We start from the raw sequence: 121,896 nt of genomic DNA, 5'->3' as shown, positions 1-121,896 counted from the left end.
TCTCTCACAAAACATTTCTACAAGAGAGAGACAAGATTCCTCTTATTCAGCAGGCAGTCATCAGAGAACTCACCTACAAAGTTTAAAACTGCCTCCTCTGCATAACTTTTGAACCTGCATTTCCCATGTCTCAATCACTACTCTTACTACCTGGCTATACAGCATATAATGCTTTAAAGCAGCTTCTTTTCAACTTTGGGTGGTAAGGCAGATGGCGAAGGAAAGGGAAAGTAGTATTTTGAGAAAAGGGGACATAATTAAAGTTAATTTGCAAAAGCTATCAGATTCTAAACAAATAATACACATAGAAAAGCATGATACAGTTTAGGAAACAGTATTTAAGTTAAAAAAAAAAACAAAAACACCACAAATGCCTCTGGAAGTGAACATCAATTTGATAACATTGTTTATGCTACACAATTTAAAGAGATTTAAGTCTTGTTTTGCAAGCACCCTATAGTCATTTACCATTCTGTCTTCCTCTGATCTTAAAAAGACTGCCACAAGCTGAAACATCAAGTGTTTTACAATTTTGCAAAAACCTTCTCCACAAAATTCAGAGTCAAGAGATACAAATTTACTATTTTTTAACATATTTTAGCTAAAGTCTTGTAATTAACTCAAATTGATATTAGAGTTAAGAAGTGAAATTTCTCCAGTATCACAAATCCAGATTTCCACACAGGTTAAATGTGGTACACACATAGCACAAAGCGAACCCACTCTTATTTACGGCCAGAAAGAGGAAAGCAGACTATTCAGAACGTAGACTTCCCTTTGCACTGAGTCTTATAGCCCAAAATATGCGCCAACAGATCCCCCCTTAGGGAGCTGCAGAAAAAGTTTTGGAAGACTGGTCCCTTAGTCACTCAGCTTCAAGGTCAGAATACAAAATTTATTTTGAAACAGCTACTGTGTTGATATAATTGCTTTACCTAATATTGCATACAAAAAGTTATAAAATCATCAGGAAAAAATTGACTGTATTCTAAATATGGTTCCTAATTGTATGTAAAAAAATGAATTGGCTGTCTTCCACAGTTTATGCCCTAAGTTATAAAAACAGTTTAGGTTAGTTTATAACCTAAACTTTAAGAACTTGAGTTAAGAAGAAACGTATGACAACACTACTATCATATTACCATCATTAGTAAACATATCACATTCTGAATCTTCTTTCTATTGGCAAAGAAATGAAACCAAATTATTTATAAGAACTGCTTCGTTTCTCTGCCCCTTCAGCAAAGTGAAATGTAGCACCAAATAGATCTGGTAAGTGATCTGAGATTTCTTCAGTCTCCTCTTCCCAATTTTTCTGAGATACTCAGAGCACTACTTTCAAAGTTGCCTATGCTTCAGCTACTCAAGTCTGCATTTCTAACATAGCCATACTATGTTTTACTCCTAATAATGGACATATCTAACTTTGAGACAGTTCATTATGCCATACACAACAGTGAACTGTAGTTCAGATTTAGAAGTGGTATTCCATACTAACATTGCATATAAATTACAGATAAAAACATGAACTGAAAAATTACAAGGTGAAATTCTTTTAGCAAGGGAAGTAAAATTCTTTGGTGAGCATAGAGACAATGCACGGAATCTGTTTCTTTGCATTAAAATCTTGCCGTGTTGAGCAGGACTCGTACTCTGCCACTCTGCGATTTACACGAGTTAAAATCTGCATGAGTTCAAGTTTCCTTGCATGTTCCTTCAGCATTTTACACAGTGACTGAATAAACCAGGAGCCTTCAGCTGAATTCCTCCAGGAGTAATAGCCTGGGGAAAAGAGAGATGTCAAATTGATCAGATATAGCAGCCTCTGATACAGGACAGGATAGTAATTAGGGGAACAATACATTGTTTTCAATAGCAATCAACATTTTAAAACAAAAACTCAAAACCACTAACCACCAAAATTTAGATTTTATAATCTCCCCAAATTCCAGCTCAAAAAATTTTTCTAATCCTCTCATGTTTTCTAATCTAAGAATACTTTAAGTAGGTAGAAAATCAAAAGGCAGGAAAACTATCTTCTGCTGCAACAGTCTTACCCTTAATCACTTACCACTTCTTTATACAGTATACATGTACATAGGAGACGTGACTACAGATAGAGCCAAGATGCAAAATGGATGTCAGTGTCACTATCTTCAGGACTACGTGCATGAATTAAAGACTGGAACCTGCTGATAACTGATAACGTAAAGGGCATACTAAGGGCTCTGCCACTACTGATTTTGCTTAAGGATGCAATGAAAACAGAATCGATAGGCAAATAATATGCTGGTGTTTATCACCGACTTCTGCATATGTATCTACAGATATCTGATTGTTTTGTTCTCTCAGAACTAACAATACCTTTTACTTCCTGCTGTAACTTATTTGCACAACTCAGATTAACTGAATTTATAGCAAATGAACATTTGAGGGTTTGCTAGTGAGAAAGATGTACATTCAGGGTTTGGATTTTGCGGTTTTTTGTAGGAACTGAGAATAGCAACTACCTCAAAAAGAAATCCAATCAGGGGAGAAAAAACAATTGAGGGAAGAAAGTTCATATTTCCATGAAAGAGAACAAATGAAATAGTCACCCACTGACTGGATACAGTATCAATACAAGCTGATATATAGATACAATTTCAGGAACAAAAATTTCTTTGCAAGTCTCTTACCTGGAGCTGTAGAATATGCATACAGGAAGTCTGCTTCTACAGGTATTTTTTGACACATTGTTTCTTCTGATCCACTGTCTGCCTCAATACCAGAATCTAATTCTGTCCCTCTACAAGCCTATTTGGTGGAGAGAAGAATGGAAGATGAAATAAAAAAAAACAACAAAATAAAGGCAGCAATCATGATCAAAATACTGATTTTTTTTTTTCTGGTTTAAACACAGTAGTATCCTTATTAAAAAAACAACAAGAATTTCTATGTCACATTTCCATTAGACAGATTCAGAAGAAAAGTAACTAGCATTTATTTAAATCAACTACACAGTTTGGTTAAGATAGAGATTCATTCAAAAGCGCGTTCAGAAACTCACTAAAATATTGGCTAGTGTTCAGAAAGTTTTTACTTAATCCATAGAATTAAGGTAACGCAATCTGAGTTATTACAAATACTGCCTACCTAATAAGGCAGATTGTGCCACTTTTTGACCGGAAGAGAGTCTCATTCTAAAGCAATTCCATTTAAATCAATTTTAGAAATAATTAACTTTTTTACACTAGTAATTAATTGGGAAACAATTTTCTTTTAAGTATGCAGCTGATTTGATGATCATTGTCCAGCTGTACATCACCTGAATGAAAAAGAGCTTGGGTTTTCCTGCTAAACTTCTGCACCTGTCACCTCTGAAAAGGCTTGTTAGTACTTTCAGTTCAAGAGGGCCATCTGTACCATAGATGAATCCTTCATCACCATGGCTTAGCAACACGCAAACAAAACTGCTTCGCTTGCTGTGATCTTCTTCAGAAACTTGAAAGAAAAAAAGAGAATTATCGTAACTTCTTGCACTCCCTAAAAGCTTTGAACTTTTGATGCTTCCTATGTGACAGCAGTCTTTAAAAACCAACTCCTGTGTTTAGAAACCTCCAGCCAGTTTTCACTTCTGAACAAAAGGAGCCAGCCTACTCCACTTCAGGAAGTTGGACACAGAAAACCCCAAATTAAAGGGCAACCCTACCCATTCTAAGACATGGCCACAGAACTAGGCCAGGAACACTGTGAGGAGACAAGGAAGGTGTTCCCACAGTGTCTCAAAGTCTGAATGCAGTAATGGTCAACAGTCTCGTGATCTGGGATTGGACTGATGGGAAGTTCTGAGTTTTGGGAAAGGATGGGGAAATCTTACCTCTCTTTCCAATCAGAGATGCTTCAACTACTTGGATTACATGGGAACTGAATGTAGCATGAAAGTTGTTGCTGCTGCAGGGACCTAGGTACTCACATTACCCCTCTCTCTCTCCCTCTTGCCCTGTAGCAAGGTCTAGAAAGATTTTTTCAAGCCTCTGAATTTTGTACTTAAAGACTTTTAAGCTTGATATAAAGTGTTTGTAGATATTTTTTTTTTCCATCTTGTGGTATGCAAAGAGCATAGAACAGATATTCTCTGATGTCTTTTGTTGCCTGACATTGTGGGGATTGTACTTGAGGACCAAGATGATTCTTTTAAATATATGAAAAGGTACAAACATGGTTTAAAAGAAAGGCTCCAAAAGGAATTCTGACTGGGAAACTCAAGAAGATGCAAGAGTTTGTAGATTAAAAGCGTAACAGTCCCAAAAGCTGAAGCTTTCTGTTTAGAGCTTGCCAAAACACTGAATTTCTATTCTGGAAAAACTGAACTATTTAGATTTTTCTCAAGCAATGCACACTCAGGCATTTCTACAATCCATGGACAAGCACTACACCTAGAAGAGTCAGGAAAGGCTGTTTTTTGGGAATCTCTAGTTAGGCTGCAGTCTGTAGTTTACACTTTCTATTTGGAGGCCTTATAACATAGGTAAGACAGAGGCCTTTCCACTCTCAGCTACTATCAACAGACAGGCTGTAACTATACTAATAAATTAACCATGCCTAGGAGCATTCTCTGGCATAAACATTAACTGGCACTAAAGTACCTACATCTATGTTAGCAAACACATTTATAAAAAAAAAACCCAAACCAAAACAAAAAACCAAACAGGATTGCTGCAGGCTAACTGGCTGTTGGGAATAATCCCTGGAACACTTTAACTGTTGAACTGTGACCTGCAACAGCCTGGGAGAGCGCTAGCAGGTATAAGCCACAGTCATGCCAGAGAACCTGCCAACAGTGAACTACAATAGTCTGTGTGCCAGGGCTACAGATACCTCCAGGCACCATTTAATTTACTGGTCTAGATGTAGTCAAGTCCAAACAAAGCAGGACTAACACAGACAGTACTATAAAGTTGTCACTTGACAGAAGGGTGTTTTGTTTCACAAGTCAAACAAAATATGAGTTGTTTCTCTAAAAGAGTAATTCAGTCCACACACTTGCAGTTCTGGTCCCTCAGTCAGAGGCCCCCCTGGATCAGAACACCTCTAGGGCCACACCACTAAGGATATAGCACAGGACCACTCTACCCAATTAAGCAGGTTTCTTTCCAACTCAGAGAGCTTCAGCAATCCCAGAGTCCGAACATAAATCAGTTTGCATTTAAGTTTCAGCCTTTTTTCCAGCCTTCTTAGAAGATGAGAAAGGATATGGAGACAACAGTCATGGCACAAAAGATAGAGAGACAGCAAAGATGAATAAACATAGAAACTACGATGTACACGTCATCCTTAGCAAAAAAACACTGGTAGGTGTGAAATATCTTCTAAAAGAATCATGGAAGAAGAGATGTGAGGGATAGAGATGTATTTGGAAACAGTGGTTGATTTAATACACACACTGAAGATATTGTCACTTACCATTTTTCAAGAGTTCAAGAATGTCCCTGCATGAAAGATCATTGTTGATCTTTATTTTATATCCCAACTTCATAAAAACTTCTCTGACACTTGCAGCATCCGCATCTGTACCCGAACGGGGTAACATCCCTATACGTAAGACAAATGTATTATTTTTTATATGATAAAGATGGCATGGTCTGATTGAGCCAAGTTCTTTCCTCACTTATACCTGTACCAGTCTAGAATATTATTCTATTATTCCAGACCCATTCTAACAGAAAAAACATTGCACTGTTATACATGCACATGACCTCTCTCTGTATCTATATTGTAGATTTAGCTAGTCCTTATTTTTATATCTACCTATCTATATAAAGACATAAAAAAGGATTTCATTTGCAAAACAGAAATCATGACTAAAGGTAAGATGGACTTGTACTGCCTATCAATTTTTCTCCACATTACTGCTGTAACCTCATGTGTTCCCTCTATGCATATTTGGAACAATGCACTGAAATGAATCATACCCATTCAAACCACTTAATTTTAGATTGCAAAATTGGTCTGCATATTTAATTTTGAAGAATAATACATGCCACTAATTTATCTAAATTAAGGAAAAAATTTAAAAATTTGAAAGTGGTACCGGTCTGTCTGTGGAAGTTCTTATTGTTTATTATTACACATTCCCCCATCTCTGGATAATCCATTCTGTAACTGTAGTCTGGCAGAATTCCAGAGTCCATAGACTTGCTAGCAGGTAGGTTCTTTCTGTATAGAAATCAGACAAACTTTAGGTGTTAATTTCTGATCTCTCTTCTCTAGTTTCAAAATAATAATAAAATAAGGTTATTTTAGCAAAACCAATGAAGCTGGTAAGGTTTGCTACTTGTTCCCTAAAGGTTCCCTCAGCAAGTTTGCTGATGACATCAAGCTGAGTGGTGTGGTTGATACTCTAGAGAGGGAAGGGATGCCATCCGGAGGGACCTTGACAGGCTTGAGAGGTGGGCCTGTGCAAACCTCATGAAGTTCAACAAGGCCAAGTGCAAGGTCCTGCACATGGGTCAGGGCAATCCCAAACATGGATACAGGCTGGGCGATGAGTGTATTGAGAGCAGCCCTGAGGAGAAGGACTTGGAGATATTGGTGGATGAAAAACTGAATATGAGCTGGCAATGTACACTAGCAGCCCGAAAAACCAACTGTATCCTGGGCTGCATCAAAAGAAGCATGGCCAGCAGGTCAAGGGGGGTGATTCTGCTCCTCTGCTCCACTCTCATGAGACCCCACCGGGAGTACTGCATTCAGCTTGAGCAGGTCCAGAGGAGGGCCATGAAAATGATCAGGGGGCTGGACCACCTCCCCTATGAGGACAGGCTGAGAAAGTTGCAGTTGTTTTGCCTAAAGAAGAGAAGGCGCCGGGGAGACCTTATAGCAGCCTTCCAGTACTTAAAGGGGGCCTACAGGAAAGATAGGGAGGGACTCTATATGAGGGAGTGTAGTGATAGGACAAGAGGTAACAGTTTTAAACTGAAAGAGGGTAGATTTACGTTAGATGTGAGGAAGAAGTTCTTTACTGTGAGGGTGGTGAGGCACTGGAACAGGTTGCCCAGAGATGTTGTAGATGCCCCATCCCTGGAAGTGCTCAAGGCCAGGTTGGATGGGGCTCTGAGCAACCTGGTCTAGTGGAAGGTGTCCCTGCCCATGGCAGAGGGGGTGGAACTAGATGAACTTTCCATCCAACAATTCTATGATCCTTCCAACCCAAACGATTCTATGATGCTAAGTTATGTCTGTGAAATCAGTTGGTAGATCTGATTCAAAACTAGCGAAGACTGTAACTGCCTAGAGGTTAAAATAAGTAAAACTGCTTTGTATAGTTATGCTCCCAAATAAAACTTTTGTTTCAAGTTTGGTAAAATGTGCACATACACAAATAATTAAAAAAAAAAAAAAAGTGAAGAGTCATTTGTATTTGTAGTAACCTTCTGTGCAACTTGTAAAAAGCTTAAATTTTAAAGACTCAGGGAAGAACTGCATCTAAAATGATAATGCCTCTGCGCAGGAGAACATGAAAAATTAGTTTAAGGAAACCAATTATTGTATCAACATGAAATCAGTTGGGTTTTTTTACTATCATCTTTTGAAAGCTATGTACCTGGAGGCAAGATCAGCTCTGAAATTGTAAATCTATTCTGAATTCTAACCAAAAGTCATATTACCATTGAATTTTCACAAGTAAACATTCAAAACCTAGAAAGACCAAGACTCTGTATGCACCTGTTAAGTCTGCCTTAATGAGCACACCAAGTACACCACCACTCATGACTCTGCAACAGCTGTCAATTTTACTCAGTCCATATATGCTGAAGTCGGTATGGATTTTCTCATTTAAGCACATGGGTAAGTGATTACAAGATTGGGGCCCGCTGTCATATTGTATTCTACAAATAAAAAGTCTGTAATGCTCTTAAATCTAATTTTCATTGAAATACTAAAAAGAATAACTTCAGAAACAAATTAGGTTGCCAGAGAGAGCGTAATCTGATGATAGTGCTACGCCAGCGTAACAACTAGCTGTCACCAGGAACAACAGGCGTACGTTTCCTCCCTTCCACCCCTCTAAGTTCCCCCTTGCAGTTGTGCTTCCGCACATATAACCCTACAGCAGGTAAGCTCAAGCAGCTGAACTGTATGCCACAGCTTCAGGTGAGCTCTAGAAGCAGTTCAAGGAAAGGAGTAAACATTTAGCCCAGGGTGAGACAGAGAAGTCTCTTTTCAAGAACAGCTAACCACTTGACAATTCTGTTAAGTCAAGTCTAACTGCACCTCAAGTGTTTTGCTTTTTAGTTCCTTGTACATACACGTGGCCTGTTCCGTCAGACTGTATATTTTCAGTCAGTACAACAACACTAATAGTTTTTTATGATTATTATAATTTACCATAATTTAAACTTTTCCTTTTAGCATTATTTCTTCTGTGGCTCTCACCTTCTGTTACAGCACAAGATTCCTCAAGACTTGAAGACTTAAATCAAAAGTACCTCACTTACCCTTTGGAACCAGGAATAGATTTTGCATCTGTCAGATCTTCCCCCGAATGTGGTCCATCTCCTATGTCTGCCATTATGGCTCTCAATTATCAGCTTGAAAACATAAGAAAATAGAAACATATGACAGCTAATTTTCATATGAAATAATACCTTGAAATTGCTTAAGTTTTGCTAGGTTTCCTTAAAGCCTTACACAATCAGAGTGCAATTTTTTTAGAATTATAGAGAAAACAGGAATGTTAAAAGGGGATAGTCAAACAGAATAACTTTAGCCTAGGAGTATTAGTATTGGTAGGCAACAAATAGCATTTCCGAGTAATCCCTACATATCTTACATTTGAAAGAAGAACATTAAATATTTTTCTAAATTATTGTATTCTAAAACAACTCTGGGAAAAACAGTCTGCAGATCCCTGTGACCAAATCATTGAAAATACCTACAAAAAGCAGGATAAGAGACAAACAAATTTAAAACAATCTTTATAATATTGTAATGTCCCTACATGCATTAGTAGCATTTTAGTATTATGAATATTGTGTCATATATGGATCCTTCCATCTCAGTAAGACAGAAATTGAGATCTAAAACCAAGCAACACAGGTTATCGGATGTGTGCAAAGACTAACATGGAAGATTAGATGTTGGGTCATAGTATTTTGAGAAATAAATAATTTCTCTGCATTCAGTTTCAAATGAAACATCACCCAATCCTAACTGGTGTATGTGAAGGCAACTGCAATATAAATAACATAAAACCAAAATGTTACAACTTTAAATAGTTGATGAAATGGACTTTGTGCTGTGGGCTGCTATTTACTTTTGATCAGAACACAGGACAAGAAATGATGATTGATACCAAGCCAGAAATCAATTTAAAAGCAAGAACCCTCCCTCCCAACTACTCTGTGTGTACTCATGGAACACATTACCACAGGTTAGCTTTAACTCAGGATTCAGAAAAGGATTAAGCATCATAAAGTTAAATTGCCAGATAGGACAAAGTAATAAATGCTTAGAAGTGAATTAAGTGCTTAGACCTCAAGAAGCAAACCAGCCACTATGAGGCAAGAATTTTAAAGAAACTTAGCAGATATATTTACGGTAAATAGGGATGTATAAATAACCAGACCAAGTAATAAGCTTTGCCGGTCAGATATGATGAAGATTCTTATTTAAGGCTTAGGTTCTGTGGTGGCAAACTATATTTGTCATCTTACACCGTCATATTATTATTATATTAAGTCTCTTAACTTTATATCTATAGTCCAGCTAGTACACCATGAACATGCATTTTCTGTGGCAACAATTACTGATGCATCAGAAGCACTAATCTGGGGTATGTATAACCCTCTTTCTTTCCTTGTTTCTTAAAAGACATTTACTTACATTTTTAGTGACTTCAAAAGATCTTCAAGGTTACTCTGAAAACTATTTCTTTGTATCTTGGAGCACTGATGTAATTAAGAAATCTTGCTCACAAAATTATTCCAGACTTGAGAACTGTATCATGTAAGCTAGCAGCGCACAGGAAATCTCCTGAAAACCAAATTACAGAAGTATCAAATAAGCTTGATATTTTAGAAATAAAGTTTTTTAAATACATTATTGCTTTATATTTTAGAAAATCACTTTAAAGACAGTATCACGGGGCAGGAACTACATCTACGATGCTGAACCTGCCTGCCTAGCACCATGATCTGGATTCATTCATGCTAATTTCAAAGTCTAATTCCTTAAGAGTTCCCTATGTGAAAAAAGACATGCACTTCCAAAGGGTAATTCAAGTACCTAAGACCTGTGGCATGACAGTGATCCAACCCTATGCCTTATCATTGGGCAGGGAGCATTAGCACTGACAACCAAGTCTCATCTAGAGTGACAATTGGTGTGTCCACTCAGCTGTAACTGAAAAGCAGAGCTTCTGATCCCTGGGAAGCAGAAAGAATGGCTTTCATTGACAAGAACACTAGAAGTTCCCCTGATCCAGCAGAGCCGCTTCCACAACTTTCTACGCGTCTTTCAACCCCGTCCTTACCACAATCATCCTTGGCTTTGGTTCCCAGCTTTCCTGAGCTCGCACCCTGACACTTTTGAACAAAACTTTATTTTGCAGGAAAACTTCCAACCAGACAGGCCCACAATTCTGATGCAACTTATGCTGTTCCTTCTTCAGGAGAAGCACTATGTGCAGAAGCACAACCCAAACCCTTCACTGTGGCTGGGATTAATAGGAGAGGCAGCAACAAGGTTAACTTTCTTCCTTGTTTGTTCTTTGTCTGCCAACAGTAATGAAGAACCACACCATATAAAAAAAGCACATTATCACATACCAACTCCATTATCAATACTAGCCAGCAGATGAACTGAGAGCAGTGTAGCCATGTCAGCATGGAATTCAACTTCTGCTAAAAGCCCATGTGGTTATGCCAGCTGTCTGGCACTGCGAAGATCTGCAGTGCCAGTGCTGCAAGTACATGAACCAGCTAGCGTAAACTAGTAAGTATGTGCTTACAGGAGCTGTGGTCACCTCCTGTCTACCATATGAGCCAGCCTGGCCTACCAATAACTACTTAAAGACTCAGCTAAAGTATAGGGAAAGCTAACAACTCTCTGGCCAACAGATGAGACCTTGGAATCACTAGGGAGGGTAAGTGGATCATCAGGCTGCCTTGGGTTCACATCAGGTGTGCTTCAACCAAGTAGCTGCATCCCATTAGGGACTGGTTTTAGTAAGCAGGTGGGAATAACACTGGTGAACAGCAGCAGACTTAAGTAGGCAAATTGGAGACCTAACAGACTGGGTCCACTGAATGCTTCTGTAACACAAATGTCAAAGCATGCTGCAAGCAATAAGAAAGATCTTCAACATTTAAGTAACCTTAAATTAAGACTTATCTCCTCGACCCTTTCACAGCCTTAAATCTCTAAAACTGATGTCCTTGATCCAATGCCAAAGAAACAATGAAATTTGAAGAAGTAGCTAGAAAAACCTACAGTTACAATGAAGTGCAGTACTTTGCTTCTGAACAATGTAAAACACATTTTGTAGTAACATAGCATAAAAATATTTCTTACTAAAGCCTTTGCAAGCCTCGCTCACAGCCTACAGTTTCAATTGTTTAATGAAGTGTTAGAGCTTACTGCATTTTTCTGCATCACAACTGGATCTTGTCTAAGAGTCTTCACAGAAGCTAGAGAGATATTGAGGAAAAACTGGGTATCATACGTGAGGTATTTAAAATATGCATGTGTATTAGGTTTGTGTGGTAGGGGTTTGGTAGTGGGGGAAGGGCTGCAGTGGTGGCTCCTGTGAGTAGGCACTAGAAGCTTCCCTGGCTCCATGTCAGATCTGCCTCTGGCCAAGACTGAGCCCATCAGCGACAGCGGTAGCGCCTCTGGGAGAACAGATTTAAGAATGGGGGGAAAAAAAAAAAAACTTCAGCTGGAGAGAGGACTGAGAATATATGAGAGAAACAACTCTGCAGACACCAAGGTCAGTGAAGAAGGAGGGAGAGGAGGTGTGCCAGAGGAGGTGATTCCCCTGCAGCCTGTGGAGGTAAGGAGTGGAGCAGATGCCCACCTGCAGCCCATGGAGGAGCCGACACTGGAGCAGATGGCTGCGCCCAAAGATGGCTGTGACTCCGTGGGAAAGCCTGTGCTGGAGCAGTCTGTGCCTGAAGGACTGCACCCCATGGAAGGGACCCATGCTGGAGTAGTTCATGAAGAACTGCAGCCTGTGGGGAGGACTCGCGTTGGAGAAGTTTGTGGAGAACTGTCTCCCATGAGAGGGACCCCTTGCTGGAGCAGGGGAAGAGCATGAGTAGCCCTCCCCCTGCAGAGGAAGGAGCGGCAGAGACAACATGGGATGAACTGACCATAACTCCCATTCCCCATCCCTCTGTGCCACTGGAGGGGAGGAGGTAAAGAAAACCAGGAGTGAAGTTGAGCCTGGGAAGGAGGGAGGGGTGGGGGGAAGGTGTGTTAAGATTTGGGTTTACTTCTCATTACCCTACTCTGGTTTGATTGGCAACAAATTAAATTGAATTTGTTTTTTTCCCCCCAAGTCGAGCCTCTTTGGCCTGTGACCATAACTGGTGTGTGATCCTTCCCTGTCCTTGTCTTGACCCATGAGCCTTTCATTACATTTTCTCCTCCCCATCCCACTGGCAAGGAGTAAGTGAGCAGCCGCGTGGTGCTTTGTTGCTGCCTGGGCCTAAACCACAACAGCATGCATTATCTTCAGAATAGAATCTGTAACTCACCTTTAACATCCATCAATTTCTGAGCACCTTAACGCACCAAGTCATCTGCACTTCTTTAGAGAACGAAATACATCCACAAAGAGAGATCTGTTTTGTTGCTAGGCACTCAAATGCACATTTTAATCAGCAGTATGTTTTCTGCTCTAAAGCACTAGTCAGGGTAACAGCAACACTGTCTGGAGGACAGTGCTGATTCTAACAGACTACTAAGAATTGCATCATCTTTGTTTAAGTAATGCAATGATGCCATGTTCTGTCAAGCAGAACACACATTTCCCTGTAGAGGATGATCTCGTGCTGTTAGGTATAGGGGGAAAAAAAAATCAGGACAATGCATTAGGAATTTAATTAAAAATTGTTTTTCTGCTCCTTGATATTCTTTTCACTGAAAGCTTAGGTAAGACAAGCTTTCAACTGTAAGGAACCTTAAAAAACAAATAGCAGAGATGAACAGCAACATTTTTCTAATCTAGCAGAATATGTTCTGCAGGTTTTAGGCAGCTTATTTTACAAACTTTTATTTGAAAAAAATATAGAGTTTTTAAAAAAACCCTATGAGACAGAGATAGCAGATAGCCATAAGAATAATCAAGTTTCTTTTTAAAGCAATATTTACGTGAATTGTGAACCACACAAGACAAATTAATGATATAGTGATAAAAATAACACCAAAGCTTCTCAGACAGGGAAGAAAGTAAATAACTGAATTGTCTCTAGTTACCTACTGTATCATGAAATATGCAAACCACAGAAGACAAGACAACACATGTTCAGTATATGTCAGCTGCTACAAAGCAATGATTGTAGCAGTATTAAAACACATGTCCAAAACAGGAACCAGTATCATAAAACATGTCCTTAAAGATTAGAAAAGGGCAGTTTTCCACCTCACATGACTGCAAGAGAAAATGCCAAGCATGCAAAGAAGGTATTTTATGTACATAAAGATATACATGGCACATTGTGATACTAAGGCAGACATGCAAATTAAGAATTTTCCATTCTACAATGTATAATGATAACTTATAATTATCTAATTAATAACAGAAGGAAAATAAAGAAGCTGGCTATATGAAAAAACTAAAAACATTTGAAATACACCATTACGTTTTCTATGTGGCATTATCGCACTATTAAATACTGCTACCACTGAAGGAAGCGTGCCAATACTGTTACATCCCTTCACATTACTTCTGGTCTGGATGCAGTTGTTGGAAAGCACTGACACTGACTGGGCCAGCACTCTGATCTTCCAAAAGCAAACAGACTTTTAGTTAGCCTGCACTAATCTGCAAAATCAGCAAGACTTGAATTTATTCTGAGAGTAGATGGGACCCTTCCTTACTCCTTCACCTACACCTATTAACCACATCACCATTGCAATAAATATTAAGGAGCCTGACGAGGTTATTAAGGGCAAGGTGTGTTACTTTCAAACGTACCAACTGACGAGAAGCAGATAATTAAAGAAGAGAATTACCAGTTGGAGGGTAAAAGACTAGATTACTAGCACTATCCTTCAACCTAGCAGGGAACAGACTGACAACACCTTGGACAGGGCCTCCTACACGCTATAAAAAGTTAGCCGCGGTGTCTGCGAAGGCCTCACGCGTGCTTTCCCAGCGCTGGCAGGATCAGAACAATAGAGGCAAGCCTCCGTACCATCGCCCCTGTGACCCTCATCTCGGGATGATGCCCCTCGGCTACCGCACACCCACTCTTTGTTAGCAACCGGGTCGCTGCAGAGCCCTTTTCTAGACGAGGATTAACCCGCTGTCTCCCAAGCTTTATTTTGGTAGATCCAAATGCAGATTTTGAGCCTGTGTTTCCAGTTAGTTAACAGTCTATCGGAGGGACACCAGAAAGCAGTCCAAAATTAAAGTTTTGGGGTTCCCCCCCCTTTTTTTTTGTTTAGGCAGCTTCTCCACAAAAACAGTCTTAAATGAGCAAATTGTCTGCCTTAAGCGTCTGGAAAACTAATAACTGAGCCCCCCGCGCTCTCCCTCCGGGGAGGTGGAAGCGGCGAGCGCTGGGACGGCACCGCGGCCGGCCGCGCCCGGGAGGCAAGGCGCTGCGGCGGGCGGGCGGGGGGACATCCGCCCCTGACAACCGACCGCCTCGCCGGACCCGCTGTGGCAGGAGCCCGGCGGGCAGCCGGGGGAGCGAGAAGGCGGCACTCTGCGCCGGGGCCGCCCCGGGCGAACCGCGGCTCCCCTCCCGGCCCAGGTGTGGGGAGGCTCCCGCTCCCCTCAGCCGGCTCCCTGCGGAAGAGGCCCCGCCGAGCCGGAGAGCCACAGCCTGGCGCCAGCCCGCCCTACCCCACCCCCCTCCGCTTTGTTCGGCCCAGCCGCCGAGCCCGCAGCCCCGCCGCCGCCGCCGCCACTCACCGGCTCTGCCGTCTGCCCGCCCCACCGGCGCTGCGCTCCGACCAGCCTTCCCCAGGGCTGGGCTGGGCTGGGCTGGGCTAGGCTCGGAGGGAGCACCGCCGCTGTACGCCACCGCCCCGCGGCCCCGCTGGCTCCTCCCCGCGCGGAGCGGCGGTGCCCGCCCCAACGGCACATAGTCCAGGCGGCACGTAGTTCAAACGCCAACGGCGGCAGCGCGCGGGCCGTGGCGGTGAGTCGGTGTCGGCGGGGTCTGCCTTCTTCCCCGTAGCCCCCCCGAGGCCGTTCCCCGCCGTGCTGCAGGCGGCTCCCGCCCCTGAGGGGAGGGAGGCGGCGTGAGGCCGAGCCGAGCGCCACGGCCGAGGAGGCACACGGGGTGGACGCCCTTGCCTTGCCCTCCTCTCCCCGCGGCCTTCCGGGCGCCGCGGTGCCGTTACGCCCGCCGGTCCCCGTCTTCCTAGCGCGGGGCTTGCCGCAGCGGGCCGGGCCCCTCGGGCGTGCTCTGTCACGCGGGGGAGACATAAGCCACCGCGCCCTTCGGCTGCCGTTAGGGCCCGGTTACCGCCGCGCGAGCCTTACGGGGTTTGAATGCTGTGGACGGTTAACGGCTGCCCGAGAGCGGCGCGTTACGTTGCCCTTAATGCCGTTACGTTTGGCTTCGTGTAGCCCAAACCCTGTTGGTTTTTGTCTTCTCTTTTAGTTCCTCTGCGCGCTGAAAAAGCTTACCTTTCTGTCAGAGCGGTGGGGTGTAAAGATAGTCGCCATCTTAAGTAATTTGCGGGGATGATTACCAAATGAGAGGCGATCTTTCAGATTTCAGCGAGCTAGGTAAGCGCGGGTGCACTGGACTGTATCAGAGCAGGACCTTCCTCTTAAGGCCGGGTTTATCTCCCACCGCTGCCTGATGAAAGCTCGGAAGCCGTGCAGACGAGCGACGAATGTAGTCCGAATATACCTGCCTACTAGCGTCCCGCTGCCCTGCCGCTCAGCCTTACACAGCAGCTCTCTGGAGCCAAGGGCTGGTTTCAGCTTCGTCGTCAACTTTCAGGTCAGGTAGTCTCATATTTCTACACTGACCTTCGGTAGCAGGAGTCAGAGTAAGTTTAACATTAGAAACTAAGTTTTCCAGCTTCTCACAACAGGCACTAGCCTACTTTTCGAAGTCTAATAGCCTGCATTTTGCACAAAATTCCTCACATCTCCTATTAGCAGCGCAAGATGAAAGTTTCATGCTCCTTGTTATTGTTGAGGGAAGATGAGTAGTGTTTGTCAGTATGCCACAGTTCAGCTCAACACAAGGATGACTAAGCTAATTTTCACTAACGTTAAGAAATTTAGCACTAGGGAGAAAGTTATTGAATATGTTCTTCCAAGGCTGAATCAGTAGCTGGGAGAAAATCTCATGCATTTATTAGTGATGAGGAGCGTGAATTCTGCCATAGAGCTATGTTGCATGATACACGCTGACCAGGAAGCCAATGTAATCACGTTATTTTGCGTAGCAGTTGATTTGCATGTCTAAGCTTCATTTCTCAGCAGGTGTGGGTAGTGTGTTTTCTCATAATTGTTACAGATTTTTGAGCATGGGGGGTTTTTTGTTTTTACTAAAATGTAAGGACATACATGATAAAATCAGGCCTTTGTGTTTGTCTTTCCCCTGTAGCATGAGGGAGAAAACTGCCATTTCGGAAATGACGAGTCCATTTCTTCTAAAAAAAAAAAAAAAAAAAAAAACAACAACCAACCCCCAGAACTCCCCAGCCATCTAAGGTATAAATATACAAGATGTCCACTACCCTTATCACTGAAAAAAGTAGTCTTCCATCAAAAGGGGAAAATGAAATAGAAGTTCTTTAAGCCATCTCTTGGGAGATACATATTCCCAGGGTCTTCATGGTATCATCCTGCTGAGTCAAAAACACTGAAGTCCAAACGTGTTGGTGACAAAATTTCTTTCTGGCAAGTAAAATAAAAATAAGTACTCCCCTTACTTCTGGTGGGACAGAAGAGAGGAGGATGAAGTGGGAATTTCCCAGTAAACTCAGAAGGCTAGTCTGTAGTTACACCTAGTCTATAAGTGTAAATTGTATGTGCTCTAAATAGATGTGTTGTATTAGGTATAGTTGATACAGGAACTGAAGTAACCTTGAAAAGACCTGACATGTTGGACTGCTGAGAATCCAAGTGTTTGGATGGCAAGAGCAGTGATAGATCTCAGTTTCAAGTAAGGCTCATCAACCTTCTCCCAGGTTCAGATATCCTCCTAACTGTGTTTCTGCAAAAATCTAACTAAGAAGTTTAAAATGAGTAGAGAATTATGGCAATTCTCCTTTGCTTCCCTTCTTTTAAATGGTCACCTTGTGGGAAAGTGCTGATGTAGGGAATGTCTTTTGCACCCAATTAATTTACAGCAGAGCCAACAGCATCAAAATGAAACTGAGGGTTCTGCTAACACTTCTGAGAAATGCCGATTGCTGTCTATAATTTCACTTTTCAATCCCAAGGAATAAACTACTTGCATGAAAAGGAAGGCAGTGGAGGAAATTCACAGCTCAGGAGACTGACAAGGTCTATAAAGATAATACGTTTGACCCTGTCCTGGTTTCGGCTGGGATAGAGTTAATTTTCTTTCTCATAGCTGGTATAGTGTTATGTCTTGGATTCAGTATGAGAAGAATGTTGATAACACACTGATGTTTTCAGGTTTTGCTAAGTAGTGTTTAGACTAAGTCAAGGATTTTTCAGCTTCTCATGCCCAGCCAGCAGGAAGGCTGGAGGGGCACAAGAAGTTGGGAGGGGACACAGCCAGGACAGCTGACCCAAACTGGCCAAAGGGATATTCCATACCATCTGACATCATGCCCAGTATGTAAACTGGGGGCAGTGGGGGTGGGGGGATCGCTGCTCGGGAACTAACTGGGCATCAGTCGGCAAGTGGTGAGCAATTGCACTGTGCATCACTTGTTTTGTATATTCCAATCCTTGTATTGGTATTGTCATTTTAATATTGTTATTATTATCATTATTAGTTTCTTCCTTTCTGTTCTATTAAACCGTTCTTATCTCAACCCACAAGTTTTACCTTTTTCCTTCTGGTTCTCTCCCCCATCCCACTGGGTGGGGGGGAAGTGAATGGGCAGCTGTGTGGTGCTTAGTTACTGGCTGGGGTTAAACCATGACAGACCCCTGTAAGAGGAAAAAACATTCTGTTATGAGGCTTGTCATAGGCACTAAACTATCAAAACACAGGCAGGCCGAGGTGTACCATGGGCAGAAATGTAGGTGTCCAGGAACCTTTACTGTGGAAAACTTGAGAGGAGGATTCAGAGAATCTAAAATTTGGGCTTTGGGGCCCACAGGAATTTTTAAATGCTTAAAGTCACCTTGTGGATCCAGCTCGTTAAAGGTTTGAATACTTTTAAGTATAGTCAGTTTAATTTTTGTCTTTTATTGCAATTGGGAGGTTGTTACAAGAACCAAATGGTTATGCCAGGCAGAACAAAAAGGTGCACCTTCATCTTTGTTACTTATTGACCCCCTTCCTCTGTTTCACAGTTTCTTAGCAATGCTCTTTACCAATTCACAGGTGTTCAGAGGGGCAATGAATTTTCCCAGAAAAAAGTTGATTAAACTTACAAATAATTATGTTAATGTGTGTTTATGCTTTACTACATTACTTTGTAGCATTTGGATTACTTTATGTAACTAGAAGTTTAAAGGTTGCAAGATAGCAAGCATTACTGCATCATGTGCTATTTCTCGAAAAGAGATAAGATTGCTATCTTTGTTTGCAAGAAAGTACGTGAGATTTTAAAGCAGGTGAAATTATTACTGATCAATACCAAAGGTTGGCAGTAGACAATGGAGCCCTCATTTTGGATTTCAATTCTTTGAGATATAGAGCTCAGAGCTAGAGTCACTGAAATCTTAATTTTTCTCAGGAACTCAAGTGCAGTACCACCCATACAAATTGATGATCTCATTTGTCTCTCCAGCCATAAAGCAGAAATAATAGTATTTTTTCACTCCTTACTAATGTTGTGTGGCTAGTTACAACAGTTTGAGGAGGAATGTAATACCATTCTGTAAACAAAAGTGAAACTTCCTAGGCCTTCCCTTATTGTGTCTATTCTGTTGTGTTTATCTTTGATAGTATTAATAGGAAGATCTTGTTAAAATGAGTATCATAGTAAGGTTAGGTGTTGATTTGGAATATTGGGTACTCTCAGTTAATAAATAAAGTACGCTCAACAAAACTGGAATCAAAAGGAGTGATGAGTACAGCGTATATTAAAATTGAGTCACAAACAGAAATTGATACTGATTTGACTACTTGTAATTGCTTTAGGACAAATGAAGAGAAAATGGGAAGAAAGACTGAAGAAAGTGGAAGAACTAGCGTCTCGCTATGAAAGAAACCCTCTTCCTCCAGTTTATAGACCAAAACTGTCCAAACCCTTTCTGCCATCCTCTGTTTGGAAAATATTTTGTCGGCAGGCTGAAGCTTTTGATTATGTAAAAACCTGCAAAGAGGTAAATTATTTGTTAGGTGAATGTCTCTACTCTTTAGGTACTTTCAAGGTTGAACTTCACGTAAAAGCTTGGTTGACAGTAAAATCTTTATCAGATTGCAAGATCTTTTTTTTTCTTTCTTTTTTTTTTCCCTTCTTCCCAATCCTGAAACAGCAAGTGTTTTTTATTTTTTTTTGTCTTTGTAGGAGATCATGCTACACTGGAGGTAGGTCTAAGAAGTACTAGTTCTAACATAGGAATTGATATGTGATGTTAACCTCTAACAGTAAAAGTGCTTTTTGGTAACATTGTAGTGATAGATTTGTTCCTTCTGAAGATGAGCAAGCTGTCAGAGTTGGCAGGAGAATGGGAAGGTAGTGAGAGTTGAGTAGGAAGAGAGAGGAGGAAAAAAACTGAGGAAGAAAAAGAGAGAAACAGGAGACAGAGACAAAATAAAAACAATACAACTCTCCAATGGCATCAGAGTAACAAGTTCTGATGATAAGAAGTGATGAGCCAAATAAATGTTATGCAAAATGTATCCTCTGTTTTCAGTTTAATAGTCTTCAAATCGATTGCTGCTTTTGAAGAAAGTACCGGCTTCTTCTCCGTGCCATTTTAAGTGTTTAAGTAATCCTGACAATCTGTTTTCCAAAATTCACTCTCACTGGCTTGGCAGTAGGGGTTTTTGTGTTTTCTCTTCAGATTTCCGTTTTTTGATTTAAATAGCGTAGAGTCTAAAGAGTATTTGCTGTAAAGCCATATGCTGCTATCATGTCCATGAGGCTTTTCCTTTCAGGATATTGTTCCTCCTCCTGTTAGATGGACTTGCCACTGATCAGAAAAGAGAAGACTTTACAGAGAGAACAGTTTACATTAATGCACAGCAAAGAAAAAAGCTTCAAATTTTTATTCATGTAACTGAAATCAGAATGATGTTCTTAATTAAAAACAGATGCTACTTAGCTTGAAAAAGGATAAGTGATCTACTTACAGTTTTCTAGTATTTACTAACCTTTGACCAAAGAAACTGATGTCAAATAGGAACTTCTGAAGACTTTAACTGGTTCTTTGAATAAAAAAACTTAAATGTTTTTATTTAAAAAGGATGTTCATGTATTTGCCTTGGAAAAGAACACACAAAGTGGACAAAGGTTTTACCTTGTGACAACATATAAAGAGCTTTGGTTTTATTACACGTGAGTATTTGAAAAGGTACCCTATATGTTACCATAAGATTGTAGTATACTGGATATACTATTATCTAGTAATCACTGTTACTGGATAGCTATCCCCAGTAGCTATCTGTTGCTCTGACTAGCACAGAGCTGTAATGGGTTGCCTGATGTTTGATCTTGGCTGTGGGGATAATCTTCATAAGAACAAACCAATCTATTCTATAGCACGTTTCAACTTTCTTCTGAGTTGCGGACTGCCATTATTTCCTGTGAATTAAGGACCCTGTTTACTGAACTTAAATCTAATAGCAGTAGATTTGCTTTTTGCTGTCGGCTTTCCTCAGGGGATCATACCAACATGTGACACAAACATATTTCTATGAGTCGTCATACATCAGTTTAAATAGGCATTAGTATAAATGTCCGGTTACCAATTTATGGTTTTGTATTTGCGTGATGTAGTTTCAAGTATTGACAATTTGATTATGCACTGAACTTTTTTCCCAATTTTTTGTTTTACAATAAAACATTTGGTTATGAAGTGAAGGAGGTCTAAGAGTCAATTTTTATATGAAAAGTAAGCTTGATTTTTTTTCTCAATTTGAAAATGAGATCAATTTTTAATTTAGTTGGAAAAAAGTCTGTAATCTCATTTTTAGTGCTTAAGACATATGACTGGTAACTTATTAATTTTTTTACAGTAGTTTCCATCATTCCTTAAATTCTCAACAGCATTTCTGTTGACAGTATGTACTGTAAGACTTGGGCAAGGGGAGGAGAATACTTTACAAACTTAAATTTGAGGCCAGACAAATATCTTTGTTGATATTTGATGCTAAAGTTAGTTACAAATTTTTCAAAGCATTATAGGGTTGCTACTTTTTTTAATACAGGTGGTTGATTGAAAAATAAAAGAATATTTAGGACTTACGGGATTCTTGTTTGCAACTGATAAGTATGTATAATGTTTATCATGAGAGGTTGTGATTTGTTTTTGTTTTTCCTTAGTAAAGGTTATAAAACAAGTCTTATGCATTGCTATGAAGTAATTCCTGAAAAAGATGCTTGCAAACTTTATTTTGATTTGGAGTTCTACAAACCAGCAAATCCTGGTGCAGATGGCAAGAGTATGGTTGCAAAGTTAATTGAGGTAAACTGGAGCAAAGTCATGTTGTAGATTAATACAAATTTGTTGTTTTAATATGAAACCAAAGTATTTACTACTTTTTCTTGATTATTCTGTAGTAAAATGAAAAAGAATTGTAGACCTAGTGGTTATTTTTAATGGAGTAAAAAGTACTGTTTTAATTAAAGCAAAGGTTCTCTCCTTTAAATGAAAGGAAAAAATAGAGAACGATGGTTGTTGGAATGCTTGTATTCACTGTAGGTTTACTGATATGGTAAGTTTGGTTTTGCAGATTGTTTTATGTGCTCTGCCACTTCAAAGCTGTAAAACTGAAGAAATGTTTAGGTATTCTTCAGAGTAGCATCAATAAAAGTTGCATTCAGATATTCCTCAGTTCATTTCCTTTGCTAGCTGGTGCAGTCATGTATCAAGGCTTAGATAAATCCCTCCTGATTTTAGGTGTCTTCAGATGGCAGTTCAGTATAGTTGAGTTAACTGATGATGTAGAGAACATCAGGTGACTGCCCTTACCAATTTGGTACCTAAAGTCAAATATCTTTGCTAATGATCAATTTTATTAAATAGTGCAAATTTCCATTTTATTGCAAATTTGGTTGTGAAATGAGCTCCACTGCAAATCCAATATGACAGAGGTGGAAAATAAAGCAGGTTTTTAGAAGAGTATCTTCTGTTCCAATAAAACCTCTCTGTGAGTGGCTATTTATTTGTGAGACTTCTGATGCTTATGTGTCCCAAGCAAGAAAGGAAAGAAAGAAAAAGATGATTGAGGTAATTCCTTCGTAAAGAACCCTTAATTGGTACAGAATCCAGGCGGGTTTACTCCATTGTGGGTCAATTCTGAAATCTAGAGATTCCTCAGGTTAAGAAGAGAACTTTGGATTTGCTTGGGGGGGGATCTGAGATGCTTAAACCCTAAGCTTCCAGACCCTTAGGTTCTGAGTCCCAGTCCTAAACATGAGTAATCACAAGCTTAACTTATAGAAGGTTTTTAGAGCTATTTTAGAGCCAGACATCTTATGTTTTCTGCTTAGTTGGTGTTTATTGGGTCACACCAATGAATTACCTAAATCACAGCAGTCAATTAGCGTACCAACCCTTTGCATCATGATAGCTTCTATCTTCCATTCTAGGTAAGCCTCCATTACAAACATTGTTGCTGTGGGTGTGAACTGCTTTGTGGTGGAAAAAAAACAGAGTATAAACCCACTAAATTAGACTTTGACATGAAAAACTGAAAATCTGCTCAGGTTATCACTGTTAGTATATTCAGTGACTTGCTTATTTCAGGAAATACAGTCTATGTCAAATTTGGTTACAATTTGCTATGTTATGAGTCAGTTTGAATTAAATTAATTGTATGCTCAAAATAAGGAAAAAAACTTGAAAAAAAGATGTAGAATCTGCATTTGTGTTAGGTTTTATAGATAACACTATTTAAAATGCTAAAGGAAATAGCCTAATTAATGTAATGTTTATAATTTCAGCTTGTCAGCCAAAAATTAAAAGAACTTTATGATGTAAATTGTTCAGCCAAAGATGTCTTGAATTTAGATTCCAGTACTGATGAAAAATTTAGTCGACACTTAATATTTCTACCCCAGAAGACTGTATTTAAGGATAATATTCATGTTGGTAAGTGTGTTCTTTTCTCTTACACCTAGAGATAAAAGGTGAGGTTTTGAGTTTGTACAGTGCCATCTCACATTTGAATATTTATTTTAATGGAATTATATGTGGAAACAAATATGTATTCCCAGCAGAAATGACTACCTATTTATGTTTCATTAAGCCTCATTATTTCTCAGCTCATCTTCTACTTCCTTTTTCTATAATTAGCATTTGTGTGTGCAAAAATGTAACTTTTTTTGTGCCTTTATGTCTTATTTTTGAAACTACTGGCAAGCCTGGCTTTTGGCTTGAAAATTGTTTTGTAGTATGACTATGACTCCCTAATTTTCAGGTTAATGTCAGTCTTAACAATAAAAGCTACAATTATTGGCTCTAAATACAGTTGATTTGTGCTCAGCATAGGGTCAGAAAGGCAGGACAAAGATGGTTTCAAGCAACCTGTGCATAAACATAATTAAGAGGAAGCTGAAATTTTAGTTGTTGATGTAAGTTGGGATTTCATGGGTTATGGCAACTCCAACACAAAGAATTGCCAGTTCAGGCTTGTCTTGACTCCATTTTTAAAATAAGTATAATAATACCTCCTCACTTCACAGAAGTATTTTGAACGTACTTTTAAAATACTGTTTGTGAAGCACTGAGGTGCTAGCAGTGAGCATTAAGAAAAGTTAATGTTGAAAATCATAATTTCTTCTTCTTGTATATATATTCTGTATGGTGTGCAGTAAAGCAGGCTTATAGACATACATTGAACAATGAGGGCACAATAGAGTATCAGCTGAGTTTTGTCTGACTGAAGCAGGAACTGATGGAAAACAGCTTGTCCAGTGGTGGAATTAAAATCTGTATCAACCTACAAATGCAGAACTTTGGGTTATTTAACATTGTACCTGCAGCCTTGGTTTTGTTATTTCTTAATAATTGAGTGTTTGATTTTGTAACCTTTGTTCCTTATTGTGTTTGTTTCAAACAAACAAATAGGGTGAGAAAGAGGAAGCAGAAATGCCATTATATAGTACCATAGTAATAATCTCATGGGCTACTAGAAGGCATGAAATTTAGATTTGTGACATTTAGCTCTGCTGTTTCTGTTCAGGAGGAACTGTGACTACAGCAGCAGGATTGCAAGAAAATATGTGTTTTGTTACTGTGTTTCCACTGGCAGTAGAATAGGAAGAATTGAGGCTTTTGCGTTCATGATTTTGGTCCTACTCAAGTCCCGCTTTTATTCTGCTGTCTGCTTGGTCACAGTCTGTCTTCATGCCCAGTCTTTGTTTTCCTTTCTCACCCTTACCTCTTTTACTGGCTCTGCACATTCCCTCATTCCAGTCTTGAGTAAAGCTTATACTGTATTTCTTCTTTTTTTATACCTCCTGTGCTTTTTAAGCAGCTTCTTACTGTGCACTCTGTATGTCCTAGCAGGGGATTGTAGAGAACACAGGAAAGATGGGCTCTTTGCTTTTAGTACTTAATGACAGCACAGTGATGCTATCATTAATGACACAGTGCTGGGCTTCTTTCTAGCCCAGTACAGCATTAGAAAAAATCTTGTTTTCCCTTTGAATTGTCTACTTATTTCATGGGGAGAGCACATGTGCTGTTGGATCAAAGTTGTGTAGGGTTGACACGTGTTTTGTGTTGCTTTGAGGAATCATCTATGAACGGTCTTGTCAGCATGAACAGCTGGAGTAGAGAAACTGTAAGGAGAGGCTGGATCTTGTAGGTGTGCATGCATGTACAAATTTTTTTTCCCAAAATATTTTTAATATACGCACGTGGTCCATGGCCGAAGCATCACTTCAAGCCAAAATTCAGATCCATACTCCAACACAAAGGCCATGGGATTTCTCAGAACCAATTTTTTTCCAGCTTTTTTTAACACAAAAAACCTATTTATCATTCTTAGGAGCAGTGGAATCTGTGTCCCTAAAACTTTTGAGGAGTAGCTCACATGGCAAGCTAAGCAGATTGTCAAAGTTATAAGCAAATGCTTATAATACTGGCTGCCAGCCCCAAGCGTGACGTAGCCAGTTATTTCTTATGTGACACTGGTAACAACTACAAACCCCAAAGACTTAAATGGGATTACTGCAATTTTTAGTTCAAAAGTATGCTCCTCTGCCACTATAAAACTCTTTAAGTAATATGGATGGTAAATAATTTGCTATGACAGCAATTTTAGCCTGTGATCTTGGTAACTAAATTACATTAGTCAGTTCTTTCAGTAGAAGCTTGAACTGTTTATTCTAGCCTATTAGTTAAGTGTTCTGTGTCTCCACTGTGATGTGAATTTGACATGTTTACTGTCAGACTTAAAATATATTTAGAGGTTGTGTATTCATGTTCTGCCTTTGCCTTTTCAACAAGATGTTGAAGTCACGGTAAAAATAGATTTGTTTTTTTTAATTGAGATATGTAAATGTCAGTGTTAAATTCATGCATGTTACCAATAATATTACGCTCTAGACTTTTCATTAATGCATTTTAGTAACCTGCGTGACAAACCTGGTTTAAAGTGTATTAGCTTTGTACTTTCTGCAAAATACTCTGCTGTAGTAAATAACTAAAAATGCAGATAACTTCATAAAGTAATTTCACATAATCTATATGAAAATACTTATATTCGTTGAGATGACGGAAAGATTTTGTCCAATATTAAACTTAAAAGGGTTAATATATTTTTCTGACACCTTCAAGTGTTGTCTTTTTTTTTAATTCATCATTGTGGTGTTCTGTCTAATAAAAAATACCTTAATATGAGTTAGTAGTATTTATCTCAGATAAACTAGGATATGAACTCTCACATCTTGGATGATATTGTTTCATAAGCATTTTATGTCAGGGAGTCATGCACAAAGTGCATGGACTTAAAATTAAGTATGATTAAAAACATTTAGTGTATAATATTTGGAATTAGTTACTATTTAGAATTAAAATACAGGGTCTGAGTTCATAGCTCATGTAAGAAAGCACAGGATATCGTGTAGGTCCACAGGGAAGCTGTGAACATCGATGAATTTACATTGATCTACACAGCTGACAAATCCCAAATATAAAAATACAAAATACAGTCAAGGATCAAAAGTGTGAAATGCAGGGTTTGGTTCCCACATCTGACCAGTTAGAAGAAATGGGAAGAGAGAAAACAAAGGTGTGCGTGAATGATAAAGAACTAACTCCCCAAATAATCTTTTCACTGACAGAACCCTTGCTATTCTGACACCAGAGTGCTTGTAACTTAATTACACACACAAAAAAGGAAGTGGTCAAGCAGGACTTTTAAAGATACTTTAACTTTTATGGTAGTTGAAATGTACCTGTTTCAGAACTGAAGTTTATTTTCTGCCTGAACTGAAGACCTGAGTAAATATTGTTATAAACCCAAGAAATTCTGTATGCATATTTGAACACGCAGGGTTGAAACGCTGTCTATGACTATGAATCATTTGTGTGCCTCTGTAGTCCTGTAATGAATTATGAGGATGGTGATACTGGTGCTTGATACACTGGGTCATTCTGCTGATATGTAGCATAGGAGGACCGTATTTCATACTCTTTCAGGTTCCCCACTGAAGCTTCATCCAACAACTTCAGAATCCCCCTTGCCAGTATTCCTTCCACTTCATATTTTTTCTTCCACATCTGTATTTATTCTCTTCTCTTCTTTCTCCCTGCAAGTAATTTGGTTTTTATTTGTCTGTCTTTGGTTACCATCTAGCATAGCGTGGAGGTACAATGGGAGTTGAATTAGAATACTGGGAGTTTGAAAAGTCATTACAAAATACTTTTGTAAAAGTAATTTGTTGTTTGAGTAAGCCCTGGTCAAACTCTTACACACTGTGAAGCTGTAAGTAAACCTTTTTAATCATTCTGAAAGTGAAATTAGGGAAAGCAATAGAGAGGGACAATCACAAGCTCTTCAGAATCCTAAATCTGAGCTTGTTTATTGCTGTCATTAACTACTGCAAAAATATTCAGCTATACGATTAAAAACTACCTGTGACTGGATAAAAAAATAAGTTGTGTAATAGCAAAGCTATAGGAATGCTTTATTCAGGTATTGAAGAGCGTTTCACTAAATGGTACTTGAAATATTAAATCAAACTACATTTTATAAAGGACCTTGACTACTTATTTTTTGATATCACTGTCATTAACAAAGTGGTCCTACATTAAGCATTTGAATAGATGTTACTATTAACAGCCTAGTTCATATGCAGAAATGTTCCTGCTAAGCTAGCATGAAGGCCCAAACTGAACTTGTTCAGTAAGTTTCTGATATTCTAGTGGAAAATTCAGCTTCACAGAAATTTCCAAGCAAAAGCCTTCCTCATGTTAATTATTAAGTTAAGATCATTTGTGCTCCAAGCATGGGAGCAGCTTGAGATCTTGTCTGTCAGAGGCTTGAGTAACTGCAATGGTACAGGTGTTGTGATGGGTAGGAGAAATTCTTTTGAAAGATACCAAAGACATTTATTTCAATTTTGCACTTTTATCTGGGACTTTGAGTTTAGTTTGGCAAATTGTAGTGACAGCCTATGCGTTTTGGTTTTGTTATGTTGTCTTTATTTCTAATGAGATGACTGCCAAGCCATCTCACTTGTCAGTTCTCTGTTCTCAATAGTAAAATTGCAAAGGGGAAATTGTGGCTGTATGATACAATTAATATAGGCACAACTGTTTATTTTCTGGTATTTAAACCATTTTGTACACTGGGCTGGTGTATTGGCTTTGTGTGGCAAGGTTTTGGTAGCGGGGGGGCGGTTACAGGGGTGGCTTCTGTGAGAAGCTGCTGGAAGCTTTCCCTGTTTCCGAGAGAGAGCCAATGCCAGCCGGCTCTAAGACGGACCCACCACCAGCCAAGGTCAAGCCAATCAGTGATAGTGGTAACGCCTCTGTGATAACATTTTTAAGAAGGAAAAAAAGTTGCCGGACAGACAGAAACGGCAGCTGGAGGAGTGAGAACGTGTAAGAGAAACAGCCCTGCAGACACGGAGGTCAGTGAAGAAGGAGGGGGACGAGATGCTCTAGGTGCTGGAGCAGAGATTCCCCTGCAGCCTGTGGTGAAAACCACGGTGAGGCAGGCTGTCCCCCTGCAGCCCATGGAAGTCCACGGTGGAGCAGATATCCACCTGCAGCCCATGGAGGACCCCACGCCGGAGCAGGTGGATGCCCGAAGGAGGCTGTGACCCCGTGGGAAGCCCGCGCTGGAGCAGGCTCCTGGCAGGACCTGCGGATCTGTGGAGAGAGGAGCCCATGGAGCAGGTTTTCTGGCAGGACTTGTGACCCCATGGGGGACCCACGCTGGAGCAGTCTGTGCCTGAAGGACTGCACCCCGTGGAAGAGACCCACACTGGAGCGGTTCGTGAAGAACTGCAGCCTGTGGGAAGGACCCAGATTGGAGAAGATCGTGGAGGACTGTCTCCCATGGGTGGGACCCCACGCTGGAGCAGGGGAAGAGTGTGATGAGTCCTCCCCCTGAGGAGGATGAAGCGGCAGAAATAACGTGTGATGAACTGACCGTAAACCCCATTCCCCGTCCCCCTGCGCTACTGGGGGGGAGTAGGCAGAGAATCCAGGAGTGAAGTTGTGCCCGGGAAGAAAGGAGGGGTGGAGGGAAGGTGTTCTGAGATCTGGTTTTATTTCTCATTACCCTATTCTGGTTGATTGGTAATAAATTGAGTTGATTTTCCCCAATTTGAGTCTGTTTTGGCCGTGATGGTAATTGGTGAGTGATCTCTCCTGTCCTTATCTTGACCCACAAGCCCTTTGTTATATTTTCTCTCCCCTGTCCAGCTGAGGAGGGGGAGTGATAGAATGGCTTTGGTGGGCACCTGGCATTCAGCCAGGGTCAACCTGCCACAGCTGGTCAAAAGATAAAGATTTTTTTTTTTAAAGTGCAGAAGGGAATTAAAACCCCCCCCAAACTCCAACCACTTCCGTCTTGGCTGTTTTGAAAAATGTTTGCACAGGAACTGGTAAGTTCTTCCTTGACTCATAAATGACATTATCTGCTTTTGGGTTTTTTTGGTTTGCTTGTTTTTAAGGTAACTTTGTGAGAACCATTTTGCAGCCTGCCATAAGGTTAGTGGAGAGTAAAGCTGCTGCTGTGATTCCAGAAGGAGTAGGACATGTTTTCCAGTGTTCTGCAGAAGGAGTTGGATTAGGTGGTTCTCTTACAAACCTCACAGCTGTCGAACATGCTTCCAAAGGCTGGCCAGCCATTGCTTGCAAAACAAAGGATATGGAAACATCACACCAGGAAGAAAATTCAGAATTTTCCTTTCTGATAGTCAATGATAAAGAAGGCAACAAGCAACTTTTTGTGGATCTAGGTAAATATAAGTAGTGCTTTTAAACCTCTTTAGGATGCAACAAAGGTTAAGAAATGAGATGTTCCTTAATCTTTGATTACAGACAATAAGAACAGCAGTGTTGTTCTTGTCCCCGCAGTCAGAATTCAAGCCAAATACAGTATGTGCTGAAACTGATCATAAATGCTGTACTTCAGGTAGCCTTAGATTCCTGGTCTATGGAACTTCTTGTATTACTACATTTAATTATTCTGTTCTGAAGTTTGAAGAAACTCTTGCCACACAAGACTCTCTAATTAATTTTGTTCCTAAGGACTTAGTGCTCCTATTTGGATTAAAAGAGGATAGCATATATTGCATTTTTGTCATTTCAGTGGAATCGGAAGCTGTTTAATTATGGAACAAGTCTTACAGGCATGGCCTTCTGTATTGTTCTACATGTATGAACTGAGCCTTCTTTCTGTTTGGAATGGCGGTTGTTAGGTTTTAATGACAGAATAATAGAAATTTGGGGTTGGGCACTTCACGGCCCAGCTGGGCTTAGCCTATTCATGGTATTAAAATGTTAAAAATCTCCAGGAGCACAACACCCATAGTCAAACTAAAGTTTGAAAGTTCCACCCTTCTCCATCCCCATATCTGGTTTCTCTGCTTTTTGCCCTGTCTCAGTGAAATGAAAATAGCTTAGCATGCTTTTGTACAGCAGTGTGTTATGTACTTGAGGAGTTTATCTTGTTTTTTTCTCGGACTTCTCTGAAGAATCCCCATTGCTTCAAATTCTTCTCATGGAATTCAGGATCACTTTTATTGCTGGCCTCTTCAGTATGTCTGATTTGTTGAAATGTAATCCCAAATTTGGCCCTATAGTAGGCTTCTCCGTTACTGATTCAGAAGGATTACTTTGCGCCTACTGTTCAAAATTCCTTCAAGCATATTCATGAACAGAAATTAAAACAAAACAAATTGTTTACTGCATCACCTTTTAAGAATTTGATGTTAGTCCCCCAAAATTAACCATCTTCAATATTTATGTTACACACTTTACCTCAAAACTGGAAAGCTAAAATCAAAATAGCTGGAATACTGCACTACATGACAAGGCTGCAGTGATAGAAAGCTATGTGACATTCTTGTATGAATTCTTTAAGTTCTTTTATCTTCATGAAAATTAAATGCAACCCACAAATAAAGCACCCACCTCCTCGATAAATTCTTACGACAGATTAGGCAATGTTTAAGATACCTGTTCATTTTTTTGTTGTTTGTTTTTGAGATTAGAAATAAATTTTCCTGACACATGCTTCAGACAAGTGGTATCTGGACCACAGAAAACAAAGTTTGATGAAGTCCTTTCTGGTTAAAATAATTGTGCAGCTTTTTATGCTCAGTTGTATTTCACAAAGTCAATGTGAAAGCACCAATTCCTTATACTGAAAGGATTAAAATGCCTATGTAGAGGTGTTGAGTGTTTGTCTTAATTCTTCTATAACATAAAAATGTACATGTGTGCATGATCTTGCTTTGTTGCATATCTTCTATGGGATGTGAGCCAAAGTCAGTAATAGTTTTTGTCCATTCCTTAGATCCTTAGCTGGGTCTAAGGAAAATTGTTTACTTTACAAGTACTAAGTATCTTAAATCCTAGCCAGCATTGTTATGTTAAGAAATACTTATTTTCCTGTAGGAGTTTATACAAAGAATAGAAATTTCCGGATGTATAAATCATCAAAAGCAGGAAAAAATGTGATTCTGAAGATAGCAGAGGATAATAAGTTTGTCCCTAACTGTGAAGAGAACATTTCCTTGGAAGAAGCATATTTTCTTTCCTCTTTGATCTGCAACATTAGGTAATTGTTTCATTCTGGTGAAATTTAAAATGTTTAAATACGTATTTTAGTGATTTGTCTCCTGAAGCAGTTACAAATCACTACTATCAACAGGCAGTTATTCCATGAACACTGTTACAGTGTAATTTAGGAGTTTCCAGTAGAATTCCTTGTTTTTGAAGAAAAATTTCTTGGGACTTTTTTTTTTTTTTTTTTTTTTTAAACTACCTTCAAATGTTTAAAGAACACAGAAGATGTGGTATGGCTTCTGAGTTGTGCCTCATTTCTCTATACACAGTCAAAATGCTGAAATGTAACCGTTATTAAGTTTGGTCGGATTCTGTATAGTTCTGAAAGGAAAAACTACAGATTTCCAGTCAATTAAATATGAAGAGTCTAAATATTATTTTCCAAAGTATGATAAAAAAATAAAAATGATTTTTGTACATGTTTATTTGCATACCAGATTCCATTTGGTACAGATACCTCCTTAGGCTGGATACTGGTACATAAAATAATCAAGTTTTCTGTATCTAGTCTAAACCTCTGATATATCTTACCCTGCACTGACTGTATCTTAAGATGATCCTAATCATTACTGCAGCAGAAAGAAGGTTAAAGTGGTACATCCATCTGTATGATACTATGTATAATATTTTTATTAAAAACTTGTATTTGTTGTGACTTAAATTTTTATATCCTGAAATGTTCATTATCCTGAACTGATGCCAGTGGCCCTGTAGCATAAATCGTGTAGTGTATTCAGATCACAGGTATCAGGCTGAGTCTGTCATAAATATGGATGAGAAATTCTGCTGTGTTGAATTTAGTCTTCTGTGATCATCTGGCTTCCAGCTAGTAATACGGCAAGGAAAAGTAGCTCATTATAGAGAGGAGAAAAAAAAAATTTGAAACCTTTCAAAGGGTATATATGCATAAATATACATCTAGAGCAAATACTGCTGTAAGAGTGTGGACCAGCAGTCTTTAAATGGCTGGGTCCTGGGATTTTTGCCAGGAACTAAATTTTGCTACTTCTGGAGGAGGAAACCCTGCCCTCTGCTGGTGCAAGGCAGAGGAAGCTGTCAAAATGAAAAGTGCTGCAGGGGTAGCGAAAGGTAGCATACAGAATCACAGACTGGTTGAGGCCAGCAGGGACCTCTGGAGGTCTTCTGGTCCAACCTCCTTGCTCCAGCAGGGCTGCCTAGAGCTGGTGGCCCAGGACTATGTTATGCTATGCCATACTATGAAATGTTACACCATACTATGTTATGCAGTAGGAATCACATGTTTTCCTTTGTATTGTCTCTTTTCTTCAGAGCGGGTCACGACACAAAAGTTCTGTCATCTGGCTTTTCAGAGGAGGAGAGAAAAATGTCTGGTTTTTTAAACCGTATAACTACCAGAAGCAGCAGAGGTACCTCAAGCCTCTTCTATAGAGGAAAAAATAAAAAAAAAGTACTCAGATTAGATGTACTGTGACTTACACACCTGATAACCTCTAGGAGGGCTTTTCTTCAGTGAGTTTTCTGCAGGAGGCAGAGTACAGCTGTGCTGAAGGATGCTGTGTGGCACTTGAATGCCATTTATCCTCCCCTCCTGATCCCACAGCTGTCATGCTTTGTCCAAGTTCCCTTAGTACCTTGGGGGGTGGGGGTAGCACTTTAAACATCTACAGGAAATTAACAGTGGATTTATCCCTGGTTTTATTTAAGGATTTGGTGTGATTCATGTACATTTTTCTGTCTATGGTCTATATAGTGTTACAATTACATATTACAATGGCAAAACCAGTAACAGGATGTATATGTGGCCTTTGTTTTAACAGAATCCATTGAAGGTTATCAGGATTCACCATATCCAGAAATAGATTATTTTGTTCGTTCTTTGGTTAATAAAGATGGGGTCCAAGGAGGTAAAGACAACTTTACTTTTTACAGATGAGTCTTCTGCAGCAGTAGTTTTAAAGAATTAATTAATTTCCCCCCCCCCAGGGATACGGCGATGGAATTATTTCTCTCTCGAAGAAATACTTGTATATGATATTTCTGGTTACCGCTGGTGTGAAAATATTGGAAGAGCTCACAAAAGTAACAACATAATGTATGCTCTTTAACTATTCACTATTCACTTTAAAACAGCTTGCTTTATTTTCCTGCTCAACTGTTATTCTATAAAAATGCTGAAAAATTTATGGATAGAATCAGCACCTGTTACAATTTCTGCTCTCTTGCTCTGTGGGGATACACTTTTAAAAAAAAAAACAAACAAACAAACTCCCCCCCCCCCCCCCCCCCAAATTTACTTTCTGATAACTGAAATTATATTTCTAGTATTTCTATGAAGTAATCTTCAAGCTATTCAAAATATGTGCCTAAAGATGCTAACATACAAGTCAGAGTATGTTAAAGCTATTAAGTAGTACTGTGCTTTGATGCTTCTTAGCTAGGAAGCTGAACAATCAGAAATAAGATAAAGAAAACAGACCACTTTTAAATTCATTCGCAGTGCATTCTTAAATTACATTCTTATGTTATTAAAATGACAAAGGTAACTCCTGCCACCACTTCAGTCAAGGTGAGCTTTGCTAGTGACTCTACAAGGACTTGGAATTCTTATAGTTTTAGCAAAGTAAGTATTGAAAAGTCAGGTTTTTCAGATTACATTAGCATTGCAGTATATTATTAGTAGAAATATTTCAACTTAAAAGTAATTCTATATAACATTTAAAATAAATGAAAGATAAGGAATGTGTTTGTTTTTGAGAAACAAGGGTATAAAAAAAAAAAAAGCCCCACAGCCACTATGCTGGATGAACTTGGTGTTTCTCAAGCAAGTTGCTTGAAGCTTGGTGTTTCTAAAGCACAGCTGAAAGAGCTGGGCTATCTCATCACTTGACAGGAAATAGTGATTTCATCTGGCTTTTATAATGAAATTATCTGTAACGGTGGCAGCAACAAAATCTTACCTTACAGTTAGGCCCCATGTACTAATCTTACTTTAATGACTTTTTTTTCCAAGCTTAATGTAATGAAGTTGACTAAATTTCACTTTTGAATGTTAGTCTTAGAAGAAATATATTTTTAACTTAAGCAGCCTGAAGTTTACTGAAAAAAATAACAGACTGTACAAAACAAGCATGAAATAAGTATGTCAGAGTATGAAAGCAATATCCATAGATGGAGACAAACAAAACCTGTTCATTTAGTCTCAGAGTTTCCTACTCTATGCATTCACTTCATTTATGTACTGTTATTAAAAACTAGATTATTTTGTTCTTAGGATTCTGGTAGATCTAAAGAAGGAAGTCTGGTATCAGAAGTGTCATGATCCAGTCTGCAGAGAAGAAAACTTCAAATCACAAAGTATGTATTCTGTGATTTCAAAGTAATGATACTTAATACTTTTTGGAATGTCAACTTTAATTAATGCCATATATTTGATTTAGGTTTTCCATTACCACCTAGGATACGTCTCTCGTTTCTTTTCAAAGAGGTATGGTTTTGTCCTATCGATATGCTGAAGTTCCTGTGAGTAAAGCTGTCTCTCGAAGTCATTGAAAACCCCCACTAACACAGTCTGTTGAGCTCTATAGAGTAGCTACACTGGTATAGAATAGCTCCACAGAGCAGCTGTGCTGGTGCCATAGCTCCATATATTCATTTTTAAGTTCTCCAGCAGCAGATCTAGCACAAAAAGTGTCAGCACAAATAAAGCTAAGTTACTGGAATAGCATAACTTCACCTGGGACTAAGGACTTTCTTCTATCTTGGTCTGAACAGCAGTTCCCAATGCATAAACCACAAGACCAAAAATCTGCCCAAGTAAAGCTCTGCTGTGCATGTTTGACTTCATGCTGAGCCAGGTAAAACAGAAGTGCTCTTGGAACACCTGAGTCAGAGTCAAATTTAAGTCAGTGACTCTCAAATTTGAAGTTCACTTAACTCCATTTTAGCATATTAAAGCAGTTATGTTTACCCACATGGGTAGAATATTTAAATTGACCTGATACTGCACCTAGATCCTGAGCCCTGAACGTAAGTTTTTCCACCAAGAAGGCAAAAAGAGTTGGCATCTTTGCAACTTCTAAATTTCACTTTACACTTTTAAATTTCATACTGCAGAATGGCACATTAGGCTCTACTTAAGCAGATCATCAATAGCTATTAGTGTTGTTTCATAGGAAGTGTAATTTAAGTGTGTTTTCAGATCCTGACTATCTTTAAACAGACACTGAAATTAGTTTTAACCTTGTATTATTTTAAGAAGCTGTATACAACAGACTAGTTGTAGTTTGCTAGAAAACCAGCAAATTTCTATTCCTATTCAAATAGGTTCCACAGGTTAATGTGGCTATAAGTTAACGTGCTAGAAAATCTGTCTTGTTGGCCAGCTTTCTGTAGTATCCATTTTATGTTACTGTACGAGTTTCAAACTTTCAGATCAGAACAGTTAAAGGTATGAAGACCATTTTCATATGGAATAAGTAGTATTCTTGTTTCTAAAAGGAAGAAGAGTATACACTAATGCATGAAAAGGGGAACACAGAAGAAAAAGTAAAACCACCTTCTAGTACATTAGGCTTGTCAAAAAGCTCAATATCTCTAGAAAAAAGCTTGTCTCAAGACTTCCTGTTGTCAGACAATGAGTGGAGCAATGCAAGCGATGATGCCTGTTTCCTAGAAGCTACCGAAGATGTGGAACTAGCTGAAGCTGCAAATGATAGTCTGAATTATGCCATGGAAGAAATTCCTGATGAAGTTCTTTCAGAAGCTTTAAGGAAACAGGACACTTGCAATAAAGGCGGCAGCTAACCACAGCCTTGGCTAGCAAACAGAGTGCTAGCACTGAAGCTTGCATCTCACGTGCCTTCTGTGAAAGATACTACAATGTAGTTCAAAAGCACTCTTCCAGAGCTGTAAGACAAAGAACTGAGTAATGGCTAACAAACAGGTATTCTCACAACTGGCTGATCTTCAACAAGCATGAGGAGATCATGGCAGATTACACAAGGGCTGAAGAGTGCTGGACTGAAAACTCATCATGAATGCTGCTTCAAGTTTAGTGCTTTTAACGCCCTCTGCTGTGTGGTTTCTATTTTGTTAGTTGTGCGTCCAAGTTTTACCGATAAGCCAAGTAAAATAGATGACTTCCAGCAATGGGAGGAAATTATTTATTTCAAATACAAATGTAATAAAAAGATTTGTCTATCAATAGTTCAACCAAAGTCTATGTATTCTCTTTTAAAAGTATATATTGCTTATTGCTTATTACTTTAACAGCCTAAGATTAAAACCCAACACCGTTAACAAGAGCACAGAAGTTTTACTACTTTAACTGGAATTGCTATTTCATTAATTTCACTGACATTCTGAATAAGTTCTCACACAGACTATTTGACAATAGAAAGATACAATCTCTGATTAAGTCACTGACAACTTTTAAACATTGAAGCAAAATAGAGCAACAATGATAAAACAAGCTTTAAGCACTGACCATTCTAATAATTGTTCCTAACAAATGTCAAAAAGTCTGTTAAAAACACTTAATGTTTCTCTGATAACTTCCCTCTTTGTACAGCCAGAGCCTCTTCCAGTTTCTTATTAATATTCTGGAAGTGTCTTTCTGCTCCTAGAATTCTCCGTGACTCCACCAGAAGAGCAGGGAGGCTAGAAGTTCCATACTGTTGTAAAAGAAATAAAATTACAAGGCAACATTTTTAACTCTTGGAAAAATCACTTACTTACTTACTTACATATCTGTATTTATTTTTGCTCTATCTGAAATGGTGCAACGTGATTTTTAAAAGCGAAGAACAGCCAACATTAGAGAGTCTTCTGAAATGGTAGGATTTCCCTTACACATGGCAGGCATGGAGCATTGTCAACAGAAAATACCACACCAGGTCATGACCCGTGGTGAAAGGAGAAGGAGTTCTACGACTACATGAGAAGTTACTGTGGTCATGAAATACAAGCACTGTTCTTAGCATTAAATACCTTAAAGAACAGACATGTAAGTACCAGAGCTTCCCCTACCTTTGAACAATAACAACAAAAGAAATTGATTACTTGTTTCTCACTGTTAAACTTTCTTCAATTTCTATAAAAAATGTTAGACCTGAGGACAACTGTTAGGCTTCTATGTCATTTGAATTCCTGGACATAGACAGCAAGGTAGCAGAATCCTCTCTGAAATACTTTATTTTCTAGCATGAAACCAAAAAAATGAGTGAGATACTACAGTACAGTTACAGCAATGATTCTCAAGTTGCTCCCACAAAGACAATTAACAAAATACTGCTATTTAATATAAGTTAAACATTAACAGAAATGCCCATCAGTTCAGGAAAGAAAGAAGGGCAAGGGGGCTGATCCAGAACAGTTCAGAAACACATGCAAAATATATACTTACTACCAATGTTTCTTTGGGGTTTTCTTCTCTATAATCCAAACAGTCTTGCTGTAGCTGCTTTAAATCAGTAAGTAATTCAGTTGCTTGCCTCAAGGAAGATTTCCTTTCCTGTATTGCAGCATATTCTTTTTGTAGTTGTATCAGTTGTGGTTCAGCTCTGAAAAAGATCAAGGCTTTGATGACTATAGCTGCATATTTATTTCATAAGTAACTATGAACATATTTCCTCTGAAGAAGACTTAAGGGAAAGGTTGGTCAGAAATACAAAACATAGATTAGTATAACATACTGTTTAATTAGAACAACTAGCTTATTATTTAAACAGGAGCATGGGTCCAAATCCACAAAAAAAACCCCAAACTTTTTTCCACATCTCTCTTTTGAGTCTGACAATATGGCCACTCTCTCTTAAGTACCTAAGTTTTTCAAGGGAAGTTTAAGTACTTGGCATTCTGCTTCTGCACACACCTGCTTGCAGGGTGAGGTGTTCCGTGCTTATGCTGAGCATACTCAGGATCTACAACGCTTCTGCCTAAGTAAACTGGAGGGCTCAATCCATTAAAATAGCACTCCAGAAACTGAACACCAACAGCCATTTTCATTTAACAGTGTTGCAGCAAAAAAGCTTTCTTAAGATGATCAAAGGACTAAAACACAACAAATAAAAAATGTGAAGACAGCTTTCAATCTGTGAGGGGGTTCAAACCCGTATTGAGGGATGCCTTTGATTAGTTCTTTGAGTGAAGTTCGTCCGTAGTACTGCAAAGAAAACAAGACTCATGGCCACAGAGAAAGGGCTTCTAATCTGCCTTTGTGGATCCAAGCCCATGGTTCCCTACAGTGTTAACTTACAGCGTGTATGTTATATGCAGCTTCAGTATAAAGCCTGTCACTAGTAACCAACTGGATTTGGGGAAGTTTAATGGTTCTTCCAAAGAACATAATTTCTGTGTTGTGTAGCTAAATGATACTTAAGATTAATGCCAAGTTAGGGAAGGGGAACTGTGGCCACATGAGATGGAAGCAAACCATGTATTCAGAGGCATCCCTGCCAAATTGCAGAGGTAAAATACATTCTCCCACCTCAAAACCAAAAAAGGCCTCTTTATTACCTCTGTAAATTTACGATTCATTGCCTTTGCAATTCCAATTGTAACATTAGTGTTTTTCTTATGAACATATGGTCTGAAATACCACCCCAGTAACTAGTTAGCTAAGAGAACTTGCAAGAATGTCTACATAGGCAACTGAAACATGGAAAGGAAAGGTTATCCTGAGCTTTTGTAAAAACAGAAAGCAATACAGAACAGAAGTAGAGTTTCATCAAAATAAAATGAAAGAACAAAAAAAGTTATTTTCACTTCTGAGTTACAAAATACCAGACTCCTTACATTCTTCAGGCTATTATTGTGCATCATTAGAAACATACCCAGTTAGCTCTTCTCTGAGTTGCAACAGTTGCTGCCTTTTCTTTTTGATGTCTGTTATTACCTGAAACAAATAGTGAGGAAAGTCTTTGAAATGGTTGCTGTAACTTCAAAGGCAAACAACTCAAATTTCATTGGCTTTTTTAGTTTGAGGTTTTATGCTTCTGATTCTGGGTGTGGAAGATTCCAAGGCACCAGACCTTTATAAACTGCCATATTTTAAATTTGTATTTTGAACACTTTAAAGCTCTTTAAAATGTCAAACTCTCATCTCCATCCAAAATTTCTCTTAAGGAACACTGGATTTACAAGCATACAAAAGGAGTTTATGACATTCTGAACTCAAACATGACCAACTCTAGCAGGTTTTTGTTTGTTTTAAAAATGCAGACTAATATGAACGTATGTTCAGTATGGTTGCCATAACTAAGGAACTAAGCATAATTAAGCTTTCTTTAATACAACATCCAATTAAAAAAATACCAAACTCATAATAAATTTAAATTTAGCAACTACAAATCTGATTTTAAACAAATGTGTAAGAGGCAAAATAAGGATAACTCTGGGTGGCTGTGAATGCTAGATGTGTATTAAAATTTTCATTTTACATGCAGAGTAACTTACCATATCACCTCAAATTAACAAGACTTTAGCACATTAATTGCTACCTCCCAGAATAAGCTTTCTGTTGACTTTACTTGTTAAAAGCTATTTTGTCATCAAAAAAAGTTTGCGGAAGATGTTAATCTGGGCAGAAAGCCTCTGGCAGACAGTGCCTAACCTGCTCTTAAATATCTGTACTGCAGGGCATTCACCTCTCTCCTGATGAAACCACTGCAGTGTTTTTCTGCTCTTACACTAGTTCCTCCTCCTGTCGATATTCCCCTGTTGCATTTTCAGTCAATTACTACTCACTCTGAATGAACAGAGGAACTGCCTTCCTCTGAACAAAAGTTTTGCATATAGTTAGGGAATGCAGCTCCCTCAGACTTGTCCTTTAAACTAAGCAATGCAATTCTATCCTCACAGGTCACCATCTTTGCTGCTCTCCTAGATTCTATGTCATCTATGCTTCTTGAAGGTTAGCTCTCAATACTTAATTGGCTCTCCAGAGGCTTCACCAGTGCTCATTTAAAAAAAAAAAAAAAAAAGAAAAGGAGTAATTCACATGCATAGATACCTACACATCCTAATGTGCATTCCTTTTTTTTTTATACCAGTTTAGCAATATACGTATGGAGTTTGCGATCCATCATATTTACTCAGATGTTTTCCAGAAAACCTCTGGTAGTTCCCTACCCTCTATTTGTGCAGTTGATTCTGTAACACAGTACACTTTTTTGTGAATTATTTTATTTCTTCTAGTCAACTTCTTGAAATTTCAATGCCCACCTCTGTATGCTGTACAATCTAGTGATATATATGTATTTACCTTAGCATTTTTTTTCTTCATATTCTTTAATTCCTGGACTTCCACTATCTACAGAGGAAAAGAAGAATTACAGATTGACTATGGATCTTGATTTCATCTCTATCCTCCTAAAAACGTGGTTGCAAGAATTACTTTGGAATAAGATAAAAAGCTATTTAAAAAAACCCAAACAACACTGGTTCAAAGGAAGATTACAAGTGTATCAGTTGCATATCAATTCTTTCCTCATACCAGAGGAAGACTGTTGCACAAAATTAGTCATCTTGCACCAGTTAGGGCAAGTAATACTCCTTGTACCAATTAGGGTAATACTACCTAGCTTAATTTTTCTGTAACTTTATATAAAATGTATAGATCTAGTCATTTTAAAACTTGCTCATTCTAATGAATCAATTAGAACTATAGTTTTAGTACTTATCCATTGTACTTATCACAACTCCTACAAAGTTCTGAGTTTATTTCACTCATTGTAATTAGTGAGAAGAAATCTTAGTCTTCCAAGCTAATAAGCTTTTTACAGTTAGGTTCAAACTGTTAATTAAAAAAGGATGATTTTCCCTGAACTATGTTAGAGGCCTTAGTCAAGCCTCTACACAAGAGTCACTGAGACACAGTACAAAGATTAAACCATCCACCTTTTAAAACTCTAGTCCATGAGCTTTTAAAACAGTTTGACATAACTGTTTGCTCATTCAAATTATGCAGCTCTCCAGTTTTACCACATAATGCTTTAGATATGACAAACACTTCAGGATTATTAGATGCTTCCCTATTCTCAAGAGCTGACAATTTTGCAACGTACTTGTATGACAGCAGTGTTATGTCTAAAGGCAATTCCCATGAAAGCCACCACAGAGGCAGCTTTTATCCTGACAAGATATTTTTATCCTGACAAGAGATTAGAAAATTTGAAGTATCATAAAATAAATGTGTAAAGGACAATATAAAACCATAGGCATTTTGACTGCAATGTAATATGCAGCTCTATAATCACTACCACAAAATTGATTTTATTTATGGTGTACTTACAAGATCGGTGATTTGGTCCTTGAAAGCAGAACAGAAGCCATTGATAGCTTTTCTGCAAATGTTCGATTCTATGCTTTGCCTGAAGATGTCAGAGGGACAAAACACAACTCATTTGGTTTAGTGTCGTGGCTTAACCCCAGCCAGCAACTAAGCACCACACAGCCGCTCACTCACTCCCCCCCACCAAGTGGGATGGGGGAGAAAATCAGGAAAAGAAGTAAAACTTGTGGGTTGAGAGAAGAACGGTTTAATAGAACAGAAAAGAAGAAACTAATAATGATAATGATAACACTAATAAAATGACAACAGCAATAATAAAAGGATTGGAATGTACAAATGATGCGCAGTGCAATCGCTCACCACCCGCCGACTGACACCCAGCTAGTCCCTGAGCGGCGATTCCCCGCCTCCACTTCCCAGTTCCTATACTAGATGGGACGTCCCATGGTATGGAATACCCCGTTGGCCAGTTTGGGTGAGGTGCCCTGGCTGTGTCCCCTCCCAACTTCTTGTGCCCCTCCAGCTTTCTCGCTGGCTGGGCATGAGAAGCTGAAAAATCCTTGACTTTAGTCTAAACACTACTTAGCAACAACTGAAAACATCAGTGTGTTATCAACATTCTTCGCACACTGAACTCAAAACATAGCACCGTACCAGCTACTAGGAAGACAGTTAACTCTATCCCAGCTGAAACCAGGTCATTTAGTAAAGGAGAAATCTCATCCAAAAACATTCCTTTCAGTAATGAATAAACCCCAATGTTAAGCAGCTAGTAGCACAGACAACTGCAGATCTTTCACATACTAGTAATAGCTTAATTGCTACGTTGAAAAACGTCAGCTGAGATGTGTTGTTCTTATGTTTGGAAAAATACCAAATCCCTGGAGACCACCTCAAGATCACATATGAAAGAAATATTTGTATCACAGAAACCTAATAATCATTAAAATAACATCAGAATGTAACCATGCAATACTGCATTCCCTAAAGGGCAGCCCATTAGCAAAAACACAGGTAATTTGTTTTTAAAACTTCTATTATTCGGCCATAGGAAAGCAGAATATTTACCTGTAATTTGCTGCTATCTTCTCAAATTCAGCCAGAACAACATCCAGTTCTGTAATATCTCTAGGAGATCTCTTCAGCTCTTTGGGACACCAAACCTGTACAGAACATGGGCTATCCACTGAAACACCAGAATAAAGATAAACATTGCAGAATTCAGGTAAAAGTTCTAAAATAATAGAGAAGTTATTGTGCCCACCGTTAAAATAACCATCTAAAAGTTATGAACACTTTAATATGAAACTTGAAAAGAGGGATATATGAATTCTTTTATCTGTCTTTGGCTGAGCAACTATGATACATTTATCTGGGAACACTTTAGAATTTGGATGATCAATCATATACAACTTCTTATTCTTCATCATTTCAAGCAAGTCCAGGAGCACGTTAGTGCACTAACTGATAAACTACACAGTCTACTGTAGATGTAGCTGTTTGTGCTGTAAAAACTATTAGCCTGAGTTTGGGCAACCTGCATTACTCAAAAGAATCATGAGTTGTTATATTTGTATACATTTTGTATTAATACCATATATGCTTCAAAAGAAAACTATATACAAATACGTTTCTTTAAACTTCGTAACAGTATTATTAACTAATTCCACAAAAAGTTAACCCATGTTTCTTCACACGCTCCCAAATGTAAATCTAGTACTTGAATGTGACGGGGTACCGTTCAAAGGAAGCAAGATGACACCCAAGAAACAGTTTCTCTCTACCAAAAAACGCTACTGTCTTGAAGCTCCCTATCTCAAAGGTCTTTATACTAACAGCTGTGCCTATGCCATAAGTCAGGGGCACTCCAAGTTTGGCCCCACAGCTGATGCTCCAGGCTTCCAGACCAAGGGCTGTACTGAAGTGTCTCACAGCTCCGTACCCATGGATCCAGGCTTCCCTCCAAAGGGAACCAGGCTGCGTGCAAGGGATAATGCACACTTATGCTTTACCCCTCCAGGGGAGTAATAGGCAAGTCCAGGGATGGAAACCACGGGGATCAGAGCTCTGTGGCACACCAGCCCCTCAATTTAACCATTGCTAACAAGCGTCTATACCAAAACTGAAACGAAAACCTTCCATTTCTAGAAGCGGTATGTTGCTACATACCAGAAACGAAAACCACCGAGTTATGGAAAAGCACTCATCTTGAATGAGGAAAAGCTATATGGGAATTTTGAGAAGTCTACTTTACCAGAAGGATCTGATGCGTTCTCCTCTGAAGGCCGCTTATTTTTCACCTGGAATCGAGCAGTATTCAGAGCCTTCTGTGATATAAAAAGCAGATTAACTTCCAAAAAAATCCCTAGGTTTACTCATTTAAAATTCTGAGAGGTGGCAATTAGACAGAATGCAGGAAAGCATTTCCTGACTGAAATGTCAGTATCATTTACTTAGGCCTACTTCACCAGAATCACAGCACAGCGATCACGCTGCTGAGGGACAGCAGCTGCCTGACAGCACTGACCAACAGACATGTCAGCCACTGGCCATGCAGCAGGAGTAGAACTATTTTAAGGGGCATACAGACCCTCAGTTCAGCATAGTCATTGCCCAGTATTAACACTTCTCTGATCAGCAGCACCCGCTCACCTTCCTTTTCACCCACGTTCTGTCCCAATTCTTTCTCTACTTTGACTAGTTTGTGACACCAACAGCACTTTTACAAGACTGCTGCATACATGCAGTTTACTGATGAAAGACGTAACACTCTGTACTGAATTTTACACCATTTTCAACAATTCCAATAAATTTCAATACGTAAAAAACTTTTATGCAAACTACTGCATAGCTTCTTTTATCATAGGCCTGCTTTCTCAAGTCTGCAGATAGTTAACTTCCTCTGTATGCCTGGAAGCTACGTGGGCCAAAAGCATTTTACACTAATTGTGGTCTCAGTGTGGAAAAACACTCATTCAAAACCAAGTGGTTTTTGTTCAATTCTAATATATATTCAAAATTAACTTCAGCAATAAAAACTCAATTCTCTCATATGTTTCACTTCAGTACTGAACAAGTACAAAGGATTTATATTCCATTTAGTGTGCCGCTCTTTAAGAACATATATTCCAAAGATATGAGGAAGATAACTGAAAAAAGAAAAGAACATATTCCCAAATGAGCAAGAGAATGGGCCATAGGATCCAGGAACACCTGGCTGTTGTATTCCCCGTTGACATGATGACTACAGCTTTAACCATTTCACTTGGCCATCTCACAGGAATACTCTAAGGATTAATTACCCCGGATACAATTAAGTACTAAGGCCATACTCAAAAACAAATGAAAGGTCTTCCTCTCCCTCTCCTCTAATGCAGACATGGCATGAAGTAAGTTAAAATTAAATTGACTGATAATACTCATGCAACTTTTTCTGTACCACATTTTCCTTAAGGGGTTCATCTTCAGGATCAGCTGTGTTGGATTTCTGAACATCACCATCAAACATTTTTGAGCGACGTGGTTTTTTACTAGGAAAAGAAAAAATATCCACACGTAAACCCACTACACACTGAGAAAGAATGATCTTCAACCATATACAAAACAAAATCTTGTGTTTTGGGGAACATTTTGTACTGCTATGTCATTTAGTTTTTGTTTCCTAAATAGACTACATAAAAAGTTGCAAATGGTATATAAAGGGAACAGAACCTTTATCCCTCAACAGCAAGCCTCACGACAGTTTAGAAATCTATTACTAACTGACCACCGGGATAGCCATGCTGTATTGAGCAGAAACTTCGAAACAGAGACAAAATTATTATTGAGGATATTTTAGCAGGAATGGAGAAGGCTTTCTTGGTGGGGGGCAGGGTTGGAAATAAAAAAAACAAAAAAAATACATACTCTCATACAAGCCCTATTATTGTCTTACTATTTTATTCAACTAAGAACTATTTCAGATTTAAACCAAATTTAACAAATGAGAAGCATACTAAAATTTGCATTAAAAGATTTAAAAAATAATTTTCTTTGTTACATATAATCTAACTGGCTTCTACCTATTTTTCAATTTTTCCACCTTTTAACTTTAGACACCAGCATTTAGAGAACTAATTAAAACCTCACAGAGGTATTTTAAAATCCTTTAATATAAAAAAAATACAGTAAGTACTTAAATCCACGTACTGCTTACAGAAGGCAGACTCTATTTATTCTCCCATTTCTTTTCTACATTCCTCAACCTTACTCTTTTGGTTTCTCATCTAGGAAATTTTAAGTTAAAGTATCTGTTTAATAAGCGACTAGGGAAACCTGACAAACAGAACATTTTTCCCATTTAATCTAAAAATCTAAAGATTAAATTAAATGCTGGCAATTACTTTTTTCCAGACCTTCCTTCTGTATTTTTCCGTTGCAGTGCTGAAACATGACGAAGTGACTCGTCTTGTGAACGTTCCTCTCCATAAGCATCCACAGCAGTACTGTGCAAAGGGTGATCTAAAAAGAACAGAAAATAAGATGTATGAAAATTGTTCCCATCTGTTCAGGCAAAGAGCATGGACATGCTAGCAGTGCCTGCCATTAAACATTTAGTTAGAGCATTTGTGGTTTGCTCATTAATACAAAGAAAGTCTTGTTAAAAGTATTATTTGAGGATTAGGAAAAATATATATGTAGTGAAAAGCTTCATAGTTTCTATGCTCATCCACCTGCTATTTCTTTACAAACCAAAACCAAAGGTGCAGGAAAGCTCAGCATGTACGTATGGCATATAGCAAGCAAAACATTTTGTACAGTTTACGTAAAGTCTGTCTTTGCTATGGCATACATCAATCTTCTATACATTTAACAACTACTTTCTAAATTTTATCTTTTTTTTTTTTTTTAATACGGATTTTTAGCTGCTTTATTGGATGCTATAAGAAGGCAGTTACAACTGCTACAGAATGTTTGTAAATGTAGAATTCTTTAAGGTAGCTACCAAACTAAATAGAACTCTGAGAACTTTACAGTTTTAGTATGCCTTCCATAGTATAGATTTCTTTTTTCAAGCACACTGCCAGAAAAATTTAGTGTTAGCTTACATTAGTGTTAGTGGGCGTCCTTTTTACAGTTTTAATACATACCACAGAGCTGAGGAAAAGAAGAGCTTTTAATTTGCCAGCCTTTCCCGTATGACAACCCCTTTGTTATATTGTTCTTTATAGCTCATTTTCAATGCTTTTTCTAGTAGTTACATGTATATTTCCATAATTTTCTTAGATTAGTAACTATTATAGGTGAGAAACAGCCCTTAGCATTTTCTCTACAACTTCTAATTACACAGTTTTTCAAATATTTTTCTTACTAGCATTGACATATAAGAGCTACATATATTTAATAACAGAGGACTTCACACAGGGGCACCTATTCAGTCTAAATTGATTCTCTTCCAGTATACTGAGAGACCTCATTACACAAGTCCCATACGGAGCATGAAAGTGGCTTTAATGCCTCACCAAAAATAGTATGTTTTTGTGATGGTACTTTTTTAAAGTAACATTTGAAATTGGCAGAACAACATCCCTGTGAATGTCTAAGTTTGCTGCCATGAATACTCTTACAATAGCAAAAATTTCACTTTATAATTTGTGACTTAATAGAGAATAACTTATGATATTGAACTTCCATTTTAAAATGTAAATTCTTACACAACTGCAATGTTATATTGTGTGAAATTCTACCATTCAGACTATAAAAGTTGAATAGCCAGTATTTTTCCATTAACTTCTACTTGCACATATTACAACATTATTCTCGTTACTTCCTAAATGACAGAAAATAACACCGCTCTCAAAAAAACCTGTCTCTCCTGCTCCTAACTTTCTCTGGCAAAGAAACAATACCTTTTCCTAGGTAAGCATTGGACTATTTTGCCCATATGATTGGTTCATGAAAATCATACATTAAATGACATTCCAGTTAATACTAACCAAATGAATCGTCAAGCTCCTCAAGTTGACTTGCTTCCGATACCTTCAATATCCTTGAGACATCTGGTTCCTCAAGTGGAAGTAATTTGCCATGAGAATGGGACTTGGCTGTGTGTTCCTGGATGGGTATGAAATTGATAGCTAGTTCATCCAGCTCTTTGAGTGTAAAACAGATCAAATATGGCAATGACTTTCAAGAACGTTTGACCAGAAATACATTTAACCAGGATCATATTGACTACTGAGCTATGATACAAAGTATTTGAAGCATGTGTTTTTTCTTTATGCTATGGGTATTTTCTCCTAAGAGAAGTGATAGCATAAACCTGATATATTCTGCTATTTGATACTGTACTGTAGTGTGAGCTTTGTCTTATTTCATAAAGTTAAGTGTATAAGCTTAGAAATCTTACAACAGTCTAATATCTGGTTTCTACGATCTGTGGCCTTTTTCTTTTCAGGCATTAAAATATTTCTTCTTTCATCTCTATATTACATATATTTCCATCCTTGTCCAATGTAATTATTTTCATTTTAAAAAACTGAAAAGCTGTAGTGTAACTTCTTATAAAAAGAGGAATTTATAAATCAAATATTACACAAATACTTCTGTAAAGCAGAAGGATAGAGGAGAATGGCACTAGTTTGTGAAATATCTGTAAATGTGTCATTCACACCATAAGTGTGGGAGTGAATTTCCTCACTAATTTGTGTGCGTGCATGGAGAGGGAATTATAACGAGAAGACACCGACTTCCTGAGCTTTTAATTTTACCAGCACTTAGCAGTGCCTCAAGTTTTGTTATGGTACCAAATATAGACACATCAACTATTTCCCCTTCAAGCTATTCTCTTTAATTTTACAAAACTATTTTCAAACTTTTGCCTGTTTGAAAGTCAATAGCCCATCTTGCCTGATGATGTAGTTACTCATTGTCCTGGTTTCAGCTGGGATAGTTAATTGTCGTCCTAGTAGCTGGTATAGTGCTATGTTTTTGAGTTAGGTATGAGAAGAATGTTGATAACACTGATGTTTTCAGTTGTTGCTAAGTAGTGTTTAGACTAAAGTCAAGGATATTTCAGCTTCTCATGCCCAGCCAGCGAGAAAGCTGGAGGGGCACAAGAAGTTGGGAGGGGACACAGCCAGGGCAGCTGACCCAAACTGGCCAACAGGGTATTCCATACCACGGGACGTCACATCTGGTATATAAACTGGGGGGAGTGGGGGCGGAGGGATCACCGCTCAGGGACTAACTGGGTGTTGGTCAGCGAGTGGTGAGCAATTGCTTTGTGCATCACTTGTATATTCCAATCCTTTTATTACTACTATTATCGTTTTATTAGTATTATCATTATTAGTTTCTTCTTTTCTGTTCTATTAAACTGTTCTTCTCTCAACCCGCAAGTTTTACTTCTTTTCCCAATTTTCTCCCCCATCCCACTGGCTAGGGGGGAAGCGAGTGAGCAGCTGCGTGGTGGTTAGTTGCTGGCTGGGGTTAAACCACGACACTTGTAAAAAAAAGAAAGAAAAAAAGAAAAAAAAAAAAAAAGAAAAACTTGCACACCCCAAACCTGCACCAGCAGGGACTGCACAGCACAGTTCCCAGCAAAGCCCCCCCATTAACACCTGCGCATCCACCTCCAGAGCTAATACCACAAAAGCACCGTCAAGCAACAAAACGTTATAATTCTGTAACTCACCTTTAATTTATTTCCGGAATGGTTTCTCTTCATTTTCTTCTTTGAGGACATTCCACTGTTCAGTACGTGCTGCTAAACACACAACTGAGGATTAAGTTACTGACAAACCGTCCCCGACGCAAATCTACTCTCTCTGTGTCAACACCCGGGAGCGAGCAGGAAATCTCCGTTAGTTCGGTGTGTGACGCGTTAACTCACGGTAGAAGCAGTAAAACTCACTGCATGACACCAGCCCAACGCCTGGCGCAGCACGCGGAAATTAGCGACACGACACACGTATTAAAAAGATAAAGCTAGGCCGAGCACGACGCCATTTACACCGTTTCTTTTGCTTCGTTGCCGCCGTTTCTCCCCTGCAGGAGGCCCCAGGAGCCCAAGGGCGGCCCGGCGGGGCCCGCCGCCTCCGGGAGGAGAGAAGGCGGCCGGCGGCCCCCGCCGCTCTCGCTGCCCTGCCCCGGCCCGGCGCCGGGTCCCGGCGGACACCGGCTCTCCTCGGCCCGAGCCCCTGAGGGGACCCACCCGGCCGGCAGCCGCACCGCCTTCCCGCCGCGATTCAAACCGGCCGCCCGGCGGGCGGGAAGGGGAGGCGCGACGAGCCGGCGCAGCGCCGGAAGGGGAACCGGCAGGGCGGCCGAGGCCCCGCGCCCGCCGCCACAGGCCCGCGCCGACCCCGAGCGCAGGCGCCCGCCCGCCCCCCAGGCGAGGGGCCGAGCTGCGGCCTGGGCGGGAAAGCGGGAGCGAAGAGCGGCGGGGCGCGGGAGCCACCCCAAAACCCAAACCAACAACCGGCCGTGGTTTCTGCTGTACACCCCCCCCCCCCCCCCACACACACACCCCCGATGCCACGAACTGATGCTGCACGTGGGTGGCACTGCATGAACAGGCCAAGATAGTGACAAAAAAAAAGTAGGATGCAGATGGAAAACTTGTAATTCTGTTATCTCTGGCATGTAGTGACTTAGCAATTAAATTGCTAAAAGGAGGTTTAGCGATTTGTCGAGTCTTACTAGGCTGTTCTTCCGAAGATCACCAGCTGCCCCCCTTTGTCCAACCAAATAAGTTAAAACAGAGTGAAACACCACTTCAGGATTAACAAGTGGCGACTTCTCTTCATGCTTCTAACGTAGCACCCAGCCCCGCTGAGCAGTCCATGAGCCCAAGGTTACAGGCAGTAGTACAGACGGTGTACAGCACAGCTTTGTTTCTGTAGTGATAAACGGCTCTTCCAGACAGCTTTCGCTGGTAGGTTGTGCTAAGACCATAAACCTTAGACCCAGCTCTCGCCCATCTCCATTAGGAGAGGTGTGGTGACACTTGGCCTTTCCAAGCAGCATACGCACGTATTTGAATGTGGTACTGGATAAGTGACAAAAATTTGGATTTCCGTCAGTAGGGAAGATGTATACAAGTGAACATAGAAATTACTCAAAGGAGAAAGCCTACCATGGCTACGGACAGAAGTGTGCTTATTGTTTCACAGTAACATCTGTGTTAACATTGAGCTCTAAACATTGTCTTGGTGGTGATGCTTCAGCTACCCTGGTCTGATAAATCTCCCTGTGATTAAAGCGAGATGCATAGTGTAAGGGGGAAGGGGAGGAATGGTGACAGAGCAGAGGAGGGACAACCACTACCACCCAAAAGCAGCATAAGAGTTTAAGAAAAATCCAGATTTCACTCAGAAGTTGTTCATGATAATGAACACTACCTAACTGTCAGAAACCATACTGAAGACAAAAATAAAGATTGTGGTGGTGGTGTTGAAGAATACTGATGGAGCAAGTTCCATGCAACAGCATCCCTTTCTTACAGATATTGGCCAAAAAAAAACTTACACACAAACTTACCTTCCAAAAGTCAAATGTCAACAACCAGCATTTATCCTTTAGTATGTTTATAGCAGTGGACTTTCACAGCTTGTCAGAGTTATCAAATTACACCTGGGCTTGTTAGTCAGCAGCACCTTTCCTTGATAAACAAACACTTCACTGAGTTGAAATGCAGAAATATTTATTTTGGTTTCCTTCATTGGTTTTGAAAATTGTTTTGGTTTTATAAAACATAGAAATAGCCAACACTAAGCAAACATTTGAATTCCAATGTAACAAACTACTGCTCTAACAGCTGACTTGGATTTGTGTACCTTAATTGCACACATGTATGAAATTATGCTACAGGGTAGTGCATTACAATCACACACAAATCTTAGTGCAAACCTTGTTGTGCTTGTATTTTACATATATCCATGTTTTCAAAAAACAGCAATGAATGCTAATGCAAAACCAACTCTGTTAAGGATAGCAAAAGACTTATGCTGTAATAAGGCTTATTTCTGCTGATTTCTCAAACAAAAGGTAACTAGTTATTTTGTAATTTATCTGGGAATTAGGTTTTTATCCCTGAACAAATACCTATCCTGTGCCAACACACAGTTCTGTTGGCATATATAAATACTTCCAATTGCTGCAAAGCATCAGGCAAAAAACATTCTACCTGACCTATTTTGCTATTTAGTGAAGAATACTCAGTGGCTCATACATAAAGCACAGAAAACTGAGAGGTTATGTCAGAAGCTCTTCTGCTTATAGAGGACCTGGCACATTTAAAAAAAAAAAAAAAAATGTATTTTAAATACATGTTCATTACAGGGAAACAAGTGGCTAGTATAGGTGCAATTACCTGACTGTTAGCATAGCCCAGCCTCCTGAATGGTTTTGCTTTTCGGTCTCTAGTGTTCTCGCCAGAGTTAGGATCTGTTCATTTACAGGGCTGGCATTACTCTGGATTTGTGTTAATGTAGCAAAGGCTACGCTTGCTGAATTACCTGCATCCACACTTCTAGTGCAGAACCACCAAATGCAGACTTACTCTGAGGAACTCCTATTCATCAGTCTCCTTCGTGGAGAGTTCTGACTTCTACCTTATAAAAGTACATCTCAGAAATGGCTGCAGATATATAGAAGGGAGGAGGGGGGGGGGGGGGGGGGGAACAAAAACAACAACCAACCAAAAAACACCCACTCAGGTGCCTTGCCCCAGTTAATATTAGGACTAATGCAAGATGTGATACCAGCTATTCAACTGTAAGGGTATTTTTTTTTTCTGGTGGTTTGTTTTGGTTTTTTTTTGAACAGATTAAGTAATCTTTCTGAGGATGCAAGATACTTAGAGGCATTTTCAAACCTGCCAAATCCTTTGTGGAATTGACAACTGCAAAATACACTGCAGACAGCAAACATGCTGGCAATAAGAAAACCTTAGCTCCTTGGTGAAGGAGAGTCCCATTTTTGGCCAAGGAAGTCTTAAATAACTTACATATAGTTACCATTTATAGTTAAGGCTCTTTTTGGAAATTGTAGGTCACCATAAAAACAGTATGCAACACAACTTGACAGTAAGGCAGTGTTCCATTTCTTCAATGTTCCTATGGCAAGTACCCATTTTTGTACAAGTTAATGATTGCACAGTTTCCTTCCCTATGTTTGCTGTAGTCAAATTACAGATATGAAGGCCAACAGTAGACATCAGACATGTGCCACTTTCCTCATTCCATTCTCAGTTACATTTTGGCATTAGCATAGAGTTCATCTATCTGTGACTGGAAATATTTTCGCAGTTCTGGTCTCTTCGCCTTCAGTGTTGGTGTCAGCAGGCCATTTTCAATAGAAAACATTTCAGTGTGCATGACAATGTCTTTGACCTGGAAAGTAAAGTTACTAGTCAAACTGCATTCCTTGAAATAGACAAGGATATTAAAAAAATTGCCCAGACATCATAAAAGCCCATCACTTTAAAAAAATTTCCAGATACAAATTAAAAGCAGTTTCTGGAGAGTCAGATTATATTGGTGTTGAGAAGTTTAAAGAACTAGGTGTTTGGTTCTCACAAGCATCTTACCTGTTCAAATGACTTCAAACCAGATTCTTTCCCAATCCTCACCATGTCTTCCAGAATGTGTTTTTTGAGGTCCTGTGGATACAGAAATGCATTGTATAGCTTGAAAAAGTTGATGCAGAAGAGCTAACTGTTCAGTTAGATATGACTCACCTTGTTTTTGCATAGCTCTTCATATGAGCCTTCAAATCCCTTTTTCTTGGCCCAGCTGCGCAAAGTCTCAGGATCAGGTACCACAATAGCTACTAAGAAGGCCTAAAAAGGAATTTTTGTCAAGCTTTTTTTTTTTTTTCTTTTAAAGTCAACACTTGAGTTACTACACATTTCTTACTAGTCAGTGTTAGGTTTTGGACAGCATTTTTGATCCTGCTGTAAAGTCAGGAGCTTTCTGCTACCTGAACACAGGAGTGCAGTTCAGAAGCTTGCACTTAAAGAGAATTACTCTTATTAAGACCCACATTTCAATTTACACCTGCAAAAACCTGGACCTCTTGGGTTTTGGGGTTTGGGTGTTTGTTTGTTTTCCCCCTGCACACTGGTAGCAATTGGTATACAGTCATTAATACTTAAGTTAATCCAGCTCCACTACCTGGTCTGAAACTAAATCCAGAAACATGCTATGTAACTGCTGGAGTCAAAAGTACATTCAGAACCAAAATGTGTAATGTTAAAAATTTTTTTAAGATTTCAGTCCCAAAGTTTGGGGTAGGGAAGAAAGGAAGACTCTTCTGCAGTCTCCTCTTGCATTAATTTTTAAAGTTACCTGCAGAATGCTTACCTGCAAGCTCTCTCCATGGACAAACACCTGAGCAAGCGCTTCACATCTCAGATACACATTTTCTATTTTCTCTGGTGCAATGTACTCTCCCTGGGCTAGTTTAAAGATGTGTTTTTTCCGGTCAATGATCTTCAATGTACCATTCTGTTGACAGAAATAACTTCCACTCAGAAGAGGCACTTAAAGTGAAAAACCAATCTGTACAGCTTAAGCATGCCACATGAGTACAGTAAAATAGTGCTAGAGCCAGAGTACTGTCAAACTAATGTTAGAAGAAAACAGGCTCTGCACCCATCTAACCTAAACAAGGGAAACCCTCAGGATTGGCACTTAATACTTTTTTAGCCCCAGGCACACAGGTTTATCTACAACAGTAATTACCTTCCTCCTAAAATTACTTCTCTTTCTTCTAATTAATTGTGTTCAATACCAAATATTTTCTATTTTATTTGTTAAATTAGTGCTAATTACTACAGAAGTACATTTCTATAAGTTAACTTACTGGTAGCCATTTCCCAATATCTCCTGTATGAAGCCAGCCATCTTTGTCCAGAGCTTCTGCTGTTTTTTCTGGATCTTTCAAATAGCCACAAAATACATTTGGCCCTTTTACACACACCTGAAAACAGCCATTTGTTAATGTATGCTACTACAAAGGGAAGTTAACAAATACTATTTGCAATGAATGCTTTCTCCAATGGTTCTCAATAACCCTCACTAAAAAGACAACATTAAGTTTATGCATCAGTACAGAAATCTCTACTCATAGTTTTTGGAGACCTAACATTTTCCATTGGTATGAAGTATAATAAGAAGCAACTGGAAGCATCTGTTCTCTCCCAGTCTAGCAGCAGTGTTCCTACCTGCTATTTAAATAATCTGAATTTAGAGGAAATTTATCTGAAGAAATTCTGCCGGATCCAGAAATATTTCCCCTCAGCCTGGCAACATGTTCATTTCAGCTTTGGTAAGCAGCAGGGGCATTGTGCTAAAACTAGCAATGAAAAAGCTGTACATCAAGTAAATTACATGTTTGTTGTCCAAAAGTAAACCAGTTAATACCTTAGGGCTTAGAGCACTCAAACTTCTCTATAAAGGAAACCTGTAATTTCTTTAAATTGAAGGTTGTCTGGATTTGTGTACCAAGTAGAAAACCAAGAACAACTTCTCTGGATATAACTGGATGTATGGACATTATTAGGATCAAAAAATGTGCTTACAAGGTAGGAGAAAAGGGCCAATAAGATTAAAGGTTTATAGGTGAAGAGGTTGCCAGAGAATCTGGTCAGACCTTACAAGCTAAATTAAAATAATTAGTAGGGCATCTGTCAGAGACCATAAAAGTAAAGCAACTAGTCAGGAACATGGAGTAGAGCCTAAAGTATCCAGATATGATCCCAGATTTAAGTATTTTCTTCTCAATATAACACCCAAGGTTGCGGAAGTTTTCTTTGGTGGGGAGAAGGGGGACACAGAATAGGGCTCATGTTATTTAAGGATCAGCAGGACAATAAAATACCTCCTTAGATATTGAGGACAGAGAGAGGGGCAAGATAAACAAGATGGAAGCAAAACTTAAAAGATGCCTACTGCACACAACTGTTGGGCAATCACAACTCCAAAAACCCTGAAAGCTCTACACAAGACTCCTCAGAAGCAACAAAGGATTTGAACTATCACACCAGCTTGGGAGTGGCTTGGCATGTGTGGATGACGAGACAATAAGAAGGGTCTGGTCTGAGCAGTAGTATCAGGACTCTAGAACAAATCTAGAAGAATGGGATAGAAAATCCAGTTTTAAGTTAAGGCCAAACAGATAATAAATGTCAATAGGCACTGATAAAATACTAGGCCAACTATTAGTCTAGGGGATTAGCACAATTATAAAACGGGCAAGGAACTGGCTAAAGAATCTTCAGGCACTAATATCAATTCTCAGACTAGAAGAAATTACTAGTGCAGTTCAGAGACCAATTCTTGAAAAACTCATCCCAAGTATTTTCAGTGCTTAGGTCAGCATAAAATATAGGCATGGTGGTGAACTACAATACAATGAACAGGAGATGTTGTCAACAGGAGGGAGATCAGAGTATTAGTGAGGGTTCTGATGACCTTGTAGAGACAGTACCAGACTCATGACCAAACCAAGGTCATGTTTTAAGATCTAAGTCATTTCTGCTATAAAACAGAGGTTGTCTGGAAGGATATCAGTAGAGGAGAACTCTGTATATCCCAGTCAAAGGCTGACTGATCAAACGTTTCATTTTTCATGGCTCCTTACAATCACAGGATGGCAGTAGGTGACAGCTTCTCCCAGTAGAGACAGCAAACCATTTATCTGTATCCTGCTAACTGGCACTAAGACCTCATCTGCATATGAGCATATATAATTCTATTCACAAATCTATCCTTCCTGAACATGGATAACTGGCAAAAGCGAAAAGCAAGGCTGACAGAACAGAAAGCTTACTTTCAGAAAGGAGAACTAGAAGTGTTTAATCCAGCTGAAGAGCAGACAGACAATGAGGAGGAAGATCTATTTTAGGCAAAGGATAATGACAGCAAATTCTATAGCTATGGGCTTCAGGTCTGTGAAACATGTTACAACACTTATTTGTTAAATTCAGAATAGTTCACACTGAGGAAGTTAGGACTGAAAGACTAAGATGGCACCTGATATATTAAGGGGCTCCCATATTTATTCAAGTCCAAAGTAACTCCTAACACAGCAAGCTTTCACAGTAAGTGCAAGCAAAACATGTTTAGAAGGTTTTTTAAAAAACTACTTAACTGTTTGTTATGATGAGAATTTATACTCAGTTCCTCTAGCAGACCAAGATTTAAGAGCATACTTAAAGTGAAGCAAAAATTGCTGATGAAAATTAAACATGGGGTCATATGCAAAACAGGAAAGAATCTTGACATTGCCCTCCACTTGCAATTTCCCACCACCAAGTCCAACTAAATCCTCAAGTATTTCTGGGAATTAAAGCCCAATAATTTGTCTCTGGTCTCATACAAATTACAACCAAAACAAATAAAGATTATATATTGTTTGCAGTCACAAATTAGTTACTTGCTTAAACTACTTATTTATCCATTTCTCACCCCCCAACTGCCCCCAAGGCCTCTCAAAAGCATATGAAAGACACCACAGTTAATTTGCTTTCAGGGCTTGGGGAAAATAAATTACTACATGGACATCTGTTCAAAGTATATACACAAAGTTCAAGCTGTATATATTTTACTTAGAAAAAAAAACATTGAAAAAGACAGCATATAGCATTACATACAAAGCTGAGTCCTCAAAGTGCAATTTGTAAGACATACATGTTCAAGTCGTGCAGGCTGCAGAAAAAGGTTCAGAAGAACATGCAGGCAGTTGTCACAAATCATTAGCAGCCTTTATGGCATTTTTATCTCCTTTCTCTTAACAGTGTTCCAGCCACTTTAAATTACCTCATCTCACACACTACAAGCTGGGTAACAAGCTACATGCATCAGCTGTTCTCCAGCACTTGGCAGAGGGGGGTGGAAGCCTTCTCCTAGCATTTTACTGAAGGATAAATGCAATATGAGATAGCTTGCTTGTCAGCTATCCCACAGCTGGAAGATGGCATGTTGTCATACAACCACAAATACATAGTAATCTGTTACCCCACAGCAAGCTGCTTTTTCTCCCATCCTGTTTTGCTTTTGTGAATCGCTAGCTGACATTGCATGCAGGCAAGGCAGGCATATTTGATTGTAGGTAGCAGGCCATGGTTAGCACTTTTACTAAACTCAGACAGTTAGTTGTTATTTCAGGAACAAAAAACATTTTCCAAAATTTCATAAGAAGCTCATATTGACCTTTTGAATTACTTACCTCACCCTCTCCTTTGGCAGCCAAGTAATTCATTTCTTGTACATCAACAAGCTTGATGATACTGCATGGCATGGGTGCTCCAACATGACCTATTAAATAGAGTAACACTTCAACAGCCTGAACTGCTTTTTAGTCAGGTTCTTAAAACAACAAGCTGGTTACATGCTAAAGTAAAAAAAAGGTGGAAAACTGATTTCTGGTCATGTACTACACCAATACCAGTACAGTAATAGCTTAAATATGCGGGGACTTAAACGTTAAATTTTCAGATATCCCTAGAATGTTACAAGCTGAACCATGCACTTAGGCTTGCTTTTTCTTATAACCAGGATCCTCACTGTATGGACATATTTAAGTAGCAGAAGTCCACTCTAGTTTCAATTATCAGTATTATTTCAGTTAGGGAGTTAGCGATGTAACAGCTGACAGACACACAGACTGTTCCAACACCAAAAAATGCCATTTAAATTTCCAGCACTGTGTTTATATACAGCAGATTCCTATTCTGTAAAAATTACAAGGGTTGATACAATGACCTCCCCTCTCCTAAACCCACTTCAACTTACAAGGACCAAGCCTCTTAAAAGTTTGGATTCCTGAATGTTCTATTAGCTATTTAGGGATAGAAACTTCAAGGGATCCCTTCAAAACTTTTTTACTTGAAGAAAAACAGGATCTTATGCTTCGTGATAGGTGTACTGAAGACTAAATAATGTGATCAGGGACCTCTATAGCATCCTGAAATTTAACAGACAGGCCGACCGTTAAACCCCGTACCTGCTGTCCAGTCACCAGGCAGTGACAGTGAGCATCCAGCTGTGCACTCAGTCTGTCCATAACCTTCATAGAACTAGGAAGTGAAAGCAAAAGATTATTTAAGATTCTCTCTTTTCAACATACAGTTACTTCATTAAAATGAAATTAATGTTTTGCTTCTTTTTCTAGTTGTTTAAGTTTGAGTTTAGCAAAATCCCCGGCATCTTTTAAAAAGAATATCACTACTATATTAGAGTTTTATCACAATACACAATTTTAAGTGCTAATATTCCACAGTTCCAATTCAGTTTCACTCAATTTCACATGCTATGTGACACCTGTACAAATCAAAACAGAAAGCAACAGAGGGAGCAAGAGGAAGAAACTAAGAACAGTGGCACTAGCAATGACTTCATTCACATCATTTAAGGACAGGTTTGTCCAAGACAGCCAGGAACAGAAGCCCTATACCCCATCACTGCTCTGATTATTATATATGAGACAGGCTTCCCTTTTCTGTGCAGAATGCGTTGCTACACCAGCACATTACTGAAGAACTTCAAGAAGTCACAGAAGCATCACATTTTAGAATGTTTGTTTTCTATCCTTGAAATTTATTTCAACACATTTGTTCCATCCTGTGCCATTGTTACTCAAATTTTACCTTAGAAAGCATATACTTTGAAGAGGCTCTGAAGATAAATGCAATGTGTGCAATCTGATTCTCCCCAGTCTCATCTTCAAAGCAACAACACTACAATATCATCACATTGATTAGACTCTCTACAGTAGTTACGAATACTTCCGTAAGCAAGGCAAACCCCAGAAACTTAATCCAAGAACATTAATGATTGCTTACAGCAGCTCCCCCCCCCCCCCCCCCAAAATCTTTCCCTTAAGACAGTTCAGCTGGTTACTTCAGTTCTAATAAAGACTCTCAGGGGACTGAAAGATAAACTCTGGAAAGGAGTACACCCTTCTGTTGTCTCCAAGAAGAATGCCAGAAAGAGTTACCCATATAGTGAGACTACTAGAAATGCTCTAGCATCAAAGCTGGAACCGGGTATTAAAATCTTCGTTTTAGTATTAAGGCCAGAAAACTCACCTGACAGCCAAGAGCTGTTCTCAAGAAGGTCAGTACACTTGCAGATACAGGTGCTGCTCCTGTAACCATCAACCTCACTTTTCCTCCCAAACTTGCCTACAACAGACACAAGATACTGTGGACACCAAAAGCATTTTAGAGAGATTTCCAGAGTCTTTTTCCATCCCACCCTCAGCCACTATTCACCTACAGTGCCACCCACAAATGTTAGAGATTAAAGTTTAGTCTCCTATTGCAAGCTGTCTGTCTTGCAGTGTTTTTAATCTCATTAATGACTGGAAGAAACAGTATCTCAAACATACAGTATCTGCAAAGACTACGCTGTAGTGTCTCTGCAATGCAGACTCTGCCGAAAGTTTGAAGAGCTTAAGTCATGGCCTTACAGCAATGGCTTTATTTTTAACTGCCTTGTATCAGCTTCTCACACATCCTGAATGCTATTAAAAGCACCCACAGGGGCATGATGTACAACCAAGGTAAAGGCCATAGCAAATGAGTGCCAGATATAATAGCAGGCATAACTTACTAGTGACTAACAGTGAGGAGACAGTAGGTGCTACAGGTGGCACTGTGTCACATTTAGCATATCTCCTTCAGAAGGACAGTGTTTGCTTTAAAAGCAGTAAGAGAGAGAAGCACCAGACTGTTTTAGAGTAGCTTCCCTAATACAGTTAGCTGATACTATTAGAACAAAGGGAACTGAAAAAATGAAGTTGGAAATAAAAAGACAGCTTTGATTTTTATTCTGAGTAGCCAGATAGTCTTTAATCAGTGACGAAAGCCATACCAGATTATAGCCATTCATATGAAATACAGCAATTGCAAACTTAAGACTCGGAGGCTTTCAAGCATACCTGTATTTTGCGGAAGATGACTTTATCCCAGAAACTGTTATTTCTAACTATACCACTTCTGAGTTCTGCTTCTTTCCTCTTGGAAGCAAAATCCAGCATCCACCTCTTTAATGAAGTATCTGCCTGTCCAAAAATCTATTAAGAAAGATGATCTGTAGTTAGAAGCCTCACAGACTACCATTTCCTTTTTCTTACAGAAGCATGCATAGAGACTCTTAACAGTTAAAACCAAGTAAACTAAACAACCTTTATTGGTAGGCATCTTAAATCTAGTAAGAAATACTTGTGGATTTTGATTTTGGCCTCTACCTCAGTTCAAGAGATGTCCACCAAAACTAGCACTTAATTCTTCCTTCCCAAACTGTGTGATGCTGTTTCAATGTATAGTTTCTTCATTAAAATGAATGAATGAAAATGGATGTAAAATGGGTGTTTTACTTTTCTATTCCAGTATAATCATCAAAATTCAAATTGAGTATAACCCTCAGCATATTCTGAAAAGCACACCATCATAATATGTAAAGTTACACAGGGTTTTCTGAGGAGATGCAGGTCCCCTCAGAAATACCAAATGGAGATCTGTCTTGCATATATAAGCTTGCTTTTTAGATCACTTTTCAAAGGCTTCTTCTAGTTGTTCTCAGGAAGCCACAGAGCCAACCACAGATTAGTATATTCATTTGGAAAGAGAAAGACCCAGCAGCTCTTCAGCATTATGGCCACCCCCCCACCACCCCAATTTCCCACTTAACTTCACATGCTACATTACTGCAAGGCTGGGTGAGGTTGAAACAGTGCCATAGAAGTGTGAAAGCCTCAGGGCACCACAGTTAACAAGCAAGAGGACATCATGAAAGTGTAAGAGTCCCAAGCTTTGGCTCTGCTTATCAAATTCCAGTACAGAATGCGTGAGCAGAACGAGAAGCTACATTTTAAGCACTACAGGCTGGTCTCAGGATTTCCTCCCCTCCAAATGGATCAGAGTTGCACTATTTCTATATAGTTCTATAGTTCCTGGAGCCAAACACAACCTTGTATTACTTCCTCTGGTCTCATGATTAGAGTACTGTCCTGGCTAACACAGCGTAGACAGCTCTGCCATTTCTTTAGCAGTCACAGGACTTACTATATCCTTCAACTCCTCTGGCTGTATCCTAAGAAGAGAGTCAGTCATCCATATGCAAAAGGATGACTTAAAATCTGAAGTCCCAGAAAAAGAATCTACTTCTGAATTCCCACCTCGATGACCCTGAGCAGGCAAGCAGGAAGCACAGGAGAGACTGGGGCTGCTGACACACCCTCTCCCCAGCACTCCTGACTGGCTGGTTTATAGTTCTCCCTGCTAGAACACGCTGTCTGCTGTGTAGGAAACTTGTATGCATCCATGCAAACATAGGCAAACACCTGACCTTGGTTTGCAAATTCCACTCCATGAGTCAGATGCTAAAAGTGTAGCATGCAGATGCTAAGCCTCATGTTCATATTGTAGACTGGCCTTAAATAACTTGCTCAGAGCAAAACAGTAAGTCATTAATCAAGCTAGAGAGAACCAAGTCCCCTAGTCAGACTTTTCAACACTAGTATTTGCTGCCTGAAAGTGTTTTAATACAACCAGTCCTAATCCCTGCACTTTCAACTCACTTTTAGAAAGAGATACACAAATTTGTTAGCATGTCAATTTAACATCCCAGAGCACAACAGTTACTCCTACCCTGGCAGCACAAATTTCATGAAGTTTCTTAAAAGCCTGCACAGGTCTAGACTCATGCCTGTAGACTTACCTTGTCAAACATTCTGTTCAACAGTCTTGGTACTACAGGAAAAACAGTTGGCTGCAGTGTTTTTAGGTCATCCATAAGTAGTCTGATATCCCCTTGAAAGAATCCTATCCGAGCTCCATGGCACAGAACCACACACTGTCAGAAAAAAGTAAACACTGAAAATACAGGATGTATAATGTGTTCTAGCTGTGTATGTACGACAATCCTATGCAGAGTAGATTGAGCAGGATCCACCTTAAATCCTCTCAGCTTCTAGACTAGTTCTGCAGCCTTCTCAGACTATAGGATGGGACTAGAAAGACCAAGTAGCAAGACATGCCTGGTGTACACAGGCCAAGGACTTTGATAGAGTAAGGTATAGCACAAAAGCCCCTACCCAAAAAGGGCAGTTGGCCAAATAAGGCAGTGCCAGTGACTCAGAGGTAGCAAAAGATTGAAAAGGAGAACTTCACTATTTTAAATATTTAACAAGGTTATTTAAAAGTACTAGACCTTTGTTCCCTACTGTATACTAAGAAATTTTGCATTTAAAGTCAGCACATGCTATTTACTGGTCCAGCGGGGATTTCAGCCTTACACTACTTGATTTCTGTTCTCTTGCACTCTGGTTTTCCTTCCTGTTTCACAGGACTGATGTGAGCAGAGGATTTGTTGTTAGGTGATCAAGATACTCTTTAGAAGATTCTAGCAGAGCCACTGCTTATTTCTGCATCACTTCAGACCTACACCAAGGAAGGCAGACTTAATCCTGTTGTGTTCTATATTCTTTGTTAAGAGCCTAGAAGCTCCAGCCACCACACCTATACACCCCCTTTTTCTCCTATTTTGTTTGGGTTTCATCTATTCTTTTTAACAACATCTCTACTCTTCTTGTGTTTATCTACACCTACTTGTTTTTATTTCTTCTTCCATAACACCTCTTCCTTCATTCCCTGCCATCTATTCTTACCTGTTCTCCACAAGACTTGCTAAAGCATCACTTTTGCCCTTCACCTGTGCTTTGTCACCACCTGCTAAAAAGCAGCCAATGCATCAGTCCAGATAGACTGAGCAGCAACTACCTTTGCTAGGTAGAAACTCATTTGTCCTGTCAAGTTCACTGACCCTCTAACTTCCTTAGGAAGCCAAAAATCAGCAAACATCAACCTTACAACAGGGGTAGGACTCTAAAGATTGCTTCTCAAAGACCCTGTGTTCATACCTACCCCAAACAGTGACAAATCTTTTCTCCCTTCTACCAGGTGTTCTTGCTTTATCTCCTTATGTAAATATACAAGTAATCACCTACTTTGTAAAGGCCTCAAACAGCAGAGGAATACTGAGATCCAAACACTTCTCATTTTATCCTTTAGAAGACAAGTTCCCATCCTGTTTCTACAGCATGACGAAGAAGAGAGCTGTCACCTACAGAGCTTGTACCTTCTGGTGCAAGACAGGCATCAGTAAAACAGACACTGAAGTATAACTGGTATCCAGGTTACCACAGGAAAAATAGTGCTGAAAGCCTAAGGGCACCTGTACACCTCAGTTACGCTCTATTCCCAATCTTCATAACATACATATATACACACACACATATGCATATTTACATTTTTATATGTGTGTGTATATATAAACACTTTTGGTAGAAAGCTCAGGATTCCTGACTGAAATCACCAGACCATTTCTGGTTCCATGTGCCTTTTCACACTTGCACAGCGGCTTTTTCTTTCCCTACATAAATTGGGACATGACTACCTTCAACATCCATATTTGCAATCTCACCCAAGGGAGAGGTGTTAATTCAATTTCAATAAGCTTAGTAATTAAATGCCCATGTCTCTACTGTATACAAGAAGTTTGAGGAAATTGCATCCTTTCAATAATGGATACCACCTAACTATGGGCTCAGAGGTCCTTAAGACTGTTAGTATTAAGACAATCTGAGCCTCCTCATACTCAAAAATGAAGCCCCAGGTTTTGCTATATGGTAAAACAAGCTATCCAAGAGAACTTCAAAGTTTGTCATTAAATGGCATTAAAAGCCTTTTTCATTTCCTGGAAGAGAACTCCACTGAAACAAAATCCCTTCCTTTTTACTGAAGCTTCTTGGAAGCAATGGTAAGTTTAACCAACTTAAGATTAGTTTGTGTAAGCAAGCAGGATGCCACGTTATAAAACACATTTTTAAAGTTTGCAGACTAAATGGCATGAATTTTAATAGTGCACTGATTATATTAGAGGGAATTTCTAGGCAGTGTACATGTGCTAAGGGATTGTCTCATGTTCTAGTAAACCAGTTTCTTATTAACCCTAGCTCTAAGGTTAATGTTTATATTTTGGCCTGAAAACCAATTGTTTAGTACTCACTGGATATTGTTTATGGGATACTGTTTTCCTGAACCTTACCTCAAGCTTTTGTACACATGTGCAAGAGTCAGAAAGGAATAGTGTGTATCACTGGGATTCAAGAGACATGCATTCTGTAAGAAAAGCAAGCTTCTCAATAGTTCAGTACAACAAACAGATGCTTACCTCAACGATTCTCTCAAACATATGAGCCAAGGGCAGGAATGATATCAGAACATCATCAGAGGAAGGCATAAATGTTTTCTGAAAGTGTTAGTAAAATTAAATTTAATTCTCACTGATTCTCTATTTTGCCTAAATTAAACACAGCAATGAAATCTAGCATCTAAACTCTAAAGCATGGCCCTCACTTCAGTTTTGTTTGTAATGAAGCTGCATTGTCTGTCTCTCATTAAAAAATTACAGCAATGACTTCTAGCATGAGTAAACACACATTGCAGAAATGGTAATCTTTTAGAGTTGAGTACAGTAACCAGATTATTAAAACTCATCATTCATATGATTACAAATAGAAACAAATTCTAACAGAAGCCACAGAAAGTTCCATTATATACATTGGGAGGAGGGGGAACAAAAATGTTAAAGTAGTATGTCTTAGGGGTTTAAAAAAATACACACTTTCATCTTGGATCAGAAAGTTTGCTTATCCAATTTACCATAAGGTTGATATCAACAGTACCTTACATGATCTAATTGTGAGACCAGCTGCCTAATTTGAAAACAATTCTATATGCAGAGTACTTGGCAAAATAAGTACAGTTGTATTCTTAAGTACATCTGTATGTGTTAGAACTTAGAACAGCCTTCTTAGCTAGCCTGCAGATGAACTTTACCAACAATCTACTGTAAACTAAAAGTTCACACTGTATCAAGTAAAGATACAGAATCATGCTGCTTGCTCATTTATGCAAGGGCTTTAAGTATTTTGGGGGGTTAAAATATATTATAGCTTCTCCCATCCTTAGTGAAAAAGGTTAGCCTCCACACAAACCCTCTGATACAGAGCTTGTACTAATGACAAACACTATAAGCCCGTGGCAGAATGTAATGTAGATCCACATCAAGACCTTTATAACATTTTGCTTGGATCAGACCAAGTTGTAAATCTGTCAAGGTTCTTGACCCTGACAGAGGCAGGCTGTAGGTGGGAGCCTGCACATCTGCAGTCACTCTGGCATAGCTCAGTTAAGCTGCAGGTCATGCCTTAGGGGTTCCCACTGGCAGGGCAACCTTTTGCAGGACCCACTTTGGAGCCCTCTGTCCCGTAGCGCATCCCTGGGGAGGGCTAAGAAACCAGTAGACATTGACTTCTGACCTAGCATGGGCAGAGTGCTGTCAAGTTACATTTTCACTTGGATCTTGCTAAAAGTTAAGCCTAAAGTTAATGAGATTTCAATGTTGGTTTTACTCCTCTTCCCTTCATGCAAATCCACAACGTTAACCTTTTCAGTTTACCTCTGTAGTTTTCACAAAAGCTGAAGCATTGCTGACTATGTTTTGATGAGTGATCATAGCTCCTTTGGGATTTCCTAAGGAAGAAGCACATCAGGATGCAACAGTGAAATTTTTAAATCCTTTAAGTTACCAAGCAGGGGTAAGACTAATCTAATAGCATTTCAATCAATCAGTCCCTTTGATATTAATACCCTTCTGTGTATATTGATTAAACAAAGGCAGAGAACTTGCTAACACACTTTCAAAAACAGCTGGTAACAGTTAAGTAGTAAGTTTGTGCTTAAGTCCTCAAATTTCATAAGGAGAGCAAATCTTTAAGAAATTGTCGTGTTTCTTGGATAAACTTCTCATTCAAAATTCCACACTTCTATGAAGATGCAGCTATCAAACCCAGACTAATTTCTGTTCTCACATCTGCTTTTAAAAATGTAGCTTGTTGTTGTACTCTTCCTTTTTGCTCCCTGCCAGTGCTGGCTACTAACTCACAAATGTCAAGTGTGTGACATCTAGACAGTCCTGTTTTGGTCTTACAGCAGGTTTGCTTAGAGCTAAGGAATAAATTTTGCTAATACAGTACAAAAAAAGACTATGGAAGAATTGAAAGTCTCAAGTCTGATGCAGAGCCCTTATTATAATGGAAATACCAGTTCAGTACTTATTTCCAGGCCCAAAAGTGTTAACACCTCCATCCCCCAACACTGCAACTTTGTATTGATCAATGGGAAAAATCAAAGGGAGCCTTACCATAAAACTTCCCCAGCTACTACTTGCCAAAAAGATGCAGCAGCAGGGGAGAGTCTTGAAAAAAAACAGTAGGAAGGCTTCTGAATTAATTTTGCACATACAGGATAATAAATTCTGCATAAGGTAATGAGGTGTACCTGTCGTTCCACTGGTGAAACAGATGACTGCTAGATCTTCTGGCTTTGGAGGCTATGAGAGTTAAGAAAGTATTAGTATGGTTAAGATAGCAAGGAAAAATATTTTCCTGGAAAAAACACTGAAATACTAGTGTTATTTTTGAGCTATGGGAGATAGGGAGATTTGCTAGTTTGATCTACAGAATGCTACCCAGCTTCAGATTGTCACTTGAACTAATTTCATACTTACCATCGGTTTTTGCCTGTGTGCTCGTCCCAGCTCCTACAGAAAGGAGAGAAAAGAGACAGTTTAGACATGTGCATGTAACTTTTTTTGCTTTAAATTTACCAAACGTTACCAAACACCATAATATTCCATTATTTACACTGCCTGTTAAGGCATTTTAACTTATAAAGGGTAACAAAGGCTTTAAAGGATGTATTGAAGATATATAGTATATATACCATGTTCCACAAATACAAAAGTGATAACTGATCTAAAACTCAGGGGTTTTTTCCAGCTAGTAAACCAGAAGTCACTCACTAGAGAAGCTCAAGGTTAAGCGGTGTTATGACAAGCCACAGTAGGCAATCAGTCCTATACCTCACGCAGAAGACATGTGCCACTGACAGCCATTGAACAGATGAGGCAAGATTCATCTCAGTAAGCACCTCACACCAACATCTCTGCTTGTGAGAAGGAAGACTGAGTTTCCCCATGAAGGGTCATTGGTGGTTTGTACTGCTTTTATACTGCAGAGTCAAGAGCACAAGATTCTCTCCTCCAGAACCTCTTCTTCCCTCTCCCTCCTTAGGATTATTCAGGCCTGAGCATTAATGATGTCATAGTTCTTTAGGCAGAAGGAAATGGATCCCAAGAACATCCTTTTATCAGGGATGTAAGGATTAAGAGGAAAGATTTGAAAGCTGATATTCAGTATCTACAAGCGTTACAGTTTCAAATCAAGACTTATTACTGTCATGCCTATTTAAGAGTAAAAACAATACTCACTTAAGGACTTATGCAAATTAAAATGGACCTTTTGTTAAGTATAGCTTTGGAAGCACCCTTTGAGGGCAGACACATCAACTGCACCATTGGCTTTACATTCCAAATACACAATAGCACTATGCATTCCTTTACTAGCCCTAGACTTCCTTCAGTATGATGTACCCCTTAGATTACCCAAAGAGGTTTAAGAAAAAAAGGAATGTCTGGAAACAGTTAACATTCCCATACCTGTCAGCTTGCCCTTTTGAAACAGTGCCATTATGCAAAAATTTGCCACTATGACAATGCAACTGCGCTCAAAACAGCATCTGCACTTCAAATACCACCGGAAACTCAATACTTCCCTACAGTCTACTTTGAGTACGATCTAGTATTTACCGAATATACAGCTAAGATCTCCACACACTTTTGATCTCCTAGAACAGAACTCCAACATCTCTTCCTATTGAAGGGCCATTTATTCACAGCTGCTCAGCTCTAAGTAACCACAGCATACATACAGATATTAGGCATCAGAAACCAAGCTTATGGCATCTGGGAGATACGCAGAGGAACTGGTTACATAACCTATAAAGCATAGCTGAGCAATAAACTCAAGCCAGAAATCCAGAAAACAAGCACTTAAAGCTAGAAATAGTCATTCTATTCTAATCTAAGCTCCTAAACAGTTCATAGTTGCCTTTTGGGAGACACTAAAAGCCTCTACCCCTTAAAAAAAAAAAAAAAAAAAAAGTGACAAAACTAATAGTGTTTCAGTGAGCAGGAATAAGAAATATTTAAGTTTTCCTAACTTCTGAGATTTAGACAAGAGGCTCTTGGAGCACCTATTACTGCATTAATGCAAACATCAAGTGTTATTTTTACCTAAGAGCTACGAAGTACTACTGGAAGTCACTACTTAAGCATCTAAACTTCTAACATAAAGATAACATTCACCCCCTGGTTTTGTTTTTCTGTAGCTAGAAGATCCAGTGGAAAGCATCTTCCTCTGCCAAAAGCTGGAATTCAACTCAGGGAAAGATGTTGATTTTTGTGTACCAACTTGCAGTTGGGCCAATCTTTTTCCAAGTTTAACCCAACCCTTTTGCCAGTAAGCTATATAAGTCACTTACTCTGCATAACGTTTTTAGCCCCATTTCAACCTCACAGTCTTGCTGAGGCTAGTTAGCTATGATACAGTTAATCATCTTTTAAAAGACATGCTGGCATTTTTGTATCTTTACCAGAAGGTGGCCCTGTTAACAAGAGTTAAGGCTGCTGTGAAAATAAGTTCAGTGAAATGAAGTATTACACACCAGTTACTGACACCTGCACAAGACAAGCACACTTATCTGGAGATACTCATGTCCTAGTGAGCCAAGCTTTCACCAGAACTCCAGCTGGAACCAGGCTAAACCCGGTTTCATAAGCACAACCAAGACTTGACAACATTAGGTGGCTAAGCAAAATGGCTTCTACTTCCAAAATTTGGAAGTCTCATTCCCCTACATTACCATAAGGTTACCCTGGAACAGTTTACTGCCGTTTTCCCCCTCCCCCAGAAAACATTTTGTAGATCTAGTGTACAGGGGAAGATGCCGTTATTCACAAGATCAAAGCCTACACAGGCTCTTTTTGAAATAAGTACTTCTGAAGTATTAGTCACAGAACATAATTACCATGTTACTGCTTCACATGGGCAAGCCTTAACACTCAGATGTGATGTTCAGTCTGGACTCTGTTAACAAGCTTTTGTTCTGTCATCTTGGCAACTTTTACATTTTGAGCATTGTGAAATAGTATTAGCAAGTTGTTTTCCTTTTTTTTTTTTTTTTTATATTTTTTTTTGTGTAAACTTCAATCCAAGAGATAGTTAACTATTTCAAAACTAATCCACCACTTTTTGTTCACAGTCCTAAAATCTGTTCAACAGACACTGTCTTCTTCCTCCACAAGTAAATGGGATGAAAGTAGTAAAGTAGATTAAGCATGCTTACCTCTATTTCTCTCATGCTGAAGACTTCCACTCCACACTTTTTGCCACGTTCCACAAGATCCACGCCAAAAGACTCCATGATAACAATGGTGTTGAGTATTGGAGTTTCCCCCTTTTCCACACTGGTTAGCAGAAGTTTGGCCTTGTCAGGTTTGTCACAGAAAACCAATGACAAGTCAGCTGATCAAAGAGAACGACATTAATCAGTATGACAAGTTGAGTTTAGACTAGATCCATACATACTTCAGAATGTGGTAATGCAAGACTCCTCTGAAGGCAGCTACAGTTCTGCCCTCAGTCAGCTCTGCCATCATACAATCAGTTCCTTAACTACTGAAAGTGGCCTACCTTTGTTCACAATGTACGTAATTGCTTCAGTTCCCAGTGTATCATAGAGTGGCACCACCACCATGGAGAATGCATAGCATCCCTGTTCAATGATAACCCACTGCACAAAAAGAAGAGATGCAAGTCACTATGTGTTTGCTTATCATAACAGACCTCCAAGAATGACTCATATTTGGATTCTAACAAGGAAGCTAATAGGAGAGAGGTCACTTGCACAAGTCTTTCTAAAAAAATAAGTGGCAGTTTGTATCATTTGTTTACTTTGAAGACCTACTAAATTTTTATCTGTGGAAGGAGGAAAGAAAAAACAAACAATAAGGAGCTATGGGAAAGAATCCAATCCAATAAAATTCAACTCTGCCCCCAGGAGTGATTAAGTACTTTTGAAAAACAGTTAACATTAACCATCTCCTTAGTTTACCTATTAACAGAAAGAGACTTTCAGTAAGAGTACAATTTTTTTTCTTGTTTTTAGGTTATTGAGGTAGCCAAAGCTTTCAATATTCTGTACTACCACAGCACATGAATCAGTGAAGGGCTTGCTCATGTCTTAACATACATTAGATTTATATACGCACAGTACTCTTACCTCTACATTATCTGCATCTCATTTGATAGCCAGACATGCAACACATGCAGTTAAACTAGAAGTCCTTTGGAAAGCCAGCCCCAGAAAGTTTCTCAGCATTTCTCAAAACTAACCATTCTTCTTTAAAGGAATCTAATCTGAAGACTTCTATTAAAAAAAATGCAATTACATCCCTGCAAGCTGCAATAAGAATTTGCCTGCTAACAAGTGCAGTACTCAAACATAATGGATATTGCAGCCTTCTTGTGTGATGCAAGCTGACAATGCTTTACAGCAAGCCTGATTTTATCTAAAGTACCATCAAGGCAAGACAGTCATGCAAGTGTTTTTCTGGATAGTAGCTATTGGGTACAGTTTGTAAACAACTAGCTGCACCAAAATACAGGGTAGCATGCGACTCCTGAAATGGGAGCCTCCAGACACATGAAGAGGCCAGTAGAACTGGAATATTTCAGTTTTTCCCATCAAAGAGTGACAAAAATTCTCAGGTACAGTACCTTTAGTCAGTTGCAGTTACAGGAACAAAACAACATGCATCTTTAAAAGTGATCAGAACTTACAATTCAACAAGATTGCATTAACAGGGGTGCTTGTTTCCCTTCCCCACCCCCAAACTCTGTCACACTTCCCAGTGTTTTTGCAGGACACTAGCCAGTTACCTCACCCCCATACGATGGCAAGTTTAATCATCATTCAGCTGGTGATTCCATATAATATCTAATATAGAGGCTATGTTAACAAAGTTGCTAAATCTCAGTTTTATGAACTGTTTATTAGGGGCAAGTTTCCTAAAGTTCTCTCCTGATTGAGACAGCCCTAAACACAGGGAATTTTTCTGAAAGCATTTAAGCAATAGGTAAGTTGTACACCTCTTAGTCCAAAAAGACTTCTTATAAAACTAGTACAAGGCCAGCTAACAGCTAGCTAGACTTTCATGCAGACATTAGACATACTGGTAAGTCTAAGCAGGCACACCTATACCAGCCATGAAACGGTCCACTGAATAATTCTTCCTAGATAGCATCCACCTGTACATGTAAAAGGGGGCAGCTGTATTGCTGTCAGCAGCCTGAAGTTTAGTAGTTATTTTAATAGGGTGGGGGTCTACTACAGTAGTCTTCAGAAGCTGCATATAGTGATAAAAGCTTCCTGTTGCAGCCTCCAACAACTCTTGCACACCATCATTCTCAATACAACAACCAGCATCTGTATTTTCTGGACTACCAAGCCATTTTAGCTTCTAAAGTTAAGAGTATTTAAATACAAATATCAAAACTCGATACAGTCTACAAGTTTCAATTTGTTTTCTGACATGGCTCTGAACTTCTTATAAGGGACACTGTATTTCACAATCCAAAACACAACTTCCTTGCTTGCAGAAGAGATCATCTGTTTTCCAGTTACTCAAAGAGAAAGTAATATTTTTATTCATAAATCCAAGTTTGTTTTCTTAGTGAATATTCAAGCATATAACATGCTAGGATTTTCCCCATTAGGGGATTTCCCCAGCAGTTGTTCCCTGAACCGAGAAATGTGAATCATTTCACACAAAAAAATTCACATAGTCTCCTGTCTGGATTAGTGATTATGTTGGGGATGTCACAACACCCCTCCAGTAGTTTTCAGCAGGGAAAATCCCAGATTTAAAATTGCTGGTTTAAACAAGACTTGACAGCTCATTCCTGACCCAACTCAAAGCCTACTGGAGCAATGCACTCAAGCACATTTTGTCTCTGTGATCCAAGAGTAGACCACACCACTGTGCTCTCCTTCAGAAAACCCACTGACCCAGCAGTCAAAGACTTTGCACCCAAAGGTCTATAGAGAAACAACTGGCACAACACTAACATCTGGCTCCCTTTTCTACTTCCAGTTCACAGTGTTACAAGCACAGGAGACTGAACTGAGGAGTCTGTAATACCATGTCATTTAACAGCTTCCTAGTTGGTGACATCCCAGCCTTTTTTAATATAGAAATAAAACTGTAGCTGTTAGAACCGGAATTCCAGCAGGAAAATCCAAGCAGCAAACTACTCCAGATTTAAGAGTCTGGAAAAAAAATGTTTTTCTTCATCTGTACACGGCTAGAGTTAGGGTTTTTTTGTGGTGTAGGTTGGGAGAGGAGGAAGGGGGTGAAGGTCATTTATCACGCAGCTTGCATTTTAATGACAGCAGGGAAGGCTCAGTGACAAACTGAAATCAGAAGAGATCCAACAGCAAGCTGTTTTCCAGCACAACTGAGGCACTGATACAGCTTCTAACCCTGTCAACACTGTAAATGGCTCTAGATAATGGCATCCAGCTGGGAGTGTTTAATCAAGATGGACAGCATATTTTTGACAAAACTCAAGAACCAGCCTCCTGTCTTAATACAGATTTGGATTAAACTAGCTTAATGCAGCAAGTACCAGCTCAAGCTACTAAGCACAAACATAGGTTAGGAAAGTTCAGTCCTATTAAATAGATTTAATAAACGAGTCTAGAGAATAAATGTTTACTGAATATTCATAATATCTTTAGAAACAGCAATCTAGAACCATTTCTGGGTTAAAATGAATAGACACTAGCTGATCAATCTATATATCCCCATAGTTGTCTCAGGTTCATAACATCACTTTGCTTTGTCAGGTGATCTTTAATTATGTTGCTTTCTTTAGTCTTTCTGCCCCTTTATTGAACTGCAATTAATTTTCAATTTTTCCCTTCATCAGTAGTTCTCCCTCCCAGAATCTTTGTGCCCAAGACCTCTGGCAGTGATAGAACTATCACCTTTAGCCATATTCTATTTGTCCAGATATTTAATCACTAAGTGTTTCTTTGTGTTTTGAGGAAGCCACCTCCTTGTGGCTTCCAACCACTTTCAATTACCTTATACTCCAGTGTCACTTTTCAAGAGAAAGTGAATGTAATCACCATTTGCTAAGTACCACATTAGCTTCCCATTAAACAGGCCTCCTCTATAAACTGGAAAGAGGAGAAGAGAATGAGTTAAGTTCTTGATTCCCTGATTCTCTTCCTGCTCTCCAGCCTTCTACATTGAGCTCTGGGAGCAAAAAACACAACATAAGACATTAACAATTGTGTCAGTTATCAATTTTTGTTCTTAAAGATGCCATGTCTATGGCCTGTCAGCCTTTAGCCTTGTCCCAACACCAAATGGACTCTTAGTAGGGAAGCTCAGTACGCTGCCAAAAAACAACAGATATAAGAGCATGCCACTTCAGTAACAGCTAGACCACCAATACACACACTGTCAATTAAACTACCTCAGGTCTGTTTTGTGAAAAGATTCCTATATACTGAACGTGAGATGGTTTGAAGCCTCGGTGGAGTAACGCAGAGCCCACACACTCAGCTCTATCTGAAACCTGGAGGGGCAAAAAAGAGACAGAAGACAAAAAAAAATTGAGAGCAAGCTCATCAAGGTAAAACAGCGTTGAGGGGTGTATATTAAGTCTTACAAAAAGAAGGCCAATAACTGGTATGAGATAGACAGAAGTTTTCTAGGCTATTTTGGATGTCCTCTGTGACTTTGATAACCTAAACATTGCAGTGCCATTACACTGCACTGACTGTAGATTAACTACGCTTGCACTCAATATGCAGCAGAAGAGACAATACAGTTGGACTTGAAAGTGTTAAGTGTAAGTTTAAATGTTAAGCTCTCATACATACACACAAAAGGCTGTTTTGTTGTATCTGTATTAAACCCCAGAAGTGACCCTGGAATGATTCAGCATTATATTTCTGCTCAGTCAAAAGCACTACATACACCATCCCTCTGCTTCATTCAGTGCCTATGGGAATTGCATCTCTCCCTTCAAAAAGGGGGAGAATAAGGAGGCAAAACCCAGCTAGTTCTATAAATAAAGTTTGGAAAGGCAATTTTCTAAATTCTTTCCATATAGCATATGACCTGAATCCATGTTAGTCACATGACTCAAACAGCAAAGCTTTATTAAAGAGAGGTTACACTTAACAAGCACCCAGCAAAATCACCTTGGAAAAAGCAAGGTCTGCTCCATACAAAAGGTGTTTAGTGACCTTAACAGTATGCAATAGGCAAGGTTTATGCAAATTTGAAGACAATAACTGATTAAATCAGGAATGACCTAAAAGTGCACAGCTGTTAAAGATTTGCATAAAGACATTTTTGGTGATCATGAAGGAACATGCTACTAGTTAGAAGCATACCTGTTAACACCCTATACAACTATCATTCAGCACTATGGAGACAAGTTGTCAAGAAGCACAAGTAACATCTGTAGATAGGACTTTTCCTAGTGTAAAATGAGCCTCTCGGAAGCAATCACCTAAAGTTGTAGCAGTCTGAGTCCCTGAATACTACTTCAAAGCTGCAGTTCTTCTGAGGCAGTGTCTAAGTTCTAAACAATTCAGCAATAAGATGCTAAAAGCTGCCAAGATAACCCCCCAAAAATCTGAAGTAAAACTGTTAATAAACCAAGCAAGTGCAGAAGATATTCTCCCCCTTGCACATATTTGAGGCTGTTCCTTTAAGATACTCTAACAGGTACTAGAACCTTTCTGCAATATTCTGCTACTACTTAAAACATCTATAAATAATTAAGATTTGTTATATCACATTACTGGATGTTGTATCAATGGTCTCAGCAAGCAAAAGCAGGTCTAGCACTAAGTTAGAGAGAATACTTACCTCTTTATAGGAGATCCACTCATACGGCTGGTTTGGTTTTCTAACACCTAGACATGGACCATTATCTAAAAAAAGATAAAAGTTACTCAAAATCTAACCCCCGACTCCTCTGTCCTGACATCACACTAACTACACTCTTGGTGTTGAGCCTCTAGATTCTTTGCGGACACCTTCAGAAGGCAACCTTTTTTTTTTTTTTTTTTCCCTATAGGGGAGGCAGGGAGGGAAGCTGAGGAAGGACAGAGAGGCAAAGCTGGTTTAGGCTAAGGAACACAGCACTGACTTTATTCACACAACTCTACTTCACAAGAGGTCACAGTTAAATTTGCCCTCAAGAAAGCTCATATCCAATACACTTACATTGCGAGGCAGACATCCCCTAGCCCAAACTGCATTGCAAAAGAGCCTGGACCTTTAGTTCTTGACATTGTACAAAAAATTATCTTTAATTTTAGACTTACTTGATACTTGTACACCCCTTTGGAAGATATCATAAACTGTTCTCACATCATCATAGTAGTAAATCAACGGTTCATCACTGTTAAGAAGAGACGACCTTCGAGCATGCTCACCACCCTAAGAAAACCAATTAGAAGGGTTAGACACACTTGTTGGTTATAAATGAACAGGAGTTTCCTGGAAGAATCAAAACACCTCGTCCATTAAGTTTTGTTACAAGCCTTGGCAAATTCTGCTTGAGAACTTCAGTTCTTTTCACTACCAGGTGAGAGATCTGCAAGGTTTCCCAGGACATTGTTTAAAGAGTCAGACTGCTCCCTGCATTACTAAAAACCTGTCAGGCACAATCTTACTCTCAGCTACCTACAATAGCACAGAACAAATGAGAATGACAAAACACCCTTTGACACTCCTTACTTGACACAGGGTTCTTCTAAGAAATGTTTCACTCTATTATTGCAGTGTACAGTGTACAGTATAATTAATTCCTTCAAGCTTTCTAAAAATCACTCCAGCCTCAGAGCTCTCTACTTACAATATTAATGCTGAGATCCTAATCTACTTTTCTAATGAAGATTACAAAACACAATCACACTTCAAATTGCGGTTTCAAAACCGAAATGATTTTAAGGGTAGTCAACAACACCTTAAACAACTGTTCTCATAAGTAAAATACCCTGTACCAGATAAAAATTGAGTCCTTTAATCCAATTTAAAGTTCCATCTTACAAAAAAGGTTTCCTCCAGATCTAGTTAGAGGCAGTCAAGACAATACTACCTTGAGGATTAAAATCATTGTTTTTCAGCTGGTGAGCATTTACATAGGCTACAACTGGAAGTCAATAAAAGAATTTAATAGTTCATAGTTTTAACATAGCCTTTTTTAGAGTGACTGATTAAATAATCTCATTTTATATCAATCAAGTTTCACAATTTACAGTTATCCAAGTACTATTGGGCCACATTTATTAGTCCTGCTATGATGACAGACACCTACAAGCAACTTCTTAGCAGGAAAAGCCTAGCTGGTTAAACAGAGGGTCTTGGGTAAACATTGCATAAGGTTCTCTATTAGTGGTTGTAGTCAACTCCTGGCTCTTTCACAAAGTCAAATCCTGGACTAACTAAATCTGTGCCTGAATTGTGCCATCATCCACAACATCAAAAACCTATTCATATGCAATCATAGGCTCTTCCCAGCCATTGTTTTATTTTTCTGTTTCCAAAGTACCCTGGAAGACCAGAGAGCATCTGTTCATGTATAAGCTAGACAAACACAGGTTTATCTGCAGAAGATGTCATATTGCCCATGTCCACAGAAAGCAGCTAGCACGTTAAAGGCACATCAGAGAGGAAAAAAAAATTTTAACACTAAAACAAGTCTAACTTGTTTTAGCAAAACGCTATGCGTAATGCAGTTCTTGCCACTCCTTTGACAGTAAGCAGAAACATACACTGTGAACATGACCCAGAACAAGTTAATGACGGCCTTACCTCTAAAAATTTGTAACATTAGAAATTCAAGAGCATACTTGCACTCCAACCAACATCTACTCTATAGAAAATAAACAGATCACTAGGACATGTTTCTGCCTGGAAAGAAAAGCAAGACTGCTTGCTTTATTGCACTGGTTTCACAGATCTACGATAACCAAGGTCAGCTTCTAGATTTTCCCAGTTTTACCATCTCTGGAGCTAACCTGAGGAAGATCACACAGTGTACGTAGTTTGTAACCACAGTCATAGGTAATGTCAACAAGTGCAATGTATCAGTACTGTGTTTGATGTGCTACAATTCCTGTGTCAGGTGAAATATAATATCCTAAGCTGTCCTTCGGCAACAGTCAAGAAATATTTGTTTTCTCCTCATCTGAGCTACTACTGTCTTATTTACACACCCTATTACTCAGCACCACAAAAGCAGTTTTTACAGGGCCTGAGGCACTAAACAAATTTGAGGATGAGACTCGGACAGAGAGCACATTGCTCAGATACAAGACTGACTGCACTGTCCTTCTGAAAAAACAGAAACTGTATTACGGACTACTATTAAAAAGACCCCATCAGTTCTCATGAGTTTTCAGTAAAAGATAACATAACCAACTTATGGTTCTGCTTACTTTATTCTTCTTCCCAAAATAAAGTGACATTAACTGAATTTTCAACAGCCCTAGAGTAAGAGTTTTGCTGAAAAACACCCAGCTCCTTGTGTGAAGACCATCAGGAGTTCAATGTTATTCTTCAGAAATGCAGTGAAATACACCTGGATATGCTGAAGATCATTTAGACCTTACCTATGCTCCCAGTTTTGAACTCATCTACTAGGCAGTATTATGGTATTGGTCTACATTTTGCTTGAGAGTAGCAAGAACTACTATTTTAACAGCCTGTCCAAAGGGTTCTTATCCAGAATATTTGTGCAATATCAGGGAAAGTTCTGTTCGCAGCATATTTTTCTAAAAATTACAGGTCATTACAACCACCAAACACCTGAATCTCAGGACTGCAATGTTTGGCTGATTTCACACAAGTTATTTGAATGGGATCTAACAGATCTGTCCAGTACAAAGGTAAGCACTCAAAAGGGTTGTCAGTGTTACCAAAGTGTTCTTAAGGACCCAGACAATAAAATCTTATTAATGTGAGAACAGCCTCTGGTTACTCATGTAAGGCAGCCCTTGCAGCAGCTCGGGCAGTTACAGGAAACTGACCCATTACACAGCCAAGTGCTGGACATTAAGTAAAACCTTGGCATTGGTTCAGAATAGCAGCAGCTGAAAGAAACAGATTTAGTCTACAACAGAGGCGTATATTACTCTATCAATGCCTATTTGGGTCACATAAAATAGCTGCTTTTGTTCAAGCCATGGGTTTGCTTCTTGTTGACACAGGCTGCTTAGGATTAGCTGTAATGTCAAAACACACTGTTGTCTCCACCATGCCTTAGAGGCAAGAGGCCCAACTTCCATTTTCCTGAGAGGGAAAGTATACTAGCAAGTGGTGCTTAGGTCACCAACATGGATATTCTGAGCAGCAGGAAGTATAAACTAGAGTTTTCAAACCAGCCATGTAGTTTTAAGCATGCTAATCCCTAGGTAAGCACACAACAGCTAAAATTGATTGTTTAATAGGGACACGAGCATATGTCTTTCAAGAATCACTTGATTAGACAAGGCAAGCTAAAGTTCTGGTAATGTATCAGGAGAATATAAGTAGGTTTAAAAGTTTTCATGAGTTGAATACCTCTCTCCATATTTGAATGTCTTTTCTTAAGGGAAAAAAAAAAGCCAGAGTCACAAATCCAAACTCTTATTACTAGAAAATACTGACATCCCAGTGTTTGTTTATATCCTATCCTTCTACATGCTTTAGTAGAACTTGAGCCAAATAGAAATATTTGGGTTTTTAAAGCAAGACTTAATATATTTGACAGCCATACACCTGCACTCAAATCAATAGTCAGAGTTGTTCAGCTACCAGTCACCAATGGAAACAGCAATCTACAAGCAGACAGATTCACATGTGCCTACAACTACAGACCTTAAGAGTGCACAAGCTTTGCAAAGCACAGGACTAATGCCCTATTTCTACCATTACTATAGCACTGAAATTCTTAGTGTAGTGCATGACCGAGTATAGCATGAGTCTCAGCAAGGCAGTCTCACACTAGTCAGACTTTATTTAGAATTATTCATTAATCTTGTCTCCCTTCCTACAGACAAGGGATTCAAGTGGATTCTGAAAGATTGTCACCTATACCTCTGAGAAGTTCCCCTGAAGAGAGATCAGGTTGGGAGCTTTGAAGACAAGAAGGTTTCTTTCAGTGAAATGTAACTGTAGTATGCATACTTTAAAGATCGTACTCCACATCTTTTAATTGTGGCATCTACTCTAGAAGAGCTGATACTTTCAGTAACTCTTTGCACTGATATTCAACTAAGCATGCAATCTTTATGCTCACTCAGTGATGGTGAAAATGGGTCACTGGGTGCTGGCCTACCAAATCAAGGCTTTCCAGAGATGGGAAGTGACCTGAACAGCAGTAAATAGGATCTTTTTCCTCCCATATAAAGTTATGAAGATTTATCATCAGAACATGTAGAAACCCTACTCTAGTCAGTGACTTCATGTAACTTTGTTAGAGGCCAAGGAAATAAGTCACAACTAAGAATTAAGCAGCTTATTTATAGTTCAAAATTGTTATCATTAATGAACAGGTAGATTAGATATTAAAACAGTAGAGAAAAGGAATTGCCTTCTGCTATGTGTTTTTTGGAACACAGTGCTTATTCCTTTTAATATTGTATTGTTTAGCCAGAAAAAAATATGTTAAGACATAATTTCAGAGCAGTATTTGACATTTTTCTTCTGTGAAAGTGACAATCCATCTTAACACATGTATAAGAGAATGGAGTAAGTGAAGTGAAATTCTAAGCAAAATGTAGTGAGAAACTGAATCCCAAGCACTCTATTATACTCTTGATACTGTTATAAAAGTACCAGTTCTAACAGACACTTGAAACTTGCTTCAAAACATACAGCTCTTAATGTAATGTTGTAAACTGTATCAAACTGTAATCAAATGAGAATGTATCTGAACTGTCAATAAACAAAACTGGACAGATCTTGCTTATTTCAACATGTTCTCAAAGTTTGAGCTCTTATCACCAAGACATGCTAACACACTCAGCTGTTTTTCATTTAAGTTTTACTACTGTTCAGTCTTCCTATTAAAATTTATTTCCTGAAGAGGCCATGAAAAATAATGCTGTTATGCCTATCTTGCCCTGATCAGAGAGCTGATGTTAATTAGTACAATAGGGATGAATGATGCATTAAGTAGTTTAGTGGAGTCTCATACTACCAAAGAATGATTTCAATCACAGAATCCAGCAGTGACAAGCAATTTAGCTTGAAGAAGTAAAGGCAGGGAACTGAGACCGCTGTCAAGAGTCTCAAGCAAATAAGCATTTGTCACTGGTTTTATGGCCAGCTAAGAGCCACTGTTTTACCATCTTCCAATGCAAAGTCCCCAGATCTGCTGAAGTCTGTACTGACTAGCGAGGCCCTCCACAGCTGGAAAGCTTTCACTGTTAGTTTATTCCAGCCACCAAAATGTGCTGCTCTACAAGACAACTCCACCCACTGTCTAAGTGGCTGCTGTCAGGATTGGAAAAGCTCACCAAGAGAAGATCTAACCTCTGGATCCTTACTCTACACATGTTCCTTGAAAAGAGGTATTTTTGGCAATTATCACATTGCCAGGGCATATTTTTGTTTCCTCTTTGTGTACTTCTAATAGCAGACCATTACTTGCTATAGTAACATGATGTGTCAGTAAGCTTACTGTATACCATACTGGGAAGAAGATTAGGAAATAAACGGTACCAGCTAAACTTCTGAATGGAAGGTTCAACTAACACTTCATTCCTCAATATCAGGAAACATTGCAAAGAAAGTGCCTGATTTGAGGCTATGACAGGAGTTTGTTTTGCTAAAGTTCATGAAAGCTTACCTACTATAAATTTCAAACTGCCCTGCTACATTTGCTTACATCAGTTTGTAGTCACATTTACTCCTAAGCACAAGAAGTCATGTTAATTGTATTTGATACAGGACAACTAGATGCAGTCTATCCACACAGAACAATGTGCTGTAAAGGGAGACTTCAGTTGCAAGTATATATATAAAAAAAAAAAAAAAAAATCTATAGTGGTAGTTTCTGACTATCAAGACTAATGCAAGAAACTATCAAGACTAATGCAAGAAACTATCAAGACTAATGCAAGAAACTATCAAGACTAATGCAAGAAACTATCAAGACTAATGCAAGAAACTATCAAGACTAATGCAAGAAACTATCAAGACTAATGCAAGAAACTATCAGCTTTACAATCCTATGTTTTTCAAGTATCTCCCTTGAAGATCACAACCTTTCAAAGCTCTCTCCTTCCTTCAAAAGGAAGAAACACCTTGTCTACCCTGAAGAAATACAGAGGCACTCTTGAAAGAATGAAATAAGTGGTAAAATCTTGACTCTGTAGTGAACAGGGGAATTGATAACTGCTGTTCAGGAAAGCCCAGCCATGTAATCAGTTGTCTATATTTGCTTCTAAGCAACAGCTCCTCCCAGTCAGACTGTTTCTGTATTTGACTTCACTATTAAAAAGCACCACCTAACAGCAACTCTGTCTGCCTCTCAAAAGCATAAGACAAAAGCTAAGCTAGTATATCCAGAGTATAGCAGGTGGTTGCTTTAATTTCAACTTACTCTATGGCTGGGGTCTCTTGGCAGGACTAATATATCTTTCCACAGATCATTTGAGGACAATTAGTACCCTCTTCATGCTTGTAACCCAATATAAAGTCTCATCTGTCAGCTATTATAAACTAAACATTACAACAGAAAAGTATTAGCCTCATCAGTATACATCAGCGTACATACTCTGACCCCAAGACCTAATTTAACAGGTCACCACCTAAACATGTGGTCAGGAATTGAAAACTACACTGTGCCAATTCTAACATGCACAAGTTTCCTGCCATCAGTCAGATCACAAGCTCAGTTTTCTCAGCACAAAGTCTTTTTCTCCCATGCTAGTTACTAGCACTATGACCTCAACCCTCAAACGAGTTTTCAAATTCAGAAAGCCAAAAAACTGAATTCAAGCCATGTTTCAGAGAAAAAAAAACCCCAAACCATGCCCTGAAATGTATTCCCCACACACTTCAAGTTTAGAAACACTCTTGTGTAAATCACTGTTTGGTCTCTTTCAATGCCACCTTTAGGCTTCAAAATTCAGCGAGCAACAGCATCCATAGAGTGCCACTTACCTCTACTTCCACAGACTGCATTGCTAAATCACATGGTGGTTTTAGTGCTTTTGGTCTTGTTGCATACCAGTAGGTTGTGAGAGCTGCGAAAGCACCAAAGCCCATCAGCGTGTTTGTCGGAAGGGTGCGCACATACTGTCTGACATCCCCAAGTTCTGGCATTCGTAGGTGTCTAAACAACTCATGTGCTTGCATTGCAGTTCAATGCGGTTGTCCTGATGCAGGAATCTGTTGATATGAAAAAAAAAAAAAAAAAAAAAAAAAATCACACACAAAGTTTTGAAATCCCCTTTTGATTCACTGTTGTTGTGGGAGAGTGATGTATGCTTTGTCCTACTGGCTTACCACTATCAAAATAATTTGATCTGCAACTAGGCAAGGCAATACCTTTAGACTTCTGTGCTGCAATTAAGTAAGCAACCAATTACTGGTTCACACTCTAGACAGACAGGTGAGGCTGACAAGAGGCAATTTCTTCAGGGTTTTAATATTGCTTTTAACAGACACTGCATTTTAACAAAACTTTTGCCTTTTTTTTTTTTTTGAAGGACAGCATTTCACAAATGCAAAATAGTTATTTGTAGAGTAGCTGTCCTGTAAGACTGTTTAAACAGTAAGCATCAAACAGGAAAGAGGGAGGGCGGGGCTATGTTAACTTGCCTGCATTAACGTAACAGAGAGCATCCTAATCCTACAGTAGCATAGCAAAAGCAGGATTTTTCATCTCAAATTCAGTAAAATAAACCCTTTCTCTTTTCTACTCTCCCTTCAGTCATGCACAGAAAGCTCACTACAGCACGCTGCCTTCAAAGCCAATATCCTCCCATAGCTCCTCTACGCTAGCAAGCTTCCTATTTCTCCCAGCAGCACGCCAGCAATTTATCTCTGGCCACGAGGCAGACTAAAGCAGCATCTAAGGAGGCCCAAGGCAGCAGCACACAGCAATATAATCAAGCACAGGAAGCACATTTGATTTGTCACGTTCACACAGAAGGAAGAGCTGAAAGAGGCTGCTCCCCGCCAGTGCTCCCTGACATGGATATTCCACAGCAAGAACTAGCCGCAGGGCGGCGGGGGGGGGAAGCATTGCAGTCAGCTCAGCTGGTGCTCTCCTCCACAGCCAAGGTCTCCCGGGACATTTGTCACATGCCAAACCCACCAGCTCCTGCCCACTAGGTGAGAGGTAAGCAGCAGGCAGCCGGCCTGCCCAGGGCCAATGGCAACTCGCACCCAGTCACCCCACCGCCCGCTGAAGGGTGCCTGCCTGCCCTGCCTGCCCTGCCTGCCGGCTGGCAGCAGTGCTCACAGGCGCCTGTCACCAGCTCAGCCTCCTGCCGCCCCGGGACGGCTGACAATGGCCCCTGTCAGGGTGGGGTGGGGTGGGGGGGGATCGACACTTCCCTGCTTGCTTGAAGAGCTGAGATGCATTTACTCAGGTAATTTAGGTCCAGCCGCCTCCTACGGACAATAAAACCAAACAAAGGACCTAAAGAATGTCAAAATAGGCGTTTAAATAGCTAGAACACACTGTGTAACAATACACCGCTGCAGGATGGCAGCGTAGGAGACCCTGAAATCCAAACAGGCAGAATTATATGCTTATTAGTTTTAAAACCAACCATACCAGGCTAAGATTTCATATTTCTACAGGAAAATCTCTAGTTTACAGTCTGCCCTTGAAATCTTTACTGCTGCAATCGGTTATTCAGCCAGGCAGCCCAAGAGTTGTCTAGTTCACAAAAAGTCTAACCAGTATTTGGACAAGGATTTGCTAGAGAGAGCAAAAAAAGCCATGAAGTTAGTTCAAAGGGCCCATGGTTTCACAATATTAGCAGAAGGACAGGCTGAAGTAAGGTCACGGATGGGAGCAGTGTCAGGATGGAATCAAGTTCCATCTCTGGAAGGGTCCGGGACCCATGGAGCACTCCCAGCCTGCAGGCACTGCCCTCTCCCTCGGCCCCCGCCCTTTTCTTTTATGGCATAGCCTCGGGGTGCAGGGCTACATCACCTAGATATACAGTGCATAATACAGAAATGCCTTTTGGTTATTTGCATTGTGATACACAGCAGACTATACTCAAAATCCAGAACACATCAGGCTATAATGGAAGGTAGAGAAGAACTGAATATATTAACAAGGAACTTCTTCATCTTCCATTAGCATAAAAAGATTAAAAAAATTAATTACTGACTTAATAGTTAGTATTACCATGCTGTTGCTTTTTATGCATCAAATCATGCTCATTAGCATTGCAGGCATGAAAGCTACCTCTTAAGTTTTAATATACACACAGATGAACAGTAAGAATAAAAACTCATTCCAACAAGGAAGCCTTGGCTTACTAGTTAATTTTGTGTATATCATAGACACCAAATTATGAAACTAGAAAAAGGGGGCTATAATGTACATAAGGGCTAAGAGCAAGCTTAGCTCTCTCCTCCTCAAGCCCCACAAGAAGCACCTTTGACCTCTCTGCATTAGTCATGATGTGTCCTGCACACACACTATATGATTTAGGAATGCAATGTAATTAGAGAGGTACTCTTTCAAAAGGCTGTGGTGCCATTACAGCTAACAAGAACTGAAGTAAACATGATAATTTCATTCACATGAGTCCCCATTGTAGTCAAGGAGCTGCTATGATTTGAGCCTAGGTGAAGAGAAGAGATACACACCACTACTTTTCATTTCTTTGAACAGTTGTTTGTAGAACAGCCTGTAACATAAAACCTTTCTTGAGCAGTTATACTGCAAGTTATCAGTTATAATGAAACATTTTACTGCTTAGGTTTATATTGAGGGATGACATTTTTTATTACACCTTCTGCCTCATCAGCACAAAAAGCAAGGTTAGGACAGAGTTTTCTGCAAGACTAAGTAATTCCTAGCTTTAACACTACCTGCTAAATCATATCAACTCTTGTTTTCTGTATTTAAGACAAAGCCAGATGCAAGAAAGAGAATAAATTCATGTTCTTAACATATGCATCCAAATATGCCCCATCAAGAAAGGAGGCTTCAATGCCTCCCAGCCTTCTTCGATCCATCTCAGTATTTACTTGGCTTATGCTCCATTCACATCAGACATCCAGGGTCTTTACCATGACCAAGGAGAGCGGTTTAGAGCCTTTAGATTGAGGTACAAAGATCTTCCCAGTGGAGCTAGGATCTGTCTTTCACTCCTCTTCCTCAAGGAAGGACCCAGCTACGTCTGCTCACTCAAGACAAGCAAAAAAGCCAAACTCGGGCCCTGCAGTTGTTTCTCATCCAGACAGGATCTGGATCACAAGGAACAGACTCAGAAACTCAGCCCCTGTGCAAGACAGGACATAGCAAATGATTGGAAGTCACAGCTGGAGACCCAAAGGAAGAAGATCCCGGGATGAGGTAAGTACCAGTCTGTGATACTCAGGTTGCTACATGTAGCAAAAAACTTGGAGCAGCATGGGCAACGTTTGAGGTCAAAAGCACTTTTTCCTCAATACAACCAGTAGACCTTTGTTTGCTTTTAAGTTTAGAAACAATACCAGATACAGGAAAGTGGCTTTTAATAACAGGGCAAAACTGCTTCAGAGATAACTACCTGTCCTGGCCACCTCCACAGGAACAGCAGTTCCCAAAATCTAGCCCATGAAAGCATCCCTCCGAACTCGTATCAATTCGGTTAAGGAGTTCTGGACAGCTCAGACAAAGCCAGCTCTCTCTGCTCACACATGCACGCCGCAGCACCCAAGACTCATTCTTTACAGCAGAGCCAGTATCTCAAGGCAACGACCCAAGTTGGCAGGACTCTGCCGTTCTTTGCTGCTCCTACTCTCGGCGTACAATGGGCTATTTACAGCGGGCAGCAGCCTGCCTATTGTCTATCCATAGCCAGACATCGTTTGAGTGCAATGGAAGAGAACACGAGAGCAGCCGTCAGCTTCTGTATTGCAAAGAAAACAACCCCAAGTAGCAATGGCCTCTCTTCCTCTCTATCCTCATATTTAGATAATGGCACACTAGCACTGCAGTGGCCTGCCTTAAAGGCAGGCCCACCACATTGTGTAAAAGAAGTAGCTGTGTTATTTCTACAGACCCTTGCAAGCAGGAGAAAGCTACAAGACAAGTTGCCTATCTCTTATGAGCAATATGACACTAAGATGTTTTCACTATGATACGCTGGAACAGGGGATCAGCCACCCATATACCTTTGAGTTATCCTGATAGCTACTTGCCATTGCAGTTTGTTGTTTTCTTACTATTACAGGTTAAACTGCACAGCTCCCACGAATCTCTTGTTTTAGTTAAGCCTTTCTCCACTCATCCTTTGAAAAAGCAAGTGCAGAATCATGTTATAGTTCCTTTATTGAGTATAAAAGAGGGTGCAACAAATAGCTTTGGCTATTAACAAGAGAAATCCTTTTGTCCGAATAAAATACATAATCCTAATCTCAGAGTGCATTTACAATCAGCTTAAATTTGAGTCAGTCCAACCTGTCCCAGATACATGCTCCCACAACCCTCTCTGTGCTGGCCAGGCACTCATTTGTTGTGCAGTCACACTAGGGAGGTGAGCTGGCAAACACCATTTTCCTGGGTTAGTTCTGATGCTAGTTCTCAGCTAGATCAACTCTTGTCTGGATGAACAGATTGGCTCCCAGAAGGAAACAAGACAGCACAGCTGGGGAAAGGGATGGACTGTTGTAATACTACACCTTAAGCATGCATCTCCAAACACTGCATGCAAGTCATCCCAGGATTTCCTCCCCCTGCCCTGCAGTCACAGCAGTAACTGGACAGAGGTCTTGCAACCACCTGTGACAGAGCCAAACTGTAATCAGCAAGGAAACCACAACCACCCTCAAGATACAGCACAGGAACATAGGTAATTGAGACCTGAAGGAGAATCCTCAGTTTAAGCTTTGCATAACACGAGTACGACAGCAAGATGTCTCCTGCAGTGCAGCCTGTCATGTCACGCATGACGTGACAGTCTCTCCTTAGCCACAAAGGACTTTCCTGAACAAACCAAGTACTGTTGAATTGTCTAATCCACTACTCTGCCCTCCTCTACCTCCACCTACACCCCCCAACCCCCTACTAAAAAACTTAATATCTCATCTTACCCAGAATCACCTGGGTCACCCAGCCAGGCTTCAGAGCTATGAACCCTCCTTTTAAAGCAGGAACTGACAGACTGACTTTCCTGCAAAAGTAAAGAGGGAAGAAGTAAAAAGCTGTTAGTGAGGAACCCATCCCATGCACAGAGAGGAACTAGCGGGTCTGGTCCTTAATATTCACCTCTAACCCCCCTTCAGCCCCCCAGTCTGGCTCTGAACAACCACAGGGCATCATGCAGTGGGTTCACGTTGCCTCTGCTGGTTCAGTTTCTATTCCTGCATTTGGGACAAGGCAAGACCAGAGGGAAGCAGCCTACAAGCTGGATTCAGCCCCACTGGTTGGGCCATCGTGAGTTACTTCATAAACTGCAACTGAAGTTAAGACTCTGGCTGCAACCTTTAAGGAGCAATACATCTGATACTGATGTGTCAAGGCTCTGTCCTCATCTACAAGGAAAGTCACAGCCCTGTCCTCAGCCGTTTGGCTGCAGTCCTCTTGCAATCAAATGGAACAAAACCTGGATTCTTGCCTCTTAATGATGTCCAACAAGTAATCTGAGTGCACACCAATGAGGTCACTGGAGTTTATTCAAGTTCAGGAGCTGAGCCACATGACAAGAACCTGCTCAATGCCTTTTGTGCAATTACAGTCCTCCAGGAGCACTTGGTAACCCTGTATACAAAGGAAAACCAATACTTCCCACTAAAACCTTCGAGAGTGATCGATTTAAATTTCCTTTGATCCGTGCCTATACACATGCAATGTGTTACTAAACAGTCTTACCAGTTTCTCATCTTCAAAGACCACAGAAGACGCTTACAAATATCTATTTTGCAGCCTAAATTACTATCCATTAGAATTGCATCCCTACAACTCTGATTTGCAAGTACATCATGGCACTACTCTGTTAATTTAAACTCAATCCAAATACAATTCAGAAGAAAATCACCCTACAGAAGCAAATTGCTACAAACCAGCAGCTTTCTTGTGGCATTAACAGCTTGAGTAGGTCATACCAACTTATTCATTCTACTCCTCACAGGAAAAGGCTACTATTCAGAAACCCCAGTATGCAACATCAAGTTAACACATGCTTCAAGTGCTCACCTGAGACTCTGCAAGAATGAGTTTCTTACTCATACTTCAGTCACCTGAAGTATAGCAGAAGGCAACCTGGGTCTGGCACACTAAGCCACATCGCATCACACTAGTTAGCGTTTACGTTCAGAGGGATGTTTTAAAAAAACATAACCCTTAACACTATGAGACTGTAGGTACTTACAAGAAGCAACTGGTTCACTGAGTGTCCTCCCAACACCAGCTTCACAAGAAAGTATGATGAGTCAAGCAAACTCTTGACCTCAGGTATTAAGGCATCCATGTATCTCCTCTGAGTCAGTGATAGTAAACATCTTCTAGCTTTCCTAGGAAACTAATCCATCCTCACCAGGCTATTAATGCAGCCCAACTGCAGAGACCAAGTTTTCAAAACAAGGCACATACAGTATGAAACTAAAAAGCTTAAGAGTTCTGGGCTTAAGAACAATAATTCATACAAAAAGCCAGAAGTCCTCTTCTGCAAACAGGACATCACGCACTTCTGCTATAAGCCTTAAACAGTCCAACTACAAAAAACAAAACAAACATTTTCCCTCTATATCTCTATAAAACCATGCAAGCTGTTTTCAGTCAGTTTTGGACAAACTACCAGCATTACTAAGATTCAAATCCTAACCAAAAAGAATATTTTACTATCATATTTTACTCTCTGTACATGAGTAACTCCCAACATGAAAGGCAGCAAGAGAGAGCAGAAGCTTTGTGTTACCAAGTGTCCTTGTTTCAGGAGTCAGGCAGGATCTGCAGAAATGCAAGCCCCCCATCTGCAGCCAGGGTTCAGCCTACCGCCTGTAAAGGTCAATGCTGTACGGCAGTGCTACCTTGAGCCACATGGCATTGTAAACTCCCACGCAAAGCCATTTACCAATGAACAAACCATCTTCCCTCTTATTTGTGAGGATTTCTGGGGAGTTACCACTGGTTATATTTAACATATTAAAATATTTAATATATCTGAACTTGTAATTTATCACAGCAGGGAAGTAGGATATGGCAGGCAGTCTATTCACAAGACTACCAGAAGCCCAATTTACCAAGCAATGTATACCCTTGGGCCAGAATCTCTCTCCCCCTCTCTGCTGCACATTTGAAAAATTTTGTGCCATTAGCCTTTTTGAGTCTACCCATTTCAATCAACTGTATTACCAAGATTTAGAAAAACAAAACTCAAAAACCTACTTCTACCTTCTATTGCTCACATTAGTCAAAGTGTTGTCTTCTTGGAAGGGAAAGAGAGAGAAGAAATGGTTTACTCTTCCCCACTGGAGAACACCACACCCAGGACAGGGAAGGTGTAACCCACCTCTAACTCCTCAAAAAAATCCCATGCACCATTCATTTCTAGCAGAGCAATGAGGTGGGAGAAGCAGCTACAGAGTCTTTACTCAAGAAACAGGAGAGTCACTTACCCAGATAACTATTTCAAAGTTGTCTTTCCTTCCATTTTGAATTACTGGTTTTGTTTTTCCACCGATACCAACCTTGTACTGGCCCTTGAAGCAAAAGGCTACTTGTGGGTTTGCTTTTCAAGAACTGAAGACTTACTTTCAGCCTCATGTTGGCTGATTTGTAGTTGTAAACCAGCATCTACCAAATTTAGAAGCCACCTTTTAAACTCATTACAATCATGCAGTCCTCAGAATAGGCTAAGGCCGTTTGCTGAAGACCTTGAATTGAGTACACTACGCACAACAGCTACTTGTAATTACAAGCTTTAGATGCCCCCCATCAGCCATCCTCATATTCCGATACAAGCAAGCTAGATATCCTTGGTCTTTAAAGAATCAGGCAGTAACAGTATGGTTCCACTAGGAACTTTGTATTTTGGTTTTTGCATTACTAACACTGCTATTGTTGCAAGAGGAAAAGAAAGGTATTTTTCAGTAAACTCAATGCCTTCTTACACTCAGAATTTCTTGATCCAAGAAATCTGATCCAAATCTCTTGAGCTGAGAGATCTCAGCTTGTAAGTTTGAGAGCACATTCCAAAGCAGAGGCGAATACAAACACTCCTGAGCAGACTCAGGAGACCGCATGGATCCCTGTAAAGCAACGTGGATGAAACAAATCTGTTAACACCACATGAAGGTCTGTGGTCCAGGCACAGATATAGAACCATGGGATTTCAATAGCAGTTTCTTTAGATGTCACTCTTTCCTATCACAGGACCTGACCATCATATCTTGGACTCTAACCCAAGCCAGGTATATGTTTAGATGGATTACTAGGTCCAAGAGGGTGTCTATAATACCCCAGACAGCTCACAGACATGCCCTTTGGAAACTCGGAAGGCTTCAAGTGTTGCAATTCCTGTTCAACAGGAACGAGAAGTGTATGCATCCTAGAACAAAAGCATCGCGTAACCAGGCTAAATCCCTGCACTGTAGCACTGCAAGTCCTACCTAACAGCAGAGGGGAGGCCTGCAAAGTCAAAGTCACTCAACCTTCCATTTTAGGCCAGTTTGCCTCACACTACATTTCCATACGCGCTCTCAACCGCTTTAAAAAAAAAAAAAAAAAAAAGCTGCTTCAACTACACGCTGCATTCAAAAAGCTGCTTCAAGTACACGCTGCATTGATGCCCGCAAGTACAACCTACTTGAAGACAAGGTCCAGCGACCGAACGTGAAACCCCTCAGGTTAACACGCAGCACTGCGCTCCCCAGCCTGCTGCTACCTGCTGCTCGGCCGAGCGGCCGGCCGGCGCAGCGGGCTGCTTCGCCGGCAGCGGGGGCCGGCCGGGGCGACCACCCTGCGGCCCCAGTTGTTTACCCCGGGCCGGGCCGGGCCGAGCCGTGCCGTGCCGGGGGAGAGGGCAGCGCTGGAGCCGGAACAATGCCCTGCCAGCCGGGGCTGCCGCAGCGCCGGGGGGAGGCCGGAGACGGCCGGCTGCTACGCTTTCCCGAGGGCTTTTGTGCCGAGGGGAAGCCGAGCCGGCTCCAGGGCACGCTGATCCCACCGCGGGGCGGAAGGGAAAACGCCGCAGCCCCAGAGAGGCAGCCCGAGGGGAGCGGCGGCGGCGGGACCGCCCCCGCCGGCACCCGCCGCCCCTCGGCGCCAACCGCCCGGCCCCGCAGGTGACAGCGGCCGCGCAGGCCGCCCCAGCCCCGCGGCGAAGGGCCCAGCGGCGGCGGCGGCTCCGGCAGGCCCCGGCAGAACCAGACCGCCTCAGCGGCGGCCGGGCAGGTTGCGGCCGGCGCGTCCCTGACAGCCCCCCGGCCCTGCGGCGGCGGCCGCGCCGCCCGCCCCTCAGCGCGGCCGGGCCGGGCCCCGCGGCCTCGCCCCTCGCCCCCGGGCGGCAGCGGCACCCCCCCGAACCCCGCTCACCTCCCGGCGGCGGCGGCAACGAGCACGGCTGTGCGCGGCTCCCCCAGCGCCGCCCTATTTAAGCCCAGCACGGCGGGAGCGGCGTGTGCGTGTGCCGAGCCCGCCTCCTCCTCCTCCTCCTCCTCCGCCCCCGCCCGCCCGCCGCGCGCCCCGGCGCGGCCCCGGGCCCGCCGCCCGCCGCCGCGCCTCCCTCCCCGCCCCTGCCCGCGGCCCGGCCCCGCCGGTCTCCGGGGGGGGGCTCCCGCGGCCGCTGCCCGGCCGCCCGGGCATCGCTCGGGTGTCTCGGGCTGCCGGTCGGCGGGTGCCACAGGAATTCGTACAACCCACACCCCCCCCGCCCCGGTGGGAGCGGTGGGAACACCGTGCGTGCGGGCACAAATTGCGGGGAAAGGACAGTGGGGCGAGATGAGCGCCGGCGGGGCAGCGCGCAGCGCTCTACACCTGACAGGTCCGAGGTGCCAGCCTGCAAGGGACGTTCCTCTGGCGGCTTTGCAACAGGCCTCTGCATCCGGAATAAACAGGCTAAAAGGACGCAGGCTTCGGCACGACAGCGTTGGCAGCGGCCGATGACCTTGTTGCAATCTGTTCACCGCCGCTAAACTTTGGGGGGGGGGGGGGGCTGCGGGTTTGAGGTGCATCCCGGTAAAGCGGAGGCAGCTGGGGCCCTGTCAGCGACCTCTGGCAGGTCTCTTAACTGCTTTGGGTTTGGCCGTGTGCTTCATCAGCCCGTTCGACCTGTAAATCATCAACCTACATCTCAAAGTCCCACTGTCTTGCACGCTCTGCACTGCCATAGTTTTCCTGTGTTTCGTGGGTATTATTTAGGTTATTTTAAGGGGGGAGGGTTTAAGGCTATGCACACTCATGTATATATATATATATATAAAATATTTTGTAAGTTATTGGAGGTACTTTCATTTTACATAAAGGCAACCACTGTTTTCTGATGCTTCAGTTTATACTGGAGTACACCACGCATAAGACTTCCTGCAAAACGGAGTTTTTAACAAAGGAACGAGCCTATATTCACTTCTTGACAGAAAAGAGGAGGGCACTTGTGAAGCTGCTGATAGTCCCCACTTAACTGCACTTGGGTTCACACCATGAGGGGCTCAGAAATGCAAAATAAATTCCTTTCTCAAGAAAGGAAGCGGAAGCACATAATCCAGGAGTGCATCTGACTGACTGCAGCTGCCTAATGGGCATGGAGTCCATAGCACCACTAAAGCTAGTTCCGAGTAAAGCCCCAGAGCACAGGCAGCATGGACATCAGCTGCTCTGCCACGGTTGGGCTCTGCTGGTTTGTTCCTATTGCACCACACTTCATGCTCATGTAGGCACAGCCAGACTCTGCCAAGTGATTTTTGCATTACAGCCAGGGTGTTGGATGAAGGAATCAAGTGGTGTAGAAATACACCGTCTCCAGCACTGGTGACTTCATCTTTTGTCCTGAATGCATCTAGGTTCCATTTGCCAACCACCAAAACTCATTATGATTTTATCTGCTGTGCTAATTAATCCTTCATTATCACATCTTTCTCCACATCTGGGTTTCTAAAGGCCAGAAACCACATGTTTTAGCCCTCTCAGAGAAACTTCAGTGAACTGATTTTCTCTTGTGTATCACTGGAAAGAGGGTTTCTAAAAAGTCTTTCTCTCTCTCTCATACAGACCTTTTCATGAATCCTGTCAACGTGAAATTGCAGAAGTCCCAGCTATGCAATATTTAAATAGGCATGCCAGGTATCACCTCTCTACTCCTACTTGACACTCACCAGACTATGCATCCAGGGACAACATGAAATGAAATTGGCTTTTTTCCAGCTGATCAGAAAAGAGAGGCACCCAGTCTCAACCAAACTATGTAGGAAAACATACATAGACAGCAGGGAAGTAGGAGCTGTACATAAACAAAATCTACAAGGACAATATTGGACTGTCATACACAGGGGAGCTAAGGAACCTGGGGCTCCCGTGGATCAGCGGGGGCTAGGACCCTTTAGCAACTACAGACACATTTTTAATTATATTTGAGATGCCACCAACTCTTTTTATCTGTGTAGAGGGCATACAGGCTCTAAACCCATTTCACTAGGGAAATCTGCTCTCCTTAAGTGCATCAGATAAACCAAATAAGTGAATAAAGAGATCCAAAAGGAGATTCTGGCTTTCTAGTTTAAAGGCAATTCCCTGTATTCCAGTCTGTGCCCATTACCTCATGTCCTTTCACTGGGCATCGTTGAGAAGGGTCTGCCTCCATCTTCATTCCCCCCCAAAATAGGTATTTGTACATACCAACAGGATCCCCCCTGCCCCCAAGCTTTCCCTTCTTGAGGCTGAACAATCCCAGCTTGTTCAGCCTCGCCTCAAGTGACAAAAGCTCCAGTCCCTTTACCGTATCCATGGCCCTTCACCAGACTCCCTCCAGTATATCCATGTCTCTTTTGTACTGGGGAGCCCAGACTGGACACAGCTCTCCAGGTGTGGCCTCACCAGTGCTTAAGTAGAGGGGAAGGATCTCTGCTCGACTTCCTGCACATGGGGATGGACCACTGTTGATCTTGGAGAAGGTGATCCTTGAAAAATCAACCAGTTCTCTTGGACCTCTCTTCTCTCCAGGACCATTACGCTAACAGGGCAATTATCCTGTAAATAGATTACCCAAAACAGAGGATTTCCGCTTCAGCAACGTATGCATATTATAGAATTTTCAGCACCAGCATTTGCTTTTCCCAGTAATACTGATATCGAAGTGCTGTTCTTATATTCATGCATTGGCTCTCGCTGACAATGTAAATTAAGCATCTGCCAGAAAAAAAATACTTAGCTGTGTTCTTTTCATTTTGATTTACAGGGCATGCACATCACTCTACTGAATCGGGTTATCCCAAGTGTACCATTTGAGAGCCATCCTAAGTGTACCATTTTTATACAAAACAGACTGCCTAGCCTTCTACTGTACTGTATCTGCATCTGCTAACACTTGTGTGGAATCTCAAGAGAAGAAAAACACAGAAATGTTATGTAAATAAGCACTTCAAAATGTCTAGCATATATTGCAATTAAAAAACATGAGCTACCAGGTCCATGGAGCAGGCAATAGTTACTTACGTCTTGTCAACCCTCCTCCTAGTGGGAAACGGAATAATTTTTGTTTTGCATTCGTCACCGTTTTATACACTTGAGAAAGGGAATATAAGGCCAGATAGGAAATGCCAGGGAGCAGGAGCGGGCAGTGGGGTCACTCCATAGCAGGGAGCGAGCAAGGAGCCGAGGGTGACTCCGGCAGAGGCAATGCTCTCCCCCGAGGAGCAGTCCCAGGGCATCCGCGTAGGTGACACCGATCGGTTCTGCCAACAGCCCTCGGCAAATTGAGATAACGAGTCAGGGCTGGGGTCCACACAGAGACCCAGTGGGGAGCGGCAGGAGCCAGCACCAGGGCTGAAGACAAGGCTGGGACACATGTCTAGGGCTCATCCAGGAGACAGGGCTGGAGACAAGCTACCTGCAATGTCCCTCCAGGCTCCATCCAGGAAAAACAAGTCAGAAAGCTGGGAAAACAAGGGACAAGGCTGGGAATGGCATAGCCCAGGCCTGAGCTTAAGTGGAACCACTGGGCAGGGGTGTGGGTGGGGGTCCCAGGCGAGGCTGCTCAGGGCCATTAAGGTCTACAGGTGGCCCCAGGGCCCTGGCAGCGACACCAGTGCTCCCCACTCTCACAGAAATACATGGCATGTGTCCGGTTGCATGTCACCTGGGGTATTCCTGCCACACATTGAAAGACAGTGGCGACATGGGGACCTAAGTTTCTTTGAGGTTATATGACAGGCAGAGCTGGCACAAAAAGGTACTGTGTGAAGAAGAGACTAGTATAAGATAATGTAGGCTTGCAACAGATGAACTGGTTTATTGAGGACAGCTGAATCTGGTTATTTCTATGCCATTTTTTTTCTAGGTCTATGTCATACAGGTGCATTTTCAGCTAAGAAACAACACATCATATTGGGCACAACAGCAAATATCCCAAAGGTAAGAGCCTCCCAGAAGAAATTCTGCCCTAGGTCAGAGAGAAAAATCTATTTAGGGGGATTCCTGAAGACCACAGTCATCTGTCTTCCTTACACACAAAGGAACACAAACTGAAACATACTGATGTCACAAATCAGTTGCGCTGGCAGGGCTCTGGATAAAGGTCTGCGCAGAGCCAGCCTAAACTATGCTTCGGTCACACTCATCATGTCACCTTAAATAGTTCTTCAGCTTAGAAAGATAGAAGGAAGTCATTAATATATTGGGTTCCATAAAATACAGGTCTTCTGAACATTGAGATACCTAACCAGGTAAATAAAAGGTTTACTAAATCCTCTGTATAAAAGCATAGAAAAAAACCCCCACATTTGCAAAACTTCTATTGCATACCAGAAAAGAGACATGATTATATATACATACACGAATATATATAGAGAGATTTTTTGAAAAAAAAAAATAGAAACAAAACTAGAAAGCCAACTTAAATAGGAACTACATTTTTTTAAACATGTAATGACTTTGTTGGGTTTTGAGGATTTTGTGGGTTTTTTTAAATACAGGAAGGATTTTTTTAGTTATGCCTACTATTCCTTCCACTTTCTGTTACTGTCTCTATTTATCAAATATTTCTCCTGCTCCCTACCCTCTTGAAGATAAATATGTAGCTTATAGTTTGGGATCTTCTGATGACCAGCAGCTGTATGAACTGACAAAGTGCCCATTTACTTCACACTCAGCCCATAGAACTGCCCTTTCCACAGCACTGGGGTGTCAGTTTGAATACCAGAAGATACGAAGGAGATAGAGGAGTCCTATGGAAATAAGTATTCTGTCCAGTAAAAAGAAGACAACCTGGCCATAACTGATTCAGCTTGCTTATGTCAGGCTAATTAAAACGTTATTTCCTCAAATGACAAGGTACCTATGTAATTACCCGGGACTGGAAAAACCAGCATAAAGCAACAGTGGATTAAATTGTGGTGAAGCCAGTTCATCTGCCACCAGTCCCTTTTCTTTCTCTGAACTTTTGTTCACAGGCTGCATTTACCTCCCTTCTTCCTCCAAGCTGTACGTGTGTGCAAGTTTACTAGCAAGTTTACTACTTGCTTCATCCAAACGATCAACATAAAACTTCTCAGATTTGAGAGTTATTTAAGTAAGTAAAACCACAAACATAAGAAGGATGTTCTGCTGGTTATTTTCTGCCAGCACAATATGAACAAGCCAACTTGTTCACTTTTCCTCTTGGAAAATATTTTCCCCAATCACCGTTCCTCTGTATATCTGTCTTTTTGAGGGTCAAAGGCATCACACAAAAAAAGATAAAGTTTACATGCTTTACTTCTAAAATCTACTTGAGAACAGATGCTGCAATGTAAAAAGCTATAATACAGAAATATGTAAACTGACAATAGTGTTCCATCTGCTTAACTGAATATTAAGTAAAATATTACACAGAGATAATCAGAGCAAGAAATCTCAGAAGTTAAATATTTATTATGTTTTAACTCCAACTAAGAAACAAAGTGTCTTTGTCAAAAAATAAAATACCATCTCTGCTGCTGGAACATATCCCGAGCACAATATTTTCTGGCTGGCAGAAAACAGCAAGTTGTTTTATTTGGTAGAGTTTATAGTTCACCAGCACACATTTAACAAAACCAAACAGCAGAGCCCCAAGTAGTGCCAGACTAGGGCATATTGAACATCCCTTGCCAGCAATGACCTCCAAATGCACAGCATGTTTTCACATTCTTCACATACCCACACCTCCTTGCAATCATTTCTAACGAGTATTGGCGCACAAGCACAAGTTCAGCCCCAGGAGCAGGCCTGATGTTGTGACAAGGAACACCTGCTTTTAAAGGATATCTCAAGTTGAGCATGCTCACCTTCCCAAACCTGCCAGCTAAAAAGCATACTGCACCACTGCAAGAATTTATTTGGGCTCCTCCAACTAAACGTTAGTGCCTACGGGGGTCAGAAAGGGAACACGGAAAGAATTAATGAGGACCAAGCCTTTTCCAAACGCCAAAGAGCTTGTACATAGTGATTTTGATGCTCTGATTTTAAATTAGCGTCTAGTATTCAAAAAAGCCTCAGTGAACCTTATTTCTTACAAAACACATCTGCATACTGGAACATGTACATCAATTCTGTCATTTGCATTTTCATATAACACCTATGTCGCAACGCTCAAACCACGTGTGTAAACAGAGCTCTGCTTTTGAAAGGACGGCCCCACACTTTATCTGCCTGAACCCATCAAGTGCCAGACAAGGCGAGCCTGCAGATGCCAGTCCAGGACGATGGGCGAGCAGGCCTTGGAGGTTATCAGCTGCCTAGCCTCAACAGAGGGAGAAGATCCACAGGAGCCACTCATGTAAGCCACCGAGCACAAAAAGATGCTGAAGCACAGCACTCCAGTGCCCTGCTCCCGTGCTTGGCTCCTGTGGGAAAGGGGGACTAGTGCGGGGAGCTCAGGTTGGCAGCTGGAGTAGCTCAGGCTTTAGTTAATGCTCCTTCTTGGCTGCAAAACTGAGGTTGCACACTCCTTCACGCTTCGGTGCAAGGCTGTGTTTAGACAGGGCGAGAGCTAAAGCCAACACGCAGGTTAACGCTGTAGGGGAAGATGAGCCCTGGGAATATTTTTTATAAAAGGCTTGTAGGACGTGGATAAGATCAGCATGGCCAACGTACACCCCATTAAAGTATTCCACAACAAGATACGTCAGTAAACGACATCTTCATTTGGGAGAAAAGCCAGTCCAGGGATTAAAAGAACAACCCATCGTGTCATGGCCCTTCATCATAAATCACCTGTATTGTCTCTGGAAATGGGTGGAAACAATTCCACCCTCCGCACTGCACTGCGATGGGGTGATTCACAGAGTTGTTGCTGCACAGGAAAACAAATAGGTCTGGCGTGTGAATAACAAACCTTCCTATGCTAACTTGCATTCATAGGAAATAGATGTGAAAAACAGGCTAAATGTGCCTCTCCTTAGTAAAATGGTGTTAATAAGTGGAAAATGAGCATTGTTTGGCCATGTCTATGTTATCAGGAATCACCATTAATGAAATTACATGTTGAGCATATATCCAGCTGTCTACACAAAATAGCTACGAGGTATTAGCACCGTTTCCCTGCCGGTGAGCACTGGCTGGCATGCGCTCTGCCATCGTGCATGGACCCAAGCAAGCTTTAGAGTTGGGAGACGGAGTAGTTCTTGGAAATGAAGTTTCCCTATTCCACTCCTGAACAGCACGAGCTGGTCAAGCCATCACTTCTGACCTGGTGCTTCCCCAGCCCATCCCACTGCCATGCTTCATGAACAAGTCTAGGGATATTTTAATGGTCTAAGTTCATTCTTTGTTTTGTTTTCTTATATTTTAAGATGCAAATCTCTTCGAGTCAGCTACATCCAACACTGTTTAAAGTGACGGGTAGGCATTTATCTTTGGAAAGATATCTTTTACTATGCATCCTGGTAATGAAATTCCTATTTCTTATATAGAGATGGGCCTGAAGGAATATTTCAGTACCACTTCATGTAACAAACCGCTTAATGATATCAAACATTATTATTTGAAGTGCTTAGCTTTATTTTTATGTAACATTCATGGACACCTACATATTGCTACTTCAGAAAACTGATTTTCCAAAATCTCTCTCTGGAAATATCTAGCAGCAACAAACTTTTAGTAGACACAAAACCCCCTGATTTTCTCTATCCCCAAAATAACTACATTAAGTTCCTTCCTTATATTTTCTGCTATGAAACAGTAGCAGATCCTAGTGCAAGGTTGTATAACCTGTGTATGATAATACAAGCTTTACATGACTACATCTCTTATTTATTTCTGAGGCTTTAACCACTACCACATTAAGAGATGACTCAGATTAAGAGATCTGAGTCTCTTAATCACTACCATAAATTTGGAATCTATAAAGTGCATGGAGACCCTAAAATGAAGTATGATGGCACTTACAGGATGTTACAGAACACACAGACGGGTTTCTGCTGGCTGCAAGTGCCATGCAGTCTGCCCGCAGCCCAACGCTGGCCAGCCTCTGCCTGGAGCAACGTTCGAGCACCTCAAAATCCTAACCAGGCTCTCGCCATACTATTTTTTTCATCGCCATTATGATACCTGAGTCTTTTTGTTGTAAGCATCAATAAGGATGATGGTCCTTGCCTCTAACAAACTTCAAGATATCAATTAAGGAAACGGAACTGGAGCCTCTAGAATGGGCTAGTGAGTCCCGGATGCCACCAAACAACCCGGTACAATCACTGCTTCTCAGTGGCTAGGACCTGTGCTCAACAAAACCATATAGCACCTTTTAAAACAAGTGACCAGCCTGAATTTTGATATATAGGCAAAAAACCCCAGCGGTTGGGTCACTATATAGATAATGCCTTTTTTTTTCCCACAAGGCAAAGACAGCATGGCAGCGGATATATATTCTCCTTAGCTGTAGAGAGAAACAGAGTTAGGAGCTAAGAAATTAATAGATCAATATGACGCGTGAAAAGAGCAACGATTTTAAGTTCAGACTTAAAGTTTAATGTTAAATAAAAATTAAGTTGATTAAGCCAAACTTAAGTTTAGATCAGCTAAACTAAAAGCAATTCTCTTACTTCTAGATATATAAACAGCTTAGAGTTTCTTTTCCTATTTGATCCCCCATTCATTATTTGTATTTTGAAGGTAATTAATATTACAAAGGCATTTAAAGAGAAGTCATACAACCCATCAATTTGAAAGAGCAAGTTTAATCCATGCTCCCTGCAATAGCAGCCAGCGCTGCCTGGAGTATCCGTCCGTGGTAACAGCAGTGCTGGCCGCAGACACTTGCGAGGCCGCCAGGCAGGGGCTCTTAGCAGCGGTGACAGCGCCTGAAGCCCAGGGTTCTCCTGCCAGGCGCAAGCGTGTTGCGTACTCTAAGCCCGACTGCTCTGCCAGGGGGCTTCACTGCCCTCCTGGGCTCTGTTCGCTTCTCCCCGCAGAGGTCAGCGCTCGCTCTTGCTGGCTGGCACAGGCTGCTTTTGTGTAAAAAGGGCAACAGGTGGCAATGCCCGCCCCAAGGTCATGGAGGAGTCCATCCGTGCCTCCCCGCCGCTGGCACGGCGCTGGCCGGGGAACGAGAACTGCCCTCGCGCTCCCACCCCACCTGCGTGGCAGCAAGTACCGCTGTAGTTACGCATGCGGTTTCCGTTATACGAGGATTTGCTGACAGAACGTCACAAAACCACACACTTAGGGCAAAATTTTTTTTTTAACTTTTTTTGTCTGAAGTGAGCGTGGAGATTGAGGACCCAGGGGTGTTAGTGTGGAGTGCTGAGTATATTTAAAAAAAATAAAAAGCAAGATTAAAATAGGCTTCCAGCTGAAATTACTAGGGGTTGAAACATATGATTTGGCAGAAATCATGGAGGAATGCAACACATGTCAGTTTGGCTTGACTGAGTTACTGATGGGCTGAAAATTACCTAATAAGCCCAGACAAGGAAGTTTTTGCTTACTTGTATTTATGCTTAAGTTATTAACTGCACACCTACAAGGTTAAATACAGGTGCTGCTCTTTCCACTAAAACCACGGTGTCTTAGAGTGAAAACACGAACTTCACAACTGCTTAGCAAATCTCAAATATGGTAAAAAAAGTTCAGCATCCTATACTTCCCCTTCAGGTTTTGACATTAAAAAAAGAATTGCAAATGTGCAGCTTGAGTAGGCTCTTTCACACTGCAAGAGTGCAAATGCAAACTTCCGTCTGCTCTCTTTGACTAACGCACCTTAACAGGCAATATAAAGCAGAGGTAACCTTTAGATAGCAATTTAGAGATTAGCTGGTAACAAATTAGAAAATTTAGAAAATTTAAAGTTAGCTGTTAACAAAAAATAAAGGAAAAAAAAATCCAAGGCCTAGTAACCTTTCCAGAAAGTGGGATAATATTTTTCCCCTCATGGTAACTGCTTTATCCTCTGTAATGGCACAGCTCCGCTCTGCCTTCAGCTGGCCTATGGCCTCCTTGCCCGGGGCTGCAGGGCACCCTGCAGGTGAGCACGCATGATCCCCATGTTCTGTACCCCATTTGGAAAGAAAGCAACGTTACACCTGGTGCATCCTGTAGCAAGTCCCTCTTACTAAGCACAGGCTCATCTTGAACCGTCGGTGGTAAGTGCTGAAGCTGAAAGGTATCTTTCAGCTTTGTAAAAATATGAGTTCATTCGTTTTCCTTCAGTACACTCAATATTCTGTTTTTGCCTTCAAAGGCTTGTCGAATGCAACTTCCTCTCAATTGTTATCTACCCCACTAAGCACAGAAAAAAAACCCTTTCAAAGCGCAGGCTATAAACCCTGGAGCAGCCACAGTCACAAACTATGCTGAGTTATCAGAGATCTTGCTTTCACAGGGATGAAAGGACCTTTATCACGTTCCCAGAAAGCAGTGGAGGGCATGGCTTTACCCCTCACAGAAGGAGTTTTGCCTCCCATGAGAAGGCGGTCTGAGCTCGCCTAGGATGCCACAAAAATGTGTCACCATCCAGCAGCATCGTGCAATCATTCAAAACACAAAGTAAAAGCTACATCATCCTAAACTTCAGGAAAATCTACCCAACTAAAGTATGGCAATGGATGTTTCCTGAAATTTGTTATCGCCTACTGTAGCATAGGGTGGCAAACCACGACGACATTTCTGACAGGTTAATTTGATAAGAATTGTGAAATGGAAATAAAAAGAGCCAGGGGGGAATTCAGAGACCATTTTCAACATTTTTCAACCAGTCCAAACAGGCAATATACAGTAATGGTCTCCTCCTTATCACTATAGTAACGAATAAGCCAGCACTCAATTTTTAGCAGTCCTTTAGCATGATTACATATGCACACGAATACTGGGGCCAGATAATAGCCTCATTCAACTTCTTCTGGAGTTGATGAAAATCTGTCCCCTAGCTTCAACAGACTAGATTAGGATATTAATAATTCACAGCAGGTGCTGTGTACTGCCTAGAAGATCTATTGCTGTTTAGTGAGTTTTTAGCTAGAGTAAGATGGCACTGGTTTCCCACACTCGTATCTACCGTTGGTACAGTCAGATTTTAAATGCGCATATAACTTAAGAATGTGTATGTCTTAAAATGCAAGTTCTCCAGCAAGTAAAAAACTCCCTTCAGCACCCATAAAGGATTCCCACAGAGTTTTACAGTCCTGAAGCAGAGGAGTTTGACCAAAGTGTCTCTGACAATTTAAAAACTTCAAGTATCCAAACTCTTCATGGTATTAAAAAAATTTCTCACGAAAGATCCATTACATAGTTTTTCCACTGATAGAGCGTGTGGCACGTTGGCAGAGCAGCAGCGCTGTCCCACCGAGCAGAGACTTCTCTGCAGGACATGCAAATATGAAGGGGCCTCCTCACCAAACTGCAATTGCATAGCACCTCTGGTTAAAAAAAAGAGCAGCCTAAATCTTGGGTAGCAGAACTCTAGATATGTTTTTTTGGAGGGACGGTCTTATTTTTTACTCATTTGAGACCACAACTGTAAAAGTAATTAGTTAATTATCTTCAAGAAATAAAAACATGAAACAAATTCAAAGTGAAAGGTCAAAAATACTGTTTCAAATTTATAGGAAGGTAATTGTATCTTTCAGATAACACTCCAATTTTGAGATGTATGTAATTATTTTTGTGCATCAAAATTCTTTGTAAACTACTCCCAGTCCAACAGAAACAAGTTAACTTTTGGTGCTGAGGGACTCAGATTAGTTTGACTCTCAGCCCTACTTCCACTGAAATACAGGACAAGATTCCCCTGGCTTTCCACGTGGTAAGGTCTGGTAAAAAGAAGGCCGTCTCCAATTTGCTTAATGTTTCCTCTTTGAATAGCAACTCCAAATCCAGACCTAAATCCTTAAAAAAAAAAAAAAAAAAAAAAAAAAAAAAAGAGTTCATTCTTCTTCCTCAGACACCCTTGCTCAGCTCAATGTACCCTTGCTCCTTCTTTCAGTAGCTTTCTGGCACAAAAGTGTTCCAGCTTCTCGGTTAGGGAAAGTGTCGGGGTTTTTTACAAACCCTTGTATTAGTATCCTTTTTTTTTCTTGCAAAGTGGGAAGAGGGCCAAAAGTGAGAAGATGTGGTCAGTGGGGAGAACCAGGGGAGATTTGCAGCCCTATTAAATTCCCCTTTCTTCCCCATGAGCCACATTTCTGTCCTGCTTCCTTCCACGCAGAAAAACTGATTCTTTTCCAAAGCAAGCAAACAAATGGATTTTATTTCAGTCCTTCAGGTCATAGAAAAGCACTTGCTTGGGATAAATTAGTCAGGATTAGTAATTCTCTTTCCTGTTGGCAAGTATTAGAAATAAGTCTAGAACTCATATGCTGTGTTTCAGGATGATTACGAAATACTCATTTTCAACATGATGCTATCTTGTAGACTTTCGTTTTCCTTTATCTGTTTTATTCATACACAGTTTGCATGCATACATTTGAAGTAGACCTATTCAGAAAACTACATGTGTTTAATAATATTAGACTTGCTACAAATCTCACAAGCAACAAGAATACTTCGGTTTAGTGGAAAGAAAAAAAAATGTTCAACCAATATCCAGGTTTGTCAAGGGACCGACAAAGTGGGGAATAGTCTTGTTTATATGTACAGCACCTGAAAGTACATAGTGCGAATGAAATTCAGACAGATTATGGAGAAATGTTGAATCAAAAGATCTCTGCACAACTGAGAAGCATCCAATTAGTATCTTATCCTGATTGAACGGGCTTGCAAATAAATACAGGACATAATGACTACACACCTGTCACGAATGAGTGGTTTGGGTAGCCTAAAGAATCACCGTCAAGGGTATTAGCAAAAGTGATTTAATAGGAGTTTATAAAAGCACAAATGCACAAAGGTCGATGGCAAGGTTTGCTCTATTACCTATGAAGCGTACAAAGGAAAATCAAGTTAGAAACAAACTAGAATGACTTATACAGAGACCAAAGACACAAAAGGATAAAGGAGAAACTTATAAAGGAAAATTGAGCTAGACTTGATTTTTCATGATTTGCACAGAGATCAGAGATGCAAAAAGGTAGGGGAGACCCTCCTGTTGAGTCACGAGATTCAGAGAAGACCCCCTTGCTTTCTAAACACCTGGTGGAGCTTAGGTGCGGCTGGATCCCCTCCGAGTCCCAGACTTGGTCAACAGTTTATGTCTAAAGGGATTATATGTGTGTAGCAGCAGTCTAAGGTTCATTCATAGTTTAAGGTGAATCACAAGATTTAGCAACACTTAATCATTGACTAATTTAACACTTACAAAGTGATTCTATAGAATTTACTACAATCACAACAGTGACCTGATTAGAGATTCAATTCACACATGCACACAGACACAAAGATAGATATATAGATATAGAGATAGATAGGTAGATAGATAGATCGATCTAGAGATAGATAGATAAACAAAGGTATACCTGTTAAAAATTCCCCTCGAGTTCAGTGAAATATTCACTTCAAATGTCTCGGCCTTTCTCAATGGGCAAAGCGTTGAGCCTCAAGGAGTGGAGGGTATCAGCCCAGGTCCCGTTGTCAGCTGTCAGTGACAGTCCTCCAGTTTTCACAGGTTGGAGAGTTCGTGAGCTCTGAGAGGCGTCCCACTTAGAGGGAGATGCTAGTCGCAGCCTGCTGCGGTCCAGGAGAGCTCAAATGGCCTCACTTGGGACTGCTGTTTATGGTTCACAAGATGACTGACTTTGGTCAGTGTAATTCCATTCTGGCCATAATTCTTGTCAGGCAACCACGAAAGTGGGCCGTGATCCAAGCAGCAGGAGTTTCAGGTGTGGTTCCAGGCAACAGGAGTTTCAGGTGCCTAATTGTCCTGACTCACTGTACCGTAACCACGGCAAGAAAGTACTGGGTTGTACCAACTCACTGCACAAGAACACAATGTTGGCTGGTCCTAACATTGCAACGTGGCCCGGGAGGGGCTGCACCACCACAACACCTTATCAGTATTTTAACATCATAACTAAAGCACCAGGCATCTAACGGTGTATCCATCCTAAATTTCATCAGGCTACTTGACCTGATAATATCCAGAGTGCTTTCCAGGTAAAGTCAATAGCAACAGCAAAATCTTTGGGTTGCGGATAGGAAGAAGATATTGTCAGGATGCCATTACTTGATGAAAACTGGTTTAAATATCTTAATCATTACTTCCTAACTCATTTTTTAATTGGCTAATTAGCCAATTAGCCAGCCAGAGTCAGCGCATTGACAGTCTGCATGCTGTTGTCACACCATGACTGCATTTTCCAGGAGGAGCCCTTTCCTCCACTACACTGCTACCCCAGCACAGTTATTCCACATCTCCAACACCAGGACAATGGGCCAGTCTTGGCATCAACATTTATTCTATAGCATTAGAAATTATCAGTCTTACACAGGTTGCATGTCACGTTGGTAAATTGTGGACCAAGTTGAAAGATGCAGTGTTTAAAACAACATTTATCTGAGGCTCCTGTAGGGGACTATGGTATGTAACCAGTAACAGGGTTGAGCTGACACATGCACTGCTGGGTAATCGAAATTGCAGACTGAATAAAAAGAGCAAGCCAGCAAGGACTTCTGAGACCAACATCACTGGGTTACTTAAAACCAGTCATATACTCCACTTCTTTCTCAGCAGCAGGGTCCCCCAGGGAGCTACTATCACATCTGGACTGGGAATCACTCCCAGTTTGGCTCTCAGGAGCATGGCTGCGAGCCAGGAGAGATAAATCAGAAATTAACACCTTCATGAGCAGCTGCTGGGTTAAGCAAGGTTATAAGGAAAGAAAAACAAGGACCTTTCTGCAAGCTAGGGGAAAATCATCATTCTCATGACAAAGCCTCCACCCGGTGCCTTGGGTGCAAAACCCCAACCCAGTGAAGCCTGCCAGAGCCCCTCCATTCAGTTCGCCCACGCGCTGCAGGCAGCTCACATGCATCCTCACACGGTGCAGCAAAATAAAGGAAGAATAGGTATAAACTGAGTAAAAACCACCCAAATGAATAAGGGCTACAGAGATATCTCTGCACTAGTGCTTTCAGTGGTAGAAAATGATTAGATAATTGGCAAGATTAGCCAAGAGCTGACACTCTACCTAAATAGGCAAACGAGTCCAGATGGCTTTGAGCAGCTGATTATCCAGCATCGTTGCATAGAACGAGCATGACCTGAGAAGCACAACAAACGCAACTCCCTCTCTGCAGTCACTAGGAGCTGGAGAGGCTCAGCCTTCAGCGGCCATTTATCTCCTTGTCACAGCAGAACACAGCACAGCGCAGCTCTTCAGACAGTCTCTGTGTCCCAGACCATGCTTTAGCTTTATTCCCATCCAATACAGCAGATCCAAGACTCCTCGTAGCAGGCTGTGCAGGACTTGGCGTGGCTCACCTGCGAGGGAACGGCAGTGGATGAGTAATGAGCAAAGACTTGCCTTCGCTTTGAGTTCTAAGCCAGTGCCACTGCACAACCATAGAGGGCTGTTCATTATCGTTTGTGGCCATTAGAAGGTGGGAAGTTGGTCAGTGCTATCCCTACCATCCTGCAGGAAGGGAAAAGCAGAGGTGTCTCCAACTCTGGGGAATTCTTCCAACATTGTCTACCCTCTGCATCATCCCGCACCTTGCAGTGCCTTCAGGCGTAGTCAAATGCCAAATACTGTATGTCAGTGCATTTGACTCCTCCCCAATTCCTTCAAGAAAGCATGCAGTTTTCTTCCTAAAAAGCTTGCAAGCTTCATTTATGTGAAGACAGGCTAAACTTCTCCTTTAACCTTTAAGTTCTGGAAGAAATTAGGATCAATAATTGTTCTTTCCAGCAACCCTCTCTTCTACATAATGAGTTGAGCCCAAAGTGAAACGCAGTCACCCTCAGGCCTCCAAAGACATGAAACCACACCGACCCTTTGCTGTAACAGGCTACTCTTCCCTAACCCCCTACCCAGCTTCACTTACACAGCAGTTTAATTTTTGAAACCTCATACATGCACAAGCATGCTGTGCTGCTCGCACACATCACCTGTTGAAAGACCAAGTGTCTGAGCGTTATTTTGATGGAAATGCTGTAATATTAGCTCATCTGATTATTTATATTTTGCTACCTTATGTTCCTCACATGTATTTGTGGAAGGTCACGTTCAGTTGCGCACCCAAAACCAGCATCAACTTCCATTATACAGTGCCAGGTTCAACAACCCCTGGACTCACGAGGTTTGCTGGCAAGCTTCCTTATTCCTTTCCTACTCTCTTAGCAGTTATGCTACCATTTTCCACGAAATGCACTTCCATTTTCATAAGGAAATAACCAGTGCAAAGCATCTACAGATGGGTGATTGATGAATTCTGAGTATAATATTATATCTCAAACACCTACAGTCTTTTACCATCAAAGCACTTCACAAGCATCAGTAATAAACCCTCAGTGAGACAGGAGTGGGTATATAATGCTAGGCTGGACCTGATGACAGATGGCCCCAGATACTTTCTGACTGATAGGAAGGGCTGTTCTGACAGTGTTCCATTTAAGCAAGCCATCAATAATCTTAACAGTTATTTAGGACCTCCTTTCTATGGTAGGTCCTAACGGGTTAAAATGCAAGCCTGGATTTTATTATGAAGGCTTTATCACTTTAAACAAAACAAAAATCTCAAGCACAAAGAAAGAAGAGAACTTGGGGCTTGGGTGAGATGGACAAGATAAAAAGGAAGGCCGATTTTTAGCCGATTGTGGCATTTCAGCAGTGGCAGGGCACTTGATCACTATCCCTTGGGGGAGACAGCACTGCAAAACCATAAAAAACCAAGAGGGAATACCCACAAGGAGACAGGGAGCAATGTTTTAAGAGCTGTGTCATAGTCCATCACACAGAATTAGCCAGAGCACAACAGGAGAGGAGAACACGACAGTGAAGACAGTTGTAACTACAAGCAAGCCCTTAGTCTCCATAGGCAGCAACCACAACTCTGACCTATCCTCTTACATGACTCCATACACAGTAGTCCATCTCTTACCTCCTGACTAGCTCAGCTAGGAGGAAAAACTCCATGACTACCCAAACAAAATGTTAGCTACAGTAATATGTTGAAAGAAGGTATTCAAGTAGCTCCTACTCCCCTGGATTAGCTTTATCAGCTTATTCAGTGTGGATTGCTAATGCTTCATTTGTATGGTTACCCACTCACATCCACACCACACAGGCATGGTGTCTACAGACAGCGGAGTTGGGAACCTGCAAGGCTTACAAAGTAATTTAAAGATGATGGGTTGGAAATTGTTTTCCATTTTTAACTGTAACTGTCTGGTAATTACGTACCTCTTGCTCCCCTTCTCCTTAACACAGGTGCACATAGTGATAGGAACTCCATCAGAGATTCAGCCCCCAACTCTAAACCCATCACATCCAAGGCAGCTCTCTCACGTTTCTGCACTACTGATTGCAGCCATCAAAACCAGACCATCTTCCACATGAATTCAACAATAGTGGTAAAAGTCCACTGAAGCCTTGACACCTACCCTCTCTTCTGGGTAAAAAATCTACTCTGGGGTCAGTTAAAGGATTTTATACCTTAACAAGTTGGGAAGGGGGAAAGTGCTTAGGGTTAATTTGTTTCCAGGCGGGCTATTTCCTCCCTTTCCCGGCTGGAGAGAGGAACTTAGCTGAAAGGTTTGTTTATAGAGCTGACACCTCTTCAGAAAGGACTGAGCAGCCCACTGCCTCTCTCTGCAGTGGTGTTTCATAGATTTGCCACTTTACAGCCGTGCTGCTGGGAATCACTTCAGGCTGGAGCAGTCTGATACAGCGAGGGCTTGAGCCACGCATTCATCTGTGCTCCCTGTGAAAGTCCAAGAAAAACAGTATTTGTTCAGGTTTATACATGCACTGACATGTTTGTTCAAGGACGTGTCAGAGAAACAAGGAATCCTGAGCTGTCCTCTGTGGTACAAAGATATCCTAATACTGCAGCTGCCTTTAAGTAGGAGCTCCTTTTTCTTCAGAGAGCTCTTGTGGTGCAAGGCAGGGGCCTGAGGTCTGACTGGATGAAGTTGTACTAAAGCAATCCTGAGACCCAACTGCCCTGACTAGGCTTCAAGCACTCAGATAAACTCAGCTAATTTACATGAGTGTGGGAGGAAGGGAGAAAGCTTTCAATGCCATCAGTGAAGGATGAACAGAGTAAGAAGCAAAAGACTCCTATGCAGTGCAGGAAGGTCAGAAAAGTTTGGACAAACCTGAAGAATAAGTGCATAGACTCTGTATGTTAAAGTATTGATCACAGTTCAGAAATAACACTTGTTGCAGAAATCGGGAATCTGGGAGATGGGGCAGTACCTGACCCTTGCACAAGTCCAGGCTATAAAACTTGGTCAGTGACTTAACTGATTATTTGTTTTATAAGGCCAATGGCCAGATAGCAGCAGAGAAATAGTCTGGCTTTTCCCTCAGACCCACCGTGCCTGTGAGCACAAACCACCTTGCTGTTGAGCCTGCATGCATCTTTCCAGGCAGGCTCTCCATCAGCAGAGAGTTTTTTGCTCCTTTACTCCCAGGTGCTATGTCGGATCAGTGATCACAAATTTAATTTCTACACCAAGGGCTCCTTGCTCCAGTCTCCCTCTCTCGGCAAGTATTCCCTCTTTCTTGTCCTTTATTCCCAAGGCATACCCTTCCTCTCTCCTGGCTGTAGTTTTCCTGCTTGCTATCCCTCTAAAACTCCAGTCAGCTAACCCCCACACATATCCTAACCTCCTTTCCCAAGCCCAACTCTTCTCCCAAGTACAGCATCAGCATGGTTTGCACACCCCAGCTTCACGAAGACAACCCACAAACTTGCCATCACCCTTTTTCCCCTGCTTTAAGCAGCAGTCCGAACATACAGAGGGGAGAATAAACATCCAAGAAAAAGATCTCTAATTCCCTTCCCACTTCAGACTAGAAACTGAACAACAAACTTCTGGGAGCAAAGGTGACATCAGTATGATGCACTTCTTCGGCACCAGCTCCAGCCTCCGCTTTGCAGGGACCGAGCACACCCCAGTCAAAGCCCTGAGGACATCGTGGGGAGAAGCCACTGTGGGAGCACTAGCATGACGCTCTTTGCAGCGTGCTCCCTGAGCCTGGTTCTCCTTTGTGCTATGGCTTATATCCCATGGGGTTACACCTTCCCCTCCTCCCTTTTCAGAGAGGTACAAGGACAGGCTCTGGCCCATACCGCCCTGCATCAAGGCAAGCTCTGCTTGGCACAGAGGTACAAGCCGGGGGTAAGTCTGGGACTAACTTTTGGGGACAGATCTGCAGCAGCAGCTGCCAGGAGAAGCCACCTGCATGATGCAATGCATCATCAGCCTCTTACGCATGTGATGCAGTAAGAGAGAAGAGGAAGTCTGGACCCTTTCTGTGTCAGCACAAGTTTCTGGTACGTTAAGAAACTTCCTGGGGGCTGTGCAGCCAGCCAACTGAGGTCAATGGGAGCCTGCAAGTCCTAATGGCTTAAAACTGAAAGGAGACAATTTTCAGCTATAATTTCACTCCTTGTATGCATCAATTCTCTGATGAACCCTTCCTACCCCAAGCACCATTCAGAGAGAAACTGAGAGTATACCAGCTACACCAGCCAGTGGCTACACAGCACAAGCTCTGGCACGGAGTCCTTGCAGGGCTTGCGTGGGGAATGGAGAGCAAGAAACAAGTACTTGTGAGGATGCCAGTCTCCTATCACTCCAATAAATGCTCGCTGAGATTTTACTTTTCAGGTAACATGTCGCGTTAGACCAAAGCCCTACAGTACATTAAATCTCTTCTGCAGAGATTTTTTCTGATCTCTATTTGCTGCCAGGGTAGTTTTGAAAAAAGATACAATCTGCATATAACCTGAAAGGTTATCATGAAAGGGAATCATTCAGATACACTCCGTTCCCTTCAAAGCAGAGAGGAATGAGAGTAATAGTACGGGAGCTTAAGAGCCTCCACTCTGGCAGAAAGACAATTTCCCACAGTGCAGGTATTGCCTGCGGGTACAGCTATGTTTCCAGCATCTCCTCCCAGTCTTAAATGGGAGGTGGTGGGGCCATAAACAAACCGTGGACAACTTTACAGGGCTGCCCAGAAGGCAAGCTGGAGTGTGACCGAGGAGAGGTTGGTATAACTGAGCCAGCCTTTTCAAGAACTCCCTCCGAAGTTGAACATAACTTATTTCCAATCATTAAAGAAAGCAGTCAGTTCCTGTTGTCCTGCAGAAAAGAGGGTAATCGTCTCCTAGTGCTCTCGTCAACATCTTTTTTTCTTTCACAACCACATTTCCTAATTTCCTTCCAGATCTACAGCTACCACAGAATCAACCACAAGACACTTACATCTTTGATTACATTAAAAACGCATCTCCTTTAACAATTCAGGTCTTTCCTCGTATTTCACGGCATTAATCATCACTAGTAGAAAAGTCACAGTTTCAGACTTACCCTCCTGAGGTCAATTTTTCTGCTGACACATACCCAGACCAAACCAGGACTGTTCCCAACTAAGTCACAGTGATGCTGACTCCTTTAGGTTTCTGAAACCGCCCTGGGATCTAGCCCGCAATGACACTGCCCAGCCATCTCAAATCTCAGAGCAGTGTTATCTCCATTTCACAGATTGAGAAAGAAGGGTAAAGGGAATTGCACTGATTTGCCCACACAGCAAAATGAATACCAAGAATAAGAGCAAACCCCCGAAATGTTTCCACCTCTATGCCTACTACAAAGACTTCAAAGAAAAGTTGCAAGATGAAGGTATATATTTGTTCTCTGTTACTCCAGTGCCCACTCATTAGAGAATAAGCCTGAAAAACCAAGGATCTTTACTTATATTTCAAATTAAACAGATCAGATCTATGTTGCAAAAGTTCCCTGATGTAATTCAGGGAAAGGTGGCAAAAGATACAATCCCATATCAATGCAGTTTGGCAAGTGTCCCTGGTGTCAACACAACGACACTCGAAAGAGCTGGCATGGTTTACTTCACCCAGAAAAATAAGGAGTCTTGCCATGTCCACACTGGTTAGTAAGTGCCCTGGCAAAACATTGCTTCCCCAGACTTGGCTGTGCTGCTGCACTCAGGACAGACTGCTGCAGCTGATATTTTCATAACTCCCTTTAGTGCCTCTTCTTTAGTACTTCTCAAGTACTAGTTAAAAAAAAACCAAAACACTCACCCATTTTCTGTAAGTTCTTTTACATGTTTCCCAATACCAAGAATTTTTCTTAAAGAACACAAAAAGTGATAAAACAATTTTCAAAGCAGAATAATGTCAGTACTCTAATTTACTTTGTAATTGTCAGCTTTGACCTTTTCCATTGTATAAAATGTATTTGATATCTAAGATTATTGCAATAGGAGTCAATAAAAACTAGTCTTCCTGTTGCAACCATAGCACTGACATTTTTTACTCTCTTGTTGCTCACATCTTGACAAACTCCTGCCTGAATTTCTTTTCTTGCAGACATCCTTAGACATGCGGTAGGGACACCACAACTTGAATCACACTGTCAACTCAGCATCAAAGCTAGCAGGTCTCATGTTCAAGTGTGCAGCAAGGTCATGAACTTAACCCTTGGGCTTTCCCTATTTACTCATACATCAGCTTTGAGACTCTTATTTCTAAAATGATACTCAGACCTTTGTGCCTTCCGTGACCTGGAACAACAGAATCCTGGGAAAAACCTGCCAGATTTGAGATTTACCTGAAAAATATGGGGGGAGGGTGCCCAGGAAAGTGGGAAGGAAGCCAAATGCAGCCCCACAGGATGTGAAGTAAAAGCAAGTAAATGTAAACTTAGTTTATACACACAGTGCTGCTTCCTGAGCTGGTTTTCTCACAAGCAGAATAGGAGTCATGTTCAGGTTGAACAGAAATACTATTTTTCTAAAAACACACAAACTGCCTAATGAATAAAGAGAAGATCATGAACTGAAAATCCATATCCTTCAGGAGACGGTGAAAATCCCTCCAAGTTAGTACAATGCAACTGTTGGCAGTTCCTCACATACTTGACATTCACTGTTTATAAAATCTGCAAAGTAACAACACTGGTTAAAAGTAAGCGCAGAAATTTCACCCAGTTAAGTGTGCACGGTGGGAACCTTGCTATCATTGGAAAGCCAGGAATCGTCTTTTGAATGTGAAACAGTTATGGCCAGGTAGGGAAAAAAAAGAAAATAAAAAGGAGAAAAAAAAAAAAGTTGTATCTTCTGAATGTCATTGATAAAGCCATTTTGGTACAATCCATCAGGAGAAACTAGCGCAAGCATACAATAATCCTAGGATTCTAAAAAAAACAGCCTGAAGGCATTTTGGACATGGACACATTTCAACTCTACTGCTTTGCAGAAAATAATACCACCCTGTTGAAGGCAAAGCAGTCTCCCCACAGCCAGTCGTTGAAAAGGACAGACACTATATAGGAACTTATACAATAAAGTAGTCGTCAACACAAGCTAATGTAGATGCCTGTAATCCAGGCCACTACAACTGTTCAATTATTATTGCTTTCTGGAAGCAACATGCATTGACAATCAAAGCCCAAGGCCTTGCAAAATAATAGGGGACCAAAACAGACACAAAAGCTAACTGAGATTCTGAGCAGTGTAGTTAGAGGAGGGGGTAAAATCCACATCCAGAAAAAGTCATTCATAAAGTGATTTCAGATCCTTTTATATTACTCTTTGTCTTAGTGACATGAGCTTCCCTCTTGCCACCACCCACCCAAAAAAAAGGAAGGAAAAAGATTGGGAATTTTCTGTTTTCACTGCAAGCATGTAACATCTGCCCAGCACCATCAGGGTGTAGTAGCAGAAGCAACTCTTCTGGTCTAAGCTCGTACAGCGTACAGGCACAGCCCGCGGTACTCGGCCCTGCAAAGCTGTGCTCACCACGCTGTCTCCTCTCCATTTTTTCATCATGAGGAGCAAGGGAGCTCAATGAATCCAAAAACAAATTAAGAAGACCCAAATAAATTCAAAATGTACTTTCTAATACATTACCATCCAACTAATCTGCTCTAATTTCAGGGTATGTGCATCCTGCTCCTGCAGGCAATATAGCTTACAGAGAGAAATCCTGTTGCCTCCAGTCAGGTTACTTTTATGAATAAGGGTTTCTGGATCCTCCCGTTAAACAGAAAACGATTCGAGACACATGCAGACTAGACCAAAAAGTGGAGTAGTGACAGTACAGTTTGCAACTTCATTTCGCATGGCTTGTCACCACATGACTTTTCTTCCCACAAGCCCACATTATTATTGCTTACAGTGAAGGTGTATAATAATTTACAGTTTAATAAACAAGAATTTTTAATAATTACTTGACCCTTTACGAAGAAGAGTCTCCCTACCTGCTGCCTACAGAAATTTATGTAAATATCAGTCACCTGCTATTTTTAGGCAGAACTTATTATCAGTTCGTTAAACTCCTATTAAAAGTCATATATATACACACATATATCTAGCTGATATATATATATATATATATATATAAAAAAATCAGACTTATGTTTCTGTAATATCCATTAGCAGTCTACAGAAATCCCAGATTCACTAAGGTCAAACACTATTTTCCTACAGCACTCCTTCCTAAGGAAAAGTAATTTCAGATGGTAAAGCTGAACTGGGGATTATCTTTATACAGCAAGATCTTGGCTGCATGACAGAAAAATTAAAGGAGCCTGCTGATCAGCTAAAATACTGCAGCTCCAAGTATGTTTGGATGACAGCCAAAGTCTTGGAATTGTTTTGCCATGAAATCTGCTTTTAGACAGGAAGAACAGGGAAGTTTTCGGTCTGGAAGAGGCTTCATGATGAAAAGCTTGGAAATCAAGCCCATTATTCACATCCAATCAAGCCTGCCCCTCCCTGCTCCTTGCTGCCCTCTCCATCCCCAGCGCAGGCATGCCCGTGCATACAAGCGCACCCCACGCACCGCAAATGCTCCGCGCCTCTTGCATGCTTTTGGACTTTATTTTCAATAAAGTCACTCAATATTTAATTCAAAATTATACTGCTGATTTGCCATTTGAGTGAGCTATGCTTCATTCATATAATACGGGTTATAGAGATGACCGTCCTTGAGAAGTTATTTGCCAGTATTAGATGTAATTCAAACCTCCTGGCTCCTAAAGACAAGGTAAATTCAGGTGTTACGAAGAGGTTCTACCTGCTTTTTCCTGTCTGCTTGCACTGCAGCCTTGATCTGCAGTTGCATTTCAGACATCACATACTCTTACCTGACACCCAGGTTTCTGTCCAGTCAGTACAGCACAGGTATGTATTTAAAATGCAGATGATGTATAGAACTGCACTGCTCTTGTGGCCATAAGACAGGGAGCTCTCCAGGGCAGCTGTTGCTGGTGAATTATTGCAGTCACGCTCTCACTGAAGTAAGCAAGAACACAGTCCAGGGTCTAATCCTGGAAATCACAGGCAATTAAAAAGCAGAGCTGGCACAGCTGTGAAACACTCCCTGAAGCAGAGTATTTGGCCAGCTTTGCTTCACCTGGGACACCCAAGGAGTGCCCTCCATCGCTACCCAGGCCTGCATGTAGCTGGGCATCCGCCCTTTACGCCCAGCAAGGACTGGATGCGGTGGAGTAGCAGCCCCAGCAGTTGCAAGAACACTTGCTCTGCACTGATCCCATCTTTGTTTCCATACAAAGTGTTCAAAAGCTTTTCATAACACCTGCTTGTCACCACCCTAGATATTAGACTCTATAGATATTGTTGTGGTTTCACAACAGTAAATCTGGTTTCACAACTCCTGCTATTGAATGAAAAATTACCTTGCATCAGATGGTGGCAGCCTAAGGTTTGCCAAGTCAAATTTCTGTAAGAAGTTGGACAAGTTAACACTGTAGTGGCAGGCGTTGGGCTAGCTCAGGTACTGTCCCCTCCTCTTTCACGCTGGCGTCAGAGGGCACGGATGCCACGAACTCCATGTCAGCTGCTCTGGTGCATTGGATGGAAACGCAGCTGCATGTCCTCAGCTGATCCGTGCTCTGCTATTACTGGCTCAGTGGCATTAGTCTGCTTGAGCTGCGCTGAACTGGTGTGTGTGCCTGCCCGATATCACCCTAGAAAGCCACGGTCACTGCCACAGGGCACTGCCACCAGGGCTCCAACGCTGCTATCTGATTTGAATCCAAATCTGATCAAGCCTGTCTCACACCCAGTCTTTGCCTCCCTCCCTTTCTCCCTCCCACAGAACCACCAACGGTTTAAACTGGATCTTAACTCTGAATTTCAAGTAAGCCACTCTTTCCCCACCTCCTCACAAGTGTTGTAATAGCCACTTGTTCCAGAAAATTAACTTCATTTTAAGATATCTTGGTGTAATTTACATGATTGAAATACAGCTTTTAGACCAACAGGTGTAGAGAAAATAACTTCAAATTAACACATAGAGACGTTTGCCTCCAGGTTATTTTTGTTCCAAGCTTGGGAGGGCATGAAAATTGTCATACACACACACGTATGGCAGGGAACGTGACAGGGATTTTAGTTACTGAAGGTTAAGCACAACTGAGAGACATTTAGGCATTGCTTTGAAGCCTTTTGTCTGTGCTACAGCTATACTTAGCAACCTATAGGCAATTTCATAATTACAGTTTTACCCAGCTGTCTCTAGGATCACTTGCAGCTACTACAGAAATACTGAAGCGGCCACGCAGCCCCTCATGGTTTTGAGAACTGAAGAGAGTTCATTATGACCCCAAACGCAGTTAATTCACAGCTACTGAGCATCTCCTTGGCAAGCTGTGGGAGGCAAAGTCTACCTACCTGGGCACACAAAAGCTGTGTCCAGACGTCAGCTGCTTGATCTCACCTTGTCCCTTCAGCCATCAGGAGGAAGAGTCTGCAGAAAGGACAAGACAGCTCCTGTAGCTCTGAAAGAGGCTTACAGAGTTGAACAAGGAACAAGTTATGCCTCCATGACCTGAAGCCCCTCAGCGCTCCCTCACCTGCTGCCCAGGCAGGGTACTCTCACCTACAGCCAGCCCTGACCTCATGGAGAACATCTTGCAGGCTTTGAGGAGACTTCTCGATGGAACCCCTCCAGCACACTTCTCATTTGGCTATATGTTTTATCTATAAGCCACTCTCTCTTGTTACGGAATCATCAGAATCCATGGATTTTATGCGTAGACATCCTATACTATATTTCATCCAGGTCATCAAATCCATCATGTAGATTTTTCAGATTCTTCTGCCATTAGCTCCAGGACAGTGAGTGAAAAGGGTGGGGTAGCCACACCACTCTGCAGTCTAGCAGAGCTCAGCTGGCATGGCTTACCTGGCTCTCCTGATCCGCTTCTGCATTAGGGTGGCACAGATTGATCAATGGATGGCATTGATCAACTAATGTTAGATAAAACGAGGCATGGACCACTTCCAAAGACATGAACTGTTGCATCTTGGGCGTGTCATTGTAACACTCTCAGAGTAGTAGGGGAAATTGCTTCTATTCCTCACGTACTGCTGTCATGAAACCTGTTTACATTGTCCTGAAATCTGTTTGTGTTGAGAAGGATTGTTTCTGTTGAAAGAAGAATGCTAAATTTCTGAAGATGTCCAGTTATTGACAACTTTTATGTTACACGGGGTGATACGCTTTTATGTTATGTTGCATATCTGCTAGAGATATTTTGTTTATGAAGTTATTTTACTGCTTCATGACTTCTTTTTGATCCTAAATATCCTCAGAAAAGAAATACTCCATTTAAATGCCTTGCCTGTCTTTTGAAACATGCAGAATAAGCTATTACAAATGTTCTCAAAGGCAATGCCCCAAAACGTGGTTTAATTTCCTCTGAGCTCCGCTAACTAAGGTTGCCTAAGTCATGGATTTTCTGCCTGTTTGAGTCTCTAGTCTAAGTATTACCCCTAAGTACAGTGCTGAAGTCCAATGTTGCAAGTCCAATGTTATCTGTTTCCTTCTTACGTATAGCCAGAGATTTGACTTTGCTCTGGCAGCCCTGTTGTACCCATCACACATGGTTGGTCCTGAGTGCTCGGCATTTCTCAGCAGTCCAGGCAAAGCTGAACTGTGCTTGCTCTGAGGATGAAGCAGAATGGCAGGTTGTGCTCTCTGCTTCAGAGGGGTCAAAATTCAATGGAACCACAGTGGCAGAAGGGGTCTGACAGACACTGCTGCCTCAGAGAGGCTCATGGTACTAAAGCTAAGTAAGTGAGGTCCCTGATCCCAGGAAGAGGAGGCCACAGCCTAGCTCAGCTCTTTGCGTGCATAAATGCCCACAGTATTCAACCTACTCTTGTTCCCCTCCTCATCACCTGCAAAATACATAGATATGGTGCTGCTGACCTGGGCAGAAGAGAGAAGGGAAAAACAATTTCATGTGTTGTGTCCTCCCCAACTCCTTCTTCAGGACATCATTTTTCCACCCATGTCTGTCTACCCTTGGGCAACTGTCAACTTTGTTTGCATCTAATGCCAGATTTAGACACTACCAAATAGTTTAGCATACTATAAAGAGGCAGAAATTAGGGTATGACCTTGAGACCTAGAGTTATCTCAGGACTCCTGACCAGGACACTCAGTATCAGTTCTCCCCTTCTCTAAAATCAAGTAACAATCAAGTTCTTTGCAGACCACTGTGCTGGTACTACCTAACAGTGATGAGGTACTCTGATAAACTGGTACCCAAGTCCACAGAAATACCATGTATTTACTCTGGTATTCAAGAGGGATGACCTTTCCCGATGTATTGATTGGCTTTGTAGTTGATTGGGTGTGACATTAATGTTATGCTTACATGTGTTTTTTGTACTTACCAGTCTCAAACCGTTTTGATATAGCATGGTGCAAACAGACATGTCACTGCATGAAAACTGAAAGTTTGTCTGCACAAAGAAATCAAATTAATTAGACTAAAATAGCTTTCAAATCGGTTTCATCTGATGAATCTGTAGAACCCTCCTGTGTGGATATTATTAAAAGCGTTTAAGAATACTTAGGCTGGCATCACATCATATGCCAACAGCAGAGTACTCACACAAAGGAATTCAGTTATTGAGCTGTTATGTATTAGCAGACACTATTTTATTAAATCAGATTTCATCTCAAGAGAGGTTGAGAAAGAGAAGGGGAAGGGAGTGCTAGGTTATTATCATTCTCTGCATCTTGTTTGCATTGTTAAGTAGGTTTATGGAATGGTTATATGGGTATTCTTGCAAAACTAATTCTAATTCACTGCATAATCTTATTTGTTTACTTTAGTTTCAAAGAAAACTGAATGTAACATGTTAGTGTTTGTGTTTTCAACAGTAGGGCTCTCTTACATGTCACCACAGGTATATTTTGTCTCACAGCTAGCATCTACGCATTTATTTTGTTCCCCAAACAGTTGTAGGAGAATGGTTTCAGAGACACAAAAGGAAAATACCTGTTCTGTTTAGGATTCACAAGTCAGCAGGAAAAACTTAAGAGTGAGTAAAACTGTACTACGGACCATGAGGTCAAAACGGAAACCAGACTTTGTTTTGTTTGCAGTTAAAGTCTAAAGTGATCCCAAACTATGCCAAACTCCAACCCACTTTGGCTGAAAGAGGATCACTGTATTTGAAAATGAGTCAAGCAAGGGTTGTTGCTTAATCACACTCAAGGCTTCTGCCTTCAAGCACTGCAGCTAGACTTACAAAGAAAGACAAATGTACCCTGACCTGAAAATCCAGTACAATATCTAATTTCTGTGAGCAGACGAGATCAAGTCCATGAAGCTTGGCATGGACGCAAGCCGTATTTTAAACACACCGACCAGCAAAAGACATCTAAGGTGCATCCTGACCTTGCAGCTCACACTAAATCTGCACAGCTAGGCTAAGCTGGGCTCCTTTCTCAGGGTCACCAGCACCATGGGCAAGAGGGGCAAGGCACGGCTTCCCACACTTGAGTAGACTTTACGACC

The 121,896-nt window shown here is 40.8% G+C and overlaps 4 protein-coding genes across 23 annotated transcripts; 1 reads left to right on the top strand and 3 right to left on the bottom strand.

Annotated features, from left to right (window-relative positions):
• Positions 1-318: 318 nt before the first annotated feature.
• CASP3 (caspase 3) lies at positions 319-15,259 on the bottom strand. The gene is made up of 8 exons (XM_030005541.1): positions 15,131-15,259; positions 9,868-10,017; positions 8,481-8,573; positions 6,074-6,198; positions 5,446-5,574; positions 3,308-3,483; positions 2,679-2,796; positions 319-1,782 (listed from the first exon to the last, which is right to left on the bottom strand). The coding sequence occupies exons 3-8, from the start codon at positions 8,552-8,554 to the stop codon at positions 1,556-1,558; spliced, it is 849 nt and encodes a 282-aa protein (XP_029861401.1). The 5' UTR covers positions 8,555-8,573; positions 9,868-10,017; positions 15,131-15,259; the 3' UTR covers positions 319-1,555.
• Positions 15,260-15,264: 5 nt separating this feature from the next.
• PRIMPOL (primase and DNA directed polymerase) lies at positions 15,265-36,947 on the top strand. 13 transcript variants are annotated; one of them, XM_041120878.1, is made up of 15 exons: positions 15,689-16,175; positions 16,791-16,897; positions 18,812-18,896; positions 19,476-19,660; positions 20,747-20,838; positions 21,826-21,967; positions 23,449-23,596; positions 29,641-29,928; positions 31,592-31,754; positions 33,053-33,150; positions 33,562-33,648; positions 33,728-33,836; positions 35,016-35,098; positions 35,182-35,228; positions 36,242-36,947. In XM_041120878.1, exons 3-15 carry the CDS (start codon positions 18,875-18,877, stop codon positions 36,545-36,547), a joined length of 1,770 nt encoding a protein of 589 aa, XP_040976812.1. In that variant the 5' UTR covers positions 15,689-16,175; positions 16,791-16,897; positions 18,812-18,874; the 3' UTR covers positions 36,548-36,947. The 13 variants fall into 13 exon arrangements, with proteins under 13 accessions (XP_029860584.1, XP_029859740.1, XP_040976933.1 ...); XM_030003880.2 differs by lacking the exons at positions 16,791-16,897; positions 18,812-18,896 and adding an exon at positions 15,266-15,359 and having other exon boundaries at positions 15,828-15,955; XM_030003969.1 differs by lacking the exons at positions 16,791-16,897; positions 18,812-18,896 and adding an exon at positions 15,378-15,674 and having other exon boundaries at positions 15,828-15,955.
• Positions 36,893-50,379, bottom strand: CENPU (centromere protein U). 6 transcript variants are annotated; one of them, XM_030005032.2, is made up of 12 exons: positions 50,230-50,379; positions 49,711-49,782; positions 48,011-48,128; positions 46,418-46,535; positions 45,475-45,565; positions 44,290-44,362; positions 43,104-43,221; positions 42,036-42,114; positions 41,007-41,054; positions 39,577-39,638; positions 38,148-38,304; positions 36,893-37,416 (listed from the first exon to the last, which is right to left on the bottom strand). In XM_030005032.2, the coding sequence occupies exons 2-12, from the start codon at positions 49,759-49,761 to the stop codon at positions 37,279-37,281; spliced, it is 1,053 nt and encodes a 350-aa protein (XP_029860892.1). In that variant the 5' UTR covers positions 49,762-49,782; positions 50,230-50,379; the 3' UTR covers positions 36,893-37,278. The 6 variants fall into 6 exon arrangements, with proteins under 6 accessions (XP_029860892.1, XP_029861195.1, XP_029861138.1 ...); XM_030005335.2 differs by lacking the exon at positions 50,230-50,379 and having other exon boundaries at positions 44,290-44,335; positions 49,711-50,190; XM_030005278.2 differs by lacking the exon at positions 50,230-50,379 and having other exon boundaries at positions 44,290-44,359; positions 46,430-46,535; positions 49,711-50,190.
• Positions 50,380-51,703: 1,324 nt separating this feature from the next.
• ACSL1 (acyl-CoA synthetase long chain family member 1) lies at positions 51,704-92,972 on the bottom strand. Of its 3 annotated transcripts, XM_030015016.2 has the most exons (22): positions 92,853-92,905; positions 88,412-88,491; positions 83,303-83,530; positions 76,471-76,585; positions 76,010-76,074; positions 74,601-74,702; positions 70,746-70,845; positions 70,399-70,577; positions 67,661-67,693; positions 67,432-67,483; positions 66,551-66,624; positions 65,261-65,338; positions 62,747-62,881; positions 60,966-61,100; positions 60,112-60,207; positions 59,028-59,100; positions 58,251-58,339; positions 54,885-55,001; positions 54,383-54,526; positions 53,758-53,859; positions 53,608-53,679; positions 51,704-53,410 (listed from the first exon to the last, which is right to left on the bottom strand). In XM_030015016.2, exons 3-22 carry the CDS (start codon positions 83,495-83,497, stop codon positions 53,270-53,272), a joined length of 2,097 nt encoding a protein of 698 aa, XP_029870876.1. In that variant the 5' UTR covers positions 83,498-83,530; positions 88,412-88,491; positions 92,853-92,905; the 3' UTR covers positions 51,704-53,269. The 3 variants fall into 3 exon arrangements, with proteins under 3 accessions (XP_029870876.1, XP_029870869.1, XP_029870886.1); XM_030015009.1 differs by lacking the exon at positions 88,412-88,491 and having other exon boundaries at positions 92,853-92,972; XM_030015026.2 differs by lacking the exons at positions 88,412-88,491; positions 92,853-92,905 and adding an exon at positions 84,704-84,772.
• Positions 92,973-121,896: the final 28,924 nt, after the last annotated feature.

This window comes from Aquila chrysaetos, chromosome 1, assembly GCF_900496995.4.
Source record: "Aquila chrysaetos chrysaetos chromosome 1, bAquChr1.4, whole genome shotgun sequence".
NCBI classification, from domain to species: Eukaryota; Metazoa; Chordata; class Aves; order Accipitriformes; family Accipitridae; genus Aquila; species Aquila chrysaetos.
This window is presented reverse-complemented; position numbering and strand designations above follow the sequence as displayed.

Coding starts and splice junctions, on each gene's coding strand:
- CASP3 (XM_030005541.1), bottom strand. CDS start 8,554: ATGGCAGACATAGGAGATGGACCACATTCGGGGGAAGATCTGACAGAT. Junction 5,575..6,073: donor GAACTTCCACAGACAGACCG/GTACCACTTTCA, acceptor TCTTACGTATAG/GGATGTTACCCCGTTCGGGT. Junction 1,783..2,678: donor TGCATATTCTACAGCTCCAG/GTAAGAGACTTG, acceptor TCTTTTCCCCAG/GCTATTACTCCTGGAGGAAT.
- PRIMPOL (XM_030003880.2), top strand. CDS start 15,922: ATGAGAGGCGATCTTTCAGATTTCAGCGAGCTAG. Junction 33,151..33,561: donor AACTACCAGAAGCAGCAGAG/GTACCTCAAGCC, acceptor TTGTTTTAACAG/AATCCATTGAAGGTTATCAG. Junction 33,837..35,015: donor CACAAAAGTAACAACATAAT/GTATGCTCTTTA, acceptor TTTTGTTCTTAG/GATTCTGGTAGATCTAAAGA.
- CENPU (XM_030005032.2), bottom strand. CDS start 49,761: ATGTCCTCAAAGAAGAAAATGAAGAGAAACCATTCCGGAAATAAATTA. Junction 46,536..48,010: donor GGAGCTTGACGATTCATTTG/GTTAGTATTAAC, acceptor TGTTCTTTTTAG/ATCACCCTTTGCACAGTACT. Junction 43,222..44,289: donor GAACGCATCAGATCCTTCTG/GTAAAGTAGACT, acceptor CTGGTGTTTCAG/TGGATAGCCCATGTTCTGTA.
- ACSL1 (XM_030015009.1), bottom strand. CDS start 83,497: ATGCAAGCACATGAGTTGTTTAGACACCTACGAATGCCAGAACTTGGG. Junction 54,527..54,884: donor ATATTGGGAAATGGCTACCA/GTAAGTTAACTT, acceptor TTCTGTCAACAG/AATGGTACATTGAAGATCAT. Junction 53,411..53,607: donor GTTTGAAGTCATTTGAACAG/GTAAGATGCTTG, acceptor TTTACTTTCCAG/GTCAAAGACATTGTCATGCA.